The sequence below is a fragment of the Heloderma suspectum genome, chromosome W (assembly GCF_057233095.1).
Source record: "Heloderma suspectum isolate Gila_16-S chromosome W, 16-S_ref, whole genome shotgun sequence".
Classification (NCBI taxonomy): domain Eukaryota; kingdom Metazoa; phylum Chordata; class Lepidosauria; order Squamata; family Helodermatidae; genus Heloderma; species Heloderma suspectum.
In genome coordinates this window covers 65889802-66012150 of record NC_139475.1, presented here as the reverse complement: position 1 = coordinate 66012150, position 122349 = coordinate 65889802, and the positions used below count along the sequence as shown (strand labels likewise).

The 122349-nt window shown below is 47.4% G+C and overlaps 3 protein-coding genes and 1 pseudogene across 4 annotated transcripts; all 4 read right to left on the bottom strand.

Annotated features, from left to right (window-relative positions):
• Positions 1 to 22068: 22068 nt before the first annotated feature.
• On the bottom strand, positions 22069 to 44377 carry LOC146334112 (caytaxin-like; annotated as a pseudogene).
• A 28906-nt stretch (positions 44378 to 73283) lies between these two features.
• Positions 73284 to 87380, bottom strand: LOC146334111 (heterogeneous nuclear ribonucleoprotein M-like). The gene is made up of 13 exons (XM_084825231.1): positions 87302 to 87380; positions 87088 to 87181; positions 85556 to 85756; positions 82620 to 82773; positions 81497 to 81546; positions 81323 to 81383; positions 80614 to 80715; positions 78227 to 78271; positions 78059 to 78133; positions 77548 to 77646; positions 75644 to 76341; positions 74367 to 74418; positions 73284 to 74003 (listed from the first exon to the last, which is right to left on the bottom strand). Exons 2-13 carry the CDS (start codon positions 87163 to 87165, stop codon positions 73840 to 73842), a joined length of 1779 nt encoding a protein of 592 aa, XP_084681357.1. The 5' UTR covers positions 87166 to 87181; positions 87302 to 87380; the 3' UTR covers positions 73284 to 73839.
• A 695-nt stretch (positions 87381 to 88075) lies between these two features.
• LOC146334110 (heterogeneous nuclear ribonucleoprotein M-like) lies at positions 88076 to 96606 on the bottom strand. The gene is made up of 3 exons (XM_084825234.1): positions 96285 to 96606; positions 91800 to 91972; positions 88076 to 88151 (listed from the first exon to the last, which is right to left on the bottom strand). Exons 1-3 carry the CDS (start codon positions 96407 to 96409, stop codon positions 88087 to 88089), a joined length of 363 nt encoding a protein of 120 aa, XP_084681360.1. The 5' UTR covers positions 96410 to 96606; the 3' UTR covers positions 88076 to 88086.
• Positions 96607 to 97767: 1161 nt separating this feature from the next.
• LOC146334109 (E3 ubiquitin-protein ligase MARCHF2-like) lies at positions 97768 to 113176 on the bottom strand. Of its 2 annotated transcripts, none has more exons than XM_084825232.1 (5): positions 112533 to 113176; positions 107178 to 107406; positions 105386 to 105581; positions 104023 to 104232; positions 97768 to 101002 (listed from the first exon to the last, which is right to left on the bottom strand). In XM_084825232.1, exons 2-5 carry the CDS (start codon positions 107351 to 107353, stop codon positions 100847 to 100849), a joined length of 738 nt encoding a protein of 245 aa, XP_084681358.1. In that variant the 5' UTR covers positions 107354 to 107406; positions 112533 to 113176; the 3' UTR covers positions 97768 to 100846. The 2 variants fall into 2 exon arrangements, with proteins under 2 accessions (XP_084681358.1, XP_084681359.1); XM_084825233.1 differs by lacking the exon at positions 112533 to 113176 and adding an exon at positions 111197 to 112475.
• Between the last annotated feature and the right edge of the window lie 9173 nt (positions 113177 to 122349).

The following is a 122349-nucleotide window of genomic DNA, read 5'->3' as shown; positions in this document are numbered from 1 at the left end:
TTTCTTTCTCTCCTTCCTTCCTTCCTTCCTTCCTACCATCTTCCTTCCTTCCTTCCTTCCTTCCTTCCTTCCTTCCTTCCTTCCTTCCGAGCAAAAAACCAGAACTGTCAGGATCCAAGTATTACCCTCACACTTTTGTTAGAGAGTTATGTGTTAGTCTGGCACTGCAGTACCTCTTTCTTTCTTTCTTTCTTTCTTTCTTTCTTTCTTTCTTTCTCCAGAGCACTTGTTTCTACATTTCAAGCCTACTACTACCTGACTTGCGATCTGGTCCACCACCAAAGACATATTAAAAATGCTGCTACGGATTCCCAAAACGATCCTCACCCCTGTAAAGTGAATGTCAATCGTTAATCCCCAATCTGAGATGAAGACGCCACAGATAGGCAAAGGATTACACAGAATTGTAAAGATCCAACTTCTACCCTCACACTTTTGTTAGAGAGTTTTGTATTAGTCTTGCTTAGCAGCACCTCTTTCTTTCTCTCTTTCCGTCCTTCCTTCCTTCCTTCTGTCTTCCTTTCTTTCATTCTTTCATTCTTTCTTTCTTTCTTTCTAACTTTCCTTCCTTCCTTCGTTCTGAGCAAAAAAATAAAACTGTCACGATCCAATTACTACCCTCACAATTTTGTTAGAGAGTTTTGTGTTAGTCGGGCTTCGCAACACCTCTTTCTTTCCTTCCTTCCTTCCTTCCTTCCTTCCTTCCTTCCGAGCAAAAAAACAGAACTGTCAAGATTCAATTACAACCCTCACAATTTTGTTAGAGAGTTTTGAGATAGTCTGGCTTAGCAGCAGCTCTTTCTTTCTTTCTTTCTTTCTCTCTCTCTCTCTCTCTCTCTCTCTTTCCTTCCTTCCTTCCTTCCTTCCTTCCATCTTCCTTCCTTCCTTCCTTCCTTCCATCCATCCATCCTTTCTCTTTCTTTCTTTCTTTCTTTCTTTCTTTCTTTCTTTCTCCAGAGCACTTATTTCTATATTTCAATCAAACCTACTACCAGCTTACTTGCGATCTGGTCCTCCACAGAAGACACATTTTAAAATGCTGCTAGGGATTCCCTAAACTATGTTCACCCCTGTAAAGTGACTGTGCATCGTTAATGCCCACTCTGAGATGAAGAAGCCACAGATAAGCAAGGGACTACACAGAACTGTCAGGATCCAACTCCTTCCCTCACACTTTTGTTAGAGAGTTTTGTATTAGTCTTGCTGAGCAGCACCTATTTCTTTCTTTCCTTCTTTTTCTTTCTTTCCTTCTTTCTTTCTTTCCTTCCTTCTTTCCTTCTTTCCTTCTTTCTTTCCTTCTTTCCTTCCTTCCTTCCTTCCTTCCTTCCTTCCTTCCTTCCTTCCTACTCTCTCTCTCTCTCTCTCTCTCTCTCCAGTGCACTTGTTTGTATATTTCAAACCTACTACTAGTTTACTGGCGATCTGGTCCTCCACCGAAAACACATTTAAAATGCTGCTAGGGATTCCCTAAACTATGTTCACCCCTGTTAAGTGACTGTGCATCGTTAATCCCCACTCTGAGATGAAGAAGCCACAGATAGGCAAGGGATTACCCAGAAATGTAAGGATCCAACTTCTCCCCTCACACTTTTGCTAGAGAGTTTTGTGTTAGTCTGGCGTAGCAGCACCTCGTTCTTTCTTTCTTTCTTTCCTTCCATCTTTCTTTCTTTCTTTCCTTCCTTCCTTCCTTTCCAACCTTCCTTCCCTCCTTCCTTCCTTCCATCCTTCCGAGCAAAACAACAGAACCGTCAGGATCCAATTGCTACCCTCACACTTTTGTTAGAGAGTTTTGTCTTAGTCGGGTTTAGCAGCACCTCTTTCTTTCTTTCTTTCTTTTTTTCTTTCTTTCTTTCTTTCTTTCTTTCAACCTTCCTTCCTTCCTTCCGAGGAAAAAAACAGAACTGTCAGGATCCAATTACTACCCTCTCAATTTTGTTAGAGAGTTTTGTCTTAGTCTGGCTTAGCAGCACCTCTTCCTTCCTTCCTTCCTTCCTTCCTTCCTTCCTTCCTTCCTTCCTTCCTACCATCTTCCTTCCTTCCTTCCTTCCTTCCTTCCTTCCATCTTTCTTAAATTCTTTCTTTCTCTCCTTCCTTCCTTCCTTCCTTCCTACCATCTTCCTTCCTTCCTTCCTTCCTTCCTTCCTTCCTTCCTTCCTTCCTTCCGAGCAAAAAACCAGAACTGTCAGGATCCAAGTATTACCCTCACACTTTTGTTAGAGAGTTATGTGTTAGTCTGGCACTGCAGTACCTCTTTCTTTCTTTCTTTCTTTCTTTCTTTCTTTCTTTCTTTCTTTCTCCAGAGCACTTGTTTCTACATTTCAAGCCTACTACTACCTGACTTGCGATCTGGTCCACCACCAAAGACATATTAAAAATGCTGCTACGGATTCCCAAAACGATCCTCACCCCTGTAAAGTGAATGTCAATCGTTAATCCCCAATCTGAGATGAAGACGCCACAGATAGGCAAAGGATTACACAGAATTGTAAAGATCCAACTTCTACCCTCACACTTTTGTTAGAGAGTTTTGTATTAGTCTTGCTTAGCAGCACCTCTTTCTTTCTCTCTTTCCGTCCTTCCTTCCTTCCTTCTGTCTTCCTTTCTTTCATTCTTTCATTCTTTCTTTCTTTCTTTCTAACTTTCCTTCCTTCCTTCGTTCTGAGCAAAAAAATAAAACTGTCACGATCCAATTACTACCCTCACAATTTTGTTAGAGAGTTTTGTGTTAGTCGGGCTTCGCAACACCTCTTTCTTTCCTTCCTTCCTTCCTTCCTTCCGAGCAAAAAAACAGAACTGTCAAGATTCAATTACAACCCTCACAATTTTGTTAGAGAGTTTTGAGATAGTCTGGCTTAGCAGCAGCTCTTTCTTTCTTTCTTTCTTTCTTTCTCTCTCTCTCTCTCTCTCTTTCCTTCCTTCCTTCCTTCCTTCCTTCCTTCCATCTTCCTTCCTTCCTTCCTTCCTTCCTTCCATCCATCCTTTCTCTTTCTTTCTTTCTTTCTTTCTTTCTTTCTTTCTTTCTCCAGAGCACTTATTTCTATATTTCAATCAAACCTACTACCAGCTTACTTGCGATCTGGTCCTCCACAGAAGACACATTTTAAAATGCTGCTAGGGATTCCCTAAACTATGTTCACCCCTGTAAAGTGACTGTGCATCGTTAATGCCCACTCTGAGATGAAGAAGCCACAGATAAGCAAGGGATTACACAGAACTGTCAGGATCCAACTCCTTCCCTCACACTTTTGTTAGAGAGTTTTGTATTAGTCTTGCTGAGCAGCACCTATTTCTTTCTTTCCTTCTTTCTTTCTTTCTTTCTTTCTTTCCTTCTTTCTTTCTTTCCTTCCTTCTTTCCTTCTTTCCTTCTTTCTTTCCTTCTTTCTTTCCTTCTTTCCTTCCTTCCTTCCTTCCTTCCTACTCTCTCTCTCTCTCTCTCTCTCTCTCTCTCTCTCTCTCTCTCCAGTGCACTTGTTTGTATATTTCAAACCTACTACTAGTTTACTGGCGATCTGGTCCTCCACCGAAAACACATTTAAAATGCTGCTAGGGATTCCCTAAACTATGTTCACCCCTGTTAAGTGACTGTGCATCGTTAATCCCCACTCTGAGATGAAGAAGCCACAGATAGGCAAGGGATTACCCAGAAATGTAAGGATCCAACTTCTCCCCTCACACTTTTGCTAGAGAGTTTTGTGTTAGTCTGGCGTAGCAGCACCTCGTTCTTTCTTTCTTTCCTTCCTTCCATCTTTCTTTCTTTCCTTCCTTCCTTCCTTTCCAACCTTCCTTCCCTCCTTCCTTCCTTCCATCCTTCCGAGCAAAACAACAGAACCGTCAGGATCCAATTGCTACCCTCACACTTTTGTTAGAGAGTTTTGTCTTAGTCGGGTTTAGCAGCACCTCTTTCTTTCTTTCTTTCTTTCTTTCAACCTTCCTTCCTTCCTTCCTTCCTTCCGAGGAAAAAAACAGAACTGTCAGGATCCAATTACTACCCTCTCAATTTTGTTAGAGAGTTTTGTGTTAGTCTGGCTTAGCAGCACCTCTTTCTTTCTTTCTTTCTTTCTTTCCTTCCTTCCATCCGTCCGAGCAAGAAAACAGAACTATCAGGATCCAATTACTACCCTCACACATTTGTTAGAGAGTTTTGTCTTAGTCTGGCTTAGCAGCACCTCTTCCTTCCTTCCTTCCTTCCTTCCTTCCTTCCTTCCTTCCTTCCATCTTTCTTAAATTCTTTCTTTCTCTCCTTCCTTCCTTCCTTCCTTCCTACCATCTTCCTTCCTTCCTTCCTTCCTTCCTTCCTTCCTTCCTTCCTTCCTTCCTTCCTTCCTTCCTTCCGAGCAAAAAACCAGAACTGTCAGGATCCAAGTATTACCCTCACACTTTTGTTAGAGAGTTATGTGTTAGTCTGGCACTGCAGTACCTCTTTCTTTCTTTCTTTCTTTCTTTCTTTCTTTCTTTCTTTCTTTCTTTCTCCAGAGCACTTGTTTCTATATTTCAAGCCTACTACTACCTGACTTGCGATCTGGTCCACCACCAAAGACATATTAAAAATGCTCCTACGGATTCCCAAAACGATCCTCACCCCTGTAAAGTGAATGTCAATCGTTAATCCCCAATCTGAGATGAAGACGCCACAGATAGGCAAAGGATTACACAGAATTGTAAAGATCCAACTTCTACCCTCACACTTTTGTTAGAGAGTTTTGTATTAGTCTTGCTTAGCAGCACCTCTTTCTTTCTCTCTTTCCGTCCTTCCTTCCTTCCTTCTGTCTTCCTTTCTTTCTTTCTTTCATTCTTTCTTTCTTTCTTTCTAACTTTCCTTCCTTCCTTCGTTCTGAGCAAAAAAATAAAACTGTCACGATCCAATTACTACCCTCACAATTTTGTTAGAGAGTTTTGTGTTAGTCAGGCTTCGCAACACCTCTTTCTTTCCTTCCTTCCTTCCTTCCTTCCTTTCCTTCCTTCCTTCCTTCCTTCCTTCCTTCCTTCCTTCCTTCCTTGCGCTTCCTTCCTTCCTTCCTTCCTTTATTTCTTTCTTTCTTTCTTCCTCCAGAGCACTTGTTTATATATTTCAAGCCTACTACTAGCTGACTTGCGATCTGGTCCTCCACCAAAGACATATTAAAAATGCGGCTAGGGATTCCCAAACCTATGCTCACCCCTGTAAAGTGACTGTGCATTGTTAATCCCCACTCTGAAATGAAGAAGCCACAGATCGGCAAGGGATTACACAGAACTGTCAGGATCCAACTTCGTCCCTCACACTTTTGTTAGAGAGTTTTGTATTAGTCTTCCTTAGCAGCACCTATTTCTTTCTTTCTTTCCTTCTTTCCTTCTTTCCTTCCTTCCTTCCTTCCTTCCTTCCATGCTTCCATGCTTCCTTCCTTCCTTCCTTCTTTCCTTCCTTCCTTCTCTCTCTCTCTCTCTCTCCAGTGCACTTGTTTCTATATTTCAAACCTACTACTAGTTTACTGGCGATCTGGTCCTCCACCGAAGACACAGTGAAAATGCTGGTAGGGATTCCCAAAACTATGCTCACCCCTGTAAAGTGAATGTCAATCGTTAATCCCCAATCTGAGATGAAGACGCCACAGATAGGCAAAGGATTACACAGAATTGTAAAGATCCAACTTCTACCCTCACACTTTTGTTAGAGAGTTTTGTATTAGTCTTGCTTAGCAGCACCTCTTTCTTTCTCTCTTTCCGTCCTTCCTTCCTTCCTTCTGTCTTCCTTTCTTTCATTCTTTCTTTCTTTCTAATTTTCCTTCCATCCTTCGTTCTGAGCAAAAAAATAAAACTGTCACGATCCAATTACTACCCTCACAATTTTGTTAGAGAGTTTTGTGTTAGTCGGGCTTCGCATCACCTCTTTCTTTCCTTCCTTCCTTCCTTCCTTCCTTGCGCTTCCTTCCTTCCTTGCGCTTCCTTCCTTCCTTCCTTCCTTCCTTCCTTCCTTCCTTTCTTTCTTTCTTTCTTTCTTCCTCCAGAGCACTTGTTTATATATTTCAAGCCTACTACTAGCTGACTTGCGATCTGGTCCTCCACCAAAGACATATTAAAAATGCGGCTAGGGATTCCCAAACCTATGCTCACCCCTGTAAAGTGACTGTGCATCGTTAATCCCCACTCTGAAATGAAGAAGCCACAGATCGGCAAGGGATTACACAGAACTGTCAGGATCCAACTTCGTCCCTCACACATTTGTTAGAGAGTTTTGTATTAGTCTTGCTTAGCAACACCTATTTCTTTCTTTCTTTCTTTCTTTCTTTCTTTCTTTCTTTCCTTCTTTCTTTCTTTCTTTCTTTCTTTCTTTCCTTCCTTCCTTCCTTCCATCCTTCCTTCCTTCCTTCCATGCTTCCATGCTTCCTTCCTTCCTTCTTTCCTTCCTTCCTTGCTTCCATGCTTCCTTCCTTCCTTCTTTCCTTCCTTCCTTGCTTCCATGCTTCCTTCCTTCAAACCTACTACTAGGGGACTTGAGATCTGGTCCTCCACCGAAGACACAGTGAAAATGCTGGTAGGGATTCCCAAAACTATGCTCACCCCTGTAAAGTGATTGTGCATCGTTAATCCCCACTCTGAGATGAAGAAGCAACAGATAAGCAAGGGATTACAAAAAACTATCAGGATCCAGCGTCTTCCCTCACACTTTGGTTAGAGAGTTTTGTCTTAGTCTTGCATAGCAGCACCTCTTTCCTTTTTTCCTTTTTTTCTTCTTTCATTCCTTCCATCCTTCCTTCCTTTCGAGCAAAAAAACAGAACTGTCAGGATTCAATTATTACCCTCACACTGTTGTTGGAGAGTTGTGTGTTAGTCGGGCTTAGCAGCACCTCTTTCTTTCTTTCTTTCTTTCTTTCTTTCTCTCTTTCCTTCCTTCCTTCCTTTCTTCCTTCCTTTCCTTTCTTTCTTTCTTTCTTTCTTTGTTTCTTTCTTTCCTTCCTTCCTTCCTTCCTTCCTTCCTTCCTTCCTTCCTTCCTTCCGTCTTTCTTTTTTTCTTTCTTTATTTCGTTCTTTCTTTCTCCAGAGTACTTGTTTATATATTTCAAACCTACTACTAGCTCACTTGCGATCTGGTCCTCCACCAAAGACATATTAAAAATGTGGCTAGGGATTCCCAAACCTATGCTCACCCCTGTAAAGTGACTGTGCATCGTTAATCCCCACTCTGAAATGAAGAAGCCACAGATCGGCAAGGGATTACACAGAACTGTCAGGATCCAACTTCGTCCCTCACACTTTTGTTAGAGAGTTTTGTATTAGTCTTCCTTAGCAGCACCTATTTCTTTCTTTCTTTCCTTCTTTCCTTCTTTCCTTCTTTCCTTCTTTCCTTCCTTCCTTCCTTCCATGCTTCCATGCTTCCTTCCTTCCTTCTTTCCTTCCTTCCTTCCTTCTCTCTCTCTCTCTCTCTCTCTCCAGTGCACTTGTTTCTATATTTCAAACCTACTACTAGTTTACTGGCGATCTGGTCCTCCACCGAAGACACAGTGAAAATGCTGGTAGGGATTCCCAAAACTATGCTCACCCCTGTAAAGTGAATGTCAATCGTTAATCCCCAATCTGAGATGAAGACGCCACAGATAGGCAAAGGATTACACAGAATTGTAAAGATCCAACTTCTACCCTCACACTTTTGTTAGAGAGTTTTGTGTTAGTCGGGCTTCGCAACACCTCTTTCTTTCCTTCCTTCCTTCCTTCCTTCCTTCCTTCCTTCCTTCCTTCCTTCCTTGCGCTTCCTTCCTTCCTTCCTTCCTTTATTTCTTTCTTTCTTTCTTCCTCCAGAGCACTTGTTTATATATTTCAAGCCTACTACTAGCTGACTTGCGATCTGGTCCTCCACCAAAGACATATTAAAAATGCGGCTAGGGATTCCCAAACCTATGCTCACCCCTGTAAAGTGACTGTGCATCGTTAATCCCAACTCTGAGATGAAGAAGCCACAGATCGGCAAGGGATTACACAGAACTGTCAGGATCCAACTTCGTCCCTCACACATTTGTTAGAGAGTTTTGTATTAGTCTTGCTTAGCAACACCTATTTCTTTCTTTCTTTCTTTCCTTCTTTCCTTCTTTCTTTCTTTCTTTCCTTCTTTCCTTCCTTCCTTCCTTCCATCCTTCCTTCCTTCCTTCCATGCTTCCATGCTTCCTTCCTTCCTTCTTTCCTTCCTTCCTTGCTTCCATGCTTCCTTCCTTCCTTCTTTCCTTCCTTCCTTGCTTCCATGCTTCCTTCCTTCAAAACTACTACTAGGGGACTTGAGATCTGGTCCTCCACCGAAGACACAGTGAAAATGCTGGTAGGGATTCCCAAAACTATGCTCACCCCTGTAAAGTGATTGTGCATCGTTAATCCCCACTCTGAGATGAAGAAGCAACAGATAAGCAAGGGATTACAAAAAACTATCAGGATCCAGCGTCTTCCCTCGCACTTTGGTTAGAGAGTTTTGTCTTAGTCTTGCATAGCAGCACCTCTTTCCTTTTTTCCTTCTTTCATTCCTTCCATCCTTCCTTCCTTTCGAGCAAAAAAACAGAACTGTCAGGATTCAATTATTACCCTCACACTGTTGTTGGAGAGTTGTGTGTTAGTCGGGCTTAGCAGCACCTCTTTCTTTCTTTCTTTCTTTCTCTCTTTCCTTCCTTCCTTCCTTCCTTCCTTTCTTCCTTCCTTCCTTTCCTTTCTTTCTTTCTTTCTTTCTTTCTTTGTTTCTTTCCTTCCTTCCTTCCTTCTGTCTTTCTTTTTTTCTTTCTTTATTTCGTTCTTTCTTTCTCCAGAGCACTTGTTTCTATATTTCAAACCTACTACTAGCTCACTTGCGATCTCGTCCTTCACCAAATACATATTAAAAATGCTTCTAGGGATTCCCAAAACTATCCTCACCCCTGTAAAGTGACTGTGCATCGTTAATCCCCACACTGAGATGAAGAAGCCACAGATAAACCGGGGATTACACAAAACTGTCAGGATCCAACTTCTTCCCTCACACTTTGTTAGAGAGTTTTGTCTTACTCTTGCATAGCAGCACCTCTTTCTTTTTTCTTCTTTCCTTCTTCCTTCTTCCCTTCCTTCCTTCCATCCTTCCTTCCTTCCTAGCAAAAAAACAGAACTGTCAGGATCCAACTTCTTCCCTCACACTTTTGTTAGAGAGTTTTGTGTTAGTCAGCCTTAGCAGCATCTCTTTCTTTCTATGTCTCTTTCTCTCTTTCCTTCCTTTCTTCCTTCTGTCTTCCTTCCTTTCCTTTCTTTCTTTCTTTCTTTCTTTCAACCTTCCTTCCTTCCTTCCTTCCTTCCTTCCTTCCTTCCAACCGAGATGTCTACTTGTGTGATGAAATGCTATAATTGTAATAAAATTATGCATTTAAGGGGGGAATGTAGCAGCCATGTCGGGGGTCAGACTAAGTGGTCTCATGTTCTTGCTGAGCTAGCATAGTTTGGCAGGAACAGCAATGTAGAGACTTCCCCTGTCAGCAAGCCGAATTGCACAACGCAGTCATGATTTTGCCTTTTTGCTTACTGCAAGACTGTATCCTTGTTCTCAAGAGAGAATGTCCTATGGCCCATTTCCTGTACTATAAACAGCTGTACCAACTGTAAAACCACAGGAGAGGGGGTGGGAGAAAGGGTCGCTTGTGTGTCACCATCTCTATAAAAGTAATGTGTGGCCATGCCTCGGGGCTTCTGGCTCTTTGGAAAAGATTCCAGCCTTAAGCCCACGCGTTAAGTAAAGAATACTCATTTTTCTTTACTCCGTGGTCTCTCTGACTCTGATTTCTACTACAGGGGAACGTTGTGGTTGGATCCTGATATTCTGTGGACTCCTTTGCTTGATCTTTGTCTTCTTCATCTCAAAGGTCACTTTACAGGCGTGAGCATAGTTTTTGGGAAACCCTAGCTAGGGTTTTTACAAAATCTATGTGGCGCTTAAAGAATTATTTACTTTTTAAAGACCCTTGAAGGTTTTACTTGCAACCCCTGTGATGTCTATGTTTGATGATTCTTTCAAAAACGATTCTGACAACCCCCCCCCCTCCCCAAGCTTCCTTTCCCCCTTCAACTATACCACCCTTTGGGATCTAGTTCCATTTTGGTAATTAGTGATTAAAGATGATTCTTTCAAAATGATTCTTAAGGAAAGAAAGAAAAAATAGTTTTTCCCCTTCAACTCTGCCAGCATATACCCCCACCTTTTGAAATAGACAGGGTGTGGTGATTGGATTACAGCACAAGATGCTTGTAATAGGCTTTACTTGGCAACCTTTAATTTTGTCTACGTCCTTAAAGAGTTGTTGCAACCCTTGTGATTCTTACAAAAATGCTTACTTTCAGCACCATATCCACCTTCCAGGAACCCATGAATACAGTTGATAGGCTTAAGGCATGCCTACTGGAGATTCCTTTGTCTCCACAATCTCCAGGATCGGATGCTTGGATTATTACCTCTACCATGCTGCTAACAGCTAGTTTACAAGCAAAACAGGCAAAGCACATTTAAAATGAGAATGTATTTCCATTTTAAAGTATAGCCTCCTTACCCCAACTCTTGCTAAACAGCACCTCTTGATTCTGCCCTCCCCCCGATTTTTTGTAATTTTTTTATTTTAGAAAATCTTAGCTGTGTTTAAAGCATGTCTACCTTGAGCAGCTGTTGTAACCCCTGTGACTTTTATTTTTACGGATTTTACAAAATTAGGGATGTATGAAAGTCACTTACCTTTTCGAAGGGTGACATTCGCGGTGGGGGGGAGGCGCTCCGTCCCTCCCCCTGAAATTCTCTCTGGCAGTCTCCGCTCTGCGGAGATTCCACGGAGCCACTGGCCAGGGCCGCCTGCAGCCGGACATCCGGCCGCTGGGCAGCCTGCAGGGACGCAAATGGCGGCTGCAGTAGCTGCCGCCATTTGCGTCCCTGTATTTTGCCATGATAGGCTATGTAAATATTTACATAGGCTATCACATAGGCTATCATGGCAAAAAAAAAAAAAAAGGGGAACGCAAATGGCGGCCGCCATAGCTGCCACCATTTGTGTTCCCTTTTTTTTGCCATGATAGGCTACGTAAATACTTACGCAGCCTAACATGGCTTCCGCAGGGACACAAATGTCTGTCACTTCAAGTGCTGAAGGGAATGGCGGCCACGGACGTGGCTGCCATTCGCAGAGCAGCTCTAACGGCACCAGGTAAGTGTCCCATTTCGCGTGCCTTTTGCGGGGGGGGCTTCGTTCTGCCATGGATTTCGGGGGCTCGAATGCAGTGGCATTCAGCCTCACCAAGATCCATGCTGGAATTCTCTGACATCCCTATACAAAATTAGGGATGTAGGAAAGTCACTTACCTTTTTGACGGGGTGATTTGCGGTGGGGGGGAGGTGCTTTGCAACTCCCCCTGAAATCCTAAACTGTCCAGCTCTGCTCCGTGGCGGCTCCACGGAGCCGCCGGCCAGGGCCATCTGCAGCCGGAGTTCCAGCTACGGACGGGCTGCCACAGACACAAATGGTGGCCACCATAGCGGCCGCCATTTGTGCCCTGCGAAGCTGCTGTGATAGGCTACGTAACTATTTACATAGCCTATCATGGCAAGCCAAAAAAAAAAAAACAGCATATGCAAATGGCGGCGGCTGCGGCGGCCACCATTTGCGTTCCCTATTTTGAGCCGTTTTAGCCTATGCAAATATTTACGTAGGCTATTACAGAGAAAAAAAGGGAACACAAATAGCGTAGTGGTCGCCATTTGCGTTCCTTTTTCCCCCCCCTCCGTTTTAGCCTACGTAAATATTTACATAGGCTATTACGGCGAAAAAAATAGGAATGCAAGTCAGCGCGGACGGCAGCAGGTAAGTGCTCCGTTTCGTGCGCCTTTCGCGGGGTGGGGGGGAGGGGGCTTCGTTGCGCCATGGATTTTGGGGGGCCAAATGCACTGGCATTCGGCCTCACCGAGATACGTGGCAGAATTCTCTGACATCCCTATACAAAATGCATAATTTTGTCTTCCTTACAGAGTTATTGTAAAAGGATCCTTTTGCTTCAGAACTGAAATGTTGCAACCTTTGTTTTTCTGCTTTTTAGAAAATGCTTACTTTCTCAGAGGGGAAATGAAAGGCTGCTACACTTTAGGGGTGTATGAAACCCCGCTTACCTGGCTCCACCAGGTTCTGCAGGTGGGGGGAGGCAATCCATTCCTCCCCCCTGGAATCCTGCCGGGCCGGCTCTACTCCGGAATCTGCCATTTGCGTCCCTGCTTTAGCCGTGATAGGCTACATAAATATATACGTAGCCTATCACAGGCTGGCATGGGGACGCAAATGGCAGCCACTATGACGGCCGCCATTTGCGGCCGCAGCAGCCCGGCAGCGGCCAGAGCTGCCACCGCCGCCACCGCCGGAGCCAGAGCTGGAACCGCAGCCAGGTAGGCTCCATTCCACAGGACTTTCGCAGGGTGGTGGGGTGGGGGGCTCCGTTCCACCACAGATTCCGTGGGGCTGAATTCACTGGTATTTGGCACACCCTGGGATCCGTGGTGGAATTCTCTAACATCCCTACTACACTTTGAATAATATACCCTGATGATCTGCGGGGGTAGCTTCCACATGATACAAAGTCACTTTACAGGGGTGTGCATAGTTTTTGGGAACCCTAGCAGCATATGAAATGTGTCTAGGGTGAAGGACCAGATTGCAGGTAAGCTTGTAGTAGGTTTCAAATATAAAAACAAGTGCTAGAAAGGAAGAAAGAAAGAAAGAAAGAAAGAGGGAGGGAGGGAGGGAGGGAGGGAGGATGAACGGTAGGGTGGGGTGCCACCAAGCAAGTCTAACACGAAACTCTCTAAGTAAAGTGTGAGGGGTAGTAGCTGGATCCTGACAGTTATGTGCAATCCCTTGCTTATCTTGGGCTTCTACATCTCAGTGTCGGGATTAACAATTCACTGTCACTTTACAGGGATTAGCATAATTCTTGGGAAACCCTAGCAGCATTGTACATGTGTATAGCGTGGAGGACCAAATTGCACGTAAGTTTGTAGTATGTTTTAAATATGAAAACAAGTGCTCTGCAGAAAAGAAGGAAGGAAGGAAGGAAGGAAGGAAGGAAGGAAGGAAGGAAGATGGAAGGAAGGAAGGAAGGAAGGAAGGAAGGAGAGAGAGAGAGAGAGAGAGAGAGAGAGAAAGAAAGAAAGAAAGAAAGAAAGAAAGAAAGAGGTGCTGCTAAGCAAGACTAACACAAAACTCTCTAACAAAAGTGTGAGGGAAGAAGTTGGATCCTGACAGTTCTTTGTAATCCCTTGCTTATCTGTCGCTTCTGCATCTCAGTGTGGGGATTAACTATGCACAGTCACTTTACAAGGGTGAGCATAGTTTTGGGAAACTCTAGCAGCATTTTAATTGTGTCCAGGGTGATGGAGCAGATTGCCAGTGAGCTTGTAGTAGATTTTACATATGAAAGGAAGTGCTGTGCAGAAAGAAAGAAAGAAAGAAAGAAAGAAAGAAAGAAAGAAAGAAAGAAAGAGAGAGAGAGAGAGAGAGGCAGGCAGGGAGGCAGGCAGGCAGGGAGGGAGGGAGGGAGGGAGGGAGGAAGGAGGCAAGGAAGGAGGCAAGGAAGGAGGCAAGGAATGAAGGAAGGAAGGAAGGAAGGAAGGAAGGAAGGAAGGAAGGAAGGAGGCAAGGAAGGATGGACGGTAGGGTGGGGTGCTGCCAGCAAGACTAACACAAAACTCTCTAAGAAACGTGTTAGGGGTAGTAGCTGGATCTTGACAGTTATCTGCAATCCCTTTCTTATCTGGGGCTTCTACATCTCAGTGTCGGGATTAACGATTCACTGTCACTTTCCAGGGGTGAGCATAGATTTTGGAAAACCCTAGCAACATATGAAATGTGTCTTAGGTGGAGGATCAAATTGCAGGTAAGCTTGTAGTAGGTTTTAAATACAAAAACAAGAGTTCTGGAGAAAGAAAGAAACAAAGAAAGGAAGGAAGGAAGGAAGGAAGGAAGGAAGGAAGGAAAGAGGTGCTGCTAAGCAAGACTAACACAACACTCTGTCACAAAAGTGTGAGGGCAGTAATTGGATCCTGACAGTTCTGTTTAATGATCCCTTGCTCATCTGTGGTTTGTACATCTCAATGTGGGGATTAATGATGCACAGTCACTTTACAGGGGTGAGCATACTTTTTGGGAAACCATAGAAGCATTGTGAATGTGTCTAGGGCAAAGGACCAGATGGCAGGTCAGCTTCTAGTATGTTTTAAATATGAAAACAAGTACTCAGCAGAAAGAAAGAAAGAAAGAAAGAAAGAAAGAAAGAAAGAAAGAAAGAGGGAGGCAGGCAGGCAGGCAGGCAGGCAGGCAGGCAGGGAGAGGGAGGGAGGCAGGGAGGGAGGAAGGAAGGAAGGAAGGAAGGAAGGAAGGAAGGAAGGAAGGAAGGAAGGAAGGATGGACGGTAGGGTGGGGTGCTGCCAGCAAGACTAACACAAAACTCTCTAAGAAACGTGTTAGGGGTAGTAGCTGGATCTTGACAGTTATCTGCAATCCCTTTCTTATCTGGGGCTTCTACATCTCAGTGTCGGGATTAACGATTCACTGTCACTTTCCAGGGGTGAGCATAATTTTTGGGAAACCCTAGCAGCATTGTAAATGTGTCTAGCGTGGAGGACCAGATTGCAGGTAAGCTTGTAGTAGGTTTTAAATACAAAAACAAGTGTTCTGGAGGAAGGAAGGAAGGAAGGAAGGAAGGAAGGAAGGAAGGAAGGAAGGAGGTGCTGCTAAGCAAGACTAACACAAAACTTTATAACAAATGTGTGACTTTTGTACTCTGTAACAAAAGGGAGGGAGGGAGGAAGGAAGAAAGACACCAAGTTGGAGGGTAGTAGTTGGACCCTCACAGTTCGGTGTAATCCCTTGCTTATCTGTGACTTGTACATCTCACTGTGGTGACTGGTGATTAAGGATGCACAGTCACTTTACAAAGGTGAGCATAGTTTCTGGGAAACCCTAGCAGCATTTTCAATGTTTCTAGGGCGACGGACCAGATTGCAGGTAAGCTTGTAGTAGTTTTTAAATATGAAAAGAAGTGCTGTGCAGAAAGAAAGAAAGAAAGAAAGAAAGAAAGAAAGGGAGGGGGCAAGGGAGGGGGCAAGGAAGGAGGCAAGGAAGGATGGACGGTAGGGGGTGTGCCGCCAAGCAAGACTAACACAAAACTCTCTAAGTAAAGTGTGAGGGGTAGTAGCTGGATCCTGACAGTTATGTGCAATCCCTTGCTTATCTGGGGCTTCTACATCTCAGTGTCGGGATTAACGATCCACTTTCACTTTACAGGGGTTATCATAATTTTTGGGAAACCCTAGCAGCGTTGTAGATGTGTCTAGGGTGGAGGACCAGATTGCAGGTAAGCTTCTAGTAAGTTTTAAACATAAAACCAGGTGTTCTGCAGAAAGAGAGAGAAAAGGACGGGGGTGTTGCTAGGCAACGTAATTTAAAATGCTTTTTGACAGGGAAACCTCTTTTTCTGTCTCCAGCTCTGTGAAAACTGCTATTGTAACTTTTGTGGCAGTACATCCATATAGATGTAAAGTTCCTTTCTTCCTTAAAGTTTTATTGAACTGCTCATTGCGCATGGTCTTCAATGTTTTAACAGGCTGCTTACAGCCTCCTCAGATTTTCCAGGAATTCTGTAAAAATGCCTACAGGTATGTTCTCTGCCACAGCTGCATCGTTTTTTCATACATTTGCAGGAGCTGTGGCAGGCTCTCCCTTTCTAGTCCTTTTTAAAAGGATGTAGGCATGACTCGCCTTGCAGCCTTTCTGGGGTTCAGTACTCAAGGGTTCCTGGCGTCTCCATGTTCTCTATGCCGGAAACGTGTCTGGAGAAGCTAAATGGCCACATTGATTGAATCTGGCTGCACCTCTTCTGACTGGCTGATGGGGTAGGATGTTTCTGCTAAAACCTTTTCCTGTTGGTTCATTGTGATGGGGTGAGTTCATAGAGGGGTCACATGACCCCTCTGAGCCAATCCAGGGAGGGCTTGGAAATGGCCCTTTGTGCCATTTATGCACCTGTACCCGTTAGGGCTCTTAAACCTCTTCCTATGAGTCCACGGTGGCATGATGACCCCTCTGGGCCAATCTGGGGAGGGATTGTGGGCCATTCCTGCACCCATACCTGCTAGGGCTCTAAAACCTCATCCGATTGGTCCACGGTGGTGTTGTAGTAAAAATGTAACCTAAAAGCCATTGTGTGTGTCTTAAGCAGCACATAGTACTGTAAGAGCTGCGCATGCCTGGAATGAGCAGACAGTAACCCTAAGATAAGGTTGCCAAGCAAACCGCTGGCAACCAATCAAAAGTAACACGCTGGCTGAGGAATGCAAGCTAAGTGATAAAACTGTAGCGCGGAGGTTGCCCAGGGTCGACTCTGCTTTGAGCGTGAGCTCCTTTGTCGAACTGTTTGCAAACAATAAAATCGAGTTGGACCCAGCCTGAAGTTGACTCTCCTCTTTGGGGCAAATTGGACCAGCCTCCAGGGGGCGAAACTAGCATTTTGTGCAACAAACTGGCGAGCAGTCAGGAGTCCCTTGGACCACCCTGGGGTCGAACGACAGAACCGGCAAAGGTGCCTGTGGGGCGCGCCGGACCGCCTTTGAGGTCTGCCACGGCACCAGAGAACGGGGGTCGGGACACCCAGGAGGTTAAAGGCGTGGACTCCATTGATTGAGTCAACCAGGCTGAATGGGTCTGAAGAGACGGCGTCAGGGTGCTGGGCGAAGTAAGTACTTGATTTCCCTTCTGTCTTTCTGTTTGAGTTGCCTTCGGAGCGTCTGAGTTTGTCAGACTCTGTGTAAACGTCTGAGGTTTGTTAGACTCCGTGTAAGTGTCGGAGGTTTGTCAGACTCCGTGTACTAAGATGTCGAAAGGCAAGCTGGTTACACTCTGTCAATTGGAATGGCCAGCATTTGGAATTAGTTGGCCAGACATAGGATCCTTTGGTGTAAATCTTGTAAATGCTGTATATAAAAATGTGGTGAATAATGGGCAATGGGATCAATTCGCCTATATTGATGGTTGGTTGAATTGGTGCGGAAAGAATCCCCCTTAGTTACAGAAGTGTAAATGTGTAAATGTGTTACTGGCAAAGGACCGCAGGGGCAAGAGACCCCGGGTGGTGTCTGGATCAAGTAGTAAGAGATAAATTTGCCTCAGGGAAAGTGAGGTTATCAGCATTTGGATGAGTGCCAACCAAAATCCACTGAAGGCGAGAAAAGGTTGAATATAAAGTTCAGTATTGTAAAGTCATGATGGTATGCTCCGAGGTGAAGCCCAAGGCCCCTGTTCCCCCCGATTCAAGCCCCACGGAAGGAGCTTGAAGACTGGGAGACCCTGCCCAAGGTGCCCTGAGCTCCCCCCGGTCTGATTCGGCCTGTTAGGTTGGGAGGAGAGGTTGTTGGGGGAGGGAGGGAGGGGGCCCTCCAGAGACAGTTTGTCTGCCACCGTATCCACGTTTGTTAGAAGAAGCAAAAGCAGTTGAAAAAGTTGCAACTTCTGAAGAAAGAGATTTGTTTGATGACTTAAAGACTGTGGCAAAATCAAGAAACAAAGACAGAGCAAGTTCTTAAAATATCAGGGTCTGTGTGAGCTTCTCTCTGTCAGCCTGCTCAGAGCAGAGCCAAGGGGGACTTGCCTAACCCCCCTTCGCCGCGGCTGGTTTAGCCTTAGCAAGCAGAGAGGCTGGAAGGTGTCTGTGAGGACCTGACAAAAGAGTGAGATTTGCAAAAAAAAAAAAAAAAACAAGAAAAGCATCACAGCTGGAAAGCTGAGCAGCACTGCTCTGTTCTTACCTGTGGAGGAATCTAGAAGAGGTGTAAGGTTACACCTTCCCCATTCGAACTGATGAAGAGACACAGAGCTTTTGTTAAAAACATCCCTTCTTTATGGCCCAAAGCCTTCTTTGTTAGAGGCACTCTGCACATGGACTGGAACTTTGGCCAGTTAAAGACTTGCCGTAAAAAGTACTGTGAGGCTTGTCATAGCCTTAAACTCCCGTTGTTGTAGATTGTGTGTTTGTTTGTGATCAGCTCAGTGTACAGTTTGATTTGTGATTTCAACACTCAGATAAAAAGCTGCATTTGACTGAAAGAACTGGGTATATTTAGGCTTGAGAAGAGAAGACTGAGAGGAGATCTGATAGCACTCCTCAAGTACTTAAAAGGTTGTCCCAGAGAGGAAGGCCAGGATCTCTTCTCAATCATCCCAGAGTGCAGGACACGGAATAATGGGCTCAAGTGACAGGAAGCTGGATTCCAGCTGAACATCAGGAGAAACGTCCTAACTGTTAGAGCAATATGAGAATGGAACCCATTACCTAGGGAGGTGGTGGGCTCTCCCACACTGGAGACGAGGCTGGACAGCCATCTGTCAGGGATGCTCTGATTTGGATTCCTGCAGTGAGCAAGGGGTTGGACTCGATGGCCTTGTAAGCCCCTTCCAACCCTACTATTCTATGGTTCTATGATTTCCAAGGCTTGGATTTCATTTACCCTAATGAAGCATACAGATACAAATTTCTAGAGATTCATAGACTACAAAGGAAACAGCCTTCAAAAAGTTCAAAGAGAAACTACGAAAGTTAGTTTCCCTTTAAAAAGGGGGGCAGCAAATTCTCTTAACTTAAGAGGTGAGAGAGAGAGAGTCCCCCACTCTCCTGTGATACTTCTAAGCCCAGCTGTGTTTCTGAAGCCTAAGAAAGTTACTGCCCCATGTGTTCCAGCTCTTTCTCAAAATCTGAACTGTTCTGACGTTCCATTTGCTCAGAGGCAAACCTGACACTCTGCCAAAACTCATGCAGTGTGGAGTTGCCGATGCAAAAATGGTGGCTTGGAACTCTTTCCACATATGAGAACGCCCTTCCCTTGATTTTGATGGGCCCTGACCATGCAGTCAGAGGAGCAGTATAATGGGTAGATCTGCTCCACCATGCCCTACTATACAAAACAAATGTTTTCCAGTCATGGTGTTAGATTTTAATGATATGAAAAAGGTATAAAAGAAGGCAGAAGAAAGTAGCAGACAAAAAGGCTTAAAAAAGAAAGAAAGCTTATCCCAAATGTGTGTTGTTGAGATTAGTAAGAAAATCTAAGCAAGTGAGTCTCTGTCGAAGCAATGGCAAGCAGCCTAACTTGCAGAGAAGACAAAGAGTTAAAGCTGGCGCATGGCACAGAGAATTTGAAACATGATCTGCAGAACAGGCAAGCCAAAAGATAAGTGTGCCTGTTACAAGAGGGAGGCTATAGTAGCCATAAAAAGGGGCGAAGCCCCCGTATGAAGCTTTAACAAAAATATTACCCACTAGAAGTGGACAATTAAAATAAAAAAGGCTTTTCTTAAATTGCAGCAAGCCTTAATATCACCGCCTGCTTTAGCCTTATCAGACCCCAGATCATGAAGTTTTTAGAGCTATGGTGCACATGAGAGCACATAAAAAAGTGCCATTCCTGGAAAAAGGAAAAGGCAATGCTGGCAGCCACCATGGGCGGAGATATAAACCGCGGCTTGAGAGCACAGAAGCGACCAGAGGGGGGATCAGAAAAGGAAAGGGCCGACCGGGGCTCAATAAATGTGTGTATTGCCGAGAGAAGAGACATTGGAAGAAAGATTGTCCAGAGCTGAAAGAAAAGAGAAAAGAGACTCACCCTGAAGGCTGCCAAATGCTGGCAGGGTCCTCCAGTGGGGGGGAGTCTAGCTGAAGGGCCACCACCCTACGAACAAACGCTCGGGAGAATCCCAAGGTAAAAGTAAGGGTTGGTGGCGAGGACTGTAAAGCCCTAGTAGATACTGGAGCCACATTTTCTATGATCCCTGTGAAGCCCCCCGGCAAGAGAAAGTGGAAAGCATGTAACTATAAAAGGAATTAAAGGGAAAAAAAACAAACTAAATTGCCCCTGTGTAAGCCCCTCCTCACGAAGACTGGAAATAACATACTGGAACATGCCTTTGTAGTTTCATCTGCATAGCTGGTTGCCCTCTTGGGGCGGGACTTGTTAACAAAACTGCAAGCTAAAATCTTCTTCCGTGATAATCAGATTGTAGTACAGCTGCCAGCAATGCAGGGCTCAAATTATCGAATGGCCCTTCAAGCAATCAAGATTGTGTCAGAGGCCAAAGGGACTGAGATTTTAGAGAATGTTGATCCATGTGTGTGGGCAGACAGAACCCCTGCCCGAGCAAATGCATAACACCAGTTAAAATCTTCTTTAAAAAGGGAGAGCCCTGTGTGCGTGAGGCAGTATCCTCTGAAAAAAGCCACCTGTGCAGGCTTGAAGCCGCTCATTGAGAAGTTCAAAAATTATGGTTAGCTAATAAAGGGATCATCCCCCTTTAACACCCCGATTTTGAGTGCGCCCGAGGCAGATAGCACCTCCTTCAGGTTGGACCAAGACCTGAGAACAGTGGCTGACTGCCCTTTGTGCCTCAAAAACGATGCAAAGATGTTTGAGCCCCCAGCTCAAATGAGAAGTCGCCCATGCGCTTACTATCCTTTTCAGAGATTTCAAATTGACTTTTCAGAGTTGCCCCCGACTCATGGCTATCGGTACCTGCTAGTAATGATAAAACCAATTGACCGCACCGCTCAGACAGTAGCCAAGATCCTGTTAAAAAGTAATCCCTAAGCTCTTGTTACCTAAAGAGAGTGAATCAAATCAGGGGCCCCATTTTGTTGGACAAGTGACGCAAGTAGTGGCCCAGGCATAACAAACTAACTAGAAGCTACACCCCCCTTGGAAACCTCAATCCACAAGTCAAGTTGAGAAGATGAACCGCACCTTAAAGACAATGCTCATTAGAATTTGTTTAAAGATTAAGTTGAAAGGCCACAGGCCTTGCCAGTCACCTTGACTCGAGTATGGTGCGCCCCCAAGGGAAGTATTAAATTGACACCTTTTAAACGTTCCACAAGTGCCCACCTCGGATATTACCTATGGCTGATAGCTTAAATGTGAATTTAGAAGTAAGAGTTTTAAGATTCAAGATTGTGTTACTGCCTTGCAGTCTGTTTTGTTTTCACAGGTTTGCGACACCGCACCAATCCTGGCCTTTAGATGCTCCAGTGCATAATCTCAGTCCCAGAGATTGGGTGCTAATCCAGTCCTAGAAAGAAGAACCACCTACCAAGAAGCAGAAGGGTCTGTTTCAGATCCTACTTACCACTCCCATTGCTATGAAAGTCGCCAAAAAAAAAAAAAAAGAAGTGGATTCATCACACTGAATAAAGGCATCACCCGCACCAGAGAGGGTCACACCGGAAGCTGACCCACCTGAAGGTCACCGTTGGAATAATGAACCCCTGAAAGGACTCAAGTAGCTCTACAGAAAGAGGGTGCTCTCGTCTCAAGGGTTCCTGATGAACGGAACAAAACTGAGTTCCAAAAGTTCAAAAAAAAGTGTTTTTGTTGCCAACATTCTAGTAGCTACAACAAGGGCGTCCCAGGCCTCACTTGCTGTTTAGAGAAAAGCGTCAATGCCACAGCGATAATAGTTTGCGCCTTTAAGTGCGCAGTCCACCGCTGGACCAAAGAGAGTATAAATTTGAGAAAAGCCTTTTGAGGGGGGAATTGTAGTAAAAATCTAACCTAAAAGCCATTGTATGTGTCTTAAGCAGCACATAGTACTGTAAGAGCTGCGCATGCCTGGAATGAGCAGACAGTAACCCTAAGATAAGGTTGCCAAGCAAACCGCTGGCAACCAATCAAAGTGACAGGATGCCTGAGGAATGCAAGCTAAGTGATAAAACTGTAGCGCGGAGGTTGCCCAGGGTCGACTCTGCTTTGAGCGTGAGCTCCTTTGTCGAACTGTTTGCAAACAATAAAATCGACTTGGACCCAGCCTGAAGTTGACTCTCCTCTTTGGGGCAAATTGGACTAGCCTCCAGGGGGCGAAACTAGCATTTTGTGCAACAGTGTGACGAGTTCATAGAGGGGTCACATGACCCCTCTAGGCCAATTCAGGGAGGGATTGCAGCCCATTTCCACACCCATGCCTGCTAGGGTTCTAAAACCTCATCTGATTGGTCCACAGTGGCATGACGACTTCGTAGAGGGGTCACATGACCTGGTCAACTGATCGCATAGGTGGGACTTCTGGCTAGAGCGGGACTCCCAGTCTGAAGCTGGCAAAGTGAACATTCTGTTATGGAAGTTTCGAAGCCAGACTTGTATTCTAGCTCAAACAGAAGGCCAACTTTCCGCACGGACCTGAGCGACAAGCATGCCAACAGGTAAAGCCAGTACTTTCTTTAGAAAAGAATTTTGGATCTTCTCCAGCTCCTGAACTAATGATTGCCTAAAGCCCCAAAGCTTTGCACCATATAAGGCTTTTCTGTTTGTTTTCTTTGCACACAGTAAGTGGGTGAGAAGCCAGCTGCGGAGGGAAGGAAGAATATGGTGGGGAAGCCAGAGATGACTGCAGGATGTTGACACGGTTTCAAGGTGTTGTATGTGAAAAGCCCAAAGTGTGATACTAACTGTAGGATACAGCCTGGAATCTGGACATGCTTCATCGGGATATTGTGCGCCAGTTCCTCCAAGGTGTGGACGTACTGGATTTTATTGATGAATTTCACACTAGGAAGAACAGATCCCAAAGTAATCAACACACACATATACATGTTTGGCTTTTGCTAAAATGTTCTAGGGTTAATGTTACAATTAATCCAGACCCCACTTGAAAGTCAAAGTGAATTAAAGTGCTTTCATGGAGGCTGAAATTTTGAATTAGGATTAGTGGACCATGCCAGGGGAGAAAACCTGGTAACCTTTGCTCTATAATTCATAGGAAGAAACAGTTGATGCTTCCACATTGAACATGCTTGATTATTGTTTCTGTTATTTATTTACATTTCTCTCCTGCCTTCCTCTTAAAAGCTCATGGTGGTGAACATCCTCCCTATGTTATCCACACAGCAACCCTGTGAGGTAGGTTAGTCTGAGAGAAGGTGCTTGATTGATGAACCCAAGTCTTCTGAATTCAACCTGGTATTTGCCAGATGTGTTGGGCTCTCTTCACACCTGAGTTTTTTAGCAGGATCGTTCTTCTTTAATCACTGGTTTTCGCAGGACCTTTGGTTGATGCTGCTGCTCTCCTGCTACTATCTCACAACTTCCCCTCCCTCATCCGGTGTTATCTCAGAATAGGGAAAACCTGGCATTTTCTGTGCTTGTGACTGAAATCGCAATTCCCCCCCTGTGTATTTCCCCGTTAGCGCTTTGTCCCGCTTTGTGTGGGCGTGTGCTAGGGGGTGTTGCTGGGTGGTGTTGAATAACACTGTCATGACAACAGATCAGTGGGTGGGTGGGGGCAGGTCACTGACCGCCCTTCAGGTGACCGTTTCCGCCTCTCTCCCATTCCACTACGGGTGCTTGAACTGTAAAGTGGTTAACCAACCCAAATGCTTATCCAAGATCCCCCTGAACACAGCAGTGCCCACTTCTGAGTAAACTCGTTCACTGTAAGTCTTTCCTTTCCTGGGAGGAAGTGCCATAGAAATCTGTGTGGCTTGCTTCTGAGTAGGCATGCATAGGAGTGCATTATAAGTGTACTTAGAGTAGCAGTCTGAGGGTCTCCCATCCCCTTCAATGCATTCACTTTGAACCTCCCCCTCCCATTGACTTCACTGACTGCTTCTTCTCCCTTTTGCTCACCAGACTGATGGGCTCTTTTCCTCCCAGGGTGGATGGGGGAGTCTCCCTTCTCAGCTATGCAGGAGAAAGGCTTGACAGTTAGGATTTCAGTGGTTATTAAAAGTGCCTTTTCTCCTCCCCTGAATAAATTCATCATGCAGAGCTTGGAATGGTCATTTTTAATAGCTTCCTTTTGGGGTGTGGAGTTGTTTGAGATAAGGCAGTAATGCTGAGGTGGTTTTTCATAGTACTCCCTCCCACCTAGCCAGCCACTATCTCTTCTCCTAGCCCACCTTGCAGGGTCCTTGGGAAACCAGAATAAGGGGGAAGAGCAACAATAGCGTGCGGGGGGGGGGCAGCAAGCTGGGTCTAATGAAGAAGGTGTCCCCGTGAAGCAGTCGCCTGGGGGGGCATTGGTGCATTGACTGTATACAAGTCTGTTTGTGGATTTCTTACTTCTGTAGTTGGCAACTCAGAAATCGGTATACCCTTCAAATTCAGTAGTGCAAGCAATGTACTACATTTAATTCCATCACACACTGGCATATTTAGCAGAGAAGGACTAGCAGTGCCAGCAACCTCGGGGTAAGTCACAGAGAAGACTCTCTCTCCCTCGGAGGAAGGAGGTGACCAGCTCCCATAGCCCCCTATCCAGGCCACTAGAAGGGCTTCCAACTTCCCTCCTGCTGTGGAGGAGTGGAGGGATGGGCAGAGCCATCAATCATGTTACAGGAACCAATGATCCAGGGAGGGGAGGGGGCATGGATCCAGCAGCCCCCTTCTGACCTGATTGTTCCCTGCAGCTCCACCCAGCCATGCAAAGGTATACTGCGGAGGGATGCGCCATGAGAGATGCCTGTATACAGGGCCAGTCTAAATCCCAGAAAGGATCAGGAATCAAAAGGACTGGTTTGTAGTGAGATAAAATGCCAGGTGTGAAGAGAGCCTTGGACTACAACTTTCATCACCCCCAGACAATGGACATGCTGGCTGAGGATGATGGCAGTTCAAATCAAATGCTTTATTTCCAGCCCACATTTCCACCATAAAACACAACAATTCAGGCAACAAAAAAACCCAAGCCAAAATTAAACCATATACATTCAGTAAATGCAACATTGCATTATTAAATTTAACACGATCAGACTCAAATTGACTCAACCTCACTTAGTATCTGTGACCTTGTTCTAATAGCTGCAGCAAGGAAGGAACTTCGCTGTATTTTCAGTGATCATCTGCCATAAGTATAGAAATAAACTCATCAGAGCTTCCTGGATATAGGCAAAGCACAAGGGAAGTAAAACAAGCTCTTGTCCCTGTAGAAATTGCACTATAGAAGGATATGGAGTTGTGTTTCTATTGCACCATTGATACATGGATAGACTCTCGAGTGCCAGGGTAAACCTTTAAATCTGCCTTCCATGGCGGCTGGTGGCAAAGAATTGAGCCATGGAAAAGGTTCTTCTGTCTTTGGGAATATTTTGCCAAGTACCTTGCATACCACAAATTGGCCTTAGATTGTAAACCAAGGCCCCATCTATATGGCACCGCTTTTACCCCCCACCCCGTCGCAACTGCACAGCAATGCGGCTTCAAATCTCCATGCCCTGTGATACACTGGCGATGTACTGTGCACTTCCCTAAGAGACTCACTGTGCCCTTTTGGGGGGGCATTGTACTGAAATGTGCAGCTGTGCAGTCCCATGAGTGTGGGGGTGCGATACTTCAGTGGCTGTTTTATATTTCAGGGCCTCTGCTGTGTCATTCTGACCCTGTTTTAGGTAAAAAGTGGGTGTTCTGTGCGCCTTCATTTCCACACCATCAGTTTGTCAGTTCCCCAGCCTGAGATTCCTGCAATGGTCCGCACTCACAAGCATGAGCGCTATGTGCCTAGCCATCACTCCAAAATAGTGCCCAGAGCGATGTTTTTCCTCCACCAAGACCACCCCCGGCCCTTGGGCACTGAGTTCAAAAGCAACTGTTGCAAAGATAAGAAGCTGCAAAAAATGTGCAAAAGTGAAAACACCCCTCTGTAACTGCGCAGCTGCGAAGGGATGGGGGAGTAAAGGGGTGTCACAGAGTGATGCAGGCACTATGCATGCCTACATCACGCCCACTGTAAAATGCGAAGTTAGTGCGGGGAAGGAAAAGATGGTGCGCAACTGCAGGAGAACCCACAACAAACCCCCCAAATTGCAGTAAAACGACTCCTTGGAACTCCGCTTTTTCCAGGAGAAAACCACAGATGGCTGCGAAGCCACAACTACATCATCTATCATGAGGGACCTTGACTTGCACTCACCCTGGAGTAAAAGCCCGGTGTAGATGGGGCCCAAGATACATTGGCAAGCAAACCCCTTTACCCAAAGTTTGGGAAGTTTCTATCCAATGAGGGGCATTACAGTGCAACACATCTGGAGGGTTCCGGGTTGGGGAAGTCTGCTCTAACCACTGCATGCCACGTTGGCTCTCAAGATTGTATGACAGCTTACTGCATTTTGTTTGAGAAGCCCTTGTAGATTTGAACTTTTAGTACTGGGGTTTTGGCAGTGGGGCTTCTATTGACTGTCTTGAAGTATGAAGAAGGGGATTAAAATGTGAAAGAAAGCAAAGAGAACAAACGAAAGCAAAAAGAAATCCATGTACATTTTAAAGAGCTTCAAGCCCGACTTCTCCCCAGAGGTTTTTCTTTACCTGATGAACGGCCGTGATATAGCTAGCACAGTCCGAATGAACCACAATGGGTGAACGATTATCAGTGCCTTCAGGTTTTTCCGTAATCTATGTAAAGAAGTTGAGGCGATGCGGGTCAGGGTGGCTGCCCTTGACTATAGAGTTAAATCTGTACAAGCTTCGAACCTTGGCCCACTCCCACCCCGATACCAGTTTCATTTCTCAGCTCTTCATGTGCATTTATTAACAATGTTCTAAAACAACATTGGGAACAACCCAGCTGAAAAGCAAAAGGCCTTTGGAGCCCCACTGGTTTCAATGGCAGAGATTTAAACACATGCTAAAAATCTGTTTCGCTGAAATCAATGAATCTCTGAATTGTATTTGTTTTGGGGCTGAGTTGATCCATAGTGTTAATATAGCTCTTCCCTGTGACTACAACATCTAGGAAGTTCAGCCCGGATTTGTTATAATTGATTTCAAATTTGATGTTTTCATGTTTGGTATTTATATACTGGAGAAACTGATGAGTCAATTCAGTCCCCGTCCATGTTGTCCAAGTACCTCTTGTAAAGGACAATATGTTGTTTGGAAAGATAAACTTGCAATATGCGAGTCTGTTCAAACCAGTCCATATAAATATTGGTCAATTCTGGGGCAAGCTTATATATGGCAGTGCCAAAAATTTTGTCTTGGAACTGAAAGATTTTTTAAAAAGAGCTAATTCTGCTAATGAGAATAAAAAAGCTGTAGGAGGAGCAGATACATCCTCTCTTTTGTCCAGGGTTGATACAATTACCTCAACAGCCTCACATTGTGGGATATTGGTATACAGTGATATCACATCCATTGTTACCAACCAGGTAGGTATCTTGTAACTCCTCAGATACATTATCCAAGAAGGTCAGAAAATGAGGGGTATCCTTAGGACTCAGTATCATGAACAAAGGGTTTAAGAAAGGAATCTACGTATGTTGACAGCAGCCCTGTAAAGGTAGGTCATTGTGGAATAGAATCCTCGAATTTTAGAATTGGAAGCGTTCCTAGAGGCCATCTAGACCAACCCTTGCTCAAGGCAGGAATCTTGCAACTACAACATCCCTGACAGATGGCTGCCCCAGCCTCTGCTATCTCCATATTGCAGCTGCAAGGTTGAAGCTGGCAGAGCATGGCTTGCTGAAGGCCATCTAGGATGCTTCCAGACAAGGGATTTATCCTGCAATTGCCCTCCCTCAAACACAGGATTTTGCAGGGGGGTCCGGATGATGTCATCTTCCATTTTTAACCCTACTGCATCTTCCTCCAGCTTCTTCCAACTCTTTAGTTACCACAATAAAATATGTCAAGTAGGAAAAGATGGAATAGATGCAAAATGCATTTGCGTTGGTAGCCATCCATCTGGACACAGCCCTCGTGAATTGGAGGCAGAAGCAAAACTTAAACCAGTTCCCCTCCTCTCTTCAACTGGATTTCTAAAAAGAAATTAATGTAAGAACATAAGAAGAACCTTTGATTTTATTCAGCATCACTCTTTTTATGTAGGTAGGAACTACAATTGGTTTATGTGGTAAATGGAGAAAATGCTTCATCTTACTGCACAACATGTTAAAGGATGCAAAAATGGGGGGCCAGCTATTCAATTTCTTCTTTAGTACAGATGGATCATTGATATCAGGTGCTGGTGCCTTACTCAATTTAAATTGGCTAAAGGCGCAATCCTATGCATGGATATGACAACATGAGCTATGCTGGCTGGGGAATGTTGGGAATTGTAGACCTTTTTCTGTCTAAAGATGCATAGGATCGTGCCCTAATTTAATCACTGACTTCATTAGGTTTCAATATCAGGCCAGTCTGGAATATCTACTAGGCAATCACTTGGAAATTAACCAGTACAAGTTCCCTCCCAAACTATACTAGAAAACTATTTCTCCCAAGTACGTTCTTAACTAGAAGTGTTCACACAACTTTGCACCTGTGTAACTACCCAGTTAATAGAGGTCATGTCTCTTTTTCTGTGCCTTTTTCCAGGCTTTGATTTTCCATATCACACTGAGTTTGTGGAGAAGACACACTTAGTTGAAATGCTCACCCATCCGGTTTGGCAAAATGACCTTGGCCATTTTTTCCTAATGTTAGAGCTTCACCATAGTTTTATTGTCATGTCGCCTTGGCAGATTTAAGATGTGTCCAGTTGTTATGGAATTAATCCGTTTCTCACCTTCTGTCGATCATTTGATAGCATTTTTTCAGCCAGCCAATCCCTGGCATTCTTCGACGTGGCGTGGCACCATTCAAGTACACTATCATGTAGTCTTCAGCTACCAGTAGTTCCAAGCTACTGATCACGTACCTAGTAGGAGAAAGACAGAGGCAAAAAGTGCATTGGAGAAGGTGAACCTTTTAGATACACATTTTTAAAACCCTACTAGGCTGATTCATTGACCACGTTGCTAAGAAGAAATGACAAAAAATACAATCACATTAAAAGGACTTGTGTTTCTCTCAGGTCTAACTAGTAACTTTAAAGTGAGGGAGCAGAGGGGAAAAAATTAAATGCTAGCAAAACTGTTCGTAGTTTGGGGGGCTTTGGGGGTTGGTGATGTCACTAGCAGTAGCCATCTGATGCTGAACAGAAATACTTCTTGCTGTAACCTCGCCAAATCATATTCTCCCCCAGAGCCTGACCTTGGAGAGCAAAAGCTACCTTTTTGTATTGAATGAGACTTCCAAAGTGGTCCCAGCACTCTACAAATGTTATATCTGTCTTTACCCTAACTTGCTTTAAAAATCTATGTTTTGCAGTCATGAGGACTAGGAACTGCTCATTTAAATAAAAAGAACATGTTAAATGTAGAATTCTGCAGCCAATGTGATGCAGTATTTCTGTGTTTGGAATATGCACCACCTTACATGAGTGGAGCACAAAACCAGCAGTATTCTAAACATCCCAAAGCAAACAGGCTGTCTGACACATCAGCACCATGTCCCATGTTGGAAGAACTGTCATTTGAAGTTTCCTCTCTTAGTTCACCTGGTTTTGTCATCCAAAAGGTGCAAAGGGAAGCAATCCAAGCCAACCTTAAAGCAAGACATCCTCCTTCCTTCTTCTGAGAAAGACGGGAAAAGTCACTCACAGAAAGAGATTCTCCATGATGTAGTGGTAGGCAGGCTGCTGTCGGGCAAGTAGCAGGCGGCAAAAACAATAAGGGCATTGAGCCCTTCCCCATAATAACCTGAGAGAGACAAACAGGCAACATAGTGGGTTGGTGTGCACCCAAAGTAGGAATGGATGAACCCCTCAATTTTGGTTTCTCATTTTTCCAGTTTGGTTTGTCTCGAACTTTGAGAATTTCCCCAGTCTTACGTTTCATCCTGAATTGTGATATTTTTTTCTTAAATTTGCATGAAGATTCTTAAGCACTTTTGTGCACTTCTGCCCAATGTACAAATTTTTGCAAGCAATTTTCCTAATATAATTTGGGAATGCTGTTTTCCCTAATATATGCATCTCTGTGGAGGGCTGCACTGCAAAATCGAGAGAAGTGCGGATTTTGAAGGATAACTGAGTTTCGGTTCACACAGTGTTTCAGATGTGCGAAACTGGGACATTTAAATGCAGACTGAACAAATTTCTCACTCCTCCCCTGACCCAAAGGGAGTTGATTTGTTTTTCAGATGGAAGCCCAATTCATGCCTTAATGGACACATCACATGCTTAAAGGTTGGGCAGGAAGGAGACATTTGGTTTGGGGATGTTATGGAGAGGCCACGTTTCCCTCAGGACCCCTCACCTCCGTGCGTCACCACTTTCATGTATGGCTTGATCATCTGCAAGTCAATGCGGTGCTCCTGTTCGCCAATGATGAGTGTTCTCCACAAGTGACCATTAGTGGCACTGCCAGCTTCCACAGCACCATCTCCAAATAGGTCCACACTGTCTCCCAGCATGTTTTTGGCTGTGGCCACAGGAGTATCATCTGAGGAGGGCAAGCATATAGCAATCCTTAGTAGCCTGAGCCACAAATGAAGTCTGAGATGCAAGGAATATGTTCTTTGGGGCAGGGATCTTTGGGGCTGGCTGGGGATGATGGCAGTTGTAGTCTGACCTATTTGGAGGCTGCCCTTTGAAATGTATTTTCTGGAGAGGCTCTGCTGGTATGCCTGGACTTTAAACATTTTGTTGATTGTGTTTTACTTGGATCATTTGTATATTATTTTTATGCAACTTCCTTAAATTTCCTGTTTTTATTTAAACTTATTTTAGTATATTAGGGGGCGCAATCCTATGGGGATAGGCGTCCGCCTCTGAACTTGGAGGTGACCGCCTATCCAATGCAGGGCAGGAGCAGCATGGAGGGGATTGTCCCCTCCATGCTTCAGCCGCCCTGCATTCGCCAATTTCTGCTCTCTATCCGTGCGAAGTCAGAGCCGGGGCGGTGAGGGGGAGGCCGGATGATGCATAGGAAGCATCAGAAAGGCACTTCCACTCTCCCTGCCCCAGCCTGCCCCCAGGAACGCCCTGTTTTCACTGCTCTGCGCTGCTCTTACGAGCGCGGAGCACAGGGCCAATCCGCACTGCCTACGAGGCGGCACAGGAGGGAGTGGAGGTCAGATCTCAGGGAACCAACCAATGCTATGGCTGTCTAGCCACGGACTAGCAGCCATAGGATTGTACCCTAGAGCTTCTTTATGCGTTTTTTTTTAAATTATTGTAAACCACCCTGATAATGTGCTTGAAGAGTATATATTAATCTAAACAATCAATAAAATAAATTGTGGCTCTTGGGGAAGGTCTTACTGCTCTCGCTCCTCCACAAAAGTTGGGTCATTCTGTCCTGCTCTCTCCTTCTTCATTAAGCCCCTTCCGCCTAGGCTCACACCTGCACTTCACATTAGATCCGAACACCCCACAATAATTTTAGGCTTTGTTTAGGGTGTAATCCTGATCTAAAGATCTGCCGGCAGAGTGGCTATAGCAGGCAACTTTGGAGCACTGGGAGGCCACGTTGGACCCTGTTGCAACCATCAGTGGCCATGCGGCTGCATTCCAAAATTCTCCTGGGGAAGAAGGCATGTGGGAAGTGCGTGCCTTGTTGCCCAGCAGAACTGTGCCCCGCCCAGCATGCCAAAATGTTTGGCAGCCTGGGAGGGAATGCAAGTCTGCTGGGAAACAAGGCACATACTCCCTGCGTGCCTTGTTTCTCAGGGAATTGCTGGGAATTTAATGGTACAGCAGTGGTAGAGGCTGTAGAGGCTGAGGGCCATAAAACTCCCTGGTGGGCTGTGACTAGCCCATCCCTGGACCCTAGGAATTGGCAGAAGCCTCACTGTGCTGGTGGAGTTTGAGATACGCGGCTGGTATGACAAATAATGCCAGCAGATCCATTTTGCCGGTGAAGCTATGTCACAAGGGTCAGATTGAACTAATAGGCTTCTTGGTTGGTGTAGACATTCTGAAGGACATCATAGCCCAGGGATTCTTCTAATCTGGAACTATGACTGGCCTGTTGTAAATCAAAAGGCTGTCAACTCTAGCCTGGGCAGCGGCTGAACCACGTTGTACACCAGTATTCCGTTCTGAAAAGATATCACATGAAGAGGAGAGAGGCATCCCCCCTGCCCGTGTTCTCTTACCCTCCCATTCCAGTTCATTTCCGTTGCCCAGGAACTCAAGGGAGTCAGTCTCATCCGGGGTTTCAATGTCGTCCACGTTGATGTCCAGGTCGTCAGGTGTGTCCAGGAAATCATCGGACAGGAGCGAGCCTTCACTCTGATCCAAGGAAATGTTGATTTGGGGGGCAACTAGCATCTTCTGCTTGTGATGAGCCCTGTTACTAAAATTTAACGTGTTCGGAGGAGCTGCAGGTTGATATTGGGGAGGAAAAAAGAGAGGGAATGAGCCAGTATAGAAGTGGCTTAGGTGGGAAAGGTCACTGATTGGTTTAAATTCTATTTCAGATAAGCGCTCTCTCTCTCTCTCTCTCTCTCTCTCTCTCTCTGTGTGTGTATCTCCATAGCAATTAATACATATGAAATGCATATATATGAAAATACAACTTCCTAGCAATTATACATAGGCTTCAACAGAAGTGGACCAGATATCCAAATAAATATGCGTTTGAAGGTAGTATCTATATGTCACCCATCCAAATGTTTAAAGTGTTGTAAAGTCCTTAATCCAATGCATTATAGGAGGTGAGGATTTATCCTTCCAATGTTGTAATATCAGTCTTTTAGCAGAAAATCCATTTATGCTGACCATTCGTTAATTTCCATGAAGCAGGTAAGTAATTTAAGAGAGCATGTACATCAGCAAATATTAAAGACTGTTCCAGTACAAAATGTATCCATATACTACCCTCCTCCCCTCAAAAAGGAACTACTAGACATTGACAAATATGTTTTAAAGAAGCATTAGCTGTATTGCATCACTAGCAATTAGCTGAATTAGACAATCCCTTAGTGAAGAGATGTTGCAGTGTCCAACAGACACGAAACAAAAGTTTTTGCTGAATAAGACACAGCCTAAGATCTATAGATGTAACAGGTATAGACGCCAAAGTGGCAATCCACTGTTTAGGCAAAATGGGACAATCCAATTCCCTGTTCCATTCCTGCTTAAAACCCTGTATTCATATTTATTCACCAACAATAAGTATATATAGATATGTTTTGTGGGTTGCTTGGCTTTCAGAGAAGCACTTGGGGGTGACATTCCAGTAGTGGGCGGAGCCAAAGGCAAAAGGGGTGAAGTCAAAAATACCAAATACCATAGAATACCAGCATATTGTGGCTTAAAGCTCTTACTGCCAACAACTAAGCCTTAGGAGAAACATTTCAAATGTTTAGAATGAGCAGGGTGGGGGAGAGGGGGGGACTGCACAAAAGCCAGGAAACCACTGAACAGTCAGGGGGGAAGGGGAAGAAGGTATGACCTTCTGTGGAAGCCCAGAGGCCCAGATATGACCCCCAAGAGGGCCAAATTTGGCCCACAGGCCTAAGGTTCAATACCCCTGTTGTTGTGGTTGCCTCTTAACTCCCCATTTCTCCAGGACTTTGAGAGTGTGTGTGCACACGAAACAACATGTGTTGCTGACAAATACACTTTTTCATTTCCACTACTCACACAACATGTTCTTGGATGGGCTTCCCAAAGACTCCATTCCTGCCTCTTCTGGGAGTGGCCTGGAAATTGGATGTTGTGGGGAAAGAGAGACAGAGAAACAGAAGTTTATCCTTTCAGAATAAACCTGCTGTTCTTTTAATGATCACATGAATAGTGTGTGCATCTATATGCATGTATATTCCCTTTTTAAAATCATTTGGAGTGTTGAGAAACTTTATAAATGTTTTAAAAAGCCCAACAAATTATTTCCACTTTTTCTGTACTTCAAACGAAACGTCACTCTAAAAATGAAAGGATGGACAACAGGGAGACTGGGCCACCCAGGTTCCAGGTCCTGTTAGAGACCACCAAACTGGCACTAAAAAGGATTACATCATTGTTATTTCATGGACTATAGAAATGGGGACTCAAATATTCATCAATGCCACCAATGATTGATGGTGTTGAGATAGCTAGGTCTTCTGGCAATGAAGACAGAGGCAAAGGTCCAATGCTTCCCAGATTCTCAGTTCTTCTGATTGCTCTGGTTAGAATATGTGGCCATTTAAACTCTGATGGCTGTTCTCTGTTGATGGCATTTCCCATGAATTCTGCCATTTTTTAAAAAAAATCTGGCACCAGAGTTCAGTAGCTAAGTGGGTAAAGTGGTTGTTGTACTTTTTCTTTATTTACTAAATGTATATATCACTTTATATTAAAAACTGATGTCAACACAGTTTATTATACAATAAAGACAGACTGTGGCTTCTCCCTTCCCAGAACTGTCTTCATTAAGTCATTTCCTCTGGTCATTATAGTAATGATTACATAGCATTATATAAGAATTAGTACCTCAGTTTACGTGTTTTCCTCTTCCCTTCCTATCACTTTTCCCCTTTTGTATCCTGTCTATTAGAGAACATGCCCTTACATTTTAAACTGTAAACGTTCATGAGTGTATAAGCAAGTACAAGATTCTAGCCAACCTGAAAAGTGATCACAAGGCCTGCAGAGAGTTTGTGTCTTTGGCCATGCTTTGACATCGGAGACGTGGGAAGTAAAATAAGTGGCATAATTATTTGGATTACAGGATAATTCCCCATCCTCTGAAGCCAGTGGTTGTCTACTATGAAATATCCTTGCTTCATTCAAAGGCACATCCATTTTAAAGACTGGTGTGTGTGTGTGTGTGTGTGTGTGTGTTCACCCATCTGAAAGAAACTACTGCAACATGGGGGTGGGGAGAGGCCCAGATAGCACTTATATGTACATCCACCCCCGCCCCTTCCCCATGGCACCTACACAATCTCTAAAATTTCAGCATCCAAAACCCATCTAGGATACAGTTATCAAAAAATACATCTTAAGCACTCTCAGCACTGTCATTTCATATAGCAGGAAGATTTAGAGGTGGCAAAAGAAGAAGTCCTTTCCTTAACTTACCTTCTGGGCAAAAAGATGCTTAGACTGTGTTAACTCCTAATTCCTGGTCTCAAAATCTTCTGCCTTGTTTCTTTTAAAATTTTGGTACCATATATGTATGTGTGAGGAAGTATAATGTACAATTCTCCTTCCCTTCCTCCCCCCCCCCAATCTCTCTTCTTCCTGTAGAGTTTTCTGAATCAATCCAGGTGATCGAGTGTCACCATCTTGGAGTGTGCTGATCATATGATGGTTTAGTTCTGTTGTATAAGCTGCCTGCCTCTTGCTAGGATACCTTCCTGAGCATGCTCCCTGAATCCCAGCCTCTGAGCATCACTAGAGCGTCATTACAAGGCTGAAGCCTCCAAGCATCCTAGATGAGCCATAGATCTAAAGATACTTCCCCTTTCATGGGGAGGGAGATGGTTCAATTTTTTTTTTCTCCTCTGCTCATTCTTGAGCTCAGACTTGAACAATGTGCTTCTGTACATCCCCCTTTTATCCCCATGACATAATCTCCGCAGCCTGACAGGGAGATATTGGTTTCTCTCCCCCCACCCCCACCCCCACCCCCACCCTGAATTCCGTCTGCCTCAGCCAGCTGGTGTCTGTATGGCAGAGAGCTTGGGCTTTTGCAGCCGGATGATTTAATATCTGCTAAGCACGTGAGGGACACCCCTCCAAATCGCCTGTTCAGGAGATGTTGACATAACACACAAGCTGCTTTCGGCTTGGTTTTTTTAATTAAAAAAAATGTTTTAAAAGGGAAATCTTCCTGTCTCTTACATAATCTTCCAACTTCAAGCACATCCAGCCAATTTAACCATCAGGGTCTAACTGCCTCGTTTATTTACTCAGAATAATCATGATTTTAAGTAAGCAAATCCAGTCCTTGTCTGGGCAGATAGTCTGTATTACACAGACACAGATCATATTCGTGAGCAGGGTCTATAGCTGTGCTCTTTGATTTTATAGTTCAGTGTGGCACAGAGCTCAGCAGTCAACAGCAGAGGTTTTGCATTCAGAATCTCCTGGACTCAATATAGGAAGTCAAGTTACATTGTAGCAAGTTGAGCCCATGGTCCATATAGCTCATTATTGACTGCATTGACTGGCAGCACCTCTCCAGTGTTTCAGACCTGGTTTGCATGATCACCAGAGCCCAACTCTGGTTTGTTCTAGGGTTATTAGAGGGTTGTTTAACCCTCAAACAAACCCTACCACAACGCGACAAACCATGGCAACTCTCTGTAAGGGTTTGAATATTCAAAATGGCCCCCTGTATGCACCATGACCCATCATTGCTTAAATTAACCAGTGGGCTGCTGTGACTGTGTGAACTAGTCCACTGTCTTGTGTGGAGAGAGATCCCACCATTTGCCAGAACATAGTCTGTTAAGTCCCAGGGGCATATTCTGCACCACAGGTTCAAACTGCAAACTCTCTACCAATTTTACTGACTGAAATGGAGACACTGCTGGGTGTGTCCAGAGAGTGGAGAAGGTTGGATCACAGTTGGAGCCAACACAAGGAAGATTACAAGCAAAAAAGTCAGAAATAGCTGCATCCAAAGCAGATAACTTTAGGTGGCAGAAAAACAAAAGAATCAAGTCCTAGCTTCTAAGGCACATCAGGCAGACAATATTTACAAGTGTGTTAAGGAATTAAAGCTTTTACACCATTTAGAGATTGTTTGGACCCATTTTGCAGCTTGGCAATACTGAGGCACGGAGGAATGACTGCTCAGAGAACAGGCACTACAAAGTGGTCACCCGAGGCCATTGTTGGCCCTCTTCACCCCATATCAATATGTATTGAGAACAAACTCTGCCATGTGAGGTCCTGCAGAGTGGATTGCACCTTGGGCCGTCTGAATGTGCTTGTCTGAGCTCTGCACCAGAACCTCAGCCCCTATGGATAACAGCCAAAGAGAAAAGTGACTGGGGGCATTTTTTGCTCAGGAACACCAGAAAAAGCTTTCTCGGTCCAGCATCCTTTTCTCCGGTCCAGCATCCTTTTCTCTGACTGGCAAGTGGCAATAGCTCTGTAAGGTGGAGGTCTTCCAGTTCCTCCAACCTGGAGGCCCTTTAACTCAGGGGAGGGCAACAGCTCACACTCCCAGGGGAGTTAACAGCTCACGGTCCCTGGCCTGGAGGCTTGGGGAGGAAGCAGAGGCAAGGAGACCCCACATTATGGGGAATTCCAATGGGAGGGTGAGGAGCACAAAGGGGAATCCTTTTATTATCTCCTAATAGAAATTGGAGATAATGTAGGGATTCCCCAGACTCAGATGGGGCTTGAAGGACCAGCTCTTCTCATGCCCCAGTTGGGATGTGAGCACTGTGGGAAGGCACTCGCCTGGGGCTTGCAGGAGTTAAAGATTAACTGAAGATGCCAGGGATCGGACCTGTGACATTGGCAAAGCCAAGCATGTGCTCTACCACTGAGCTGCAGCACTTCCCCTAAAAATAAGGTTCCAGTTCTCATCGTTCTACATAAAGGGCTGATTGAAACAGGAACATGGGAAGCTGTCAGATACCGAGACAGTCCCTTGGCCTTTGTAGCTTTGGATTGTCTATACACTGACTGGTAGCAGCTCTCCAGGGTTTCAGACAGGAGTGTTCCTCATCCCGACGTGGAGACGTGAAGGATTGTTCCAGGGAAATATTTATTTCTTTATTTTTGCATGCAAAGCAGGTGCTCTCCCACTGAGCAATGGACCCTCCCTCCCCCAGGCCAAGGGCTAAAGAAAGAGTTTCTTAGATTCCCCTCCGCAGCTGCAGCTTTCATAGACAGAGTGCACAGCTAATGATACAGTGGAGAGGAAGAGAGGAGACGGCGTTGCTTATATGGTTCCATTTGCTCCAGCGTCTTGTGGTCTGGCAGCTGGAGCCGGACAGGGAGGCTACTGTCTTGGGCACACATAATCCCCATGGTGTCCCCCCCCCACCCCAAAGAGGATTGCTACAGCTGAGCACTGACTCCTTTTGCACCACTGGGCCACCTTTGACAGCATTGCTCTGTAGTAGTATCGTCTGCCTGGTGCAATAGTTTTTGTATTTTATTTTTTTATATTTCTAGAGCACTGTTCCATCCAAATGCTGGAATTCATGACCAAATGAAAGGAACCCTTTAAAAACAATACAGTGATGTCAAGATATCTATCAGCCATTATCAACATGATGATGATGGTGAAGCAACAGCAACAGCAGCTCACTTACAGCCCCAGCAGAGGCTATCCTGATAAGGTGCATAAAAATTACATGTTTTCCTGAAAATGAAAGTCTTTCTATTGAGCTGCTTAGGAACAGTGGAAGCTGCCTTATAGTGAGTATGAACATCAGTCCATCTAGTGCAGTATTATTGACAGTGAACCCCATGAACATTTTTGAGGGGGAGAGTTTCCTCTCCTAGGCCTGCAGTTTTCAAGCATCCTACCTCCAGGTAACTCTTCCCCCATTGCCATATCTGCAGAGCAACCCCCGAGTCTTTGACATAGAATCCCTGTACACAACAGGGAAATCTGGGACATGTGTTTGGACTCTGCTGACATGGCCCCTTGGCCAAGCCTGTTGGCATTCACTGTAGTGAGCCCTGGATTAGTGTATCCAGTGTTCCCTTGCTCCTGCACTAAGTCAAACTATGTATTTGTCCATCTAGGACAGGAGTGGGGAACCTCAGGCCCAGGGGTCAAATCCAGCTCTATGGAGGTCCCAATGGTGCCCTCCCAGGGTTCCCCAGATAGCCATGACCCTTTCTCTTGGCCACACCCCCTTCCACCCAACCATAAATCATTTGGAGGTTTCTTGGCTTCTGTGCAGCGTTCCCCTAATTTTAGATGTTTGAAATGCCTCTCCTAAGGCTTTGTTACTGGCAGGAAGAGCTTTAAGCTACAATAGGCGGATATTTTTGGTCCCCACCCCTTTTGCCTTCAGTCCCATCTGCTACTGGAATGCCCCCCCTGAGACTTTCTCCAAAATGGAATTTGGTCCTTGGGCTGAAGGGGGTTCTGCACCCCTGATCTAGGCCAGAATCAGCTTATCTGACTAGCAGGGGCTATCTGGGGTCTCAAGAAGAGTTTTCCCCATTACTTGCTGCCCTTTTGACTAGAGATGCTAGGGACTGAGACTGGGACTTTATGTGTCCAATACTGGTGCTATAACATAAAAGTGACAGCCCTTTCCCCAAAATGAATGTAAATTTCCAGTCCTCATGGTTCTGAAAAAAGGGCTGGTTTGACTTTCGGTCGGAGGCTGGAGCCATGTCATCTTGGTAGTGACCCGTGGAACTCTTCAGGTTGCTTATCACAAACAGCTATGAAAAGGTTGAGAAACCTTTTAAAATTCCCCTGGAATTAAAAGGGGCATCTTACAGCACCATCCGGTTGAAATCTTGGAAGAACAACTACTTTTGCTGCGCAGCAGAAGGGCTGCAATCTAAGGTCAATGGCCGGAGTGTCATCTATTGAACACTGTTTGAAACTCCTAGCAATTAAGGATGTTAGAGAATTTCGCCACCGACTCCAATGAGGCCAGATTCTAAAGATTCTGGCCCCTCAGAGTCCATGGCAGAACGGACCACCCACCTCTGCCACCCCGCAAAGTTGCCCCGGAATGGATCCTACCTGCCACTGTCTGGTCCAGTCCGTCCGCTGCCATTCTGCGGAAGAAAATGGCGTCCGGCGTAGCGGACGCCATTTACGTCCCTTCTCTTTGCCATGATAAGCTATGTATTGTAAATATTTACGTAGCCTATCACGGCAAAGAGCACAGACACAAATGGCGTCTGCTACTAGGGATGTACGAAAGTCACTTACCTTTCAGTGGATTATGTTCATGGGGGGGGAGGCATTCTGTCCCTCCCCCCGGAATCCTCGACAGGGGGGGAGGCAATCCATTCCTCCCCCCTGGAATCCTTGATGGCCAGCTGTGCTTTTTTTTTAACCCAACCATGATAGGCTATGTAAATCTTTACGTAGCCTATCACATTCCTGTAAAAAAAAACAAACCTCCAGACTGCAAATGGCGGCGGCGGCAGCCGGTCAGAAGACCAGCCGCTGCAGCAGCCACCGCAGCCGCCGCCACCCGGAACATCCGCCCCAGGTAAGTCTCATCCCAGGGCGGATCTGCGGGGGACAGGCCGTTCTGCCACAGATTTCGGGGGGCCGAATGCACTGGCATTCGGCCTCACCGAGATCCGTGGCAGAATTCTCTGACATCCCTATCTGCTACGCTGGACGCCATTTGCATCCCAGCAGCTGGAAGTCCGCCAGCGGCTGGAGTCAGCCGGCAGCTCCACGGACTCGCTGTGGAGCGGAGTCGGCCAGTGGGGATTCTGGGGGGGAGGGATGGATCGCCTCCCCCTGCTGCAGACCCCCCGTGGACTCCAGGTAAGGGGGTTTCATACATTCCTACTAGCAATTAGGAGACTACAAGACTGACGAGTTCCAAAAAATATTTGTGAATTTAAACTACCAGCAATATCTGGGGACTGGCACTTAAATCTAACTAAATGTTTGTTTTTTCTGTTTCTGCAATTATACTTGCTTGTTGTGCTTCTGGAAGTGGTGGATGGCAGTATCAAAGGGAAAAACAAAAGGTCTGAGAACGCCACCTACCCCCCCCCCCAATTGCTCCGCTGGCAAAGGTTTCTAGAAATGCCAGAGAAGTGAAGAGGAGTTGTTTGCTTTGATAAAAACTATGTCTTTTCAGCTATCAGTGCAGTCAAAGAAGCTTGAAACAATCCAGGACTCAATCACTGCCCTCCAAGGGGCTGTGGATTTAATTAATATCTCTCTTCAAAAAATGGAAACGAAGGTTAATGCGCTTGAAGATCGCATTATCGCTCAGGAAACTGCTATGCAAACGTCTCACAATACTTTGTCTGCTTGAATTTCCCAATTGTAGGCTTTTACATGCAGAGCGAACCTTTGTATTCTTGGTTTTAAAGACTTGGCTGCTGATGTATGTTTGGTTGAATTTATGGATAAACTTTTGTGTGACTTATTGGTTTTGCCATCTGATTTTCTACTGGATATTGAGCAGGCATATTGTGTTCCTTGCTCAATACGTGGCACTAAAGGGACTTCTGGGACTGTTGTTGTTCAGTTTTCACGAGTTTCTACAAAAAATTATCTTCTGCATCTGGCAAGAGAACGAGGTGAGCTATGGTGGGGAACAGCAAATGACAACATTATGCTCTTTCCTGATTATACTAGGGATGTACGAAAGTCACTTATCTTTTCAAAGGGTGACATTCGCGGTGGGGGGGAGGCGCTCCATCCCTCCCCCCGAAATTCTCTCTGGCCAGCTCTGCTCCGCGGAGATTCCACAGAGCCGCCGGCCGGGGCCGCCCGCAGCCAGACATCCAGCCGCTGGGCAGCCTGCAGGGACGCAAATGGTGGCTGCCGCCATTTGCATCCCTGTATTTTGCCGTGATAGGCAATGTAAATATTTACATAGCCTATGACGGCAAAAAAAAAAAAAAAAACAGCAAACGCAAATGGCGGTGGCTACGGCAGCCGCCATTTGTGTTCCCTTTTTTTTTTTGCCGTGATAGGTTACATAAATATTTACGTAGCTTATTACGGCTACTTATTAGCGCCCACTATGCCATTTGCATTCTTTTTTTTTTTTTTTGCCGTAATAGCCTACATAAATATTTGCATAGGCTGTCATGGCAAAAAAAAAAGGGAACACAAATGGCGGCCACTGTAGCCGCCACCATTTGCGTTCCCTTAGTTTTGCCATAATAGGCTATGTAAATACTTATGTAGCCTATCACGGCTTCCGCAGGGATGCAAATGGCTATATATGTTTATATATATATATTTATATATATAAATGGTAAGTATTTATGTAGCCTATCACGGCTATATGGAAGAAGCGAATGGTGGCCGCAGACGCGGCCGCCATTTGCAATGCAGCGTGAACGGCAGCAGGTAGGTGCTCTATTCCGGGCCCACTTCACGGGGTGCAGGGGTGGGGGGGCTTCATTCCGCCACGGATTTTGGGGGGCCGAATGCACTGGCATTCGGCCTCACTGAGATCCGTGGCGGAATTCTCTGACATCCCTAGATTATACCAAAGAAATTGCTGACAGAAGAAGGCAATTCACCAAAGCGAGAAGTTTGGCAAAGCAAAATAACCTGCAATATCATATTAAATATCCTGCTACATTTTGCATTCTTTTTGAAGGCCAGATGAAAAAGTTTTTAAATCCTGACGCGGCCGAATCATTTCTCATTGGTGTTAACATTAAAACAAGGGAGCCAACTTTCTCAGCCTCCTGAGTTTGAACTTAGCCATTTTTACTGTTCCTCTGAAGTCTTATTTATTTATTTTTTATTTATTTATTTATTTCTATACCGCCCAATAGCCAAAGCTCTCTGGGTGGTTCACAAAAATTAAAAACAAACAGCACACAATAAAACAATTTAAAATATATAGAACATTAAAACCACAATATAACAATACAACCACAATAAAACCTAGGAGCAGTGCAGGAGTTTAAAATACAGATTTAAAACAGCAAAGCTATTTAAAACAGCAAAGTCTTGTTTGGGGTTTAGCTGATAGGATGTCTGGGAAGTTTGCCAGATTAAATGTTTGCATATTTTTGTTTTCTTTCTCCTTTGTGTGTTATATTGTATGTATGTATGTCAGTGTACACATATAAATACGTTTTTAGATATGATATTACTTAAAACAAATAAATGGTTTGTTTTTATTTTTTACTTTTTATTTTTATGCTTTTAAAAAAATTCTTCTCCTCCTCCTCCTTTTTAAAATTATCATTAATATTAGTATTACTATTATTATTATGGGATTATGATTATATTTATTTCTTGTTAGTTAAACTTTTAATGTTTACTAAAGCTATGGTTTTCCCAGTAGCAACGTATGGCTGTGAGAGCTGGACTATAAGGAAGGCTGAGCGCCGAAGAATTGATGCTTTCGAACTGTGGTGCTGGAGAAGACTCTTACGAGTCCCCTGGACTGCAAGGAGGTCCAATCATTCCATCCTAAAGGAAATCAACCCCGACTGCTCATTGGAAGGACAGATACTGAAGCTGAAGCTCCAATATTTTGGCCACCTAATGCGAAGAGAAAACTCCCTGGAAAAGACCCTGATGCTGGGAAAGACTGAAGGCAAAAGGAGAAGGGGACGGCAGAGGATGAGATGGCTGGATAGCATCACCGATGCAATGAATATGGACTTGAGCACGCTCCGGGAGAGAGCGCAGGACAGGAAGGCCTGGCGTGCTATGGTCCATGGGGTCACGAAGAGTCGGACACGACTGAACGACTGAACAACAACAACAACAACAATGTATGTCAATGGAATGGTAATATATGGTTAATGGAAATGGATGGTTTGCTCCCGTTTATTTGCTATAAGACTGAGGTTATAACACTGAAAGACAATGCTCACAGTTTATGGAGCAGCAGATTGAAGATTTAATAATACCTGCAAAGTTTGGAAGAGGTATAGGTATAATTTGCAATTGGACTTATATTTGGATATGTGGTTTGCTTTCATTGAAGCTTAGATATAATCTTTGGTTCTTTCTTTTTTTCTCTCTTTATTTTGCTTTCCTCATTTTTTTTTTCTTCCCCAGAATACTGTAATGTTGGAAACTGTAGATTTTGACCATGTTGTTGGTATTGTTTATTTCACTTATATAAAATAAAATAAATATAGATTTTTTTTTTAAAGGGCTGTTTTAAATAGGAACAGAGGAAGCTGCCTTATACCAGGACAGACTGTGAGCATTTCTGCATGAGGCTTTTACTGCATGCTCATGATTGGTCAGTCACGGAAGTTTGTGGGTCGCCAACCTCCAGGGTGTCTCCCGTGTTTTCTGACCTTCATACTGGTTTTAAAAAGAATGGGGATAATCCAGTAATAAATATCATCCTGCTTTAATGGCCGTGTGAAATTGCTCAGTTCTGCTATATCACAGTGCCATCTAGTGGCTGTATAATGAAACATGTAGAACTTGCAAACAAAGGAAGCCCCGGAAAAAGAGCGGGTGTAAGGAGGCAATCTTAATCCTGCAAAGAATCTGGAAGCAGAAGCCCCGGTAAGTTGCAGGATAAAAAGCCCGGTGTGGAGAAGCCCTATGTGTCCACCTAGCTCAGGATCATCTGCTTGGACTGGGAGCAGCTTTCTAGTGTCGCAGGTGGAGAGAGAAGACGTGTTTTCCCCATCATTTGCTATGTGAGATCCTCTTAACTGGAGATGCTTCCAGGGATCAAAACTGGGACCTTCTGCATGCAAAGTGGGAGCTCTCCCACTTAGCTGTGCCCCCCCCCCCCCTTAAAATTGGTGAGCAGGCAAAAAGGTAGATATTTCAGGTGGATTCTTGGCTAGAAAAGCCACGCTTCCCCCCACCCCTCATTTTGGAGATGGAATAGAGAGCTCTTGATTTACTGGAAGGCGGTTCCATTCCTTTCTACCAACCTGGGGAGGTCTTCATCCTGCCACTCTTCCTTCACGTCCACGTTCTCCATCCTCAGCGTGGCTTCCATGGTACCCATAGTGATCTGTGTAAAGGGATTGGTCAGCCCAGAAAGGTTAACTTGCAGTTGAACTTGGTCTGTAAGAGAACGCACAACCTTTTAAGAGGAAAACCCCCATGGAGACATTCAACTTGGAAGATGAGGGATAGGTCAGCTCACAGCCAGCTTCGATACTCTGGGTTTTAAGACTTGACTTTAGGGCATGGGGCATGTTGCATGTTCTTTAGCAGGGGTGTTGCAAGGTTCTGAAAAGATCCAGGGCACAGGCCCATAACACAAATTTGCATATACGTATAATGTATATATACATCCACGTCTAAGTGCACCTCTATTATATATTTTTGAATATATTTTTTATTTATTTTATCTTTATAAATGAAATAAACAATACCAAGAATACCAACAACCTGATCAATACTACAATTTCCCAACAATACAATATTCTGATGAGGACACAACAATAACAAAAAGAAAAAGGAAAAGGCAAGGAAAAGAAAAGAAAAGAAAAGAGGAAAAGAAGTAAAGAAAAAGAAAATAAATTTATTTCCCTCCCCCTCCCTTTTAAAGGATTAAGTTTAAACTCCAATACCCCCCGGCTTCCAATGCCATTCTATTTTAAAAACTGTATCTATAACCTTAACAATCTCACAGTTTAATAAACAACCTTACATTTCAATATTATATCATCAATCTTATATCAAAGAAACAGGCCTACAGTTCATTCCCAGGAGCCTATATTATTAATAATAATAATAATAATAATAATAATAATAATAATGAAATATAGTGTTATATAATAATAAAACTTAAACCTTCAACAATCAGTAATATATTTTATACTAGATATATAAATGCATGTGCACAATACACCCTCAAACAATATATTTAAATACAGCAAATCATATCTATTTTGGAATAAAGAAATAAAAAAGAAAAGAAGAAGAAAGATGAAAGAGAATAAACAAATATATGTATAATCATTTATCTTCTGACCTAGCCTGGATCATGTAGACTAAACATAAACAGTTAACAGAGCTTGTTCAAAGATTCCAGTTCATGGGGCTGGAACAGAAATCTCACGCATTTTTATGTTCAGCCATGCCTCCACCATTTCATGATTTAGAAACTTTTATTTATTTATTTATCTATTCATTTCATTTCTATACCGCCCAATAGCCAAAGCTCTCTGGGTGGTTCACAAAAATTGGGCGGTTCACAAAACTTCTTCATCTGACCTTCAGACACAATGCAAAGTGTAGCAGGATATTTTAAGTAATATTGTAAGTTCATTTGTTTTGCCATATTTTTCGCTTTGATGACACAAATACCACAAATTTGCATATATATGTAATATATATATATGTATGTATATATGTGTATATATATATATATATATATATATATACACATCCGAGTCTAAGTGCACCTCTAATATATACATACATGAGTGTGTGTGCGCACACAGGTGTGTGCACACATGTGGTGTGCTTGCGTGTGTGTATAGATTATATACATACATACAAAAGAAGTGTGCACTGACACCCCCCCCCTTCAACTTGGACCCCAATTCAGCATTTTGGAAAACATCCCGCTTCTGCTCGGGCCAATTTGTAGTCAGTCCACTTCAGCTCAGCTCCAAACCTGAGTCAAGGTTTGGAAAAATGAGTCTTTACGCTTCCTGCTGACAACCATGGGAAACTGGAAAAAAAACTGTACCTTTTTTCTGGTCATAACTGGATGATAATTTCAGGCATAGTAGCCCTCTAGAAGGAGATTACACCTGCCCAATGCCAGAAAAATAGGTGCAGGGTTTATGTTTTGATTTTCTTTTAAAGGGAACTGCCAATGACATTTTTTACTCCTTGGAAGAATTGGACAAGAATTTCAGAATTCATTGCCCCATCAGAGGAGATCATGTCTGCCAAATTTCAGAATGCTAGCCACAAGGGTTTTTGTGCAAGGGTGGCCTTGACATTTTGAGGCCTCCGAAAGAGGACATACTTACCTCCCTATGTTCCTTGTGGACCATTGTTCTGAAAATTACAGACAGCCTAGAGTTGTCCCTAAGTAAGAAACCAGCAAACTTTCAGAAGGATAGGTGCGGCAGTCCATGTGGAAGGGGAGTTCTCCAGTTTGGGGGAGGGAGTGATTTGCTTTCCCTTCCATTCACCCCTTCCCCAGTAGTTTTTGGGTAAGTTTGTGTGAAAATGCACAGGGCATGAGAGGTGTCCCCCAGGCAAGAAACCTGCAAAGCTCCTGAAGGATATACATGCATGCATATTTGGAATTACTAGGATTTCTTTACATTTCACCAATGTCAGCAGCAGGGGAACATGGGTGGGAAGGTGATACAGCACTCCTGTCCCTCTCGTGGGGTTTCGCGTGGGCATCTGGTTGGCCACTGTGTGAACAGAGTGCTGGACTAGGTGGACCTTGGTCTGATGCAGCACGGCTCTTCTTCTGTTCTCAAATAGAGAGTGCCTCTGAGCATGTGCAGAATGCTTTTCTTTCACCACTGGGCACTTAGATTCTCTCCCTACCAATTCTATTCCCCTCATCCCTCCAGCAACTCTTCTTAAAACAGATGTCTTGTTTCGTGCACCTCCCCTCTACGTCCTCCTTGTTATGCACAAGCTCTCACTGTATCTTCCTCCCCATAACTTCATTTGTGCCAAGACTTCACCAGGATCCAGCCAATGAGTCTGTTTTCAAAACTAGGGCTAAGTTATGGAGAAACTCTGCGCGTGTACTAAGTGCCTTTCCCTCACCACTGGAGCTAGAGTTCGTGCAAAACACACGCGTGCGCGTGCGCAACAAAACATGCACAGGACTGAGCTGAAAGGGTAGTCAGTTCAGTAGCCGGAACTGGGTAGGCACTGTGGTAAGCCTGCAGTACCATGCTCACAACTCAGGACTTATTTCTGAGTGAACATGCAGAACATCAGGGTGCAACCCTCCCTGCAGAAGTAACTCGTGCTGGAATCCTATGCACGCTTTCCTGAGGGTAAGCCTCATTATAAACGTGATGGGGCTTCTGAGTAGGCATACATAGGATTGCATAAATGAGCAGTATTTATCTCCCCTCCACTTAAAAAACAAACCCCAAACTCCTCTTGTTATTAAAGCATTCTGTTAAGAGGAACACAGGAAGCTGCCTTGTACCGAGTCAGGCCCTGGGTCCATCTAGCCCGGTATTGTGGACTCTGACTGGCAGCAGCGGCTCTCCAGGGTTTCAGGCAGGATGCTTCCCTAGCCCTGCCTGGAGCTGCGGGGGGTTGAACCTGGGGCCTTCTGCATGCCAAGCGTGTGCTCTGCCGCTGAGCTACAGCCCTTCCATTGCTGGATAATGGCGACTGACAAACAAAACCGCCCCAGATGTGTTTCTCTGCAACCATGTGAACCCACTCTTCTCAAAGGCTTGAGTGAGGCGGAGGAGACAAACCAACCCTCTTGGCTGTTTGCATGAAGTCAAGTACAGTTCAGAGCCTCTCTTGCCCACCAAAGAGAATTCGCTTTCAGAATTCCCCAAGATAGGCTCTGGGTGGAATAAAGAAGGGAAAGAAAGAACAGGATAGGGGAGGAAGAAGAAAAGAAGAATGGCGATTGGAAATGCAGCGGGGGGGGGGAGGTAGAGAGCGTTCCCTAAGCCAAGTGGCTCCTTTCAGAGAGGTGGTACTTCAGAGGAATTTAGGAGGCTGTGCAGGGTTTGCAAGGATTGCACGTACTTAAATGAACTTTATGAGGTGAGGTGAGGTGGCTGAGGCCTTGTCTAGCTTTTTAACACTGTGGAACCCATTTAAAAGCCCCAGCAGTTTCTCGATCATGACGCCACATAGTCCTAACCCTCCCTTTGGGATTATTTGAGTCCTACAGCTATTAGCAGAAATTAAAGTGGAGGGGGAGAAAGAAGTTCATGGAGGCTGACTGGATCCTTTGCTGTACTGAAGCGACTACACCTCTGCAGAATCCAAAGGTTCCAGCTTGGGGCAGTAAAATCAGATGCTGTGTGAAATACCAGTATTTCACATGGAGCTCTTTCTTCCCTTCCTTCTCCCTCTTCAGAATGTCATTGCAGGCAAGCTCCCAACAGTGGGCATGTAAGAGCAGAAAAGAAAAGCAGGGGGAGAGAGGTTTTTGCACCTCAAAAAAACCCTACACCAGAGATTAGGGATAGTGACCTCCTAATGGTCACCTTAAACACCTTCTGATTAGGATCCCTAATCCCCTGGGTGGCTTGACAGTTTTTACTTTTTGTTTTAGACTTTGAGAAAAGGACATTTTACGCATGGCTAGCGCAAAAGCCACCGGACCTAACTGTCTGAAATTTGGCAGGTTCAGTCAGCTCCATAGGGCCTGCTAGGTCCCCAAATTCCATGGATTTATGTGGGAGCGCAAAAAAATTATAGCTCTTTACTTTGACAGCTTTTCTTGGGAAAAGCAAATTGTACCTGTGGCTAGCACAAAAGCCACTGGACCTAACTGTCTGAAATTGGGTAGGTTCAATCAGATTAATGGGGGCTACAGGGTCTCCAAATTTCATGCACATATGTGGAAGCACCAAAAAAATATAGCTCTTTGCTTTGACAGATTTTCTTGAGAATAGCAAACTTTACCTGTGACTAGCACGAAAGCCACTGGACCTAACTGCCTGGAATTTGGCATATTCAATCAGCTCCATGGGGGCTACCCAGCCTCCAAATTCCATGCACACATGTGGAAGCAGCCAAGAAATATAGCTGTTTGCTTTGTCAGATTTTCTTGAAAATAGCAAATTTTACCTGTGACTAGCACAAAAGCCATTGGATCTAACTGCCTGGAATTTGGCATATTCAATCAGCTCCATGGGGGCTACTCAGCCTCCAAATTCCGTGCATTTATCACACAAACTAAAAACGGTATGGCTGTTTTTGTTTTCCAATGCAAGTCAATGGGAAAATGTTTTAAAAAATGGCAATTAGGACAGCTCAAAAGATCCAGGGCACAACTCGAAAGAGCCGGGGGCCCATGCCCAGGTGGGCTTAATGATAACAACACCCCTGCTGCCAATTATTGTTCCAATAAATAAGAAAACCTTTCCATTCACCCACAGTACAAATTATCTATTGATTTCCCATTCTTCTGTGTATACTTTCAGATAGTGTATCCATTTCTGCTATTTCCAAACACTTAACCAGTCACACATTGTTTATTACAAACTTTATTATATGGATTTTACTGTTGTAAGCCGCCTTGGGAGGGCTCCTGCCCTGAAAGAAAGCCTATAAATATTTTAAATAAATAAATTGGAGTATGAGCCTTCTTCCAATTTCTAGCCCATATAATTTTAGCTGCCAGTAACACATTTATAATCCATGTCTTTTTATGCACACACATTTATTATTATATAATCATACACACAGATTAATTTATTTCAATAGGTTGTTGCTTGTGACAAAACAACATCTTCTCATATAATTTTCAAACACCTTTCCATGTCGGCCAACTTTGCAAGTCAATGGGAAAATGTAAAAAAATGTCAATTAGGACAGCTCAAAAGATCCGGGGCCTGTGCCCAGGTACGCCCCTGCCAGTCTGGAAGAAAGGGCTTCAGCCCAAAGAAAGGTATATTGCTTTTAGAGGTTCTTTCTAGAAATTGTAGCCTCCACCTCCTTTCCCTTCTCTGTGTGTGTGTGTGTGTGTGTGCGTGCATGTGCACGTGCTTCAAGCCTCAGGAAGACTCCTTCCCACAGTCTTGAAAACTACTTCTAGGCCGGGAGCTCAGCTTCACCAGGGTGCAGCTAATTTCCCCACCAAAGCATATCTTGGTAAAGGCTGGAGCATCCCCAATTGGTCTTAAGTGTTCAATCCATTTGCTCAGCTAATTCCCCCAGGACCAGCTTGTGTATTTGAATCTTTGTATAACCCAATAAATGTGCCATCGCAGTGTTATCCTCTCCAACAGTGTCTGAGTGTGAAATGCTTTGGGTGGGAATCGCCTTCTTAGCCATAGACACTCTATTGCCAATGTCTAAAGATTCCTTATAAGCGGGTGTGCAAGGCTCATTAGAATGTGCGCAAGGTTGTACACAGGTCTAACTAGAGCACATCACATAACAACCCTCTTGACTGTTCCAAAATTGTTTAAGCCACTTCTGTTGTTGCTCATATTTAGCACAAAATCTCTCTTCTTTGGCTTGTTGTTGTTTATTCGGTCAGTCGCTTCCGACTTTTCATGACTTCGTGGACCAGCCCATGCCAGAGCTTCCTGTTGGCCGTCGCCACCCCCAGCTCCCCCGAGGTTGAGTCCATCACCTCCAGAATATCGTCCATCCACCTTGCCCTTGGTCGGCCCCTCTTCCTTTGGCCTTCTGCTGTCCCTAGCATCAGCATCTTCTCCAGGGTGTCCTGTCTCCTCATGATGTGGCCAAAGTGCTTCAGTTTTGCCTTTAATATCCTTCCCTCAAGTGAGCAGTCTGGCATATGGCATGCATATGGCAGCAGGAGATGACGGTATCCCAGCTGAACTGTTTAAAATCTTGCAAGATGATGCTGTCAAGGTGATGCATGCCATATGCCAACAAATTTGGAAAACACAAGAATGGCCAACAGATTGGAAAAAATCAACCTATATCTCCATGCCAAAAAAGGGAAGCACCAAAGAATGTTCAAACTATCGAACAGTGGCACTTATTTCACATGCCAGTAAGGTAATGCTCCAGATCTTGCAATTCATGGAACGAGAATTGCCAGATGTACAAGCTGGGTTTAGAAAAGGCAGAGGAACTGGAGACGAAATTGCCAATTTCCGCTGGATAATGGAGAAAGCCAGGGAGTTTCAGAAAAACATCTATTTCTGTTTTATTGACTATTCTAAAGCCTTTGACTGTGTGGATCATAACAAACTGTGGCAAGTTCTTGGTGGTATGGGGATACCAAGTCGTCTTCTCTGCCTCCTGAGGAATCTGTATAACAACCAAGTAGCAACGGTAAGAGCAGACCACGGAACAACAGACTGGTTTACGATTGGGAAAGGAGTACGGCAGGGCTGTATACTCTCACCCTACCTATTCAACCTGTACGCAGAACACATCATGCGACGTGCTGGGCTCGATGAAGCCGAGGCTGGAGTTAAAATCGCTGGAAGAAACATTAACAATCTCAGATATGCAGATGATACCACTTTGATGGCTGAAAGCGAGGAGGAGCTGAGGAACCTCATGACGAAGGTGAAAGAAGAAAGTGCAAACACTGGGTTGCAGCTAAACCTCAAAAAAACCAAGATTATGGCAACCAGCTCGATTGATAACTGGCAAATAGAGGGAGAAAACGTGGAGGCAGTGACAGACTTTGTCTTTCTAGGCGCAAAGATTACTGCAGATGCTGACTGCAGCCAGGAAATCAGAAGACGTTTACTTCTTGGGAGGAGAGCATCGACAAATCTTGATAAAATAGTGAAGAGCAGAGACATCACGCTGACAACAAAGGTCCGCATAGTGAAAGCAATGGTATTCCCCGTAGTAACCTATGGCTGCGAGAGCTGGACCATAAGGAAGGCTGAGCGAAGGAAGATAGATGCTTTTGAACTGTGGTGCTGGAGGAACATTCTGAGAGTGCCTTGGCCTGCAAGAAGATCAAACCAGTCCATCCTCCAGGAAATAAAGCCAGACTGCTCACTGGAGGGAAGGATATTAAAGGCAAAACTGAAGTCCTTTGGCTACATCATGAGAAGACAGGACACCTTGGAGAAGATGCTGATGCTAGGGACAGTGGAAGGCCAAAGGAAGAGGGGCCGACCAAGGGCAAGGTGGATGGATGACATTCTGGAGGTGACGGACTTGACCTTGGGGGAGCTGGGGGTGGCGACGGCCGACAGGAAGCTCTGGCGTGGGCTGGTCCATGAAGTCACGAAGAGTCGGAAGCGACTGACCGAATAAAACAAACAACAACAATGGCATGAATCACCTTGACAGCATCATCTTGCAAGATTTTAAACAGTTCAGCTGGGGTACCATCATCTCCTGCTGCCTTGTTATTAGCAATGCTTCTTAAGGCCCATTCAACCTCACTCTTCAGGATGTCTGGCTCTAGCTCACTGACCACACCATCAAATCTATCCCCGATATTATTATCCTTCCTATACAGATCTTCCGTATATTCTTGCCACCTGTTCTTGATCTCTTCTGCTTCTGTTAGGTCCTTGCCATCTTTGTTTTTGATCATACCCATTTTTGCCCCGAATTTACCTCCGATGTTTCTAATTTTCTGGAAGAGGCCTCTTGTCCTTCCTATTCCATTATCTTCTTCCGCTTTTGCGCATTGCTTGTTTAAAAATAATTCCTTATCTCTCCTGGCTAACCTCTGGAATTGTGCATTTAATTGGGCATATCTCCCCCTATCGCTGTTGCCTTTTGCTTTCCTTCTTCCTTGGGCTGCTTCCAGCGTCTCAGCAGACAGCCATCTTGCCTTCTTGGTTTTCTTTTTCTTTGGGACGTTTTTTGTTGCCGCCTCCGGAACAATGTTGCGAACTTCTGTCCATAGTTCTTCCGGGACCCTATCTACTAAATCTAGTCCCTGAAATCTATTCTTCACCTCCACTGCATATTCATTAGGAATGTTAGTGAGCTCATATCTTACTGATCTGTGGGTCTTCCCTATTCTCTTTAGTCTGATTCCAAATTGTGCAATAAGAAGTTCGTGATCTGAACTACAATCAGCTCCAGGTCTTGTTTTTACCGACTGCATAGATGTCCGCCACCTTTGGCAAGCTCTAAGTTAATTTATTTAGGGCACAATCCTATGTATGTTCAGACAGACATGGCTGGCTGGGGCATGCTGGGAGTTGTAGGACATTTTTCTGTCTGAACATGCATAGGATCAAGCCCTTAGAATTGAAAAATTCGATAACTTAATGTATCCCTCTCTGATTCTTGGCATCTGTTTTGCTTTCCAATACTTTGCATATACTCTAGCAGCAACAATCATATGAGAAAGGAGTATTTACATATTGTTTGGATATTCAAATCATGAATATTAGAACTCGCAGGCCACCTTTTTGCTGCCGTTGAAAATTTACAAGAGAATTATTTTGGGTTATCTACATATCTAGCTCCTTCTAACCAGGTAGGATAAAATGTGGGGCAGGTTGTGAAATAGCGCAGATTCTAATTTTGGATGATGATGATAAATAATTAATAATAATACCCCCCAAAGGGTGTGGTTTGGGGGGTTTAATTTCTCATTACTGTTTCTTTTTGTTTTTGTTTTAAATCTTTATTTAAAGCCACTGTTGAGCCTCACAAAAGTGAGATGGAAGTTCTTCAAATAAATAAAATTGGCAGAAGCTACTAGAACAAAAGCTAGATGAATGGAGGGGGATGTGTGTCAAAGATGACTATGAGGCAAAAAAAAAGAGATGATGCGGGTGGGGGAAAAATGATAGACCGCTCCCCATCTCTTGCCTGCAAGCAAGTATCTCCTTTCCTTCAACAGCTCTTAAGACTACTGCTTCCAGGCTTCCTGAAAAACAGCCTCCCCTAATCCGGGGCCCTCCAAATGTGCCACACTACATTCTCCCATCATCCCCAGCAGCGACTGGGGGTGATGGGCATAGCCTGCACTACCGGAAGGCCCTGGGTTAGGGGAAAGAGGGTGCTCTAATCCAATCCTTCCTGGTCAGTGCACAAACCAAGTTCCATGTGTGCTCAAAATACAGTGCCCCCTGGGATGATGGGAGTCGAAGTGCAATGTTATACAAAGGGCCACCAGGTTGGGGAAGGAAAGTGCGGGACTTGACAGGCCTTTGGGCCCAATCCAGCAGTCCTTAAAGGTTGTTCTCCAGCAGCATGTTCTCTCTTGGGACTCCCCAGCATCAAAGAGTGGAAGGGGGGAGGGAAGAGGGGAAACATGAACCCCATCCACCCCCGGCAAAGATACTCATCGCTTCATAGCACCAATCCTTGAGGATGTCTAGGTCTTCAGAGATCATGGCCTAAAAAGAAAAGGGAGGAGAAAAAAGAGCGGTGCGACTAGGAACTTTGGCCACAGAGGGAAGCAAGAGGCTGATCTGGTCCCAATCCCCCCAACCCCAGATGGACAAGCAAGGGCTTCGGGGAGGTCACCCCAACTCTGTCCTGCCCCAGCGAGGAAACAGCAACCAGGGTTTAAATGCCCCTTCGAAACTCCCCTCCCCATCTATTTCCTCCCTCCATTTCTCTTCGCATACATACTGGGTCCCTGAAGCCCTCCAGAGGTTTTAGACTACAACTTTGACCATGGGCTGTACTGGCTGGGGATGATAGGGGTTGCAGTCCAACATCTGGAGGAGAACCAGATTGCCTACCCCGGTTTTAAGGTATAAGGCATGGGAGGGGAATGAGTGGCCCACCAGATACTGTTGGATGCCAATTCCCAGCAGCCCCAGCCAGCTGGGGTAATGGTCAGGGATGATGGGACTTGGAGTCCAATGTCTCAAGAGCCACAGGTTTCCCACCTGATGGGCTATATGGCTGCAGACCCTGGTCCCATCCATCGACCAGACAACCAAGAGCCCCTGGGAGGCTGTGCTGCAACTCCTGCCTCCTAGGAAGAGCAAGAAGGAGACCAACCTAGCCCCATACATCAGCCAGAGAAGGAGCAGCTGCAAGCACTTGTTTATGCCCTTCCCTGCCAGAAAGAGCAGCCTCAAAATCTTTGAAACTAAGAACTAGTGCCTGAGCTTTGCTGCTGCTGCTTCTTCTTTCCGCCTCCCTTCCCATCGCTTTTCCTTTTACATTGTGTCTTTTAGATTGCAAGCCTGAGGGCAGGCAGGACTTTTTTGTTGTTCAGTCATTCAGTTGTGTCCGACTCCCCACGGACCATAGCACGCCAGGCCTTCCTGTCCTGTGCTCTCTCCCAGAGCGTGCTCAAGTCCATATTCATTGCATCGGTGTCGGTGATGCTATCCAGCCATCTCATCCTCTGCCGTCCCCTTCTCCTTTTGCCTTCAATCTTTCCCAGCATCAGTGACTTTTCTCTTTGCATTTGATGGCCAAAATATTTGAGCTTCAGTCTCTGTCCTTCCAACAAGCAGTCAGGGTTGATTTCCTTTAGGATGGACTGATTTGACCCCCTTGCAGTCCAGGGGACTCGTAAGAGTCTTCTCCAGCACCACAGTTCGAAAGCATCAATTCTTCGGCGCTCAGCCTTCCTTATAGTCCAGCTCTCACAGCCATACGTTGCTACTGGGAAAACCATAGCTTTGATTAGACGGACCTTTGTCGGCAAGGTGATGTCTCTGCTTCTTACTATGCTGTCTAGGTTTGCCATAGCTTTCTTCCCAAGAAGCGTCTTTTAATTTCATGGCTACAGTCACCGTCTGCAGTGATCTTGGAGCCCAAGAAAATAAGATCGCAGGCAGGACTGCCTCTTTATTAATGTTTATCAGTCGCTCTGGGAGTCTCTTTTTGGCTGAGAATGGGGTAAATAAATACCAGGGGCCACTACATTGACTGTCCCTGCTGTGGAAACACCACTGGCCCCCTCCAATCATCCCACCCACCCCCGAACCTGCATCTAGGATGTTTGGGATTATGTCCTCCTTGCACTGCTTGAGGAACCAGTCCTTGTTGAAGTTTGGGTCGACACAAAGGATCTCTGTCAGCACCTCCGACATCTCCATCTTGGAGAACAGCCTGTCTGCCAAGAGAATTACCTGTCATCGCTTTGGTTTGGTGAGGGGATCCAAAGGGTGTGTGAAGAAGCTGGGCTCTGGAAAATCTGACTGGGAAAAGCCAGGACAACTCTCCCCTCACAAAACAACACCTAGGAAGGGGCAGATTCCCAGGGCCAAAGCAATCATCAAAGACCAGACTGGCACCTCAAAATTCTCAGCTTTTGTCCCGCTCATTAAATTAAAAAACAAGGTTCTAGCACTCCCAGCCATGGAGAAAACCTCACGGACACGCATTGACAAGCCCCTGGTAGAAACTAGGGCTGTTCATGGAGGCCTCCCTCCCCCCCGCCAATATGACTCGCGAGCCATTTTGGGGCTTCCAAGGCAGGCCCGATCCAGCTCAGGCTGATTCAGGGGCCCCCGAGCCGCCCATCCTGTTAGAAAAAGCCTGTCCTCTTATTCTTTGGCTGTCAGCTCTTTGCTAGACCTTTGAGCTATTAGTCATAACTATTGAGCCCACCGGACACACATGTCCAGTGGCAGTGTACATCTGTTAAAAAGGGAAGTCGTAAAACATGGTTAAGACAGGCACATAAGCATAATCTCAAAAATAAACATGCCGACATTATCTCATTGTACATCTGCAGGTCATGCTTCTGCTGTGTCAGCTAGCGGCTTAGTCGGTTAAAATGTCTTATCACTAGCAAAAATGTATAGGGGGCGGAGGTATAAAAAGACTTGTGCATGCTTAGCTCGGGGTCCAGACTGCTCTGCACCCGTTTTGCAAAACGTTTCAATAAAATAGTGTTGGATCCACTGCTGCCTGCCTGGCATCCTTCCTTTCAACCTGAAGCAAGAACTTTTTATCTAACAATTTGGTGCCGTGACTCGGATCCTGCTTCGGGGCGCGTCCCCTTTGCGCTGAACCGAGGGGCCGCGGAGGAGAAGTGGCCACAGGCGGTTGTTTTACACTGCCTTCTCCTCACGTCGGCGGCGGTGAAGGCGCTTGGAGACCAACGCCAGAGGAAGAGGGAGACGTGATCACTCCTTTTAGGCACCGGCAGTGGATCAATAAAGCAGCTGGATGCAGCTGCGGGCGGGACAGAAGAGGCTTTTGGGGTAAGTGAAACAGCTTACATTAGGGGATAAACGCGGGACAGTGGTGTGTTTGTGATTGTGTGAGACGCCTACGGGCAAAAAGAGTGAGGAGCCCCGATCTGCATTTCCCTACCCCAGAGACGGGCTGGGTCAGAGGAGGGTGAAGCGCAAGATTTGTTGATTGAAATTCCCACCGTCATGTGCGGGTCCCAGTCCAAGCCTGCAGAGAAGTCCCATACGCCCTTGGAGTGTTGTTTGCGCAACTGGTCACATTTTAAGCAGGATTATGGAACTAAGATGACAGAGGATTGCCTTGTCCTTTTTTGCACCCGGGAATGGCCAATATTAGAGCCCAAATGGCCACCCGAGGGGTCTTTTGACCCAACCTTGGTATCTGATGTGCGAATAACAGTAACACAGAGGGGAAGTTGGGACCAGTTCCCTTATATTGATTCATGGGCAACTTGTGTGCCCCTTGGCGGCAGACCCGCTCCGTGGGTTGTTGAATGCATGTCCCTGGCCCTTCCCATGGTGGTCAAAAGGAAACCACCAAAAGAGGGACCACCTAGGGTCGTGGCCACGGCACCGGAGGACCCATTGCTTCCTCCTCCCTACGGGACAGCTGCCGCAGGGCGACCACGCCCGTTACAACCACCACCTTCTCCTGAGGGGCCCGCCCGGCGGCTGGATGCCCCCGAGGAGGACCCCTTTCACGAAATAGTACCAGAGGACCCCACCCCTCTAGTTGAACACCGGGACACTTTCCAAGATCGTCTGCATTCCCTGGAGGAAAGATTGGAGGTCTTACAAAGAGAGGCAAAAGGGGGACCTAACTATAACCTGCAAAAGGACCCCCAACCACCGGTGAAGTTCACCTTCCCCATCAGAGAAGTCCCTGACCCTACCGCCCAACACCCTCAAGGGACGATGTTTGTTTATGTCCCATTCACGACATCTGATTTGTATAATTGGAAACAATTTAACCCCTCCTTTGAAGAGGATCCCGGCCCACTCCTGTCTCTGATGGAGAATGTGAGGCTCACTCACAACCCCACATGGGACGATACACAAATGCTGTTAAACACCTGTTTCCTCAGTCAAAAGCCAACCATCCTTGCGGGGGCACAAGCCAAGTATAGGGAGGAAAATCCCCAGGCAACTGAAGAGGAGACGGCGGAGGTTCTGCCAACAGGGCGACCCGATTGGGGGGTGGCCACAGCGGCACATAGACGCTTACATGCTGACTATTTTCGGCTCATTTTAGCAGGCATGAAGCAAGCCGCGAGAAGGGCCCCCAATTTGCAAAAAGTCCTGACTCTAAAGCAAGACAAAAACGAACCTCCTGCCGTGTTCCTCCAAAGGCTGAGGGAAGCCTTCGCTAAATATACTGACATTGACTTGAATGATCCAAATAATTTAAGGATCCTCACGACTCAGTTCGTGGGAAATAGCTGCCAGAACATCAGAAAGAAGTTGCAAAAAGTTGAAAGAGGCTTGGCAGCTGACCTAGGAGTTTTAGTTGAGGTAGCTCAAAAGGTTTATGAGAGGCGAGAAGAAGAAGAAGGAAAAGAAAAAGACAAGAGGCAGGCAAAGCTCCTTGCTGCGGTTCTTAGACCCGACAAAGGGGGAGCTAAGAAGGGGGGGAAAGGGGGAAGGAAGGGATCTCCCCTGGGGAAAGATCAATGTGCCTTCTGTAAGAAAATGGGGCACTGGAAGCGTGATTGTGAGGCTTTGAAGCAGAAAGAGAGAGAGGAGAATACAGGAGGAGCGGAGAGAGTTTTGTACGAACAAGAAAGAGACTAGGACAGACCGGGGCCCGGCCCCGTCTTAGCCATCTCTGAGGCAAAATGGGACCCCATGGTCAAAATAAAGGTTGGGGGCTGCTCCTACAAAGCCATTGTAGACACAGGGGCCGCCCTGTCCATCATCCCCCTCAGCGAGCCCCCAACGGGAAGTGGGGGGTTCACCACCATAATGGGGGTCGAAGGAAGGGCAACCCGAGTGCCCCCCTCTCGTCCCCTGTTCACCAAGGTTGGGAAAACACACCTAGAACATGCATTTGTCTGTACCCCCTCCTGTCCGGTGGCATTGCTAGGAAGGGACTTATTGACTAAACTCCAAATTGAGATTGCTTTTACCCCTGACGGAAGGATGGAGGTACGGCTCCCTAAACAGCAGAGTAGTAACTACCAAATGGCCCTTTTGAAGGCTGCAGAAGAACCCACCTCAGAGGCCAACGAGGACTGGGGCTTAATAGAAAACAGAGTCAACCCTCTAGCTTGGGCCGGGATTGGAGGGGCCTCTCGTGCCAAGTCGGCAGCACCATACAAAATTCCCCTCAAGGAGGGAGCAAGGCCTGTTCATGTGAAACAGTATCCCCTTTCCCGCCAAGGGAAGGAGGGCCTACAACCAGTAATAACGAAGCTCCGAGAAGAAGGCTGGCTCACCGAGATAATGTCCCCCTATAACACGCCCATCCTCGCTGTGTCCAAAGGAGGGGGCAAGGGGTATCGCTTGGTGCAAGACCTCCGCCTCATTAATCAGCAGATCGAGGCCCCCCATCCTGTGGTCCCTAACCCACACACCCTCCTTGTAGGAATTCCAGAAGAGCACACCTGGTTCACTGTCACAGACCTAAAAGACGCCTTTTTCAGCATCCCCCTCCACCCTGATTCAAGGCCTTTGTTCGCCTTTGAATGGGAGAGCCTAGAGGGAGGGTCAAAGGTTCAATTAACATGGACAGTAATCCCTCAGGGGCTCAATCTCTCACCGGTCGTCTTTGGCCAGCAGCTCCAAAAGGACCTCGAACCCTGGGTCCAGCCGCACTTAGAGGTGCATCTCCTCCAGTATTGTGACGACCTCCTGATTTCAGCCAAGGCCAAGAATACGTGCCTAAGTGGGATGGTTTCCCTCCTCAACCATCTAGCGTGGGGAGGTTTATTTATTTTTATTTATTTATTATTAAATTTATTAATCGCCCATCTGGCTGGTCACCCAGCCACTCTGGGCGATGTACAACATACAATAAAAACAGTTTAAAACAATAAAATTCTACAATAAAAACATTTTCTAAAATACCCTAACCCACCCCAAATGCCTGCCTGAACAACCACGTTTTTAATGCACGACGGAAGCTCATTAAAGAGGGGGCATGACGGAGTTCCCTAGGGAGGGAGTTCCACAGAGTGGGGGCCACCACAGAAAAGGCCCTCTCCCTCGTCCCCACCAGTCTAGCTGTCCTGGCTGATGGGACAGAGAGAAGGCCATCCGAGGCTGATCTTGTTACGCGGCCTGTCTGGTGCTGCTGGAGGCGCTCCTTAAGATAGGCTGGGCCAGAACCATATAGGGTTTTAAAGGTCAAAACCAACACCTTGAATTTGGCCCGGAAAACAACTGGTAACCAGTGCAACTCCTTCAGCACTGGAGTGATGTGATCTCGCCAGTGGCTGCCTTTAATCAGGCGAGCCGCTGCGTTCTGTACCAGCTGCAGTTTCCAAACCGTCTTCAAGGGTAACCCCATGTAGAGCGCATTACAGCAGTCTAAACAAGAGGAGACCAGGGCATGTACAACCGATGGGAGCAGATGGTCGGGAAGGAAGGGGCGCAGCCGCCGTATCAGATGGAGTTGATACAGCGCTGTCCGGCTGACAGCTGACACCTGAGCCTCCATGGACAGCTGGGAGTCCAAAATGACCCCCAGGCTGCAGACCTGGTCTTTCAAGGGTAGCCGTACCCCATTCAACACCAGGTCAACATCCCCCAGCCTCCTCTTGTCTCCCACCAAAAGTACCTCGGTCTTGTCAGGGTTCAGCTTCAACCTATTCCTCCCCATCCAGCCACTCACCGTCTCCAGACATTTGGACAGGGATTCTGCGGCCAACCTTGGTGAAGATTTAAACGAGAGGTAGAGCTGCGTGTCATCCGCATATTGATGACACTGCACCACAAACCTCCTGATGATAGCCCCCAGCGGCTTCACATAGATGTTAAATAGCATCGGGGAGAGGATGGAACCCTGTGGCACCCCACAAGTAAGTGGACACGGGTCCGAAACCTCCTCTCCCAGTGCTACCCTCTGGTACCTGCCGGAGAGGAAGGACCGGAACCACCGCAATACAGTGTCCCCAATGCCCAACCCCTCCAGGCGGTCCAGGAGGGTACCGTGGTCAACGGTATTGAAAGCCACTGAGAGGTCGAGGAGAACAAGGAAGGAGCATTCACCCCTATCCAGAGCCCTCCTCATATCATCTACCAAGGCGACCAAGGCCGTTTCTGTCCCATGCCCAGGCCTGAAGCCCGACTGAAATGGGTCTAGATAATCAGTTTCTTCCAAGTGTGCCTTCAACTGCACCGCCACCACCCGCTCAATCACCTTGCCCAAAAATGGCAGATTTGAGACTGGGCGAAAGTTGTTCAAAACTTGAGGATCCAAGGAGGGCATCTTTAAGAGCGGTCTTATCACTGCCTCCTTGAGGGCTGATGGCATCACTCCCTCCTCAAGGGAGGCGTTCACCACCGCCTTGATCCCCTCACCCAGTCTCTCTCTGCAGCTTATAATGAGCCAAGATGGGCAAGGATCAACTAAGCAGGTGGTCGGCCGTACCGATGAAAGCACCTCGTCCACTTCATCAGGAGGAAGAAGCTGGAACCGATCCCACAAAACCGGTTTGCCACAGGCCGCCTCTTGCTCACTAACTGTATCCACAGCGTGCAGAGTAACACACCTAACCTGATCAATTTTATCTGCAAAGTGCCTTGCCAAGGCTTCACAGGAGGCCTTAGAATGCTCCAGTGGTTCCGGAGCCACAGGACCGACCAGGCTCCGGACCACTTGGAACAGCCTCCTGGGACAGCACTCTGCAGACGCGATGGAGGCAGCATAACATTCCTGTTTTGCTGCCTTCACCGCCATGTGATAGGCTGAAGATACAGCTCTAGCCCGTGTCTGATCGTCTTTGGAGCGAGACTTCCGCCACTGGCGCTCTAGCCGTCTCACCTCCTGTTTCAGAGCTCGTAACCGCGGATTGAACCATGGTGCAGTCCGAGCCCTGTTCAGGGGGAGAGGGCATTTCGGAGCCACCTGATCTAATGCCCCAGTGATTGCGGCATTCCAGCCACCCACCAGGGTCTCGACCGAGTGGCCGTTGGCATTCTCCAGAGAATCCCCAAGCGCGTTCAGGAATCCATTTGGATCCATAAGACGCCTGGGGCGGACCATTTTAATGGGTCCTCCACCCCTGCGGAGGGGTTGTGGAACCGAGGTTATAAAGTGTCAAAGGAAAAAGTACAATTGGCCCAACCAACTGTGAAATTCCTAGGCTACCACTTAACTAAAGGGACTCGGAGCCTAGGGCAAGAAAGAGTCGAAGTCATCTGTGACACTCCTGTCCCTAAGTCCCCACGTGAATTAAGGGCCTACCTGGGGTTGACCGGATTCTGCCGACTATGGATAGCAAACTATGGGGAGACAGCGCGGCCGCTGTATGAGGCGCTGCAGAAAGATAGATTGGATAAATGGAAATGGACTAAGGAAATGAATAAGTCTTTCCTCAGTCTTAAAGCTGCCTGTGTGTCACCGCCCGCCCTGGCCATACCAAATCCCAGCCGGCCATTTAGACTTTATGTGCATGAAAATAAGGGCATAGCTTCGGGAGTGCTTTGCCAGCGAAAAGGGCCCTCTTGGAGACCAGTGGGATATTACTCCAAGGTCCTAGATGTCGTAGCAAGAGGATGGCCAAGTTGCTTGAGGGCAGTGGCAGCCACAGCTCTGATCTGCACCGAGGCCGAGAAGATGACGATGGGAGGACCCACTGAAGTCTGGGTGCCACATGGAGTGCCACAAATTTTAGGATCAGGAGGAGGAAGCAAATTTCTCAACCCGGCCCGGCATTCCCGATATGAAATAGGTTTACTAACAAACGAAAACCTCACTTTTAAGGCTTGCTCTAGCTTTAATATCGCCACACTACTGCCAACATCCTGGGCACAAACGGATCAGGACTCCCAGATCATGACTACCTTGAAGTACTGGACCTAGACACCAAAGGTTGACCAGACCTTGAGGATGAACCAATAGAGGGAGCCAGAGATCTGTTTGTAGATGGGTCTAGCTATATGCTGGATGGAAGGCGCTATACAGGAGTGGCTGTCGTTACCCTAGACGAGAGTGTGCACGAGGAAAGACTGCCTCCTCATTTCTCCGCCCAATCTGCTGAACTGGTAGCCCTGACAAGAGCCCTGCAAGCCAGCAAGGGAAAGCGAGTAAATATTTATACCGATAGCAAAAATGCCTTCGCCGTTGTGCATGCTCATGGGCAACTGTGGAAGGAGAGGGGATTCCTTACAGCAAACGGATCTCCAGTGGCTAATGGCGGCCTAATAGTGGATCTTCTGGATGCCCTCCAGCTGCCCTCACAAGTGGCTGTTGTCCATGTCCGAGCCCATGGGAAAGAAAAAGAGGAAAAATGGAGACGGGGAAACCAGAAGGAGGATGAAGCCGCAAAAAGAGCAGCCAGAGAGGGAATCCAAGGAACATTCCTCATCTTACCCAAAAGAAAAGAGCGCCCCACATACTCCCCTGCTGAGTTGCAGATGGCACAAGAACACGGAATAAGTCCCTGCGACGACGGATGGATCCAGATGACAGATGGAAGACTGCTTCTTCCACAGACCCTGCAGAGGGTTGTTCTAAAACAAGTTCACCATTCTCTTGGACACCCTGGAGCATCAGCCATGGTTGACTATTGCAAGAGGCTGTTTGTTTCCCCTGGCTTAACTGTACACGCCCACCAACTAGCCGCAACCTGTGAAGTCTGCCAGAAAACCAACCCTCCCAGGGCACCCCCTCCGCCAAAAGGAGGGCGACCATGGGCCTACTATCCTTTCCAGAGGGTGCAGATTGATTTTGCTGAAATGCCACCATGTAGGGGTTACAGGTATTTGCTTGTAATAGTGTGTCAAATGACAGGGTGGGTAGAGGCGTTTCCATGCAGAAACTGCCAAGCTAAAACTGTTGTTGCTAAGTTGTTACAGGAGGTGGTGCCCCGGTTCTCCCTGCCCGAAGTTATAGAGTCCGATCAGGGCTCACACTTCACCTCAGTTATTACACGGGGGCTGGCACAGGCTCTGGGAGTAGAGTGGCATTTACATTGCCCCTGGAGGCCCCAGGCAAGGGGACAAGTTGAAAGAGTCAATCGGAGTCTCAAGGAGACTTTAACCAAACTCCAAAAAAGGGTAAAGCTCACTTGGGCTGAGGCTCTGCCAATAGCTTCAACAAAACTTCGAAGGATGCCAAGAAAGGACATAAAGTTGTCCCCCTTCGAGCTGATGTTTGGGTTCCCGCCTCGGGTACACTGTGGAAAGAGGGAGGAAGTCAAGTGGGAGATGGGTGATCAGATGCTAAGGGATCAGGTGATGTCTCTACAGTCTGTTCTTTCACAGCTACGAGCTTATTCCGTTCCGTTCCAGAGATTGCCATTAGATGCACCTATCCATCTCTTCCAGACGGGAGACGAGGTGTTGCTGAAAAAGTGGAATAAAGAAGCCTTAAAGGAAGGGTGGGAGGGGCCCTATTTGGTGGGACCAACCAGCCACTCATGTGTAAAACTTGTAGGTTCTAGCAAATGGACACATTGCAGCCGGATAAAGCCATTTAGGCGACCCTTGCTTCCTCCTGTCACCCGGAAAGAACAGGAGGACACAGGCAACGGTCCTTTGCTCCCTGGCACCCCTCCGGAAGCTGCCAGGGACACAGGCGAAGAAGCCATCCAGGAGCCACAATCGCCTGTAATATACAAGTCACAACATCTGGGAAAAGCTCGGGTTCGAATTACAAAAAACTTGTAATATGAAGCAAGTATTGTGGGTGCTGTTGGTAATGCTAGTCAAAGAAATATTAACATGGATGGTGATACCTCAAGGACTTGGGCTTGACAGCTTTAAGATAAAACCCCAAAATGTCACACCTGTGCCCCTCAAACCACTTCTGGTACAAATCCCCGAGAAAGAGAGGCGTCCCTGGAGAACCAGGTTAGGAATCCCAATAACAGAGGAAACTGATAATGTGTGGTTAGAATGGATAAAGTATACAGCCAAGTCCTTAAATAAGTCTGACTGTTTTGTTTGTGCCACAGGAAGATCGGTAGCAAAGGTGCTGCCTTTTCCTCTGGGGTGGGACACTCCTTCTCTCCTCACCTGTGTGATCCGTTTGTTCCAACATCCTGATGCATGGGGAGAAGAGGAATGCATCCAAACCCTCAATAAGTTATACCCCCCACTCAAATTAAAAGATTGTGTTAGACCTTCCACAGTCTTCTTGCAAAGAAGAAACCATACCGGATGCATACACGGAAACCTTGCAGACACAGAGGGGCGCATAGGGAACCTGACGAGTAAAATAAGATGTATTAATTCCACCCGCTTTAGGAATAATTCCCTTTCAATCCCACGAGCTGATCTCTGGTGGTACTGTGGGGGTCTAGAGTTGTATGAGGTGTTGCCCTCCAACTGGTCTGGAGCTTGTGGGTTAGTTCAGTTGGCAGTCCCCTTTTCAATTGCATATCATCCAGCAGAGAGGACTAGCCAACCCCGGCAGAAACGATCTGTAACCCCTTTTGATGATCGAATATACATTGACTCCATAGGAGTACCAAGGGGAGTGCCAGACGAGTTCAAAGGAAGAAATCAAATTGCTGCAGGATTTGAATCTACCCTGTTTTGGTGGGTGACCATTAACAAAAATGTAGATTGGATCAATTACATTTATTATAATCAACAAAGGTTTATAAACTATACCCGAGATGCTGTAAAAGGATTGGCTGAGCAGCTAGATGCCACCAGCCAAATGGCCTGGGAAAATCGGCGTGTTCTTGATATGATGTTAGCAGAAAAAGGAGGGGTATGCGTCATGCTAGGTGGGCGGTGCTGCACCTTCAACCCTAACAACACTGCCCCACATGGCACGGTAACAAGGGCTTTGCGGGGCCTCACCACCTTGTCTGAAGAATTAGCCGAGAATTCAGGGATTAACAACCCCGTGACTGCCTGGTTAGAGAGATGGTTTGGAAAATGGAAACACCTAGCAGCCTCAATCCTTATCTTGCTTGTAGTGGTGGTAGGAGTTTTAGTGTTATTTGGTTGTTGCATTATCCCCTTCGTCAGAGGCTTATCCCAGCGATTAATGGAAACTGCTCTGTCAAAACAGATGCTCTTGCTTTATTGTGCTGATAGAGAAACCCCGTTTTAAAACGCTTTAAGACATGAGTAAAGACTTAAAGGAGGGAATTGTTAGGAAAAGCCTGTCCTCTTATTCTTTGGCTGTCAGCTCTTTGCTAGACCTTTGAGCTATTAGTCATAATTATTGAGCCCACCGGACACATGTCCAGTGGCAGTGTACATCGGTTAAAAAGGGAAGTCGTAAAACATGGTTAAGACAGGCACATAAGCATAATCTCAAAAATAAACATGCCGACATTATCTCATTGTACATCTGCAGGTCATGCTTCTGCTGTGTCAGCTAGCGGCTTAGTCGGTTAAAATGTCTTATCACTAGCAAAAATGTATAGGGGGCGGAGGTATAAAAAGACTTGTGCTTGCTTAGCTGAGGGTCCAGACTGCTCTGCACCCGTTTTGCAAAACGTTCAATAAAATAGTGTTGGATCCACTGCTGCCTGCCTGGCATCCTTTCCTTCTAAACCGAAAGCAAGGACTATTTTTATCTAACAACTGCACACAGTGGCAGCTCGTCAGGGCAGCGGGAGGCTGCTCAATCATCAGGCGGCTCGCGCACCCCAGTGGGTCGTCTTGCCCCCTGCCCCCCGGGTGTGTGCGCCCCACTTTGGAGACCACTGCTCTAGCCAAAAAATGTTCAGACAGTCCTCTCCTCTCCAGTAACACCACCTCTCTCGCAATGAGCAAACGGAGGCTGACTCACAGCAAAGCTCACTCCCTCTTCCTCCTCCTCCCTCTCCTCTCCTCTCCCCTTACACCACCTCTCACAGTGGCTGGATCTCTTTCAAATTGATACATTTGGCGCCTCTGCATCCTCTTACCTTCCCCCATCCCTCCTCCTCCTGCCCCTTGCATGAACTTTGAGAAGTTGATACATTTTGGAGACAGCCTGTCCAGGCTGCTCAGATGACATAACAAGAGCTCCGAAGATATGAAGCACTTCATGGAGGAGCAGCTTTGCTTCCGGGCACCTCAGTGCTGGTCTGATCCACTTTGTATCGCAATGTTGTTGTTGTTTAGTCGTTCAGTCGTGTCCGACTCTTCGTGACCCCATGGACCAGAGCACGCCAGGCCTTCCTGTCCTGCGCTCTCTCCCGGAGCGTGCTCAAGTTCCTATTCATTGCATCCGTGATGCTATCTAGCCATCTCATCCTCTGCCGTCCCCTTCTCCTTTTGCCTTCAGTCTTTCCCAGCATCGGGGTCTTTTCCAGGGAGTTTTCTCTTCGCATTAGGTGGCCAAAATATTGGAGCTTCAGCTTCAGTATCTGTCCTTCCAATGAGCAGTCAGGGTTGATTTCCTTTAGGATGGACTGATTTGACCTCCTTGCAGTCCAGGGGACTCGTAAGAGTCTTCTCCAGCACCACAGTTCGAAAGCATCAATTCTTCGGCGCTCAGCCTTCCTTACAGTCCAGCTCTCACAGCCATACGTTACTACTGGGAAAACCATCGCTTTGATTAGACGGACCTTTGGCAGCAAGGTGATGTCTCTGCTTCTTACTATGCTGTCTAGGTTGGCCATAGCTTTCCTCCCCAGGAGCAAGCGTCTTTTAATTTCATGGCTACAGTCACCGTCTGCGGTGATCTTGGAGCCCAAGAAAGCAAAATCTGTCACTGCTTCCATTTCTTCCCCTTCCATATGCCAGGAAGTGATGGGGCCAGATGCCATGATCTTAGTTTTCTTAATGTTGAGTTTCAAACCAGCTTTTGCACTCTCCTCTTTCACCCTCAACATGAGGCTCTTGAGATCCTCTTCGCTTTCTGCCATTAGGGTGGTATCGTCTGCATATCGGAGGTTGTTGATAATTCTCCCGGCAATCTTAATTCCGACCTCTGATTCATCCAACCCAGCATTTCTCATGATGTACTCTGCATATAAGTTAAATAAGCAGGGTGACAATATGCAGCCTTGTCGTACTCCTTTCCCAATTTTGAACCAATCGGTTGTTCCATGTCTGGTTCTTACTGTTGCTTCTTGACCCTTGTACAGGTTTCTCAGGAGACAGGTAAGGTGGTCTGGTACTCCCATCTCTTTAAGAATTTGCCACAGTTTGTTGTGATCCACACAATCAAAGAATTTAGCGTAGTCAATGAAGCAGAAATAGACATTTTCCTGGAATTCTCTTGCTTTCTCCATGATGCAGCGAATGTTGGCGATTTGATCTCTAGTTCCTCTGCCTCTTCGAAACCCAGCTTGTACTTCCGGTAGTTCTCGGTTCGCATACTGTTGAAGCCTAGCTTTTGGGATTTTGAGCATCACCTTGCTGGCATGTGAAATGAACGCAATTGTGCGGTAGTTTGAACACTCTTTGGCGTTGCCCTTCTTTGGAATTGGTATCGCAATGAGGCACCTCCAAATCAGCCTGCTTCGCCTCATTATTTGTGCTTCATACCGAGGCGGTGCACAGCCCTAGCAGTAAGAGGGCTGGCCTATGTCCGAAGGAGCTTACCATCTAAACTTTGACACAGGGGAATCAGCAGGAGAAGGGGAGGGAAACAGAGGTGAGCCTCTCCAAGAACCCAGGAAAACACAAGACAAAAACAAAATATGGAGACCGTATGTTTGTAAAAGGTTCCAGTGCTGGGAGGGGTGGGGGAGCATTGTGATGCCAGGCGTATGTTTGAAAGTATTCACTGGAAAGGGAGACAGAGGTACTCTGCATGTGTTCCAAGCACCCTCTCCTTTGGTATAGGGCCTGGGTCAAATTCCTCAACAAATGAAGAGGGAGAGAGGGCACTTCGCATGTGCTCTGGGCACCCTCTTCTTTGATACAGGACCTGTCAAATGCCTCAATGAAAAGAGGGCACTCTGCGCGTGCTCCAGACACCTGCTCCTTTGCTATAGTACCTGGGTCAAATTGTTGAGTGGAGAGAGGTGGGGGGGCCACTCTGCACACGTTCTGGGCACCCTCTCCTTTGATACAGGACCAGAGTCAAATTCCACAACAGAAAGGGAAAGAGAGGGGGCACACTCTGCAAATGATCACTGGGCACCCTCTCCTTTGTTATGGGGACTGAGTCAAACCCCTCACTGAAAAAATAGAGGAGTACTCCACACATGCTCCTGGGCTCCTTTTCCTTTTCTATGGGGCTTGAGCCAAACCACTGGATGGGGGGAGGGGAAGCACTCTACACATGCTCAATGACCCCCTCTTTCCCACAATACCTTCAATGCCTCCGTTTGGGGACGTGGGGTTAATAAAATAAATAAAAATAGAATAAAAATTAAAAAATAGAATAAAAATTAAAAAATAGAATAAAAATTAAACAATAAAATAGGTGTGGTTGCCTTCATTTGTCCTTTCTTGGGGCTGTTTTTTGAAAGGAGAAAAAATGATGCGGGAATTTGGGGCATTTTGTACATGTGCAAGAGGCACACTGCCCTTACGGCTTTAAATGTTCTTTGTGCACCTTTTGTCCATACTCAAGAGGCACAAGTGCCCTTGTATCTTCTTCTGTGTCTTCTTAAGATTTTTTGCACATACTCAAGAGGCATGCTTTCTTAATGTTCTCTTTTTGCATCTTTTGTAAGGGGCAGCATGCCTCTGAGCATGTACATGCTTTTTAATGTTGTGAGGCCCTTTGCACATGCTCAGAGGCACACTGCCCTTACATCTCAACTCTACTGTATGGACAATACACTTTGGTTGGGCCTGGTAAAAGTATCTCACCAAGAAGAGAAACAGGTCATCAGGATGCAAAAAAAAAATTACTGTAGGAAGCCCAACACGTTTTGGCCTTTTTCTTATTTTTAGGCCTTCTTCAGGGGGCCATAACATTAATGGTAATAAAAATTACAAATAGGACAACACACATAATTAAAACATTACTAAAATATGAATTGCCGCAGGCGCTTATGCATGTATAACATCTTATAAAAACCATATAAAACCTGCTTATTTACTAAGAACATACAGTCAGGGCCAGCAATATTGGAGCAAGGATAACTGTTTTGGCAGTTGGCCTCTGTCCACCACCCCATCGAAGTTGAAAGGAAGCACACCCAGACGGGAGCGAAGTCAGGACTTCCAGCTGTAATGCAAGGGGTTTGGCAAAAGTGGGGCACTGACCATTCAGGAAGGACAGCCAGTGGCACGCACACACCCCCGTCGTTGGGGGCGCATAAGCAATGGAACGAATGGCTGGCAAGCAGCTGCATGGCCAGGGGCGGCCTGTTTCCTGGGTGCCCCATGACCAAGCAAGCGGACAAAAGGCCTGGAGGTGGTTCTGAGGGTTACATTTGCATCTGGTAGCTGTTCACTGGAACCCCAACACGAGGCCCAAAGAGGTGTCCATGCGAGTGAAGGGGGCCATCATGAGGCCGAGGAAACAACATAAACCCATCAGAGAGAGAGCAAAAGCAGTGGGAGTGGCCAACACAGCAGTGTGGAGCATCCTGGAAAAGAGGGACTTAACTGGCAAGCTCAGCAACAGCAAAAGGCCTGGCAGACCACGGAAGACAACTAAAGCGGATGACCCCAGGGCTCATGGTGAAGAGGAGCCCTTTCACAACACTTAGCCAGGTCAAGAATGCTCTTGCGGAGGTAGGCATGTCACGGTCAACATCTGCGGTCAAGAGACGGCTTTATGAAGGCTAAATACAGAGGCTTCACAACAAGGCGCAAACCACTGGTCACGCTCAAGAACAGACAGGCCAGATTAGCCTTTGCCAGCAAACACCTAAAAAAGCCTGCCCAATTCTGAAATAAGATTCTTTGGACTGATGAGACCAAGATTAACTTGTACCAGAATGATGGGAAGAGAAAAGTATGGAGAAGGAAAGGATCCAAGCATGCCACATCATCTGTCAACCATGGTGGAGGCAGTGTTATGGCCTGGGCATGTATGGCGGCCAACGGAGCCGGGTCACTGGTGTTTATTGAGGACCTGACTGCTGATAAAAGCAGCAGGACGAATTCTGAAGTGCATAGGGCTATCCTTTCTGCTCAGATTCAGCCGAATGCTGCCAAACGGATAGGGCGCCGCTTCATATCGCAGATGGATGATGACCCAAAACATACAGCAAAAGCTGCCCATGAGTTTCCATGGCCAAGTCAGTCAGCTGATCTCCACCCAGTAGAGCATGCTTTTCACCTACTGAAGACAGGACTGAAGGCAGAAAGACCCACAAACAAGCAGCAGCTGAAGGCAGCTGCAGTGAAGGCCTGGCAAAGCATCGCGAGGGAGGAAACTCAGCATTGGGTCATGTCCATGGGTTCCAGGCTTCAGGCACTCTTTGACTGCAAAGGATTTTCACCCAGGTATTAAAGGCGGCCCTTAAGTTTGAAATGATGTTGGTTTGCTCCATTACTTATGAGCCACCAACGACGGGTGTGTGTGTGCACATGCCACTGGCTGTCCTCCCTGAATGGTCAGTGCCCCACTCTTGTCAAACCCCTTGAGTTGAATTACAGCTGGAAGTCCTGACTTCGCTCCCATCTGGGTGTGTTTCCTTTCAACTTAAATGTGGTGGTGGACAGAGGCCAACTGCCAAAACAGTTATCCTTGCTCCAATATTTCTGGCCATGACTGTAAAAGCTCATACTTAAGAGAAAAAAGTCTGCAGAATTTTTTCACAAAAGATTGTCTCCAGTGTCAACCTACTGGCAACTGGAAAAGATGTTTCTTTAATCTTATCTCATACTCTTTTGTCCATTTTTTTTCTAGCTCTGTCAGGTGTTTCCATGTTGATGTAATCCAGCCAAGGTCTCAAAACTGAACTGTACTGTGGTAGTGTGTGTAAATCACCCCCAGGTCATAACAGCAGTAAAAAACTCAAGGTCTTCATTTAAACCACATGGAGAGTGTGTGTTCAAGTCTCAAAATCCACTCAGCTTCTCTCCCCAACAGATATTTTTCTTCCTTAATGTCAAATTTATCCAGTGCCCAAAATTTTAGATCTGTGGGAGAATGCCGTTATTCTGTGAAATGGCTTACAAGTGGGGCACCTGGTCTGTTGTTCTTAATGTTACCCAGGTGTGTTCCCCTACCCAACTTTTTAAGGGGCTTACTGTTTTCCCCCCATAAAGCTTAGGGCATTTACACTGGACAGCATAAACTACAAAGGCACTGCGGGTAGTGAAATGCTTCAAATTGTGTATCTGTTAGTTTGGAGGGGCCTTTCAAATTCTATAATTTGAGGGGGTACTTACAGTATGGGGTGATGGCCACTAGGCATGGAAGCACCTGGCAAAACATTGACTAAACTTCTGTTGTGTTCTTTAAATTCACTTCTTATCGGAAAATTTCTGATATTCCTTGTTCTTTTAAAAGAAATCAGTGGTTTCCCTTGGCAACCTGAAATAGGTTGCATTATATGCCAATATATTTTTATGCTCCCTTGCAATTTGTTAGTAAAATGGTCAAATGTTAAAGCACAGTTGATTCGGTCTGAGGATGTTCTGTTTGTATCTACTAACAGCTCAGCCCATGGTCTTTTTTCTGCCTTTTTAAAGCCCCATGCTATTATAGGCTAGGAATCACACATTCCCTCCATGCATTTAAGGGAAAGAAGATACCTTGGGATGATACTATCACTCACAGTCACTCTCCCTCCCTGCTCTCTCTCAGACTCTGGCCCAATCAGAGCAAACAATACATGACTAGACTAACCAGTGTTCCTATAAAGCTGCATAGCCAATGGCCATACTAGCTGGGAATGATGGGGGTTGCGGTCCAACACATCTCAAGGGTGCCAGGTTCAGGAAGGCCATTCTAAAGTCTCTATGCCAAGTTGCCCAACTCCCCAATGTAATTATGAACAGGCAGCCACTAAAAAGAAAGCTTCTTCAGCAGCAACAGATTGTGTCAGTCTAGAATGAATGCTTCACTCCTGTGCCAAAACAGGGGAGTTAGAAGGCAATAAAGAAGCAGAGCTAAAGACCCCAATTGTTGGAAGACTTGGCATGAGCCACCCCCACCTTGCCCCATCACCTCTATGAAAATACACTACGACAATGGACACAGGGTAATGTAGGTCACAAGCGAACGCTTTTAATATTGACAGATCTCATACAAGACATGTGGTTTTGGTCTGACTTGTGTTCTAGTCGTACATTCTTCCAAAATGCTTCATATAAATTCCAAACGAACTACTTTCCAGAGGTGAAAAGATATAGTTATCAGCACTACTTGCTCTCTCCCTTCCAAATATTCTTTTTCCCCCACAAGAGGATCTCTTACCAGCAAGAGATGAGTAGAAGATTGAAAGTCACCAATTACTGGAAAAGTTTATTACCGGAGACATACTGTAATAATACATCTTGAAATTCAACAAGGGTGAATTTCACTAAAAAAAAAAAAAACAGGATTGTGCATGTTAAACAGTTTTCAATGCAAAAAACGAGACAGTAAAATGGAAAAAAGCCTTTTTATAAAAAGGAATTGAAATTACTCCAGAAAGCAACGGAGTTGTCTCAGCATCTTTACATCCAGGCAAATTAAGAAAGTCTTAACAAGAAAAAAATACAAGCCTTCTCTCTCTCTCTCTCTCCACACACCCCCTTTTGTATCTAAAAAGGCCAGGTCTTAAGCATTTCTATCGATCCGCACATCAATCTCTCTGCCATGGAGCTGGATCCCGTTCATCACGCAGCAAGCTCTCTCGGCAACTTCAGGGGACTCAAACCGAACCACGCCGCACCCTTTAGACTTGCCATTCTCCATTTTGATGTCTGCATACAACACATGCCCTGCAGAAGAATTCTCACTTAGCCCAAGTCCCCCATATATATGTATATACCCAGCCAACCCCCAAGATCTTCTGAGAAGGCCTTGCTGGTTGTTCTGCAGCCAGAGGAATGTTGCCAGGGAGCAGCATATAAGCGGGCCTTCTCTCTGGAATATGTGACGTCCAAGAGGAAGAAACGGTAGCTAGTTTTAAATGCCTTGCTTGTCTGCCAACAGATGAGGCAGCCTGTGTCTCAGCTGTCTGATACAGAGGGCTGAGTGAAGCTCTTATGAAAAGCCAAACCCTTTCCCATCCAGTTAAGAAATCACACAGCACCCTTGTTCCCAAGTCAAGATTTGGGTCAATCCTCAGCTGAATTACTCACCACATTCATTGAACTTGTCTTTCAGCATTTTCCATGTGAAGTCAAAAGGAAGCTGGGAAGAACAAAGAGAAGCTCACAAGGATAATTAACAACATGCCATTTTGTTGGCCACAAAGCACACCACAGGTTCCCCAGACAACCTACCAGAAGCCAGGGGCCAGCTACTTCATGGGAGAGATCCTTTCAAAATACTTTCCAAGCCAGAACTTCAACCTTCCACCTGAGGCCCACTATGCCTGTGTCACCCATTCTATGGAGGGTTGGGCCTACGAAAAATCCTGCTCTAGACCCTAGCCTACCCAGTTCTGATCCCATGGATTTTGATCTTGTGGGCATGGGGGGGAAGAGGAGGGGGGGGAAGAGGAGGGGGGGGAAGAGGAGGGGGGGGAAGAGGGGGAAGAGGAGGGGGGGGAAGAGGGGGAAGAGGAGGGGGGGGAAGAGGAGGGGGGGGAAGAGGAGGGGGAAGAGGAGGGGGGGGAAGAGGAGGGGGAAGAGGAGGGGGAAGAGGAGGGGGGGGAAGAGGAGGGAGGGGGAAGAGGAGGGGGGGGAAGAGGAGGGAGGGGGAAGAGGAGGGAGGGGGAAGAGGAGGGAGGGGGAAGAGGAGGGAGGGGGAAGAGGAGGGAGGGGGAAGAGGAGGGAGGGGGAAGAGGAGGGAGGGGGAAGAGGAGGGAGGGGGAAGAGGAGGGGGGGGAAGAGGAGGGGGGGGAAGAGGAGGGGGGGGAAGAGGAGGGGGGGGAAGAGGAGGGGGGGGAAGAGGAGGGGGGGGAAGAGGAGGGGGGGGAAGAGGAGGGGGGGGAAGAGGAGGGGGGGGAAGAGGAGGGGGGGGAAGAGGAGGGGGGGGAAGAGGAGGGGGGGGAAGAGGAGGGGGGGGAAGAGGAGGGGGGGGAAGAGGAGGGGGGGGAAGAGGAGGAGGGGGAAGAGGAGGAGGGGGAAGAGGAGGGGGGGGAAGAGGAGGGGGAAGAGGAGGGGGAAGAGGAGGGGGAAGAGGAGGGGGAAGAGGAGGGGGAAGAGGAGGGGGAAGAGGAGGGGGAAGAGGAGGGGGAAGAGGAGGGGGAAGAGGAGGGGGAAGAGGAGGGGGAAGAGGAGGGGGAAGAGGAGGGGGAAGAGGAGGGGGAAGAGGAGGGGGAAGAGGAGGGGGAAGAGGAGGGGGAAGAGGAGGGGGAAGAGGAGGGGGAGGAGGGGGGAGGAGGGGGGGAGGGAAGGATCTTTGGACCACTCGCCCAGAAACTGAGCCAGGTCCTTGCATTACCCCACAAAGTGTCCTGCCCCCAACTCACATTTCTCACGAAGATCTGGCACGCTTTCCTGGTGACCCCAGCGGCAGTGGTGGCAATGGGCCCCCTGGCTCCAAGGGGCCCGGTGAAGCTTCCGGCAGCAAAGTTCCCCCGATCCATCTCCACAGACCTCTCAAAGGAGCTCCCCATGGCCAGCTCCATCCTGTCTAGCCCTGCTCCCAAGCCCTGCCCCATCCTCTCCATGCTAGTCGCGGCCACGCCCATGCGGTCCAGCCCCATCCTCTCCATATTGGAGGTGGCCAAGCGGTCCAGCCCCACCGGCATCCTATCCATCACCGGGCCCATCCCTGCCGGGCCCAGGTGGTCCATGCCGGCACCCATGTGGTCCATCGTGCTGCCAACGCGGTCGATGGCCGAGCCCATGTGGTCGATTCCAAACCCGAGGCTGGTGCCCATCCTCTCCATCCCCGCGCCCATCCTGTCTATGCCAGAGCCCATGCAGTCAATGCTGGATGCCAGGTGGTCTACGCCAAGCGGGGCCATCCGGTCAATGCCCGAGCCCATCCTGTCCACGCCGGAGCCCATGCGGTCTAGCATCAGCCCCATCCTGTCCATCTCAGAGCCCAGCCTTTCTATTCCGTGCCCCATCCCGGAGGAGAGCCTATCGATGCCAGTGGCCATGCAGTCAAGCCCAGAGGCCATCCTGTCGATCGCAGGGATGCTGGCTCTGCTGCTGCCCCCTGGAGAGGAGAGGAGATAACAGGATGCAGCCATCAGCGCAGACCACGAAGCCCCAGCCCTGCAAGCACCCAGGGGCCAAGACACCCTCAGAACTCCTCTGCAGCTCCACTCATCTTGCTCAGATTCCCTTCCCAGGTTTGCTTCCCCATCCTAATGCACAACCCCATTCATCCACTAGGGTCCATGGGCCAATTATACCAAGTTCACTGTTTTGAGAACCTATTCTTCATGGCAGGGTGGGGGTTGAGGTTTGCGTATTCTGATGCTCCCCAACGTGGTCTGTTCGACTAAGCTAAAATGTCTGCTTCAAAGTCTTTTCCCCCAACCCTGCACAGGTTAAGTCCACAGACATTTTTTTTTAAATGTACATCCCAAAATCATGCTCAAAGCAAACCAGCTGATTTTTATTATCACTATTATTCTTTCTTTCTTTTTTAACTTTTGGAACATTCCGGCCCTTGCATTCTGCATTTTCGAAGCAACTTGAGTCTAAGTTAAGTGGCAGCACTTATACTGATCTGACAGTAAAACAGAACTCTGAGCGGAGCCCAAGAGCTTTTTCTCCCCAGATGGTCAAGTATCACCAAAAATGCAGGATGCAAGCTTGAATGCCACAGATTACTTCAAGATGTCCTCATCTTCTACCTCACCCAGTCAATTCCCCCATTTTGCAAGGCCTGGCCATAAAGCCTCTTTTTCAGCACTTTCTACTGTTAGATAATTGCCCTACCCCATCCTGGTACTCAGGTATCCTGACCTCCTCCCAATGGGCAGAAGGGGAAGGAGAGAGAAAGGGAATACAGGTGTCACAAGCAGTCCTTGTTTTGTTATCTGGAAACAGCCTGAAGAACAGACTTGGCCAAAGCGCCCCCTCCCAAACCTCTTTTTCTCATCACCTCTCCCCCTGCCCTACAATTGCCCCTCGCTCTGCTGGGATCTCAACTGGAAGCCATAATGGCTATCTTCATTTGAGACACACAGCTGTGGCTTTAAAAATTAGGGGTTGCTATAAAAGGTCTGGCCTCCTGAACACCACAACCAAAGGGCACAGTGGCAGTTGCTGCTCAGGTGAGATCCCACCCACCACCCAGGTTTGTGGAAGCGCTCCAAGCACAGCACCCACGAGAGTTGTCAAAGATGAAGGGAAGGAAGGGGGAGAGTCTGGAGCTGAACACCTAGCAAAATGCAAAGCAAAGGCAGCTTACCCATTCCCCTGTCAAGGGTATCTCCAAAACTACGAGGCATTCCCATTTCATTTCTGGGGAAGTCTCTTTCAAATCCACCTCCAATTGCCCGGTCCATTTCTGGAAGGAAGGAAGGAAGGAAGGAAGGAAGGAAGGAAGGAAGGAAGGAAGGAAATCAGCTTTAGTTCTCTGCCAGGGCAGCAAAATACACGAAGCCCAGTCAGTAAGGAGAATCTTGCTCTCCAATGTCCCTTCTATGCAGAGCACCTAAGGGCCCTGCTGGGTCAGATCAGACTAAGCTGGGCCCAGCATCATGTTTCCAACAGGGGACAGCCAGATACCCCAGATGTCCACATGCAGGGCATGGAGGCAACAGCTCTCTCCTCCTTTGTTACCTATTCTGGAACCTTTCAAATACTTTTTACTCAAAGTGCCAATGTCATTCCCCTTCCCAAGCTCTATTAAGAAGTGCCTGACTTGGGCGGGCGGGCGGGCGGGCAGGGGGTGGCGAGTCCAGGCACCAGGTCCTCACCACTCATCCTGCCGAGGTTCATCCCAGAAGGAAAACGGCCCAGGCTCTCCATGCCACTGAAGGGGCCCTCCATCCCTGAAAGGAAGAAGGTACCATGTTTCACATTTAGTTGGCGTATTTTAGGACAACAGGAAGCAGGGAAGCCTGCTGTAGGAGACAAGAACTTACCTCCCATTTTGCTCATTCCAAACCCCAGGCCTTTGATGCCCATCCCTGAAAAGGAACAGGACAGGTGTGTGAACGGGGAGTGGAAACGTAAGAAAAGCAGCCTTGCAGGATCAGACCAAAGGTCCATTTGGTGCAGCATCCCACTCCCAGCTTGATTTGGCCAGTGGGAAGCCCAGGCGCTTCCCTCCTCTGTGGCACAGCCCCCAGCCAGGGATTATGCAGAGGGACGCTGCCTCTGAACACAGGTTTTCTGTTAAGCCATAATGGCTGATGGCCATGGAGACAGACCTCTGTAAGAAGAATAGGACCAGGATCAGATGATCAGCAGAGGAAAAAAAGCACCATTTCTCTAATCACCCTCACTGCGGCATGGGTTGCCACATCATCCGAACCCAGCAAGGTGTGTGGCAGGGATGGCTTCCAAATCACCCCAAAACTCCTACAACAAGCCATGAGTTGTGGATGTTTTGGAAGCCACTCCTGCCATGCACCTCACTGGGTTCAGACAACACGGCAACCCACTCTGTGGCAATGGTAATTATGGAAATGGCAGGTGCGTGAGTGGCGCACGCACAGGGCAGGGAAAAGAAGCCATGGTGGCTTCTTTCCCCCAGTCATCCAAACCTGGCCAATATCACCCTGCTGGAAAAGGCCAAAGACCCCTCTGAGGGGTGGACTACCTGCAACCTGGGTCCTAATTCCGTGAAGTCTGGGGCCCAATTTCAAAAGCCCTCTGCCAGTAGTCAGTTCAGACCTCGGGCAAGATCGATCTGTCCCTCCCCTGGCAACCTGCTGGGCAGGGAGAGAGAAAGAAGGCAGAGAGAGGAGCAGAAAGTGGTCCTGCATATGTTTGACTCTGCCCACCCCAGGCTTTGGTACCACGCACTGCTAGCATACAGTCCCTGACAGATTACCCCTGACAAAACACGGCCCTCAAGAGAAAAAAGGTTCCCCACCCCTGGCCTCTCTCCTCCAGTATCCTGTTCTCCAGCAGTGGCCAACTTGATGTCTCTGGGGAGCCCAAAAGCTGGACATGAAGGCAAGATTCCCCCTTCCACCAAACTCCTGTTATTGCTCCCCAGAGCAGCTGGTCTTCAGAAGCAGAATCTGGAGGTGAGCATATCACCATTATGTCTAGTGCTCTGTAACAGCTTTGCCTGCCATGAAATTAGCTAGTTCCCTTTTTGAAGGGTTTCTCAGTTAGAGGGCACTGCTACATCTTGTGGATTCCCTAAGTCACCCTTCTCCAACCTGGCGCCCTCCAGATGTGTTGGACTACAACTCCCAGCAACCACAACACATCTGGAGGGCACCAGGTTGGAGAAGGCCGCCCTACATTAACTATGCATTATGTGAAATACTTCAAAAACCAGTCTCAGCACGTTGCTAGTAGGACAGCAAGAACACTGACCGTGCCAAACTGAAGAGCAAGGAATGGAGTAACTTGCAGCCCTGAGTCACGAACCAAATGGGACAAACAAGAAGCTGAAGCCCTCAAAGACTAAACACTGCATTGTATTGACGCTGGTCTATTCCATGCGCCGGCAGCTTGCAGCATCTTCACATCTACGGCCAGAACGTCTGCACACACTGACAGAATCCAGAGGATTTAATCTTTCACTTCTGATAAGAAGCTTCTAGCCGACAGAACCAGAGGCTAAAATCTAAATGTGTTGGAAGGCCCCGAGAGCAAATAAAAAGCACCCATTCAAGAAGCTGGTCGTGGTGTCCTAGAGCCAACATAAAAGCATGCCTGTATCTGCTTCCCACAAGCCGAGTCAGGCAACTGGGAGCAGGCAGCGAGAGCCCGAGGCATTTCCAACTCTTATAGGTGTTCAGAATCATGAGGAGGAGCACCTCATAAGGACATCAGAAGAGCCCTGCTGGATGAGACCCAGGGTCCACCCAGTCCAGCATTCTGTTCACACAGTGGCCAACCAGCTGCCCACGAGAGACCCACAAGCAGGACATGAGAGCAACAGCACCCTCCCGCCCATGTTCCACAGCACCTGGTGTACACAGGCAGACTGCCTCTGGTACTGGAGGCAGCACAGAGCCATGAGGACTAGTAGCCACTGACAGCCTTCACCTCCAGGAATTTGTCCAACCCCCTTTTAAAGCCTTCCAAATGGGTGGCCATCACTATGTCTTGTGGCGAGTTCCCTAATTTGACTCTGTGCTATGTGAAGAAGTCCTTCCTTTGATCTGTCCCAAATCTCCCACCAATCAGCTTCATGAGGTGACCCCGTTGGGTTCTAGTATTAAGAGAGGTGCCCACCTCAAAGCAGAGGCAGTCGCAGAAGGCATAAGATGTCAGAGCGTGACAAAACACCGGGTGGGAGGGAAAAGGAGGGAAGTAGCCACACAGCCCCTGCTCCTCAACTCACCTCCAGGACCCAGATTGCCCATGCCCAGTCCCTTGTTCAAGTGGTTCACATCGATAGGGATTCCTCCTGGCCCCAATCCCATGCCAATTCCCCCGAGTCCATCTGGAAAAGAAGGAGAAAGAACAGCTGTCAGTGTCTAGTCAACCCTTCCACAGCAGAGAGAGAATTCTAGACAATGAGCAGCTAAACCAGCCTTCCCCAACCTGGTGTAGTCCAACACCTCTGGAAGGCAACTCCCAGCATTCCAAGCTGTAAAAGACCCTTCTCTGCCTGGAACATTGGACAGCTGCTGCTCAAATTCCCCAAGGACTGTGACATGGAAGAGGGCCAATTTTCTGCCACCCCAGAAGTTACAGGAAGTAGATTTGGGCTGAACATTAGGAAAAACTCCTCGATGGGACAAGCAGTTTGACAGTGAAACCGATGACCCAGATGAGCCTTCCCCCATCTGGTGGGGGATGCTGGGAGTTGTAGTCCAACATGTCTGGAGATCACCAGGTTGGGAAAGGACTTGACAATGATGTGTTTTTTCCCAATACAATCACAAATAGTGGAAAAATATCCATGGGAAACCTTCCCTTGTCAATGACAAAAGAGTGATGTCTCGCTCCAAAAGGTGGCAGGTGTGCAAACGATTCCTCCCAAGAGCTCCCTACTCCAAGAAGCACAGCCATTTCAAGCCTGCCTATGGTGCTATGGGGATACTTACAAGGAAGCTGCTGGGGCCGCTCCGGAGGAAAGAAGTCCCCTCTCGGCAAGGCTCGCTCATCCTGAAAGATTAGATGGCACCTTCAGAACATGGCCAAAGTGTTGTGGGGGGAGGGAGGGGGAAAGAGAAGCATGCAGGCAGCAGAATCTGAATTGTGACCGTTCTTATCCTTACCATCTTCACATGCATTGGCCTGTCAAACAGCAGCTGCCCATTGAACATGGCTGGCATTCAGGGTCAAGGAGCACACACCACACGTTTTCCCAACTGAGGCCTGAAGGTACACCCCTGCAAGCATCCAACGTTTCATCTACCCTGCTCAGATCCACCATCCCTTTTTCCAGCCAAGAGCTGCCAATGCCCACAACCCGGAAGAATTTCCACACTAGGCTTTCTTGGCTTGAAAAAAAAATGTAATGACCAAAGCTGCCAATACGGGCAGCCATTTGAACAAGCAGCGGAGGATGGAGAGGAACTGGGAAGCAGGGGCCGTATGCCAGCCCTGACCCTGTATCAAGAGAGCAGTTATGGGGAAAACTGGAAGCAGCCTCCAAGGATAAGTGACTGCTTTTTTCAATTAAAAAATTATACACAAATGCTTTCTTGAAAGTGTGCTGTAGTCCAGAAGAGGACTTATCGAATGTCCCCAAATCGCCATTTTGCATCTAGGTGCAGTTGATAGACCCCAGGAGTTCTAGCAAAAAAAAAAAAAAATCCCATAAGCCTGAAGTCTGCCCTCCCCTGGGCTGAAGAACCATTCTGGAGCTCCTTGGAAGGGATCAAAATGTGAGCCACCAACTTCACTATTGCACCCACACATTGTGGCCTAGTTTGCACATAATGTTAACCCAGGGTTTATTTAACCCAGGGTTTATTTAACCCAGGGTTTGTTGCCCTACCCAGATTGAGAAAACAAACCAGTGTGTTCAATCCCAGGGTTGTTTCCTCCTCCTTCACCCCTTCCCTCCCTGTACCCCAAATGCCTTTGTGGTGCTGTAGTACTGGCATGTAGAGCAGCTGGGTTTTTCTTTTCTTTTTTACTACTCTTGCCCGCTGCCTCTGTAGCCGGGCGAAACAACCCATGGCTCTGGGTGCACATGTAACACCCACCAAAGTTTTAAACAACTCCAAATTCACAACCCAGCAACAAACCATGGGTTCTCTTTCTGACTTGTTCGTGGTTAACAAACCATGATTTGTCAGTGTGGGTGGATTCGCACATCACACTAACCTAGAATTCAATAATCCAAATCCAGTCCTGGCTATTATTTCCAGGGCACCCCTGGAGAAAGGATACAGATGGCCTGAACAGCTTCGACGGCCTGCTCAAACGTCACGGTGCCAATCCCCCGGCTTTTGCCGTCTTTGTCTTCTAGGATGTCTACGCGGACCACGACGCCGGCCATGCTGAACACCTCCTTCAGCTTCTTCCAGCCAACTTTGTAATCCAGCTGAAGGAACATGTGGCATGAGAAGCGGCAGGAGTGAAAGCGTGGTGGGGCAACATTCAGGACAGGAACAGGGGATGAAGGGCTAAGGCATGAGGCTGGGAGTTCAAGTGGAAAAATACCACTTGCATAGTTAGCATGGGAAGGTGGTGCTGAGTCATGTAGGATGTAGTGACTGGATACCTGGCTAGAGGTAGTGATTGAATTAGTACTAGAGGATGGTAGCTGATTAACTTACCACGTACGAGTCACAATGCAGGGCCCTTGTGTCTGGAAAACTTCCTCTGAACCAAGTTTGTAGCCCCTTGAACTAGCACTGCACCAAATACTGACCAAAGCTTAAGTCACGTGCCTTGTTTACTTGTTTGCATAAATGCCAAAGTCACCTATTGTTCTAGGTCCAGTCCCGAGGGGCCGCATTGGCAACTCTTGACTGCACCACACCTTGGTGTTCTGGTAATAAACATCGGCTCAAACAAAAAGTCGGTGTCTGTTCTCTGGCCGAGCCCGGCAGAAGGGTAAAATTCTACAACAGAGTATTACAGGCTCTGAGTCTGATGAGCTGGTCTTTGGGATGTATTTGCTGTTGCTGAACCAAGCTTGCAAACGGTTCTCGCCAAAAAAACCTCACTACCATGCAGAAAAAGCTTAGCACAACAGACTGAACTGGTGCACACATGAAAACCAGGGCATGTTGAACCATCCACAAGACCTGTCGAGAGAAATGGTCATGTGGAGTTCATACTGTACTGTATTAAAACAGCCTTCCCCAGTCCAACACATCTGGAGGGCACCAGGTTGAAGAAGGAGCATCAAACTGTCTGGGTTAAACAGAATCCTGTGTCCAGTTTGTGCCTGCAAGGGCCACAGAGTCTGCTCCCTCTGGCAATTTCTCCCGAACAAACCCCTTGACTATGCTAAGACAAGCCCAAACTTGCTTTGCCCTGCATTCTATGTGGAACAGCCAACACTACCTTTGAGAGGAACTGTTCCTTCCTGCCTTTTGTTATGGTGACCTATTGTGAAAGCCTTGAACAGAAGTTCCATCTCAGCCCCTATTGTTCTACCTTTGTCCCTTCAGGCTAACTCCCAAACAAGCCTTCCTGTGAGCACACAATCTAGGCTGTTGCGGGGCTTACTAAATTCCATGAGGCACACCTTTTGCCAAGGAAACAGGGACATTTCTAAGCCAGGCAGAAATGCTCCAGATCACCAGTAAGTCAACTGGGGGATGGGGAGTTGTCAAAGGATTTAACAGTACGTGGGACAATTACCACTGGAAGTGGGTCTTATGTTTTTTCTTTCTTTTTAAAAAATACTTTTCAAGATTCAACAGCTTTTGACTTTTTCAAAATGGCAGTCACCATTGCTTTTGCCCCAGAATGCCCCAGGAATTATGCTAAGCTGGCAAGGCAAGAGAAGCACCACCACCATTCTCTGTGACAGAACTTTAAACAAAGAAAAATAAAGAAAAACTAAGGATTGCCACTACTGCCACCCTCTACCAATGCTAAGCCACTCCCAATCAAAAACAAAAGCCTTTGAATACTGTAATCCTGCCCCCATTTGCCCCTCCAAATTCCCCGTAGTAATCTACAGCTGCGAGAGCTGGACCATAAGGAAGGCTGAGCGAAGGAAGACCGATGCTTTTGAACTGTGGTGCTGCAGGAAAACTCTGAGAGTGCCTTGGACTGCAAGAAGATCAAACCAGCCCGTCCTCCAGGAAATAAAGCCAGACTGCTCACTGGAGGGAAGGATCTTAAAGGCAAAACTGAAGTACTTTGGCCACATCATGAGAAGACAGGACACCCTGGAGAAGGTGCTGGTGCCAGGGACAGTGGAAGGCCAAAGGAAGAGGGGCCGACCAAGGGCAAGGTGGATGGATGACATTCTGGAGGTGACAGACTCGACCTTGGGGGAGCTGGGGGTGGCGACGGCCGACAGGAAGCTCTGGCGTGGGCTGGTCCATGAAGTCACAAAGAGTCGGAAGCGACTGACCGAATAAACAACAACAAAACAATAAACACACCTACCTGCCTTTGCCACCTGGGCTGAGCCCTCCACTAACAAACAAAACCTTTGGCTCTTTATTTCTCTGAATGCAACATCATGACGCCCAAAGGTTGAAAGGCAGGATGCAATCTAAAATAAATGTCCCCAGCCCCCACCATGCTTAAATAAACCTCTTTCTGTTCTTACCTTTGCTGGGGGAGAATTTTTTCCCCCACAGGTGTATCTCGCCCCACACTAATGCCTTTGTCTTTTCATCCAAATTACGAAGAAAGAATATGAACACCATTTGGGAAGTCATATAATAGAGACCAGCCACTGGCACAGCCATCTGCCAGGGATACTCTGACTTGGATTCCTGCACTGAGCAGGGGGTTGGACTCGATTGCCTTGTAGGCCCCCTCCAACCCTACTATTCTAGGATTCTATGATCATCATAGCTTGGCAGCCGAGATAGGATTTCTCAACCAAAGCAACTGCTGTCCTATTGCTCTATTCTGGCCTTCCCAGCCTGGTGCCCTGGTTCCAGATGTGTTGGACTGCAACTCCCATCATTCTCAGAGAGCGCAGCCGCTCCCCAGATGTGTTGGGACTGCACATCTGGAGAGATGTCACCCAACACATCTGGAGCACACTTCTCAGGCCAAACACCTGCTGTTGCGCTCAACAACACCGACGGCAGAGGCGACCAGAGCAGAAACCAGAGGCAAGCCACCTAGAGGGCCGCTTTGGGGTAGAAAGGCAGGGTAGAAATCAAGTGAATCAATACACTTACATTGGCCACGAAGACGGTGCTGCCCAGCCTGCCTGCCTGCAGGGCATGGATGATTTCATTGTGGATGTTGGGATTGTTAAGGATGCTGGGAGGGATGTTGATCATCCCAGGGCCGCTGGAGCCAGGCCCAATCTCCATCCCACCCCCAGAGGCTGCCATGGCCTTCTGCACAGCCCTCCGGACGTGCTCTCCGTTGGGATCCTACAAGGGGAAGAAGAAGGGGTAAGCAAGTGCTCCTCCTGCAGAACAGTGAGATGCCCCTGAACAGAATTGGGCCAGGGACAGTCCTTGCACACAGCTTGGCAGCCTATCCCTGCTTGTTCAGGCACAATCTGGGGGTGCATCCCCAGTGCTCGGTCAAGCTGCTCATGAGGCTGCACAAACGGGGTCAAGCCGTGTTCGTGGCAATCCATCATCTAACAGCTTGGTGAGGTCAGGACATGTTCCTGAGCCATCCCTAAAGGCACAAAGGGTTGGCATGGGACACGCTCTTCCCCACTTCCCCTCTAGGTGCCACATTCAAGGGGAAGACAGGACTGGAGGTAGGTTTCTCAAGGCTTGGTCTACTTCATGGGAAAAGGTTGTTCAACATCATTAGCAAGAGCCTCTTCCTGTAAAGAAAATCATGATGGCTCACATGTGTGGTTCCCTAGAACAGATGACATGAAGCTAGCGGGTGGCTTTCCCCAACCTGGCGCCCTCCAGAGGTGTTGACTACAACACCCATCAACCCCAGCCAGCAGAGCTTACTGGGGTTGATGGGAGTTGCAGTCCAACACCTCCAGAGGGTACCAGGCTGGGGAAAGCTGCTCAGTAGGATGAATTCCTCTTTGACCCAAAAGGTGAGAAGTTGACTTGCAACGTGACACACATTTCTATCTCTGCTGTCTCTGACGGTCCAGAGGAAATGAAGGGGAAGTCACAGAGTAAGAACACAGAGCCCTTTCTCCCTGCCCAAGAGAGGCTACAACTGTGATGGTAAACCACAGGCTGGGGTAGAAGAGAACTTGAGCAATATACAAAAATAATTCCCTGTGTAAGAAGAACTAGATGTCAGGGGAAAGACAGTGCAGTTGAGCTGGGGTTCTAGCCCCCACTCAGCCACAATGCTCACTTTAGGCCAGTTGCCCACTCTCTACCTAGCCTACCTCACAGGGTTGTTGTGAGGATAAAGTAGAGGAAGGGGCTCACGTACACTGCCTTGGAGGGGATATATATTTTTTTAAATTCTCTAGCTTAGCTGTCTCACTGGCATGCTACTTCCCTGTGGAAAAAGAATTGCTTATGTACAGAGGAGCATTCAATCCCCCACCCTCCACTTGCCCTGAGTACAGCCCAAATGCAGGTTAACAACTCCAGTGAGAGCTAGCCCATGGCACCAATTTTTTTTTTTTTTTTTTGGGGGGGGGGAGAAAACACCTGCTTTGCTATGTCACACTGTGGATGTAAAGCAAAAGCTGGGGGGGGGGGAGAGAAGAGACATGTATGCTACATAGGAAACATCATCGTCGTCCTCCCACTTTCAGGCTTACCTCCTTCACCTTCAAGGGTCTCCCACTGAGGCTGTGTTTGTTCAGGACCTCCACAGCCTTTTTCATGCTCTCTTCCATCTTGAACTCAACTACACTACGGGCAAAACACAAGGCCAGCCAGTCACCAAGAGTTAGCCCAAAGTTAGGGACTTCTCCCCTTTCCATTTGAAACAATTCGGGATGGGGGGAGGGAAGGGGAGACGGAGCTACTTACGCGCATCCCTGTTGGTGTGGAAATTTCACGCCAGACCGAGATGAGCAGAAAATGGGGTGGGGGAAAGGGAAGAAAAAAACCACAAGTCACTAAAGAGCTTGATGCTGAATGTTCTCAAAGACAGAAATTTAAAAGGGTACTTTACCATCTGTAAGGTCAAGACTTTGCTGTTTAAAACAGCGGCACAATGGTTGTTTACCTGGATTCTGGAAGCTACTCCTACAGAGCCTGGTTGACACAGAAGTAGCAATATGCTGACCCCAACTTCTCTCAAGAGACGTCACTCTGCTAGCTCCTACTTGCCTCTACGACATCAAACCCCTTGCCACTCTTATTCCAAACCTTGGCCTTCAGGGAAAGTCCTGAAGCATTCACCCACTGAGCTGAGAAGCACTGGCGCCTACAGCAGCTATTTTGATTTTTTTACATTTAGACACAGGCTGCCATGGCGTTCTGACATTTGCACAACCTCTCGTCCACACCGAGCTTACGAAGGTCAGCGACAAGAGCCACACGAAGACATTTAAGCTAAGTTTTGGACATTAAGATACCAGTGAGAAGTACACAAGGATCCATGCTTCAGTCATATACAGCCAAACACCACAGGAGCACAGCAGGGGGCGCTGCAGGGCCTACCAAGCACCCTTTCCACCCCCCACCCCCCATCAAGCAGCTCTGGGGCAGTGCAGACTACATACACACTACGTTGCCCAAATTCGTTTGGTTCCACTCCACCATAACAGTTACATTTTGTCATGTAGTAAAAATCCACGGAAGAAATGCTCTCAAAGACTTACCCTTGACTTTCCTTCGGCGTCCATTAAGAGCTCCACGTATGTTACCTCACCAACTACAAATGAGATTCCAGACGGTACATAGACCAAGGGAGAAAGCCAAGAAAACAAGGGGGATTTAGAACAATCGTCAACAACCTTATACGGAGCCTCTGCCTTATTAGAAAGCCCAGGAACACTCCACGTTTGCTAATCCACCACAACTTGGCATTACAGGTGTGCAATATGTTTGTCAGACCAGAGTTACCAAACACTGCTGATTTTTCTCCTCCCAAGAAGCAAGCCATTCCCACCTCTCAATTTCTTCAACATTCGCTTGTTGACAGAATGTCGAAGGATGGAAAAACATGCAAGGATCTTTTTCATGCTTTCTTTAGCCAAATCAAATCAAATTTGTCAATGGCCAACACAGAGAATTGCCCTCCCAGCTAGAAATTAGGGCCTACAGCTCAGGCTCTGTGGTGAACAGTAGAAGGTTACCTAATGCAAAGCTAGAGCCAACATACTCAGTTCTTTTTTCGGCTCCCAAACCCGCCATGAACCTTTGAGGATTCCGTTTATAGAAGGTGCTCCCTGCTAATCTACTTCAAATGCTTGTATTTACTGGTTGATCTATCACAGCCTTCCCCAACCTGGTACCATCCACATGTGTTGGACTGCCATTGGCCATTCTGGCTGGGCATGATGAGCGTTGCAGACCAAGACATCTGGAGAGCACCAGCTTGGGGAAGGCTGATCTATTACATATTATTATATTTATTTATATCCCACCTTTTCCCCAATACTGGGACTCAAGGAGGCTTTACAACATTAAAAATTATACAGTTAAAAAACTTATACGTATATATCTGACTTCTCCTCTAAGGACGGATTCTCCTTTAGTACCAACAACCCTATGAGACGATGGGCTAAGATAGGAATTTGGCTGAGAGAAACCCAGGGTCAATCTCAGTTGGGTCTTCTTACTTCCCATCAAATCATCAAAGTAACACATTTTCTCTTCTTCCTGCTTCCCATTCCCATCTCCATAGAGAGTAACCTCAGCCTACACTGAAGACGAATTCAAAGCACAAAGAAGTTTTAAATAAGAAATCTGCGAGGAAATATGAGACAGCATGACTTTGTACACCAGTTGCTGGGGGACATGGGCAGGAGGGTGCTGTTGCACTCCTGCCCTGCTTGTGGGTTTCCCGTGGGCAGCTGGCTGGCCACTGTGTGAACAGAATACTGGACTAAATGGACCCTGAGTCTCATCCAGCAGGGCTCTCCTGATGCTCTTATGAGATGCAAGCAGACAGTAAGGTTGCATCTGTGTCTCATGTTGGAAGCTGACTAACTCACAATTCCTGCAGTTTGCCACAACTCCCATTCAGTTTGGGCTAAAATAAAGCTTTTTAAAAAGAAGACAGACGACTTAGTTTGCAGTAAAAAGCATGTAAGCAGTTTAAATTATTAAGAGTAAATGTCAGACCCTGAAGTCTACTGCTCTCAAATACTGTCCTAAGGGGGAGACATGAACCAGAACCACATTTGGTGAAGTAAACAAAATCCTATTTTGTTCCCACCTCCCATACAACAGACACTGTTTATATCAAGGTTGTGCAACTTGTGGGGCTCCAGAGTTTGAGCCTACAACTCCCATCATGCGTCATCACTCTTAGCTATGCTGGCAGTAGCTGATATAAGCTGCAGGCCAGAACTTCGAGGGCCACAAATTGCCCACCACTGGTTTATATGATCGTGTCAGTGTCAACGGGCCAAAGCTTTTGACAATGGCAGCCCAGCTTAAGCTGGTTCACCTGGGTCAGCCAGAGGAAGATCAAGAACACTGGTATAAAGTTTGAATAAAAAAATGGATAACGTACTGCACACCTGTAACCTTAAGTTTCACCAACAAATGATAAACTGAAATGACTTCACCAAGGGGGAGCCACCTTTTAAGCATTTCAGAGAGAGAAACACACACACCAGGTGAGAGAGCTGAACAGACCACAACACTTAAGTCTCCTAAACCATACTTACTGGTGCCAAGACACCTCTGGAGAGTTACCATTATTAAGGGCTTTCAATATCCCATGATTGTTGAGTGATGGAATAGCAGTCTGTCATCTCAATTTATCTGCTGTTCCCAAACCTGAATCCTGGACCCTGTAAGTCTTACATTCAAAACCCAGAATTCTAGCCATTTTGGGCAGCCACATTCCTAGTTCTGTGGCAACTTGCATCAAAAGTAGTTTATTTCAGATTGCTCAAGCAATCGTTTGGCAGATGGAACTGAAAAAGCAACTTTAAGGAATGCCAGTTACTCAAATCTGAGCTGTAGCCACAAATACCCAAGGACGCTCCCATCTGTACATAACACACACTACGCTCTCTGCGCAGAGAAAGAAGCGATTTCTCCCTTTTCCTCCTGGCTGCACCTGCAGGGAGGAACAGTCAAGCAGAAAAGCGAAGGAAACAAGTCTTGTGTTGGACTTTTTAGTCCACGTGAGCTGAAGAAAAAGGCCAGAAACCCCTTGGCACCAAGTTCAGTGGGGAACACGTCTATGCACAGAGACACCCCTAGTCACAAATATTTCATGCCCGGTGTCGGTCAAGAACTGTCACGTCCCAAAGCAACGTTCCTTTCATGATTTAATAATGTAATGAAACCACAGCTGGAAGGAGGGCTGGACAGTTCAGCTGTATATCCACCACCTGTTGAGGGCTGCTGAGATTTCTGGTGCTACCAACACACCCTGGTGAGTGTTAACACACTTCATGATGAATGGTCCATGCACCCCCTTAATAGGGCTGGGCATTCAGTTTATTTTCCTTAGGCTCACACGCACGTGAGCCATCATTCACCACTTTAAGCCACAGATACATGTGGGACCCTGAGCTTCAAAGCACATGAACCAAGTGTCTTTCCCAGTGTATATGTTTCAAGAGAGACCCACCAGGACAATGGAGATTTTACTTACTTCCACCAAAATATATTCGCTACAAACTACATTATTCCAGCGACGAACGGATCATAGGTTGGTTCCAATTCTGCACCAACTGCTTTGAGGAAAGAGGTGACTGTTGGGCAGTCACAGACCTGGCCAAATTCGCCTAAAGGCTCAGATCTTTGAAAGAGCAGGGTTTGGGACCAAGCCACAACTTGGTCAAAGCAAGATTAGAAGGGAGGAGCCAATATGCACCTGCTGGTAGCCCCTCTTTGCAAAATCAAAAGGGACAGGTGAGGGAGGCCATAAATCAATCCATCTTCCTTTGAAAGGTCACTCTTAAAACAGCCCTGGATATTCAACAACAAAAGCAAGATTGCATCAACCAGGAAGAAGGCTGCTTTCCACCCTCAGCGGTAATTGGACAACATGTCTAGAAAGGCTTCAAAAGGGTTTCCTTTAAAAAAAAAAAAAGAACAGCTCACACCAAAACCCTGATGATAAAAGTCCCGCCTCTTCCAAGAGACCAAAGGGCTCTTTTTACACTGAAGCTTTATTAGCCAATGCCAAACACCTGAACACAAAGGATGCGTCCCAAGAGGGCACAGCAGCAAGCATGCAACGCCAGGAGGGCCGGCCCTCGAAAAACCTTGGCAGCTCAACATTGCTACAGCTACCCAGAGTCACCTCAGACACATTCCTGTCTTCTGGACAAGGAAATCGGTCACAGGGAAGGACAACAGACAATGCTCAGGCATACACAGAGCTGTTTACCTTTCTCTTTGACTAGGTCTTTGAGGTACTGCCACTTCACATCGAAGGGGATGTTGGTAATGAAGGCTCGGTATCTTTTCGAAGGGCTGGCGTACGGCTCAGAGCGACTCCCTCCTCCTCGCTTGGCATTTTTCTCTTTCCTTTTCTCGTTCTGGTTTGGCTGGTCACCGTCACTGCAAACAGAAAAGGGAGCTTGAATCACACAGCCCAAACTCCGACAGCTTTCAGTCCCCAAAACCTGGAAGCTCAGACCTAGAAGAGAACGCCACTGAAGATATGCAGAGCGCCATTCCAGTACCATTGAATGATCACAACCAGCCATGTATACTGGGGTCAGAGCTTCAGGCCTTCCTTATGTCAGACATTAAGGAATGGAGGCTAGAGCATCCCACAACCCAGTTCTGAACCTCATTTTCTGGAAAGTCCATCTTTTCAAAGTCTTTTGTTTTACCACATCTGTTGGGAGTTCTTGCAGTTACGAATTATTTTCACCTGCCCACCCAACACACACACCAATTTCAAATACTTATATATACTGTATCACTTTTCATCTCCCACCCCACCCCTCAAACTCACCAGGCAACCACACTCTTGCTTGCATATCCTTCACCCCTAATCTGAGGGGGCGGGGCGGCTGTGTATTGATTACAAAGATCATTAGCTCTACGCTCACAACCTCCCCCACCCCCCACACTGACATCTCACTTCAGACAATAACTCACTGGGTGGCCTAAGCTAGGCCATTCCTTCAGAGCCTCAATCCCCACCTGAGATTTAGGATAATACTAACCTACCTCACAGGGGCATTGTGAAGATTACATGATAAGCATTATTTGAGTGTTCTGAGCACTGAAGGAAATGCATTATAACAGTCAAGACGGTATACACAATTCAATGTAGATTTGTCACTTACATCCCACCCTTCCTCCCAGGAGCTCAAGCAAGGAGGTATGTGTGCGTTTTCTTTCTTCTTCCACAATGACCCTGTGAGGTAGGTGGCATTAGTCACCATCTCTCAACTTATGGCCACCTAGTGAGTTCCACAGCCAGGCTAGGATTGGGATGCAGATTTATTTATTACATTTGTATCCCATCTTTTGCGCAGGGCAAAAGCTCTCTCCACCCGTTATACACTCACAACAACCCTGGGAGGTAGGTTACACAGGAAAAGATATAGTGATGGGCTGAAGGTCCCTTCCCTAGCCGAGTGGGACTTTTGAACCTGGGTCTCCACAGTCGTAGTCCAACACTCTTATCCACTACACCACACTGGCTCAAGTCTGACACAATCCCAGCCTTGATAAGTTGGACTACAACTCCCATCTTCCTCAGCCAGCAACAGTATCCTTGTGTCATTAACAAGGAAGCGAGGTCTAACTCCTCATTAACGACCTTCAGAAGCTGGTAAAGGCCTCCCTTTTTATGAAGGCATTTTATCTCCCCCCGCAATATGTCCGGCCTTTATACTATAAACATGCAGGCATGGCCTATTTTATTTTTTATCTTTGTAAACATTCCTAATGTTTTTGGCCATGTTATTACTAATGATCACTGAGTCCCAATTGTAGTTAATGCAGCCTTGTATTTCAGCACTTGCCTGAATACCACAGGCAACTAGAAACCCCATGCAGGTGAGCAAGCAGGCAATGGAGGAGGGAAGGATGAAGCACTAACTCCGTTCCTCCTCTGCACCCACCCAGCACAAAAACCAAGCAGGCGGCAAGGGAAGCCCCCTTCTCTGTGCCTACGATAGAAATGCAGTGGGCTGCTGCAGGAGAGATAGACCTCTCTGCTCCTCCTTGGCCAGCCCACAGCAAGCTAGTAAAAAAAAAAAAAAAAGGCAGGATAATAAAGAAATCTGCCCACTTCTGTGGGCTTATTTACAAGGCTGAATTTGTATTGCTAAACAGAAAGTGCCAATTTAAAGAAGCCATTGTGTTGTAGTTAAGAATGAAGACAGCGACCAGGGAGACCCAGGTTCAAATCCCTGATCAGCACATAATTTACTGGGTGGCCTATGGGCCAATCACTCACTCTCAGCCTAAGCTACCTCACATGGTTATTGTGAGACAAAAATGCGGAAGGAGCACCATGTTCATTGGGAGGAGGGATCTAAAGATAGAAATAAAACTAAGCAGAGGGGAAGGGAAAAGGAACAGAGAAAGGGGCTACACATGCCAAGTATTTTCTGTTTTAAAGAACATTAACCAGTGAATAAAATATTGGCAATTACTTGGTAAAATATAATCAAACAGGCCCATAACTAATGAATATTATCATGAATAAATGTGTGATTTGTTGCATTGACAGAATAAACCCATTAACTAGTGAATAAAATATTAGAAATAAATGATTTGTTACATTAAATAGGCCCACAACTAAGATATACAATAGCACCAATTTAGTAAAGATGTGATTCAGTACATTAATGAAATAGGCCCAGTGACTAGTTAATATTAGTGATTAATAAAGATGATTAATTCCATTAATAAAGCAGGCTTGAACTACTGAACACAACATTCTTAGGGCGCGATCCTATCGGGATATTGGCCACCTCTGAACTCAGAGGCGACCACCTATCCAATCCAGTGTGGGAGGAGCACAGAGGGGATCCTCTCTTCCACGCTCCAGCCACCCTGCATTTGCAGCTAGACAGTCAATTTTCTAGCCGCAGGACATTGAAGTGTGGGGTGGGGAGGCCAAACACATAGGAAATGTTGTACTGGACTTACAAACTCCCCACCCCAAGGAACGACCCCTTTCCCCCCGCTGCTCTTATGAGCATGGGGACAACCTATGCCACCTACAAGGAGGTGGTTCTCTGGGAACTGACCTCAGAGTCCAGGCTCACAGGTTCCTGGAAATTGACCAACCTTATGGCTGTCTAGCGGCCATCGGATTGTGCTCTTAGGGCTGGGACATGCTGGGAGTTGTAAGGCTTCTCCATGTCTAAACATGCATAGGATTGTGCCCTTAATTACTGACAGGCCCATAAATTGTGAATGAAATATAACTAAGAAATAAATCAGCAAATGAATTAATGGAACAGGGCCGTAAATCCTGGGTAACTACCATATTAATAGTAGTTAATACTTATTAAGCCAAAAATGAATTAAAGAGGCCTGTAAACCATGGATTAAATATTAGTAATTAAGGGAGCAACCCCATGGGCCCAATACAGCACCTGGTGGGCCATAGGATATTTCGGATCCCCCAATCCAAGGTTGGAGACAGTGTTCCAAGCTTGGATTTGGCAATCTGTGCTCTGCTGCCTTGCCCCTCCCTGCTGGCATGGAAAGAACTGTGGGCTGCCTCTCCAAAGTCAGGAACTTAGGCAGGGAGAGAAGGAGGCTGGAGAGGCTGAGATACAAGGCACCCCCCTCCAAAACACCCCACCTAGATGGGCAAAAACAGCCCGCCTAGCAAAAATGCAGAGTGGGAGAACACAGAGGCTTACAAGCCTCAAGGGCAGAAGTCACAGGATTGCACCCTTAAAAAAATCAGCAAATGAACTAATTAATGGAACAGGCACATAAACCGTGGAGGAAATTTTTTTGTTAATTATTAGTAAGTTAGCAAATTGACTAGTCAATGAAAAGGGCCCATAAAACATTGATAAAAATATCGGTACCTAGTCAATAATAACCCAGCAAATGAATTACTGAAAGAGGCCAGTAAACCATGGATAAAAATATTAATGAGCAAGTGAGCAATTTAATTAATGAAAAAGACTAAATTATGGATAAAAAATATTAGTAATTAACAAGTGAGCAAGTTAGGGCGCAAGCCTATCGGGATAGGCAGCCGCCTCCAAACTCGGAGGCGAACACCTATCCAATGCAGGGCAGGAGAAGCGCAGAGGGGGTCGGCCCCTCCGTGCTTCAGCCACCCTGCATTTGCGGCTAGACAGTGGAATTAATCTGTCTATCCGCAAGAAGCAGAGAGGGGGAGGGGGTGGACGCCATATAGGACACGTTGGAACAGCACTTCCACCCTCCCCAGCATGCCGCCAGAAACACTCCGTTTTGGCCGCTCCATGCTCCTCTTCTGAGCGTGGAGCCATTCTCTGCTGCCTATGAGGTCAGTTCCCAGGAATCGACCTATCCTATGGCTGTCTAGCTGCTGACTAGCCACCACAGGATTGCGCCATTAACAAGATAGGCCTGTAAGTTATGGATAAAAGCTATTAGTAATTAGCAAGTGATTAATTAAAGAGACCTGTATATTATGGATAAAATTATTAGTAATTAACAGGTGAACTAATTAAAGAGCCCTATAAATTACGGATAAAATATTAGTAATTAACACGTGATCAAATTAATCAATTAATGATTAAACAGGCCCGTAAGTTATGGATAAAAACATTAGTAATTAATAAGTAACCAAATTAATTAAACTGAAAAGGCGGGGGGGGAAGGGAAGCGTCCTCCTCCAGCCGGGTCTACTAAAAGCTTCTATTTCAGGGCGGGCCTGCAGCCAGCGAACCTCTTAGGGATTCCGTCTCCCACGACGCCGTTGCCAGCCCCGTTCGACGCCGGTACCGCCGCGACCATACCGCCACCGCCCGCCGCCATGTTAGCGATGCCGCTTTCCAAAACCGCCGCCGCCATCAGTGCTTACTCCCTCGACATACCGCGCATGCGCCCACGCTTCCCTTTTTAAAAAATCGTCTTCCCAGCCAATGCGGAGGGAGGAGTCGAGGGAGCCACGCCCACGCCGTTCTTGTTCATTCACTTCTCCCTTTCCCGACCGGGGGGAGGGGAACGGCTAAAGAAAACTCCCTGGAAAAGACCCTGATGCTGGGAAAGACTGAAGGCAAGAGGAGAAGGGGACGGCAGAGGATGAGATGGCTGGATAGCATCACCGATGCAATGAATATGAACTTGAGCACGCTCCGGGAGAGAGCGCAGGACAGGAAGGCCTGGCGTGCTGTGGTCCGTGGGGTCACGAAGAGTCAGACACGACTGAACAACAACAACAACAAAAGCGACGCGCAGTTTTAACGTCATGTCAAAAAACGGACAACGGTCGTGCCTTCTAGGCAGCGCCGCTCTAGGCCTGTTGCCTCTATGGTTAAGGCCGGCGTTATACGTTACGTTGGAAGTCAGAGCGGGGAATTATGGCACAGGAGTGCCTTTAAAGGCTGCGGAGCGTAATTCTAGCCATTTTCTTTCACCACAGCCACGAGGACGGACTACATCGACGCTCTAGCTCCGCAACCTCTATGGTATGCAGGTCAGGCGCCTTAAAGGAGTGCCGCTTTATCCCACAAGTTCTATATGGGGGGGAGGGAGCAAACTATGCAAAATAAGGGCCTCTCTATCCTCTATAACATCTATGGTAGGCAGGGGCGGAAGCTAAAATAGACTATGGGACCACTCTCTCCCCCAAATCGCTATGGCAGGCCGTGGGAATAGCCTCTAGGCCGTTGGCTGCCCTCTATGGCATCTTCAGAGTTCACTGAACACAAAGTCCTTAAGAAGCTAACATCCGCGCTCTAACACCTTGGAGGGAGCCTGTTGCCAAAAGACAGGACATTGATTTTAAAAATAAATTAAAAATAAACAGGGTCCATTTTAAAATACCTTTTTTGAGCTTGTCTATTGCTTTTTAAAACCATCTTTTATACATGCTTCTTGCATTTCATGAAGCAGACAGGATCCACAAAAGCATGTTAAAATAAATTTAATTAGTTTTTAAGACTAACAAGACTGTTGTTTTGGCTGCTGCAGATTAACGCAGCTGCTACCCCCTAGAAATAATCATTTTATTGTTGCACAGTGTGCATGTGCATCATTAAATGACAATAAAATATGGGGACAGTTGTTCACTGTGCCAGAACTATCCCATTAAGAGTGCCAAGACTGTGTATGCTCCCACAGAAGTTAGTCTCCACCCAGCTCTGCACATCGAACATTACCGCAGCCAAAAAGGGAGGGTTGCTGGGGCAGGGGCGGGGGGTGTTAAGCTGCTCTAATAAGCTCCCCACCATCAGAGCACATACTGATGCTATAGGTCTGCCTGCAAACCAAGGCAGGGCCATTACGAGATGTTTGGGATCATTTGCGTTCCTGTGCCTTATGGGAGGACGGAGCACCGCTACTGATTCAGAACGGAAGGCGAAAGTACAGGGCACCACAGAGGCAGCAGATCGAGAGGAAGAATTGCTGAGACAAGATAGCACCTTGTGCTAGGATGAACTCCAGGGTGGGCAAGAATAAGCCTTAGAAAGGCTAGGGCAATGCTGATGCACAAAGACCAGCTACAGTGAATTCAATAGCCCATCACATGGAGCAGTACATGATGTAGTTAGAAGGCAGGGGGAGCGAGAGAAGGTAGATCTGGATTTACTCTCTACTACTTTGTTGTTGTAGTTTTGTGCTGCACTGTTTTCATCCTTTGCTGCTGGTTTTGATGTGCCAGTTTTGTCAGTGTATGCTTTTAATTTACCTCTTGTGCCATAGATCACCAAGGCACTCGTTGTTGTTGAACCGCAACAGCAATGATTCTTCCCACACCCAGCCTGCTGCCCTAAATTATACTGCTGAAATGAACGCTTAGTGATCACTCTGAATGGATTCTTGTGTGTAAGGACTGTGAGCTCCATTCACTTCTTGGTACTCAAAACATATTCCAGGGCTCAGAATTCTGTAACCTGTACACCAGACTGATTGGTGGATTCCAGAACTCTAGTAAAAAAAAAACACTACAGGGTTGTAGTGAGAAAAAAATGACTGCCCCCCACCACCCAGGGTGCGGGGAGAGAACAACATGTGTGCCATCCTGAGCTCTTTGGGAGAAGGGTGGGATAAAAATAAACTTTTCCCAAAGCTAGACAGAGATCATCACTGGACTTGCAAGAAAGAAGCTACTATGGGTGGTATGGTAAAGCAGGGTCCCAGAAGGACAGTTATACCACTCTACTCCAGACACGCACCAAGCAAACCCCAGATGTATCCAGGGATGTTCTAGCTGGAATCCAAAAATTATACCTGGGCATCAGAAGCGTATTGTGATAGAGACACTCAAACTGTGGCAGAGGACCTGGCCACAAATGAATACTTTATTTAATGAGGTTTTGGAGGGGTGGGGGTGTCATCCTTGAGACAACTACAGAAACTTCATTCATTCCCCTGCTGAAAGACTGCTTGCTTTTCCCTCCCCCTCCCTTTATCTTTTGTGTCATGTCCATTAAAATTGTAAGCCTGTGGGCAGGGACTGTCTTGTTTTTATGGATTGTCTGTTAGCTGCTTTGGCAGCCTTTCTTGCTGACAAACTATCAGACTAGCTTGCTTATAGGCGAGACTACCTTATAGCGACTCAGACCATTTGTCCATCTAGCACAGTCTCGTCTACTCTGACTGGCAGGGCCTCTCCAGGGTCTCAGGCAGGGGTCTTTCCCAGCCCTACCTGGAGATGCCGGGGATTGCACCTAGGACCTTCTGCAGGGAAATCAGGGGCTCTACCACCAAGTTACAACCATTCTCCTAAAAATTAAGTAAGATTCCAATCCTCATGAAATACAGGGCTAAATGAAATCAGAACACAAGAATATGAGAAGAGCCCTGCTGGATCAGACCAAGGATCCATCTAGTCCAGCATTCTGTTCACACAGGGGCCAGCCAGCTGTCGACCGGGGACCCATGAGCAGGACACGAGTGCAACAGCACCCTCCCGCCCATGTTCCCCAGCAACTGGTGTACACAGGCACACTGCCTCTGATCCGGGAGGTAGCATAGAGATATCAGGACTAGTAGCCATTGATAGCCTTTTCCTCCAGGAATTTGTCTAACCCCCTTTTAAAGCCATCCAAATTGGTGGCCATCGCTACATCTCCTGGTAGCACATTCCATCGTTTAACTGTCCTTCCTTTGATCTTATGGGTTCTAGTATTATGGGAGAGGGAGAAAAATATTTCCCATCCATATTCTCCACACCATGCATAATTTTGTACATCTCTATTATGTCTCCCCTTACTTGCTTTTTTCCAAGCTGAACAATCCCTTTCCTCGTAGGGGATTTGCTCCAGCCCCCATGATCATTTTAACTGCCCCTTTCTGCAGTTTTTCCAACTCTACAATATCCTGCAGCTGCAGCTTCCATTTGTTTTACAAGTTGGATGGTTAGGGAAGGGCCATAGCTCAGTACTGGAGCTGTTGACAAAGAGGGGAGCTGGACACCTCCCAGCCCCCACAAAAAACCATGTAGTGCAAAATACAGGAGCGGGGGGGACTTAGCAAGACACGGGGGGGGGGGGGAGAGATGGGGTGTGAAAGGGAAGCCAACCTCCCCTGCCCCTCCAATTCTTTATTAAGAGCACCAATACATTCCCAGAATGAGATAAGGACGACAGGCAGATCTGCACGATGCTTCTTGCATGTCAGAAAGTCACTGCAAGTTTTTTTTTTTAATGGTGTCATGTGTTTCACAGGGTGCATGTTTCCGCAAAGCTGCTCCGTTTCCAGCTGCCACTTTCCCTGCCGCCTATGGCGATGTCCAACATTCAATTGGCGGAAAAAATGTGTGGGTGCTCCAAAACACGTGGGGTGGGGCACCTTCGCAGCAACTGCTCCACCGAGCAAAACAGACGAGGGTTCCTGGCTGTGCGGCATCACAGCAGCAATGCGCAAACCAGCCCAGCCTCTTTCGTGGGGATGTTCAGGGAGCCGAACACAACAGCGGTGGAAATTAAGAAGGGGAACAAAATTATAATGACAATAATTACAATAGAAGATGTATGGATATATGGGGAGAGGGCTTCTTCCCCCTCCCCCTTGTTATCTGTTGTCTCAAGGACAGAGCCTGGCTGACAGGCGCATGCGGGTGCTCCACCTCCCCAATTCATTGCATGCACCTGGGGCTTGGTTGTCTGTCCCATGTTTTGACTTGATGGGACAAGCAAGCAGCCAAGCGCCCCTCTCCAGCCATGTCGATGGTTTGGAAGAGTCTCTGCCGCCCAAAAAAAAGTGCTGTCCCGCTTTCCCCCTGGGCGAGGGGAAGGTGCCGCCGACCCTGCCCAGCTTTCCCTACGGGAGACCACTCCTGGCTCATACTGTCGTCTCGTCAGCCTTCTTGAGCAGCTTGGCAGAGAGCAGGGAGTGCAGGGCAGGGTGCAGGTGCCTTGAGTCCGGAATCATCAAGCGGACTTTCTGATTGGTCCTTCGCCACTCTGAGTACAGCTGGCAATGGTAGCGGAATGACACCTGGCCAGCAGGGGGTATGGGAAGGGGGTGGAAAAAGAGAAAGGAAGAACCATCAGGAGGAGGACATCAGTGGGGTGAGAGGGCACATCCCATGCATTTTTATTGATACATTTTGTAACAAAATGGTGTTTTTCCCCCTTTCAAACATTGCCTTTTTGATCGGTTAATGTTTATCATGAGCTGCCTTGGCTGCAGTAGACTACAGAAAAGTGGCATGTAAATAAATGGTTATACAAAAATATGTACCGTGCTTCTCCTCTCAAAAAGGGCATCATTCAAAGTGGCTTACAGAATATAAAAATAAGCATAAGAACAAGAACCCATCTCTAAAATACAATAATCACACACACACACACACACACACACAGCATCAAAAAGTGAGAACATAGAGAGGCCAAACTATCAATAACTTAAGCAACAATATTATGTAATCAATGACAACACAATATAAGGTGTGTATTGAAAGGATGTTTTTAATTGTTATATTTATTTATTAGTGTTGTTTGATGATGAGGATGATTGATATGAATCGCTTTGCGAGATAATAATTTCGGAAAAGCAGGATAAAAATGTAGCATATAAATACATTGTTGTTGTTGTTGTTAGCCACCTTGTCCTCCTAAGAGAACAGGTAAGGTGTAAATCTTTTGAAATGCACACCCTGCCTTCCCCAACGTGGCACCCTCCAGACGTGTTGGACTACCACTCCCAGCAACCCCCCAGCCAGGCCCAGGTGTTTGCAGGAGCAAACCCCTGGGACCTTCAGTATAAGCTGCCTTTGTCCATTTTGTATTGTCTACCACTCCAACTGGAATTGGCTCCCCAAGGCCTGAGAGACAGAGAGAGAGAGAGAGAGAGAGAGAGACAGACATATGACCCTTTCCCATCAGTTGGGATCTTTTAAACTAGAGGTGCCACAGACCGAACCGAAGAACTGTCCGTATCCAGCGCCAATGCCTGAGATGCAAAACCCCACCACCTCCCAAAACCTATGGAAGACAGGTCAGGACATGGAGAAGCGGCACTGCTGTCAGGCCGACCACAGTATTTGGCAAAACCAAATGGGCGGTTGTTAGGAAGGAGGCCGGGGCGGAGAAAGAGAATAAACGTTTGGAGCTTTCTGCTACGGAGAGGGGATTGCTACTGAAGTTGCATGCTGTCGAGACTTCTTACCTCATCTTGCCTTGGATACCAAGCACAATCCCAAGGTCCCAAATTCCCAAGATCCCCAGGTAGTCGCGCTGGGCCTGCTTGGTGAGCTGCATGCAGAGTACAACCAAGCCACAGAGACTGTCCACCACAGCAAGGAAGAGAAGAGAAAACCGGGGGGCAGAGGAGTCCCACTGTGGAACTAGGGGCCATTCCCCAGCCCCTGCTGGCACCGTCAGTGTCTGCTTCCTCTTGTGATCCCCAGGAAGCCGGACTTTGGATCTGCCGTGCATCCTGGAAGTTTGGCCTTGCGATACGCATTCCGCTCGCATCCTCCAGCCCCTCCCATCTCCCGATCGTTGCCCCCTCTGTTTCCTGTGTGATAACAGCCTCCCTGCCCTGGTGATCAGGCCACTCCCCGCTTCTCTTTCTGGTCCTTCCTCAAGGCCAGCTCTAGCCTCAGGCAGGCTTCACTCCCCACTGTGCTGATCTTCCCCCCACTACTCATTGGACTCCCCCAGCTGTTACAGGTGTAAGGTGATAAATCTATGGTTTTGGTTCGTTTTTGTTTTTTAAAGAAAAATTTGAAATAATGATGGGCAACACACAGCTCACAGGCTGCATGCTGGCCATTTTTGCAGCCGCCGCAATTGCCCCCACCCCCATTGCTACCGCCATTTACTGTGATGGCAAAAAAGCCACCGTTTCCCCCGTGTGTCTTAATTTTGAAGGGAAATCGCTGCTTTTTTGCTGCTGCCACACCAGCAAGTTTCAGGAGCAAGATCAGCTGTGCAGTGGCAACCATCCTGGCAGGGCTAGAGAGGAAGACTGGCCCCCAGACCCGCCGAAGTTGCCCGCCCACTTTTAAACAACCATTTCAATTTTAAAATTAGGTTATTTTTCTTCTCTTTTGAACACCATAAATAGCACATTTCTCTCCAAGAATGACTCGCTTAATGTTAAATAATCTGAACAGCATAGATGAGTTAATACATATGGAACTGTGTGTTCTGTAACACAAAGAACCAGCGAGAGGGAAGGCACCAATTATATCAAAAACAGAGGAGAAAATATTCTCAAGTGCTAGAAAAAAAGGCTTATGAAAACCTTTTTCCTGCTACTTGCTCTTCTGTTTTTTGATATTCTGTAACACAGCCTTCCTCAACCTGCTGCTGTCCAGAGGGTTTTGACTGCAGCTCCCATCAGCCCTGGCAAGTGGGGCCGATGACCAAGGATGATGGGAGCTGTAGTCCACCAGCCTGTGTGGAAGGCTGCCCTACTGCAACCAAGCCAAAGCACGTACAACTGAACAAAATGGCATCCTGCTTTCCTCCCCTTTCCCTTTGGTTCCCCCTATGTTGATGTTGAGAGTGTAAGCTCCTCGAGGCAGGGACCTGTCACCATGAACACCGATGGCACGATCTAAATGATGGAAACACAGAAAGCTGCCTTATTCCAAATTGGAGCATGGGTCCATCTAGCTCAAGATAGCCTACACCAACTGGTAACAGCTCTCCGAGGTTTTAGACGGGGGTCTTTTCCAGCCCTACCTGGAGATGGAACCTGGGACCTTCTGGATGCAAAGCAGGTGCTCTACCATTGAGCTCTAGCCCTTCCATTTCACTAAGATTCCAGTCCTCATGGTTCTGAATAAAGGGCTGATTTGAACAGGTACATCGGAAGCTGTCTCATAGTGAGTCCTTCTAGATGGTGATTTCTCCTAGCCCTACCTGGACATGCCAGGGATGGAACTTGTAACCTTCTGCATACAGAGCAAGGGCTTTACCGCTGAGCTACTGTCCTTTCCCAAATAACGATAATAATGCAACAAGAGAAGAGCCCAAGACAGACAAACCTGCAGGTACACTCACCAGTGTCCAGAGGACATAGATTGTGAAAAGTGCTATGGTCAGGGCGATCAGGCCAATAGCCTCCAGGCGACTGTTGAACTGCAGGTGATCTTGGGCGCCGCGGAGGCACAGCCAGCCCGAGATAGCGGCCAGCGGGGTGATGAAGAGAAAACATAACACGTCGCAGCAGAGTGTCCGCTTCTCACTGCGTGGTCCGGGATCCTTCAGCCACTGCAGGGAAGATGGTGGGGAGGAAGAGGAATGTCAGGCAAGGAGGGTGAAATAATTGGCCAGAAATTTTTTTAAAAGGGAAAGAGAGCACTCCTGCAAAGTGGCAAATGTCAGCAAGCAGAACATTATAATTCCACCTTGCTCCTCTAACCAATTTTTCCCCTGTACAGCCCACAACCACAAGTCATCCTAATGTAACCTCCTCCATGTGGAACCCTCCAGGCAGGAAAACATTTCACTTCGGGATTAAGACCCAGGGAAGGGCGAGATAGAAGGGAATCCAGCTTGCTCCGAGCCAGACAGAGGCCAGCAAGGCCACAAGATGTCTCTCTCCTTTGCAAGCCAATCTGGCCCTCCTGGGGTCAGAATCCAGCCATCCTGGGGTCAGAATCCAGCCATCCGGGGGTTCCCCAGACACCCATGCCCCCTTTCACTGGCCCCATCCCACCCCCTTTGCTTGATCATCAATCTTTTGGTGATATCCCAGCTTTTGTGCAATTTATTCCCCCATTCTAAAAGGCCGAAATGCCTCTACTAAGGCTTAGTACCTGGCAGGAAGAGTGTGTTAAGCTAAAATATGCTGGCATTATTGGTATTTCGGCCATGCCCCTTTTCCCTTTGGCCCTACCCACCACTGGAATGCGGCCCCCGAGAGTTTCTCCAAAATGGAATTCAGCCCTTGGGCTAAAAGAAGATCCCCACCCTGAGTTACAGGATCGAACCACCCTCCCCACCCCCAACTCCAAGCTGGTGAGGGGCCTTGGCAATGCTGGAGGGGATAACATCACAAGCATGACACCATAAGCAAGACCCTGCCCCTCCCTGTGGGGGAGAGGAAGAGGGGCTAATGGAGACTTGAGGCCAGACACAATTTGCACGCCCCTAAATTTGCTCTACTGACGTTTCCCGATTATGTTTGCCAATTTAAGGCGGCCTTTCCCGATGCGGTGCCCTCCAAATTCTTTGGACTACAACCCCGTTAGCAAGGCCAATAGGTTAGGGATGATGGGAAATGTAGGCCCTGCCATCTGGAGGGAGCCATGCTGGTGGGGAAGGCGAGTTTACAGGGCACTCTTGCTGTCGGTGTTTCCCACTTCCTGCCTGCGACTACTCCCTTCCCGCCCCCAGCAGCAAGCAAAGGAGGCGCACCCACCTCTGTCAGAGGCCGGGGCCACCGCTCCACAACAAACTCCGTGTGGCAGAGCTCGCAGTAGCTCGTGTTGGAGGAGGAGAGCCACTTCTCCAGGCAGCTCTTGTGTACGGCCCCCAAGGTGCCGGTGCAGTCGCAGGGCGAGAGCAGGCCCTCTCCGCTCCCCCCTTCGTGGCAGATCCGACAGATGGGGCCATCGCTGCAGGGAGAGAGAGGCAAATGGCAAGGGGCTGAAACCCCCACCAGAGGCTAGTGCAGGACAGCAGTCTGGCTCATAACGGAGGAAGCAGGGAGAACCCCAGCCCTGCAGAAGAAACCCTCGCCCCTGGGCCGTGAACCAGAAAAAACAACTGGCTAACTTGTAAAGTTTCTAGTTCCTTTATTTTATTTTTATTTTTATTATTAAATTTATTAATCGCCTATCTGGCTGGTCACCCAGCCACTCTGGGCGATGTACAACACACAATAAAAACAGTTTAAAACAATAAAATTCTACACTAAAAACATTTTCTAAAATACCCTAACCCACCCCAAATGCCTGCCTGAACAACAGCGTTTTTAATGCACGACGGAAACTCATTAAAGAGGGGGCATGACGGAGTTCCCTAGGGAGGGAGTTCCACAGAGTGGAGGCCACCACAGAAAAGGCCCTCTCCCTCGTCCCCACCAGTCTAGCTGCCCTGGCTGATGGGACAGAGAGAAGGCCATCCGAGGCTGATCTTGTTAAGCGGCCTGTCTGGTGCTGCTGGAGGCGCTCCTTAAGATAGGCTTAAGTTCCTGTGACAATATTAGAGAACCCCAAAGGTCCCAGGCTTGGACCAAGCAAATGCGCCTCTGGTGCATTCCTCGGGATGTCATGCTCCGCGACCGACACCCCAGAACGGGCTTGCCTGTCCTCCGCCCTGACATGCCGACTGAGGCTTGGCCACCAAGGGCTGCTCCGCCCCTGCCTCAGATTGGCCTTGACGCTGAGAATGCCTCCCTGCCACAGATCCTTTCCTGAGGAAGCAGTCAGCGCCCTTTCGGCACATGGAGCCAGGGAGGCGCCCCCCCGAAGCATGTCTGCAAGGGCTCTCAAACTGCTCTGCACCGGCTGTGCCCGCTTGATTTCAAGCAGCCTTCCCCACATCGGCACCCTCCAGAGGCACTGGATTTCAAGTCCCATTGTCCCCAGCCTGGCTGGGGGCAATGGGAGTTGTTGCCCAACGCCTCTGGAGGGTCCCGGCTTGGGGAAGGCTGCAGGATATCACTTTAAACAAGGCTTTATTCTCTGTAGAGAGATGGAGCTAACCATCTCAAGGTCTAAGCTGGTGTCGTCACACCTGGAAGCTCCTCCCTGCCCCAGAAAGGCTGGGTGTTCAGGGTCGGGGAGCAGATCCTGAGCTGAAAAATCACCATGCGGCCTTGTCTTCCTGGGATCTCGATGCCCGATGAACCCCCTGCTTGCTCCCAGGGGAGGGTATATTTCCTGACTCGGGCATCACGAGTCACAGTCTATCGCTGGCGCCTTTAGAAACCCAAGGCCCTTTTCAAGCACAGAGCTAAAGGAGACCATCAATGCTGCTTTCATTCCTTTTGGGTGGGCATCATCCTCTCCAGCCCTCCTACTCCACACCATCCTGAGAAGTGGAAGACTATCAAATGAACTCAACCCTTCAAGTTCAAAGCTTGCTCAGCCAGGATGCTTTGGACCTAAACCGATCTGCCTAACTGGGGAAGTTGGGGGTTGCATTCCCCAGGGCTCACCATGCCCCAGCTCCATCCCTTGGCCAACCTGGGGGCGCCTCATCCTCACCTTTGTGTCCCGAGGGCTTTGATAACGGTTGTGAGCAGCCGTCCATCCTTGGCCATGACTTGGGTGACGTACTGGGGGCACCCAAGGTCAGAGTCTTCCACCAACTTTGATAAGGCAGCGCTGCCCAGGCAGTCACACAGCAAGCTGGGGAGGTGGCAGGAGTTGCCAGTGGTCATTGCGAGGGGGGGCGCGCCAGCTTCAGAGGCCAGAGAGTAGAAGCATGATAAGCCTGAAGTGACAGAAAGAGAGATGCGGGTCAAAACAGCTTCTGAGGCAAGGCCTCGCTTGTCCCTTTGCTGCCCCATTCGGCCAGGGTGTGTGTGTCTCCACAGACAGCCCCCACCTCACTGCTGCTCACCAGTTTCCATGCATACAATCTCCCCCCTGCCCTGTCTCACTCTCCCTCATGCACACACTTGCTTACCTTTACAGGCCATCTATTACCCATGAGTTTATTACTTATGCATTTATTTAAAGTATTTTTATCCTGCTCCTCAGTGTCGGGAGGTCGCCCCTGCAGCCTTCTGAGCCCCTCAGGTAGCCAGAATCAACACACAGACAATAGGGATCTTTTCCAAGGCTTTATTCCCATTCAACCTAATGATGCTTACAGATGCTAATTGCTTGATCCTCTGAGTGAGACCTAAGAGAGCTGCCTACTCGGGGGTTCTAACTTTAGGAATCAGTTGATCTCCGTTTGGAGGCGGGAAACCTCTGAACCTATGGGCTAGGAGGAGAGAGTCTACCCCTTTCCCGTGGGGCATCGGGGCGCCGCTGTTGCCGTCGCGCCAAGTGGCCTGAGCGCCTCCTCTCGGCGCCCGCCATCTCCCGCTTGACGCTGCGCCGGCGCCTAGCATCCAGAAACTGCTATTGCGCCTCCCTCTCCCTGCCAGGGTCACTATCATTCTCAGGAATGTGAGTGCTCTCCCCCTGGCTGCTCCTCTGAACAGCGCGCAGGTTCCTCTCCTGCGGTTTCTATCTCTTCCTCAGAATCAGAAGTGCTTTGGGGCTCTCTAGGCTCCGATCCAACCCTGACACTCAGCCACAAAGGCTCCCAGAACAGCTTACAATCAATCCATAAACAAGATTGTCCCTGCCAGCAGGCTTACAATCTAAAAAACGTGCACAACACACAAGGGAAAACGGATAGGGAGGGAAGAGGAAAAGAGGGAAGTGGGGCACTGGGAGCATTCATAAGCATTTGGGTGTATGGGTGTGTGTGTATTTCATGCAAATTTATGCAGATCTTATGCACAACTGAAACTCACCAACTGAAACTTATGCAATGAATTAGCTAAGATTTCTTGAACAGGGTGACTGCCTTACTCAGAAATAAATCACACAAAATCAGACAAATCCTCAACAGTTGTGCAGCCAACAAAGATAACACATCAGCAAGAGCTCATGGAGGGACAGAGGTATACAAGGGGGAGAAGGGGGGGAATCCTTTCCAGCAGACATTGCCTGCTGCATCTCAGCAAATTAAAGAACGAACGGGGAAAAACTCTCCCAAGAGCTCTCTACGCTCCATTCAAATGGATGTTCCATGCATCAATTAGCAACAAGATCCAGGAAGGGATGTACAGTTGTTCCTAGAAGCAGAGCTGTTCTTTAGTACATTGACAAGAAATCCTTTGGACAGCAACACTGACAAGCCTCTGTCGCCTTTTCTTCACTTGGATTTTTGAGCACCCCATCCAGCTCAAAGAGCTGCCGTAAAGCTAAAAACAGCCATAAAGCTAAGAACTTGTTCAAGAGTAGTAAGTATACCCATTTATTAAAAATTAGCCCATTACTGATTAACACTTTTTAAAACAATATTTTTACAGCATTTCCAGAAAATGAACAGGCTCAGACTTTGTAATCGCGTAACACAGAGCTGGGGAACCTCTTTCAGCCTGTGGAGCAAATTCAATTTGGAGACGCTCTTGGGGGACCACACTCCAGTGGTGGGTGGGGGCCGAAGGTAAAAAGGGCAGGGCAAAAGGCACGGGGTCAAAACACCAGCATATTGTTGCTTAAAGCTCTTACTGCTTTAGCTTAAAGCTTTCAGAGAGGCACCTCAACCATTTACAGCGGGGGGGGGGGGGGAGTATATGAAAGCCAGAAAACCACCACACTATCTGTGGTTGAGGGAAAAGGGAAGGAGGCATGGCCATCTAGGGAAGGAAAGGTGCTTCGGAAAGGAAAGGTGCTTCATAGGTGTAGGGAGCCACTAAGAACACCCTGCTATGGAGCCATTGAGGTACAGCAAGGGATGGGGGAGCTGTGGCCCTCGAGAACTTGTTGGACTACAACTCCCATCATCCCTGAGCACTGGCTGGGGCAGACATTAGCTGGAGTCCAACTTCATCTGGCCATATGTTCCCTACCCCAGAGGTAGAGGCTTGGTGGTAGAGTTACAAAGGTGCTCTCTGCTAAGGAGCAGTCAGGCACCCCTTGATGCCAACAGAACTGTCCCAAGGCACACAATGCAGTAACCATGCTGATGCTAAGTCTAGATCCAGTCTGTGCTCCAAGCCCCGCGTAAGCCGCCTCGGGTTCCACAGTGGCAGAAAGGCTGGATATTAATGCACTAAATAAATTGACAATTCGGGGGGGGGGGTGTCTCCCAAGGATCAGACAATTTAGGCTGCTTCTCGGTGTCATACTGGGGTAGCCCCTGCATAATTCACAGCTTTCAAGAAATAACAGGAGGACAGATGGACAGCAACTGTATTCAGAAACCCAGCGGATTGGCAAGAGCCCATGGGATACAGATATTCCTGGATAACTGTAACCTATCGCTTAATGATCAAGAAACCCAGCTGAAGACTGAGAAGAGAGCACTGAGCATTAAAAGGGTGGAGATTAATTGAGGCATTTTTGCCTATCCTGTTTTCTCTTGGAACAAGAGTGGGAAATTCTCTGCAGCAGCATCCTTACCTAAAGGAACATAGGAAGCTGCCTTATACTAAGTCAGACCACTGGTCCATCTAGCCCAGTATCATCCACCCTGACTGGTAGCAGCTCTCCAGGGTTTCAGCTATGGTTAGTTCTCTAAAAACAGGTTAAGATTCCAGTCCCCATAATTCTGAATAAAGGGTGGACTGAAACAAGAGCACAGGAAGCTGATTTCTACCGAATCAGACCCTTGGACCATCTAACTGAGTATCGTCAACACTGACTGGCAGGGGCTCTCCAGTGTTTCAGGCAGGAGTTTTCCCATCCCTTCCTGGAGACAATTGAACCTGGGACCTCCCACATGCAAAGATGGTGCTTTACCACTGAGCTACGAGCCTTCTTTTAAAAATAAAGATACCAGTCCTCATGGTTCTGAAAAAAGGGCTGGTTTTAAATAGGAACATAGGAAGCTGGCTTCTACTCAGTTAGATCCTTGGACCATCTACATGTACTGGCAGGATTCTCCAGGGTTTCAGGCAGGATTGTTTCCCAGTCCTGCTACTTGGAGATGCTGGGGATTGAACCTGCGACCGTCTGCATGCAAAGCAGAGACTCTACCACTGAGCTGTGGCCCTTTCCTAGCCTATCCTTCACCCCATCCCATTTTCTACCTCCCAATCAAGCACTCCCCACAACACACACACACTCTTAACACCCCCCACCCCCAAAATGCCACACGCCCACCCCAATTCTTGGCCTTCCACTCATCCCCCTGCTTCATTCTTCACACTGCACAAAATACAAACACAGAGAAAGAGAGATGAGGCACCACCTTCAATGGCTTTTTTAAAAAGGTTTATCAACAGCCATTAGCCATGGAAGCCAACTGAATGTAAACTGGACACTGGCCTAGATGGGCTTTTCACCCAATCCAACAAAGGCAGGGTGGTTTCCCAACCCCTCCTTATTAATTAGTGTACTTAATTCATTTCTATCTTGCCTTTCCGCTACAAATGGTGCTCAAAGCAGCTGATGACAAGAAAATATAAGATCAAATACAAAAATATATTTAAAACATAAAAAGCAAATCAGTTAAGAGGTTAGATGAATTCATGGAAAAGGAGGAAGAGGCCTACCATGCTGGCAGGGGAACGCTGGGAGTTGCAGGACTTTTTTCTGTCTAAATATGCATAGGATTATGCCCTAAATCGAACTTCCAGCTACAGACGCAGTCTACACCTGTGTGGTAACCGAGACAGTACATCTCCCAATACCAGTTGCTGGGGAATAGAAGCGGGAGGGTGCTGTGGCATAAATTTCCTGTTGCGGGCTTCCTGTCAGGGCCTCTGGTTGGCCACAGTGGGAAAAGGATGCTGGATGAGATAGGCCTTTGTGAGACGATCCTGCACAGCTCTTCTGCTGTTCTAACGAATATCAGGCAGAGAGGGGACAGCTATTGGCTCCAGTGGGCTTCCCCTCCTTGGATGTTCTTAGTTCTTGGAAATAAGATATTGAGATAGAGGGGAACATAGGAAGCTGCCTTAGTACTAAGTCAGATGACTGCTCCATTCAGCCCAGTGTTGTCAACACTAACTGGCAATGGCTCTCCAGGGTTTCAGACAATAGTCTTTCCTAGCCCTACCAGGAGAAGCCAGAGATTGAACCTGGGACTTCCTGCATGCAAGGCAGGTGCTCTGGCATTGAGGCCCTTAAATATAAGATTCTAGTCCTCATGGTTCTGAATAAAGGGATGATTTAAGTAGTATAGGAAGCTGCTTTCTACTGAGTTAGACCAACTTGATAGTATCTCCTACACTGATTGGCAGCAGCTCTCCAGGGTCTCAGACAGCGGGTCTTTCCCAGCCCAAACTGGAGATGCAGGGATCAAACCTAGCACTTCCTGCGTAAAAAGCAGGGGCTGAATCCCTAAGCCACGGCCCCTCCTGGGGGTGGGGGGCTTTTTGCCCGACAGAAGGCCGCCATTTTTACCTTTCCTATTATGGAGGGATTAGAGCCGGGATGGGCAAGTTGTGGTCCTCCAGATGCTGTCCACCGACAACTCCCCCTCAGCCCTAGCCAGCACAACCAATGGGGAGGAAGCATGGGGGTCTAACAACACCTGGAGGAGGGCTACCAGGTGCCCACCCCTAGTCATTAGAGAGATCCATGGAGTCAGGGGAAGTCTATCAACACCTCTATGGCCACGAAATCTAAAGGGGCGGTCTAGCCCTGAATACGAGGCACAAAGGGGCGTGGGCTTCCTCCACCTGACTGATCACTGTTGGAAACAGCATACTGGGCTACGTGGACGTCCTGATACAACGAGGCTTTTCTTAAGCCCCTGCCCGCCCGACTCCAGGTGGACCTTTCAAAACCCCCCACCCCACATCTGCAAAGGCCCTCCAGCTCCCTCTCCTCTTCCTGCACCACCTGTCACTCAACAGCCAAGCCCCGCCCCTTCCCCTCCGTTACCTGCGCCCCGCCCCTTCCGCTAGAGCCCCGCCCTTCCAGCATCGCCAGGGCCCGGTCTGCCCCATCTTCCCGGGAGGGCTGCGGGGAGCAGGAGGCGGCGACCGCTCTTACAGCCTCCGCCTGCCTCTGTCAGCCGCGTCCGCGGGAGCTGCGTACCCGACTGGAAGCGTTAGCCACCAATCAGGGCCGAGAACGATCCGGGATACTCCGGAGGCAGCCAATCAGCAGCCTCAAAGCGAAGGAGCGCCCTCCTCCTTTGGGGAGGGGGGGCCAAGCTCGCGCAGGCGCAGCAGCAATAGCGCGAGCCGTAACGGTCGCCAAGTTCCAAGGGAGGGAGTCGCGAAAGGGCGTGACTTCCCCAAACGTCGGTTATGTCCCTTCGCTCGCGCTGTGCCACAGTAAAGAGGCAAGGGGAAAACAACAAACTAAAGGATTTCACCCTCCCATTCCCGGTTCTCTTTCGAATAAGTACGCTATTACCCTCCCATGCTGGGAATCTCTACGTAGATGACACAGTGAATTAAAGCAAGATCACAATTAAGATCTGTTTGGTCTCCCGTTTTAAGGATAAGCCCACTCTGTCCTATTTAGACTGTGGGAATGGCCGGCTCAAAGTAGGTCACTCTGGTTTTTTGCCATTCCGTTTTTTAGAAACGGTTAGCATTTTCTAGCCCTTGGACTCCTGTTGATTTTTAACTTTGGTTTTAATTTGGTTAAACTTTGTATTCCGTTTTATATTATGTCTTTATACTGTATGGCTTTAAGCTTTATATTGTGAATTGCTTGGAAAGCTTTGACTGTTATTGCACAGTATAGTATAATAACCCCTTCATGGATCATTGCCTTGTGGCAAAGGGGCTTGCATGACTCAGTGAAGCCATAAGCTATGCCGTGCAGGGCCACCCAAGACGGACATGTCATGGCAGAGAGTTCTGACAAAATGCGGTCCACTGGAGAAGGAAATGGCAACCCACTGCAGTATTCTTGCCAAGAAAACCCCATGGAACGTATCACAAGGCTAAAAGAGATGACGCCGGAAGATGAGCCCCTCAGGTCGGAAGGTGTCCAATATGCTACTGGGGAAGAGCAGAAGGTATTTCCAAGTAGCGCCAGAAAGAGTGAAGCGGCTGGGCCAAAGCCGAAAGGACACTCAGCTGTGGATGTGTCTGGTGGTGAAAAGAAAATCCGATGCTGTAAAGAACAATATCGTTTAGGAACCTGGAATGTCAGATCAATGAATCAAGGCAAGCTGGAGGTGGTCAAGCATGAGATGGCAAGATTGAACATCGACATCTTGGGAATCAGCGAACTCAAATGGACAAGCATGGGCGAATTTACTTCAGGTGACCATCATATCTACTACTGTGGACAAGAATCCCTTAGAAGAAATGGAGTAGCACTCATAGTCAACAAAAGGGTGGGAAAAGCAGTACTGGGGTACAATCTCAAAAACGACAGAATGGTCTCAGTACGAATCCAAGGCAAACCATTCAACATCACAGTAATTCAAGTCTACGCCCCAACCACTGAGGCCGAAGAAGCTGAGGTTGATCGGTTCTATGAAAACCTACAACACCTTCTAGAACTAACACCAAAAAAATATGTCCTCTTCATCATAGGGGATTGGAATGCCAAAGTAGGAAGTCAAGAAATCACCGGGATAACAGGCAAGCATGGCCTTGGTGTACAAAATGAAGCAGGACAAAGGCTAATAGAGTTTTGCCAAGAGAACACGCTGATCATAGCAAACACTCTTTTCCAACAGCACAAGAGGCGACTCTACACATGGACATCACCAGATGGTCAATATCGAAATCAGATTATGTCCTTTGCAGCCAAAGATGGAGAAGCTCCATACGGTCAGTAAAAACAAGACCTGGAGCTGACTGTGGCTCAGATCATGAGCTGCTGCTTGCAAAATTTCGGCTTAAATTGAAGAACGTAGGGAAAACCACTAAACCATTCAGGTATGACCTAAATCATATCCCTTATGAATATACAATGGAGGTGAGGAATAGATTTCAGGGATTAGACTTGATAGACAGAGTGCCTGAGAAACTATGGACGGAGGTCCGTAACATTTTTCAGGAGGCAGCAACTCAATCCATCCCAAAGAAAAAGAAATGCAAGAAAGCCAAGTGGCTGTCTGACGAGGCTTTACAAGTAGCTGAGGAAAGAAGGGAAGCGAAAAGCAAGGGAGAAAGGGGACGATATATCCAACTGAATGCAGAGTTCCAGGGAATAGCAAGGAGAGATAAGAAGGCCTTCTTAAATGAACAATGCAAAGAAATAGAGGAAATGCAAAGAAAACCAATAGAATGGGAAAGACTAGAGATTTCAAGAAAACCGGGGATCTCAAGGGAACGTTTTGTGCAAAGACGGGCATGATAAAGGACAAAGAAGGCAGGGACCTAACAGAAGCAGATGAGATTAAGAAGAGGTGGCAAGAATACACAGAAGAACTATACAGGAAAGATCTGAATGTCCCTGATAGCCATGATAGTGCGGTCACTGAACTTGAGCCGGACATCTTAGAGAGTGAAGTCAAGTGGGCCTTAGGAAGCATTACAAACAACAATGCTAGCGGAGATGACAGTATTCCAGCTGAGCTCTTTAAGATCCTAAAAGATGATGCTGTTAAAGTGCTGCACTCAATATGCCAACAAATTTGGAACACTCAACAGTGGCCACAAGACTGGAAAAGGTCAGTTTACATTCCAATTCCAAAGAAGGGCAATGCCAAAGAGTGTTCAAACTACCGTACAATTGCGCTCATTTCACATGCCAGCAAGGTGATGCTCAAAATCCTACAAGCTAGGCTTCAGCAGTATGCGAACCGAGAACTACCGGAAGTACAAGCTGGGTTTCGAAGAGGCAGAGGAACTAGAGATCAAATCGCCAACTTCTGCTGGATCATGGAGAAAGCAAGAGAATTCCAGAAAAACGTCTATTTCTGCTTCATTGACTATGCTGAAGCCTTTGATTGTGTGGATCACAACAAACTGGCAAATTCTGAAAGAGATGGGGGTACCAGACCACCTTACCTGTCTCCTGAGAAACCTGTACGAGGGTCAAGAAGCAACAGTAAGAACCAGACATGGAACAACCGATTGGTTCAAAATTGGGAAAGGAGTACGACAAGGCTGTATTTAATTTATATGCAGAGTACATCATGAGAAACGCCGGGTTGGATGAATCACAGGTCGGAATTAAGACTGCCGGGAGAATTATCAACAACCTCAGATACGCAGATGATACCACCCTAATGGCAGAAAGCGAAGAGGATCTAAAGAGCCTCTTGCTGAGGGTGAAAGTGCAGAGTGCAAAAGCTGGTTTGAAACTCAACATTAACAAAACTAAAATCATGGCATCTGGCCCCATCACTTCCTGGCACATAGAAGGGGAAGAAATGGAAGCAGTGACAGATTTTATTTTCTTGGGCTCTAAGATCACCACAGATGGTGATCGTAGCCATGAAATTAAAAGACGCTTGCTCCTTGGGAGGAAAGCTATGGCAAACCTAGACAGCATAGTAAGAAGCAGAGACATCACCTTGCCGACAAGGTCCGTCTAATCAAAGCTATGGCTTTCCCAGTAGCAACGTACGGCTGTGAGAACTGGACAATAAGGAAGGCTGAACACCGAAGAATTGATGCTTTCGAACTGTGGTGCTGGAGAAGACTCTTACGAGTCCCCTGGACTGCAAGAAAGTCAAATCAGTCAATCCTAAAGGAAATCAACCCTGAGTGCTCATTGGAAGGACAGATACTGAAGCTGAAGCTGAAATATTTTGGCCACCTAATGCGAAGAGAAAACTCTCTGGAAAAGACCCTGACGCTGGGAAAGACTGAGGTCAAAAGGAGAAGGGGACGGCAAGGATGAGATGGCTAGATAGCATCACTGATGCAATGAATATGGACTTGAGCACGCTCCGGGAGAGAGCGCAGGACAGGAAGGCCTGGCGTGCTATGGTCCATGGGGTCACGAAGAGTCAGACACAACTGAATGACTGAACAACAACAAAAAGTCCCAAACTGGACTCGGAGTTCCGTGCCCAGCTGCCCTCCAATTAAGCTCTGGACACACGGGTAAGATCCAACTCGAGTTGATTCGTGTACAACGAAGGCAGCTCTGTCAACCCAGAGGCAGCACAGGTCAACACTCCCCAGTTACATTTATAATCATAGTGTGGCTAAATAAGTGACATCAGCCAAGCCCAGCGCGCATGTCTGCTCATTGTCAACTGAACTTTTACTGAACCACCAGCCCCAGCTTCCTCTCTCGGAGCCCTGCAACTTTCCCAGGATTTATGACCCAATTATTTTGCAAGCACGATGATTCATAGGTGTGGGGTGAGTTGCTGTGCCAGCAACATAACCTATCTCTACTGTCCTAGCAGTTTCTCCTTCTGTACGGAAGAAACAGAGACAACCATTTTAGGCCTTTGAGGAGTCTGCCACGTAGGCGCGAAGAAGCCGAGATGACATGGCTTTGCCTTGCACATTCCCTCATTTGATCCAATAGGAGCTGAATTCTTCATACTGGATCACCTAGAGAGTGCTGTCAGCCCACTGCTTCAGCGGTTCTTTCCGATTTTCTACCTCTTCCTGTGGCAAGCCTTGATACGTAGCACGAAATTGCTGGCTAACTTGTCTTCTTATACAAGACGTGAAGCATGCGAAGATGCAGGGTAAGAACGATACCACAAATAGAATGCCCAACACAACGAGAAAGCCTTGCCTCAACCAGGCGAGGTTTGGGAGCCATCCTGGTAGCCAGTCTACAGGATTCCATCCTTTCCAGGCTTGTACAGGTACATGCGCTACTTCCCTAACGTCTGCTGCCCACTGTTTTACAGTTTTCCCATCTCATCCATCTTTCGACAACAGCCAGACCAATGAAGTTTCCCACACAGGCCGCCCTCAGCTGCCAGCAGATAGTCTAAACCCATTCTGTTCCGGATGATGGCTTCCCGCATTTGAGTCATCTGAGTAGCAACCAGGCCCAAGGCATCTGCAGCATGACTGGCAAACACTTCAACTACTGCCATAGGTCTCCTGGTGAGAGATGTCAAATCTCGTGCTACTGTACTGGGCTCAAAGACAGCTGGACTTACCCCCAAACGGTCCATCGTTACGGCTGCTATTAAAACGGAATGTTCCCAACGTAGGAATGACAGACCACCAGGTGTGAGCATTTGGAAGCCCCAAATCCTTCCAAGTGCTGTTATCTGACTTCAAGGGAACCAGGGGGTTGCCAAGTTAGCTGCGCTCCAAGGTTTGGCCTCCCAGGGCGTTGGAGCCGAGGTAGCCGTAGAGGCCGCCAAACACATCCAACAGTCTGAAAGAGCAAAGGTTTGTTGGATGCTCTGAGTGATACCCAGAACACTACTTGGGGAAGGATCAGTCTGCAATACTGGCTCTCGAAGACTACCGATACAAGAAGATAGAAGGCAGATGAAAACAACACGTCCAAACGTTCTGCCAGTGCAAGCTCTTCTCCAACACGCACGCCGCAACGCTTACCCTGCTAGCAACCCAAATCCAACTATTGCCCAGTATCCCCACATAGGATCGATTTTTATTACTTTCTTTTGATTTTAAGTTTTAAAGGTTGATCCCGCTGGTCATAATGTTCGATCACCCACTGAGGTTGTGGGTGGACCCTCAGATAGTCTGGCAGAGCTGACCGAGCCCCGTCAGACGGTGGGGCGTGTGCAGCTTCCCAGTGGTTCGCTGCATGTGTGAGTTGCGAAAAGTCAGACAGGTCAGTACTTGCGTGACGAGCCCGTTCCTCCTCTGCTTCTGCTTCTGGCCTTGCTTCGTCCACAGGGTCCGGAGAAAGGCTAGCAGTGCTGTTCCCCTGCTGTGCGTGGTCCTCACCTTCGCGCCCTGCTGCAAGTGCAGGATCAGAAGAGCCTTTTGACGGACCCCTGGCGCAATGGGCGCAGTGGATCCAAGCGGGCTTCCCTTTCACCTTTACTGCTGTGTGAGCGGTCAGCAACTCAAGATGGGGACCGGTCCAGCGTTCTTGGGGGCCTTCGGCTGCCCATGCGCGAATGTAGACCTCGTCTCCGGGTAGGAATGGATGAGCTGGCACATCAAGGGGCAGTGGTTGCGCGTCGCCCATGTGTCTGCGGATACGTTGGAACTGGCCCTGCAGCTGAACAGTATCAGCAGTTAAGTCTTCATCCCCTCCTAGCAGTGTAACCTGAGGAACAGCCCATCCTCGGCCGATCGGTGGAGGCCTTCCAAATGAAACCTCATAAGGAGACAGAGCGATGGGCTGTCGTGGGGTGGTCCTTACTGATAGTAGGGCTGGAGGAAGCGCAGTAGGCCAGGTGAGGTGGGAGTTTTGCAGATCTTAGCCAGCCTCCTTTTGAGAGTGGCGCTCATTCTTTCTACTTGCCCAGCGCTTTGGGGGCGGTAGGGGGTGTGGAGATGCCAGGTGACCCCTAAGCACTTTGACAGGGCCTGTGTTAGTGCAGCGGTGAAATGTGACCCCAGATCTGAGAACACACGCCGAGGCGGGCCGAATCTCGGGACAATGTCCTTCATCAAATGTTTCCCCACCTCTAGGGCTGTGGCTTTCCTGCAGGGGAAAGCCTCCGCCCATCCCGATCATTCATCTACAATGACTAGCAGCCACTGGAACCCTTGTGTTTCGGGCAAATGAGCAAAATCGATCTGGACGGATTCAAATGGCTGTTGCACCCATGGCCTTCCGCCTTGGGGCCCAGGCGGTATGGCTTTTGCATTCTCCTTCACACACCGCGGGCAGGCAGAAACCACCCGCTCAGCCATCGGATGTATACCTGGGGAAGTTGGTTTCCCCGCTGCTGTGATAAATCCTCACTCTTTCCCTAGGGCACCTGTAGCATGACAAACTCCACAGGCGTATTTAGAATCGGTGTAGACAGCCAGAGATCTCTCTCCTGCTTTTTCACAAGCTCTGGCTAAAGCAGTCAGTTCCGCGGCTTGTGCACTTTTATGTCTTGGCAGGGGTCCAGAGTCAATTACTCCTGTGTTTGACGCTACTGCACAGCCTGTCTTACGGGTTCCACCCACCAGCCTGGAAGACCCATCAACAAACCAAGTGAATGCAGAACCTTGCAAAGGTGTGTCCTTCAGATCCTCTCTAGGCATTCGCACTTCACGAATAACTGCTTTACAGTCAAGCGGGAGATCTGGATCTTGCTCAGGCATAAGAGTTGCGGGGTTTAACACGGTACACCGTGAAATAGTTAATTCCGGGGTTTGGAGCAACAAAGTCTCGTATTTGGTATAACGGGCGTTGGAAAAATGCTGGGTATTCTGCTGGGTTAACAAAGCGGATACTGCATGGGGCGCCCAGAGTTGCGAAGGGTGACCAAGTACAATGTCTTGGACGTTTTCAACGGTGAGTGCTGCGGCTGCAACACTGCGCACACAAGAGGCACAGCCTTTCACAGCGCTGTCTAATTGCCCAGAGTAATACCCCAGAGTAATACCCCACTGGCCTCCTATGAGGTCCAGAATTTGAGAGCACCCCAGAAGCTGCACCACGTTTCTCATGTACAAACAGAATACAAGGGTTAGTATAATCCGGGAGACCTAAAGCTGGAGCGGATACAAGGGCGTCTTCACTTGTTCCCAAGCCTGGGAGTCGAGCCTCGTCCACTCACACTCTTCTGCGGCTGCAGCCTTTGTCTTCTCTAACCATGGCTTCACAATTTCAGAGAAGCCAGGGATCTGAGCTCTGCAATACCCCAACATGCCCAACAGGGCTCTGACCTGGGTTTTGGTGGAGGGGGCATTCATTTTTGTCATGGCATGCACACGTTTGCAAGACAACTTTCTGGTTGCACAAGACAGAATGTGTCCCAGATATTCAATCTCAGACTTACACCACGGCAACTTCCTCTTTGCGGTGTGATGTCCTCTTTCGCCTAGGGCGTTAGCCAATACGACCGAATCAATTTTGCCATCTTCCTCTGAGCCATGCACAGAGTAAAATGTCAGGTCTAATACTGTATACACACGTGCACTTGCAGGGATGCTGCATATTATGGTGGCAGGATTTGGGACAACATTGTGTCCTGGGATCACAGATTTATTCATCAGCCTGAGGTCTTGCACCATGCGGTAACTGGGGGGCTGTCCTGGCTCCACCCTCCTTTTGACAGCCAGAATTGGGGTGTTACAGGGCGAAGAACATTGCACTGAGACACCTTGTTTTAAGGGTTTTTCAATTAGTTTCCCAATGCATTCTCCAGCTTCCAATTACCTGGGATATTGCCTTTAACTTTGCTGGCAGGTCCCTTCCCAAGAGGCTCACTGGGCTTTTTGACATCATCAGGAAGGAATGATCTGCTGCAAAAGGGCCAGTTTTAACCGTAACTGGTTGACTCAAGGGAACAGTGGATAATTTCCCATCGATTCCCATGACACTTTCTCCAGAACCAGGAAGGGGCAAGGTGATTTTATTCAGCATGCTTTTTGCAGCGCCAGTGTCAAGAAGACAGTCACAAGGTTTCCCATTTACGTTAAGGGTCAAAAAAGGTTTTGCCAATTTCAATTTCCAGCTGTTTGGGGTTTGACTCTCGCTTTCGCTCCCAACCGACTCTAGACCTCCCTCTACCCGTCATTCTGACGTTCCAACACTTTCTGCTCCCTGCTAAGAGGCGGGCCCCTGCCCCTGCCCAGTCCACTGACCTTCTTGCCTTTGATTCCCCTTCTGGGGACACTCATTTTTCCAATGACCAGGTTGCTTGCAGTAATGGCACACGTCCCGGCTATACCCACCCCTCTGTCCTCCCTCATTTGTCCCTGCACTTGCTCCGCTACCACGTCCTCCCTGACCACGTCCACGACCAAACTCCCATCCTCTCTCTCGGCCACGCCCCGGGAACCTTGCTCCTGTAAGGGCTGCCGCCAACAACTTTGCCTCTAACTCTCCTCCTTCCGTTCCTTCTGCGCTTTCTCCTCCCTTCCATCAAACACATGCTTTGCTATTGCCAACATCTTTGCCACACCATTTTCCTGCCACCCTGGCTGGTGTTCCCTGAAATACTTCTGAATATTAGGAGCAGCTTGCTCCACAAACATACCTACTATCAAGGCAGTATGCCTTGCCTCATCAGGGTCAATGCCCCCATGCATGCGCAGAGCACACGTCAAACGAACCAGGAAATGAGTGGGGGACTCTGATTTTTCTTGGGTCGCAGCCCGCACTGTAGTCCAGTTTACAGTTTCCTGACCCATTTGGTGTGGAACAGTGCGCATCCGTTCTTGGTACTGAGTTACGACTGTCCAATTAGGTGCATCATTCAGATTTAACGGGGGACAGGGGTTGGGGTAGGCGTTTAAAACCCCTATTTGACCCATTTGTGCGCAGACACTTTGAGTTTGGTTTATAGCTGGATATATCCCTTGGGATGGCGCCAGATCCCGGTTCTCTGGGTAGGGAGGTGGCGGAGGCGGCACGGATGGTACGCTCGTGAGGGACACTGCTTTTACTTCTTGCCTGCCTTTTCTCAGCCATGTCAGCCCAGAGAAACCAGTAATCCATGTTTTCAGGCACCCTGTCCGAACAAGGTGGAGATCTCTTAAGATGTTTTGGTTGAAGGATCCTTCGGGTGGCCATGAGTGGCTAAGAACTGGCTATTTTTCTGTGCACAACAGAACCGAGCACTTTTTACTCAAACCAGCCATGCTTGGCCGAGTATTCCATTGCTTAAGCATAACATCCAGAGATGACCCTGTCGGGACACTCTGACCCCCACCCATTTTGTCTCCTTCAATCAGTTAAGGCTGTCCTGTATATACTTTTCAATACT

Excerpts from the sequence above, each read along its gene's own strand:
- LOC146334111 (XM_084825231.1), bottom strand. The coding sequence starts at position 87,165 with ATGGAAGAGAGCATGAAAAAGGCTGTGGAGGTCCTGAACAAACACAGC. Across the intron at positions 77,647-78,058 it reads GAACCTCGGCAGGATGAGTG|AAATGGACCGGGCAATTGGA; the intron begins GTGAGGACCTGG and ends CCTTCCTTCCAG. Across the intron at positions 74,419-75,643 it reads GCCAGATCTTCGTGAGAAAT|CTTCCTTTTGACTTCACATG; the intron begins GTGAGTTGGGGG and ends TGTTCTTCCCAG.
- LOC146334110 (XM_084825234.1), bottom strand. The coding sequence starts at position 96,409 with ATGGCGGCGGCGGTTTTGGAAAGCGGCATCGCTAACATGGCGGCGGGC. Across the intron at positions 91,973-96,284 it reads GGAGACGGAATCCCTAAGAG|TGACGGTGACCAGCCAAACC; the intron begins GTTCGCTGGCTG and ends TTCTGTTTGCAG. Across the intron at positions 88,152-91,799 it reads AGACCTAGTCAAAGAGAAAG|TTGGTGAGGTAACATACGTG; the intron begins GTAAACAGCTCT and ends TCTCATTTGTAG.
- LOC146334109 (XM_084825232.1), bottom strand. The coding sequence starts at position 107,353 with ATGACCACTGGCAACTCCTGCCACCTCCCCAGCTTGCTGTGTGACTGC. Across the intron at positions 104,233-105,385 it reads GGCCCCGGCCTCTGACAGAG|TGGCTGAAGGATCCCGGACC; the intron begins GTGGGTGCGCCT and ends TCTTCCCTGCAG. Across the intron at positions 101,003-104,022 it reads TCTATGTCCTCTGGACACTG|GTGTCATTCCGCTACCATTG; the intron begins GTGAGTGTACCT and ends CCTGCTGGCCAG.